Source organism: Sander lucioperca, chromosome 21, assembly GCF_008315115.2.
Source record: "Sander lucioperca isolate FBNREF2018 chromosome 21, SLUC_FBN_1.2, whole genome shotgun sequence".
NCBI lineage: Eukaryota > Metazoa > Chordata > Actinopteri > Perciformes > Percidae > Sander > Sander lucioperca.
In genome coordinates, this window is record NC_050193.1 from 5,306,502 (window position 1) to 5,423,627 (window position 117,126).

General features: G+C 38.8%; 7 protein-coding genes and 1 non-coding gene across 24 annotated transcripts; 3 read left to right on the forward strand and 5 right to left on the reverse strand.

The window, feature by feature from the left end:
• Positions 1-2,736: 2,736 nt before the first annotated feature.
• Positions 2,737-37,146, reverse strand: axin1 (axin 1). 8 transcript variants are annotated; one of them, XM_035996779.1, is made up of 13 exons: positions 37,052-37,146; positions 36,484-36,665; positions 27,579-27,764; positions 22,697-23,668; positions 15,278-15,418; positions 14,256-14,352; positions 12,899-13,036; positions 9,063-9,592; positions 8,492-8,656; positions 8,129-8,323; positions 7,839-7,946; positions 6,497-6,646; positions 2,737-5,912 (listed from the first exon to the last, which is right to left on the reverse strand). In XM_035996779.1, the coding sequence occupies exons 4-13, from the start codon at positions 23,590-23,592 to the stop codon at positions 5,786-5,788; spliced, it is 2,547 nt and encodes an 848-aa protein (XP_035852672.1). In that variant the 5' UTR covers positions 23,593-23,668; positions 27,579-27,764; positions 36,484-36,665; positions 37,052-37,146; the 3' UTR covers positions 2,737-5,785. The 8 variants fall into 8 exon arrangements, 7 of the variants coding, with proteins under 7 accessions (XP_035852672.1, XP_031168498.1, XP_031168497.1 ...); XR_004107319.2 differs by lacking the exons at positions 27,579-27,764; positions 36,484-36,665; positions 37,052-37,146 and adding an exon at positions 26,079-26,283 and having other exon boundaries at positions 2,737-4,604; positions 4,640-5,912; XM_031312638.2 differs by lacking the exons at positions 36,484-36,665; positions 37,052-37,146 and adding an exon at positions 35,566-35,871.
• A 3,678-nt stretch (positions 37,147-40,824) lies between these two features.
• trnat-cgu lies at positions 40,825-40,896 on the forward strand. Its single transcript has one exon. It is a non-coding gene; the product is annotated as a tRNA-Thr (tRNA).
• Positions 40,897-46,735: 5,839 nt separating this feature from the next.
• Positions 46,736-51,336, reverse strand: zgc:92162 (group 10 secretory phospholipase A2). Its single transcript, XM_031313012.2, has 4 exons — positions 51,225-51,336; positions 48,312-48,480; positions 47,547-47,653; positions 46,736-46,969 (listed from the first exon to the last, which is right to left on the reverse strand). The coding sequence occupies exons 1-4, from the start codon at positions 51,259-51,261 to the stop codon at positions 46,821-46,823; spliced, it is 462 nt and encodes a 153-aa protein (XP_031168872.1). The 5' UTR covers positions 51,262-51,336; the 3' UTR covers positions 46,736-46,820.
• Positions 51,337-54,361: 3,025 nt separating this feature from the next.
• On the forward strand, positions 54,362-69,033 carry zc3h7a (zinc finger CCCH-type containing 7A). Of its 3 annotated transcripts, none has more exons than XM_035996700.1 (23): positions 54,362-54,557; positions 55,901-56,000; positions 57,166-57,205; positions 57,409-57,612; positions 60,847-61,005; positions 61,798-61,878; positions 62,131-62,184; positions 62,274-62,313; positions 62,408-62,751; positions 62,831-63,083; positions 63,212-63,246; positions 63,347-63,491; positions 63,567-63,725; positions 64,095-64,300; positions 64,813-64,913; positions 65,051-65,232; positions 65,372-65,445; positions 66,709-66,845; positions 66,960-67,065; positions 67,172-67,280; positions 67,393-67,526; positions 68,064-68,227; positions 68,324-69,033. In XM_035996700.1, the coding sequence occupies exons 2-23, from the start codon at positions 55,933-55,935 to the stop codon at positions 68,511-68,513; spliced, it is 2,985 nt and encodes a 994-aa protein (XP_035852593.1). In that variant the 5' UTR covers positions 54,362-54,557; positions 55,901-55,932; the 3' UTR covers positions 68,514-69,033. The 3 variants fall into 3 exon arrangements, with proteins under 3 accessions (XP_035852593.1, XP_035852594.1, XP_031168104.2); XM_035996701.1 differs by having other exon boundaries at positions 66,712-66,845; XM_031312244.2 differs by having other exon boundaries at positions 63,218-63,246.
• rmi2 (RecQ mediated genome instability 2) lies at positions 65,079-73,369 on the reverse strand. Of its 2 annotated transcripts, XR_004896206.1 has the most exons (3): positions 72,973-73,369; positions 70,467-70,766; positions 65,079-65,277 (listed from the first exon to the last, which is right to left on the reverse strand). XR_004896206.1 is itself a non-coding variant. In XM_031312252.2 (2 exons), exons 1-2 carry the CDS (start codon positions 73,259-73,261, stop codon positions 70,615-70,617), a joined length of 441 nt encoding a protein of 146 aa, XP_031168112.1. In that variant the 5' UTR covers positions 73,262-73,369; the 3' UTR covers positions 70,015-70,614. The 2 variants fall into 2 exon arrangements, 1 of the variants encoding a protein (XP_031168112.1); XM_031312252.2 differs by lacking the exon at positions 65,079-65,277 and having other exon boundaries at positions 70,015-70,766.
• A 1,060-nt stretch (positions 73,370-74,429) lies between these two features.
• Positions 74,430-78,944, reverse strand: ubfd1 (ubiquitin family domain containing 1). Of its 3 annotated transcripts, XM_035996702.1 has the most exons (8): positions 78,927-78,944; positions 78,695-78,726; positions 77,045-77,317; positions 76,737-76,945; positions 76,591-76,656; positions 76,334-76,439; positions 76,151-76,233; positions 74,430-74,837 (listed from the first exon to the last, which is right to left on the reverse strand). In XM_035996702.1, the coding sequence occupies exons 2-8, from the start codon at positions 78,708-78,710 to the stop codon at positions 74,727-74,729; spliced, it is 864 nt and encodes a 287-aa protein (XP_035852595.1). In that variant the 5' UTR covers positions 78,711-78,726; positions 78,927-78,944; the 3' UTR covers positions 74,430-74,726. The 3 variants fall into 3 exon arrangements, with proteins under 3 accessions (XP_035852595.1, XP_031168110.1, XP_031168111.1); XM_031312250.2 differs by lacking the exon at positions 78,927-78,944 and having other exon boundaries at positions 78,695-78,856; XM_031312251.2 differs by lacking the exons at positions 78,695-78,726; positions 78,927-78,944 and adding an exon at positions 77,701-77,723.
• A 6,643-nt stretch (positions 78,945-85,587) lies between these two features.
• On the forward strand, positions 85,588-96,982 carry LOC116059277 (UNC93-like protein MFSD11). 3 transcript variants are annotated; one of them, XR_004896228.1, is made up of 15 exons: positions 85,588-86,082; positions 86,655-86,710; positions 86,822-86,929; positions 87,025-87,104; positions 88,305-88,401; positions 91,573-91,631; positions 91,825-91,969; positions 93,194-93,243; positions 94,868-94,933; positions 95,023-95,148; positions 95,228-95,402; positions 95,497-95,632; positions 96,407-96,688; positions 96,761-96,806; positions 96,846-96,982. XR_004896228.1 is itself a non-coding variant. In XM_031312245.2 (13 exons), the coding sequence occupies exons 1-13, from the start codon at positions 85,993-85,995 to the stop codon at positions 96,557-96,559; spliced, it is 1,341 nt and encodes a 446-aa protein (XP_031168105.1). In that variant the 5' UTR covers positions 85,588-85,992; the 3' UTR covers positions 96,560-96,723. The 3 variants fall into 3 exon arrangements, 1 of the variants encoding a protein (XP_031168105.1); XR_004896227.1 differs by having other exon boundaries at positions 96,761-96,982; XM_031312245.2 differs by lacking the exons at positions 96,761-96,806; positions 96,846-96,982 and having other exon boundaries at positions 96,407-96,723.
• A 966-nt stretch (positions 96,983-97,948) lies between these two features.
• On the reverse strand, positions 97,949-106,012 carry kdm8 (lysine (K)-specific demethylase 8). Of its 3 annotated transcripts, none has more exons than XM_031312246.2 (8): positions 105,889-106,012; positions 103,925-104,406; positions 102,876-103,048; positions 101,915-102,047; positions 101,746-101,796; positions 100,285-100,434; positions 100,089-100,181; positions 97,949-100,004 (listed from the first exon to the last, which is right to left on the reverse strand). In XM_031312246.2, exons 2-8 carry the CDS (start codon positions 104,381-104,383, stop codon positions 99,840-99,842), a joined length of 1,224 nt encoding a protein of 407 aa, XP_031168106.1. In that variant the 5' UTR covers positions 104,384-104,406; positions 105,889-106,012; the 3' UTR covers positions 97,949-99,839. The 3 variants fall into 3 exon arrangements, with proteins under 3 accessions (XP_031168106.1, XP_031168107.1, XP_031168108.1); XM_031312247.2 differs by having other exon boundaries at positions 105,927-105,994; XM_031312248.2 differs by lacking the exon at positions 105,889-106,012 and adding an exon at positions 104,559-104,878.
• Positions 106,013-117,126: the final 11,114 nt, after the last annotated feature.

Here is a 117,126-nt window from a genome sequence, read left to right on the forward strand (position 1 = left end):
TTTTTTTTTCTTGTGATCATGAAATATCAATGTTTTGATCTAGATGTAACCTACTCTTGTGATCATCATAAAGGTCAATTCAGGATCAAAATTAGTTTGACGATGATTTGTGAGCTCAACATAATTATTTTGTGTTTATGGCCTCTTTGGCCTTCCGTAGCTTAAACAGCAGATAACATAAAACGACGCAATGAGCTGCACCAACATCATCTCCATTATCAGAGTTAAGATAGATGTATTACCTACCGCTGAGGGAACAAAGCTTTTACTGAAACACACATTTTGCACTTAGATGACTAAAAGTGGGGTCAGAGTGGGCATTCTTTTTGGGAATGCGAATGCCTTTTGTGATGTAGCTGCAGAAATTAAGCCGGTTAGGTTGAAGGTGATTGTAGGAAATTTATACTTTCTTAACTGACAACATTGACAGAGTCTGTGCCGATGCTGTGGTTGCTCTGGAAACGGCGCTGCAATTAATCTTAGAGATTGTGTAAGGGTAGAGTCATATTGCAGTTTGTGGACAGTTTTGCAGCTGCAGTTTTTTTAATCAGTTTTGCTGAAAAAAAAATGAAATCAGTTTATATATGTATTTGTTTATTTGGTATAAGTTTTGTACATGCTGCTTCACAGTCTGAAATCACATTGATTCCACATAGACACAAACATCTACTAAAGATGTGAAGAGTGGATCAAAGAAGAAGAATTCATTGAGCTCTTCACGTTTTACAATTTGAGAAACAGTTGTACCTCCAAGGTACCAAAGGGAAATAAGAGTTCTATGTTTGGTTACATTTGGCTACTTTTATGACAGTAGCCGCTAGTGGAGTTACAAATGCTGCGTTGATGTTCTCTATAGGTTTTAATAATCATATGTCCACTAAGTCATAACATGAAGGAAAATGGTTTTCTTCATATTATCAACGGTATTTTTTGTGTTCAGTGATTTCTTACAAGCATCAGCACTTCCTTTAATCATATAAAAACTTTTGACTAAAATATTTGTAGAATCATGCTGCAGTGAGAGGTGCATGATTTGAGCGTCGGGTTTGACTTAATCAAATAGTCGCATTACCAAAGATACATAAATCTGAGACAGAGATGAAAAGAGAGACTGAAAACCATTACAATTAAGTCACTCCAGCTGCCTCTATCTTATGCAGTGTATTATTGTTTGGATAATCTGTGTTCGTTGAGGCAGTCATTGGCCATGAGAGTTAATATCAAGTACTTTAGTGCGCTCAGTGAGAATCAATAACTGACATTTTCTGTTTGCTTCACCGTCTTTTGACAACACATTTCATTGCCTTACAGTCATAAAAGAAATCAATCCAACATGGTTCAGTTTTTTGCCGTTGCATGTTTACTGTATGTGCAATTTGACAATGCTGTTAGAGGAATGTAGAACTAAAATCACTATAATCATCATAATTGTGTGTAGCTTCAATGGGTGCTTTAATGGTGAGTTTATCTTGATATCTTGAACATAACACTTTCAGCTTTTAATACAACAGTTAAACTGACCTGACTTACATTTCTGTGTATGTCACTGGATCAGCCTCTTGTTTGTTATATCGTATAAACCAGTATACCAATTGCAGGCACATTTCCTTTATATCCAGCTTGAATCTTCACTGGATTAAGGTTACAAACTCACGCCTCTGTGACTTAAAGGAAGAGGTGAGTGGAATGATTGGTGTGTACAGGCAGGTCAGCATGTTGCAGAGAGATCTCAATAATAGTAGCATTAAGAAACAACAGGTAGCGGGAAGAAGTCAAACAGTGCCTTTGACAGGTGTGAAAGAACTGCTTCAGAACACCTGTAGTGCAGCTGTACGGCCGTGTTCACTGCACATGTGCTGCAGCTGTGCACAAAGAATTTATTGTAGCATGAAAAAACATATCCCAATGGTTTTTATTTTTTTTTATTTATCTCCACAAGGTGCTTTAAGGCATTGACTAAACCGTGTGCTGATTATCACAAAGAGGTTGTTTTCTGTTTTCTAATCTGAACTGGTTAATCAATCAAGATTCCAATATGAGCCTGTGGACTGAAAGCTCCACTGGCATGAATATGAAGGAGCACAACTGACACAACATGGAAGCATCAGCCTTACACATCCTGTTCATTTAAACAGCTCTCCCTGAAACGTTGATTAGCTTGTATGAGTCAAGGTAAAAGCAGCACAATTACTGGTAATCTGCAGGAAATTGATTATGATTATTTATCCAATTCATGAATCAATATGTAAAAAGCCTAAAAAAGAGAGAGCAGTGTTTGTAGTGTTAATTCTTTGCTGGTTGTTAAGAAGGATTTCAAAGTGAAACAGTTTGCTTCATATGCGGAGGAAAAGCTTTTCAGCTCTTGTTTTTATATTCAGAATACACATTGATTCACAATTCATCCTCGGTATATCATCCGATATGCTTGTCTGAACAGTTTTGGTGGAAGAATCCCTGTGAGATGACACAGGATGCAAAATATGAACCAGTTAACTTAGAGTGCCCTCTTCAGTCTATGACGTAATACTGCAGTTATACTATAAACATATGCTGTACATACTATATATAACACACCATGTTATACAAGTGTGTGTGTGTTTGTGTGTGTTCACTATGACATGTTGAAAGATTAGTGTTGTAATACATTACATATACAAAGACAGGTCATCCACCAACATGCTGATATATGATAGCGTGCAGAAAATGACAATGAAGTTTGAGTCAATAGTCTAATACTCAGAACTCAAGCGCTGGTTTATTGCATGTATTTATTGTCCAGGTACTTTTAAATGGTAACCATGCTAGTTAGTGAAAAGAAACACTGAATGTGCTGACTGGGCTGCTGGTTGATGACACATTTAAGTTGTACATATTTACATAGAAAAAGGTGGAATAGTGAAACACATTAAACAAGTGAGACAAAATAAAATAAAAGTCTTAACAAAAATATAAAGCAAATCCCTGGTATTTATGTCCCCACATATGTCTAAAAATCACACAGCAGACATCATTAGCATAGTAATAAAGGCACTGAGATGTTTATTATATACATTTCATTGATCTTTAATAAGGGAAGTTTACTTTAAGGGCTTTCACGGTAAGAAGCATAACATATCTGATACTTTATATTTCAAAAGAAATAAACAATGAAAATCAAGATAATACTTATAGCATTTAACTTGATCATGTACTCAAACGTATAATTTAACAGACAAAAGGACCACTAGAGGCAAATGCAGTAAATATATTGGAAGTTAAACTGATTTAAGTTAGAAATCTAAAAAAAGGCAAACAGCATTTCAAAAAAAGGAGATATTCCTTACGCTGGGTTTCTATGCAACGACACAAACAATACAGCACTCTGGTTTCAAGGTCCACTTGTCCTTCTGCTTATTATTTCATAACAAAAGGGCTTTTATTATATCACAATTATATATATAAAAAAAAAACAAAAAAAAACATGGACTCCAGCACAATGAAGAGGTACAGAAAAGAACAAAAACCTAGTGGCCTTGAATCTTAATGTCATGATGCTTCCCCAGCATGATTTGTGGTTTCATCTTAGTTTGTGCTATTCCAGTGCAAAAGTTTCATTCACACTGCCAAACAGAGGGGACAGGAAACACAAATGGCATTTCAGTGTTGCAATAATAATAATAAAAGGTCTAAATGTCCTGCAAGCTTCATGAAGTGTTCCATATGAATGTGCTGCTTTCAAAGCTGATGTTCATGACAAGACACATCAGAAAACTGCAATCATACACACCTTGTCTATTGCAAAGAACATTCTGGTCTTCCATACAAGAGCTTCACTGTTTTAATATAAAAGAATTAATAAGTCAATATATCAAGAGCGTGCCTAGTACCTACCATCTACTTTGTTTTCTCTTTGGCGTAACGTGATCTATCAAAAGTAGATCATTTGCACTAATAATTAATTCCTGCCAGGCACAAGATGTAGCTGTGGTAAGCTAGAGAAGGCTACAGATTAGAGATCAGCCCCTTTCTGATAGATCAACTAAAAAGAGATTAAAAGTTTGAGATGGTACTGTAAGTCTTGGGGTTCACAGAAATGAACAAGTACGAACCTGAAAAAAAACAAACAAAGTAAACGCATATTTCAGTGATCTTCATTGCACAAACATTATCAACATTTGATAGTATCCTAATGGCATTCACTGGCCTTCTTATTCAAATGCTGTGATATGATCTCCGTTGAACAGGTCCAAGGAGCCTCTGCACTGCAGGCTTGACCCTGAATGTGCAAGTCTACAGGTGGCAACACTTCTGTTTCATGAACAACATTAACCTCGAAAGCTGAAGGCAGAACTTGACTTCAGAAACTGAACCCCAAACCATGTCATTCAGTGTTACACTGGAAATAATTAAAAAGAAAATCCGCCTACTGGCCTCCAAGAATAATTGTTTTCCAAATGTTCATAAACAGGGACTAATTTCTTTTTTTTACTCATCCACAATCAGAATTCATCATCAGAATGGTTAAACCTTTACAAAAGCTTGTTAGCCTCTACCCAACTGAAATTTCAGCCTGATGAATTGACTGAAGTACCATCTAAACAAATGCTTTTAATAGCCTGACTGTTCTTACGGGTAGCCTATAATTGTTCTAAACATTTACACTAAGTTATTTACTGTGTTAATTAATATTAATGCCCAATGTAGTTTTGGGATTTGGGGGACCAACTTGCATAGATATTCACCTTAGCTTTCCAATCATATTTTTTTTTTTTACAGTATTATTGCAGCTACTGTGTTATTTTGTTAGGCCTCGTCTTAAAACTTCAACTGGGTTGAGTAAAAGCAATGCAGCAGAAGTATGTACAGTACTGCAGTATACACCAAATTACCAGAAAAATAAAACACCCTGTACAACATTCAGTAATGCAACCCAATAAAACAGCCCTACAATAAATAATAACTTTATGAAACATGTTTCTTATATCAATATAACAACACCACCACAAAGTTTGAGCCTAAAAAAAGGCCATAAATTCTCTCCAGCAGTGTCAAAAATGGCCTAAAACATTGGGCTGTTGTGCTGGATTGCAGCACACTGAACAGGGTTTCCATTGATCTGGTCACTCAGAAATTCATGTTGCAGCCTACAGTGAGACATAGTCAGTGGTATATAATACAATGAAAGTGCAGCCTAACTGAATACCACAAAATAAAGTACTGGTAAGTGATGTGTTAAAAGCACAAAGAAGAGCACAAATATTAGAGTCCAGAGGGCTCGTACAATGAAAAAAAAAAATCAGCCCTAAAAAGGATTTTGATCGTCTTCAACAGGGGCGGAAATTGATTGAAAATGAGCATTTTAAATACTTAAATATGTATAAAATGTTGTTATCTTTTAACGCAAACTGTACACATCTGGTACCAATACATAAAAATGACAAGTGCGGTTACTTTAGAAAGGACATCCTCTGATACATCATATCAAAAATATGAAGCTTTAGTAGCACTTTTGTTCTGAATTTATCTAGTAAACTTAACAATACTACATTACACTTCAAAGAAGTGAATGAGGTCTTTTTTTTCTTCTAGTCCAGTGTCACTGCAGTGGTGCTACCGAGCCTCAAAAGTCACGAGCGGTCCTCTGTGAACACTGCTTTGCTCTTCAACTTTAGATCCACTTCTACTGTATCACTTTCTTCTGCGCTCCACCGGTCTCAATCCTAAAACACTTCCACTTCACCATCCAATCGCTCCTCGGTCCATCACACGATGCCCCTTTTGGACTCCTTCCTCTTCAACATGACCTTCAATCAATTTTTTCGACTTTCCCGATAATCTTCTCCTCAAAGATGGGCAAGATAGCATCATCTTCACGTACCTCTTCAAACACCACCCCACAGTCAAACTCGTCGCTTACCTTCTTGAAATAATACCTAAAAAAGGCAAGGAACAACGTTAACTTCTCCAGGTTAAACGCTGTGACCTTTACTTACATTTGCACATTGTGCCCAGCTATATTTATAGTACAGTATACAGTTATATACTCAAGTTTGAGACGTTCAAGTTTAAAGATTTGAGATTCACTTCAATAAGTATATCGTTTTTAATCAGTACATCATGCTATAACTGACCATGTCCCTATCATTTGTCAAGAATAATATCAGGGATGCAGAACTATGGCCTTTAAGAGTTAGAAATTCTGAAATGAATTTGCATCTAATCAAAGATGATCATAAATGTGTTACAGCCATCTTTTTAGTAAAAATCACCAGTGAAAATTCTGACCTTTATTTGTACTACTCAAATTATATTTATTCCCATATATCCCCCAGACAACTATAGCTCTGATAACGTTTAAGGACTATTTTGCAGTCTCAAAGCAAGTTTTGTTACAGACAATACAATTGTAATGCAATCCTGCTTGCTGATTATTAAAAGATAAATTCTATTCTAATTTTAGTCGTGATACATCTCTCAAGTTATACCCATAGACACCAAACAGCACCATAAATCTCACCTGTAATTTCCTTTCTTTGTTAGCAGTTCTGTGAACTGGCGCAGAGTGACGACCCTCCCTTTGACAGACGTCCTGTACGGTATCAGCTCCTCACAGAAGTAATACGCCACCGTAATGTTTTCACATGGCTGCTTTTTAGTGGCTTTGTGTCTGCAAGTGGAAAATACAGAAAACGGTTAAGAAAATTTGAAACTTTCCCATTATTAAAGTCCACACAAATTTTTTTCACATCTAAAAAAGGACCCTATAGCTTGTAAATTATGTTGTTTAAAATGTGTCATGATTTCGAACTTTAATAAATAATAATTTCCTGACATTAACAAGCGTTAAGTGCAGGACTTCTGTCACTAGAAACATTCTAGTGACAGAAGTCGTTGTCAAAATTGGCCCAAAATGATGTTTGAATGTTCCTTCGTAACAACACAGAGGTTCGAACTATTTACATATCTATTTTGCATATTATGTATGTAAGAGGGCAAACTACTTATATTTACTACGTATATTTATTTCAACATAAACATGTCTTAAAAGATCTGCATAGCTACACATTACAAAATAAACTAATAAAATAATGTCCTTTACTGTAAAACTTCATTTAAAGACTGTAGACCTCTCTCCCTCTCCCTCTCTGCAGTGTGGCTGGTGCAAACTAGCCAGCCAACCACTAAACTAGTAAATTCTAACAACTCAATGTTGATCCACACAGTCTTGTCACAGCGTAGGGTTAGGTTCAGGTGAATCCATAGGCTGTGCGCTGGCTGATTTGTGTGGTGATGTCCTGTTGTGTTATTTAACCCCCCCAATGTAACACAAGTAGACTTTATATTTCACAATTATTGTTTTCCGTCAGATCTTTTATAGAGCTCAACATTTCCGACTGCACTTAAAGGCAGCTTGATTTGACGTAGAAAGAGAAAGAAAAGAGACGGAGGGACAGTGCTTTGCTGTTGCATGAAACAGTCAGCTGTTACACAAACCCCTAGGCTGTTCAGTGCCTGTGTTTTAGTTTTTTTTACCCTCATAATGTTTTAAAATGTTCTTGTGGCAGTGATAGAGGCAGAATAACACTTGCCACAAAGGAAAAACTAAGATACCACATTAAAACAAACTCAAGCATAGAGTGCGGGACACTGCATAATGACACAGCACACAGAAGAGGGAATTAGGGAAAGTGATTGCTCATTACTGATTTCTAAAGGTTTCTTTCAGTAGCTCTACAAAAAACCCAGTCCTGGGTAGCTAAACTACCAGTAATGAGAATGGGAAGTAAAGAGGGTTGCCGTGACCTATGGGGAATTTGGAGCTAGTGGGTAAAGTTACTGGTAGGACACAGTGGACATACTCGGGCTGGGAGAGCTCGATGTCCGAGACGGCGGGCACCACGCTGAGCGGAGGGAACAGTGCAGGCCTGACTGCAGTGCGACCCCTCTGGATTACCTCCATCACATACCTGAGGGACCGAACAACCCCAGTAGTTAGACACACATTCGCCCTAAGGAGCACACAGGCTAGAGAACAAAAGGGTTTCATTTTGACTAAAGAAAAAGGATCAAGTTAAATCGATTCTGTTGAAAAGCTGCACTGATTAAGTGGACAGATAACTGTGGTAATGGGACATGTCCGTCCAGTTACCTTTGCTTAAGTTGTACAGTTCCAGACTTGATCTTCTCCTCCTCAAGCCGTCGGCGCACCTCCTCCAGCTGGATGAGGGGGCTGGGAGCTGGATTTGGGGGCATGGTGGGATCCTGGATGAAAGGGTGAGACGGCTGCACGTTGTTCCGCAGTTGGGCCTCATGGCCTGTGGTCCTCTTGGACACAGCGGTACTCCTGAAATGTAAAGTCATGAATTTTTGAATATCAACAATCAAACTAAACAAAGCAAGAGTATTCAAAGAACGTGCCTTTTTTCCTCTTAGTCCATTGTTAGTCCGTGCTGCTTACTCTTAACAACTCTTAACAAAAAATGCTTGCACTGAGTTAACTGTCCTCACTGACCCATATGGGCTCCTTCTATGTTGAACCATTTCTTTCTGTCCTTCCATCAGCCACAATAGGATCTTCTGGTTTTTCTCCATCTCCTCTGCAGGCGCTGGCATGTCATGAAGCCGCACTTCCTCACCTTTCTTGAACGCCCTTTTAAACTGTGTGCCACCTTTGCTACTGAATAATTCAAGAAAACAACTGGTAAGCAAAAAGCATTTCAGATGCATGTTACGAGCCAGCTCGCTAGGGGGAAGGAAAAAGCAACATAAAAGCAGTTGGAAATGGTAAAATAAAGTTATTTATTGACAAGGAACTTAACAATTTACAAATACAAATGAAGAGGCAAACTACGGAGAGGGGAAAGGGAAGGCCTAACCAAAAGAGGTCTCTTTAAATGAAAGCTACTACTAACTTTACCTAAAAGAAACAAAAAAACATCCTAATCCATCTTGACTAATCAAACAACATACCTATCCCTGGTCCAGTCGCCAGATAATTAACAAGTGCCTCAATTCTAAATCACAAAAGCGTTAACAGTGCATTATTGAGAAAGAGGAAACTAATCCTTGAGTTTGGTACGTACCTATACCCTGTATGCTCCATGAGGTTGGATCCCATGCCATCTGCGTAGGTGCGAGACTTTGATCCATAATGACTTGTCTCTGTGCTCCATGGAAAGTTGCTGTGTACACGAACGGCCGCCTCAGCTTCTGCCTGCTCTTTGGGCTTGCCGACGCCTGCGTGGTGGATGTGGTGCGCATGTTTGTGGTGGTACAGGTGGCTGGTGTCTCCCTTGAGACCGTGCCTGGATGAATGTTTAACCTGTGCCGTTCCAAGTCCTGTCCCTTTGCCCCCTGGGACAGCGTCTGGTGAGCGTGACTTGGGAGAGTGACGGCCTGTGCCTGGTGACTGGCACCCGGGTGTCTTCATGACCCGCTGGACGTGGTCGTCCAGGATGCTCTCGGGGTTCTCCTCATGAGCATCTCTCAGCATAAGACCGCTGTAGGTGTTGTCAGCATAGCGCGAGTTGTAATTCTGCAGATAAGCACCAGGGGGGAACCTGTGACTGGATAATGCTGTGGCTGTGGACATGACTTCATCACCTTCCTCTTCCTTTAGAACAAAAATACACACACAAAAGAAAAGATAATTTAGAGGAAAACATTTTTTATCTGGAATAACAAAAAATAAATTCTGGTTATAAAGATCAGGTATGAATATCTGAAGCATTATGTCCAACACTTTGATAAAACTAAGCCATATAAAATACGTATATCTTTATGTATTTTTTCTTTTAAAATATATTTTTTTAACACAGTTGACACAAATTAGGATTTTTGGGATGCTACAGGCATTCACAATATATTTAAATAAGCAGGCACTGTATGGAGTGGAGGATGTGCAGCAAAGACATGTAACGTAAAAATAAAATGTATATGTTGAAGAAGCTACTGGATGCCTACATTTCCCTCAATAAAGTATCCATCTATCTATCTATCTATCTATCTATCTATCTAAACCTTATGGCACAAGGACCTCACACCACTATTACTACAAACATTTTAAATAAATGAAATCCTAAACCTAATACTTTCTTACTGGAGATAACAAAATCTGCAAGCACAAATTATATTCAGCAGTATTCCCCATCAAGACTTGAACAAAGAGATATTGTGGTACAGTAGGACAACAGTAGGTAGGGGTTTCACTGTAAATGGTTAGCCTGCCCATGCCCAACCCTTTTATAGCAGTTATGTTAATAATTGAACAAACCTTCACTTGTAAACACGCCAAACTAACTGAGTTTGCTATTGCCCAGTGCTCACCATCCATTTCTTATAACCGTATAAAAGAAACCATTAAGAGTGTCTCTTCCTGCGCCTACATAAACGTAACTTCCGTGTACCCACTCCTTTCGGAAACTCAGCGATATTGTTAAAGAAAAAAAAAATCTTTCTTGGCATGTTTTAATAATTGATGAGTCTTCGTATCTCTGCACCAGATCCAGATATGTGTTAGCTGAGCCCACTCATGAATCCATGAAATCTTCATTTTAGCTCACTTTCCCACGGGTGCTATCTTTTATATTTGAAAATGAAATTCCTTTGCAAACAACAGCAGATATATTTGACATTCTACAAGTCAGCTTGTAGTGGATGGCGATTTACTGATAACAGTCTACAGCAGCTCACATGAGTCTTTTTGCCATTGGTTTATTGTCATGAACAGAATGCTGCTGCTTGTGCATGTCAATTATCCTGTGCATAGCTGGGCCACACGGTCCATTGTTCCAAAAAATTACGTTAAGTGAAGCCATAATTACATTTTTAGCAGACTGTGTGACAGAGCTGTGGCAATAACTTACTCACATTCTCATGGAGTCATGTGGACCTCACAGCAATACAATGATAACATCAATTATTAACCAGAAATCCTTCATGCATAAAAACTATCATTTGTTGATATTATGGTTAAAAAGCTAAGCTCACATTTCCTCTTCTAGATGCTCATTTCATGCTTGCCTCCAGGTTTAATAAAGCAAACCTTAAACAGTGTGATGGCAGCTTCTCCTTCCATGGCCAAAACACATACAATGTCTGCCTTGAGACTAAGTACTTGGGTCTGTGTACTGAGGGAGACTTCATCTGTGGTAGCAGCAACCATTTCATCACCGTTCAAGTGACATCAAACAGGCGGCACGCTGTTCCAGACTTACAAGTGGCCGAGTGTGCAGGTGCGCCATCTGATTCATCGAAGAAGCCAGACTGCTGACAGGCCAAGGATGGAAATCTCCAAGTGATTCTTTACGTTTTTTTTATTCTCTATTCAAATGGCTGGCCTCATTAATTTCATTAAGGCCAGACGGATTTAAGTCTCCTTTGTTACTGAACACTTGAAGCCCACTGGCCAGACACACATCTCGCTTTCTGGCTCAGAAATGGGCTTTGGTGGTATTTCGTGCACATTACTGATACTGATACTCCTGGTCTGCTTTTCAATACACCATCTATGGTCACAATGTATTCTTTTATTACAGTATATCAAAGTTATTCAGGTGGGAAAAAAAGAGTCCTTTGAAATCAATATTTGTGGAATGAGGATTTAAATGAGATTCTCATGACCGAAACATGATCACTCAAAACAGCTTAAACCTGAGAATACAAAAAAGTTAAATTTAATATTCAATATAAACGTTGCCAATATAAGACTGCTCTAGGTATATGTTAATTACTCAATGAATTGATTAGTTGGGTGAAAGAAAATTACACAACAAGAAAATCTGACTAGGCAATCTGATTGGTCACTAGACTAGAAACTAGACATTTAGAACGTGCTCCAATCAGCATGACAGCACACCCAGAGCCAAATGAGCACACCAGGCTCATCACTTAAAATATCACTCCCCCATTTCCGTGTCAGCATTACAGAGATGAATTAATAAAACTGTGTTTGAAACATTTGTCATTTTGTATTAATGAAAATAAATCAGGAAACACAGTGGAACACACTCCCTCCAACATATTCAGTGAATCATCGGGTTAAACGACTCAAACGCTGTGGAGTTAACTGTTACTGGAAATGTTTGGATCACGTCATCTGTGCCGGTGGCACGTAGCTATGGAAAAAAAACAGCTGATAAAATGTAAATTTCCCGGATGTACAGGAGCTAAATCTATCAATAGAACAATTGATTGAGCGAACACAGCAGTTTATTTATTCAGTTTAGTAAATCCCACGATCTCTACAAAGCTAACATTAGCTCTAGCAGGCTGACTGACCCACAATATTAATACAGTTTGAAAATAGCTGCATCACTGTCGTGCCAATAATGACGTTAAATCAAACCTTCTCGTGTAATATTGCTTAATTAACCAACCAACTATTTTGATAATCGGTTGTCATTTTTCTGCCAAACATTACATGATTGCAGATTTGCTGCTTCTTTCTTTGTTATATATGATGGTAAACTGAATATCTTTAAGACTTTGTACTGTTGGTAATATAAAATAAGGAATTTGAAGATACCATGGGCTCCTGGAAAATAGAAAAGGCATGTTTCACTATTTTCTGACATTTTATTGATGATATAATCTAGAAAATAATTGTCAGACTAATCTGATAAATCTGATAAAAAATAGTTGTTAGGGATCCATACTTTCATAGAATTTTCTTTTCCATTTGGCCAATAATAATATTCAGTCAGAGTCTGAGTGGAAAGCAGCTCAGAATCACTAGAATCAAAACATCCCTGCACTGCTTCAATCGTATAATGTTAGAGGTCATTTAGTCTACAGACGATGCTCTTCAGTGTAAACCTCTGCAGAAACTCTGACGTGTTACACCAAATTAACAAAACAGTGGATCTGCTTGTGCTTTAAACAGTAGACATTGGTTGAGAAAAAAAAAAATTAAACCTACCAATCGCACTCTCTTCAGTCGCTCTTCTAGCTTCTCTTGAGCCTCCCTCTCCCTCAGTACGCCCTCCAGTCTGTTGATCAACTCTGCAGCAAACCTTTCCGGCTCCACATGTATATCCTTTGGAATCCGGTTTGTGCGCTGGGGGGAACATTTTCAAACTGTAAAGCACTCCGTGGATTATTTGTCACTGCATTACTGTCAGCACCATATGGGCAGTTTTACCACCCTGAACTTTTACATCCTGTCAGCGACCAAATATAGGAAACAGAAGCAGGACACATTCAAGTAGACAGTGTCAAGTGTTAAACATCAGAAGGGATAATTTACATTTAAATGTAACAATGAGACTTTACCACTGAATCCTACTGAAGCTGATCCTTTCTGATATGGTGAGTTTTTTTTTAAATTTCCACATTATGGAGAATGTATGAATAACCATATATAATGATTATAATATGACTATAATATATAATGATTAACCACCGTTATAAAAAATTAGGGCTCAGTGACATTCCCATGCCTCCTGTGTGATTTTGAAAGAGGTTGGAGCTAAGACCACCCATCAAAAACACATCACCTTGCAAGTTTTAATAACTACATCCATTTGATAAGCGTGTCTACAGAAAAAAAGATTTAAACTTCAATTTGATAGTAACCTTTTTGATTTATTTTACATTTCAAAATCCTTTTGGGAACATGAACTAGGTAGGATAACAAGTTTACTGTAATTTTAAATGACACAAGTAATCTCATTTCCTCACATAATAGCACGAGTCATTGCATTGCAATCATCCTGATATGGCACCAGTTTATACAAAAAAGTTGGAAAACAAAGTGACATTAAAAAAAAAAAAAAAAAAAACACATCTACAAGCCCTGTCAATTTTCTTATTGCCAATGAAGAGAAGTCATGATTAATTTGTTGGGGCAGGGAAACGTGAGGTTTAGGCTTTGGGGATTTGTGCTCTACTATACAGTCAATTCATGGATCCTAATAGGATGCTACGTGTGGAGTTTTAATTTGACTCTTTACTCCGAGGTCTAATTAGGGCCAGGGTTTTCCTACCAAAAGACAGCACAAGCTGCAGAGGGAGGCATCAGGCTGTCACAGGGGAGGATTCATGTCTACTATGCTTCAGTGGTTACAGCTTAGGAAAGCATCAAGCTACATTTAGACAGCCTTCTCTTTCACCATCAGCTATTCTTACACGCCATCACAGGCCCTGCGACACAGCAGAGCTTAAATATGCACATCTCCAATGGTGCAGCGGAGAAAAATAAGGCAGGGGCAGACAGTTAAAGAGAGGTGTAGAGGCGGAAAGTGAGAGAGAAGGGAGAGAACTCATGAATAACTCACTGGAATATGAGGTAGTGGCACTCGCCCATTTGCTTTGGCACTTTCGTGCATCTCCCGGCGATGCTGTTTGCGGTATCTGTAGGGTGGAACCCCATCTCTGGAATTAACAACAAAGACATTTTCATAAAACATCCTCATCAATAAACAACACAGGCAGCTTTGAAGTTGAAAGCTTTCCACTGCATTTTTTGTTGTTGCCTAAAACGAACACCTTGTAAGTCTTGATTAATCAGTACAGCAGGGCAGGCTTTCTCACAAGCTTATTGTGTCCACTGCACCACAAGTGGTCTGGCAGATTACAGTTACATGTTAACACATCCATCAGTTTGCAATTCCATGTGGTATTTATTGGTCATGCTGGGTTTCACACTCCTTTCCTGTGCTGGAAGCGCTGGAACAATTAGCTGATAACTGCCTCTAATCCATTCAGCTTCAAACACATTTTTGTCCACTGGTGCAAGCTTTGAAGTTTCTTTGGAATTAAATCCCCGGTGCCATATCTGCACCTAGAAAACATTATTTCTAAAATCTTCTTTCACCAGCACACTCAACTGAAATACAAGTCCTGCTCACAAGCGATCCCAAATGGTACAAACATTGCCTTTGGTCTCATGCTGGCGCCCAAACAAAGTTACATTAAATACAACATTTAAAACATTTAAAATTGGTTGGTGTGTCACATTTATAAAAGGTCAGTAGGTTTTCATTTGTGTACATTCTATCAGACATGGTTTTATGTCTGCTACCTTAACAAGCAGATGTTGATAATCACAGTGCATGTAAAAACAGGCAAGAAGTGCAATTTTGAAACCAATTAAACTCTTAATCCTGTCTCTGAGCAATGCTAACTTATATGACATGTCTTCATTTTAAACAACAACTGGAAATACTAGTATTGGGTTCTGTCTTTATGAGTTGGTATGCCAAACTTTAAGCATGAAACGTGTGCGTTTGTGTGTGTGTGTGTGTGTGTGTGTGTGTGTGTGTGTGTGTGTGTGTGTGTGTGATGAGAAAATACATACACACTGCTGTCGGTAAGGGAAATCGTGTCTGTGTCGCTGGACATACTCTGCTGCTCACTATCATTGGCGCTGGTGGCAGGAGCCACAGCATAACCAGTGTTGACATAGTACGGGTTGATGGGCTCCCGACATGGTGCATGCCTGGAAAAAATGAAGAAATATGCTCAGGGCAAAAAAAAGCTTTACTGCAATAATTCATAATGTTATAGACATGCTCATGAAAATGCATTTATAAACAACGGTACACAGCTCTCTGGTATAATTCTAAATGAAGAACACACAGTATTGTTTTATTATGAATGGTTAGATATTGTAATAAAAAAATCTGTCCAGAAGCCAAAGGTTTGTCCGTTTACAGTTAACATTCTATAAAGAACACACAAGTTCAGCACTATACCAGAAGATTATTTACTTTGGTTGTGATTTAAGAACAGCTAAATGCCTTCCATTTCTGCTCTTTTGGTTTAGTGAGAGAGTTGATGCTCCACACATAATGGATTTTAGACAACACACATTAAAGCCATGAAAACTACAGTACCATGTATGCAACATGTATGCTTAGTTAAAAAACCATGATATGAATGAGCCGATATATTTTGTCAACCATTCAGGCTCTGACACTTCCTGCAACTCCTCTTGCTTCGGTTTAGCGTAATCCAAACACACCTACAGCCAGAGAAAGTATACTGCGTTTGCTAGGAACATCATATTTGATAGGATTTCAACAGCCTTTGTGAACACACCAAAATCAATACCAGAGAATTGAACGGTGGAGTATAACTGCAAGTCTTATTCTATGGCACACCCTTCAAGAGCATCTACAGATATATGGGAAAGCTTAATTTGTCAACCTTCTACATTCTCAGTCATTGACTTTGCTGAACACACTCCTTGCAGGGCTTTGTACACATGAATTAAAGATGTTAGGCATCATCTCTTTTTATTCAAATTGGAATTCCCTGAAGCTTTCTCCCTGTTTGGAATGCAGAAGTACCCAGAGTTCAAAATGAAACCTTTGTGACCGACTGATTTTCATTAGCATCTACATTCAGCAACAGCGAATAATTACAGTACCAGGTTGGTGGAAGAGCTGGGACAAATAAAAAGTGCAGTGTACAGAAAATGAGTTTCAAGTTGTGATTATATGTGGAAACATTTCTGATGATGAGACAGTTAAGGACTTGACTAGGAAAAGAAGCAAACATTAATTCAATCTGTCATTTGGTGAAAAACAGATGAGATGATTCCTTGAGCAAAACTTCTACAACACTGCTCACAGTTGCGTTTCCATTTTGGAAACATTTATTTCTCATAGCCACAAATTAATGATAACAACGGTGCAGGACAGTTTCCGCCATCATATAACATCTCTGGACAATCGCTTAAAAAAAGGTTCAGTGCTGGATTTTATTCCAAACTAATTCTCTATGTTGCACTAATTCTTATTTTTGCATAATATAAAACTTGGAAACACACACAAAAAATATATATATCTTAATAATTCCAGCAAATTCCAACTGATAAAAACTAAAACCTCAATAAAGACACAATACAAATGTCAGGTTTACTATCATAAAGAGAGCCTGAAGACATTTTCTCATCAGGCAGGTAGGCCATAGAGTACTACTCATTTAAAAACAATCTATACAACATTTATTGCTTTTGATATTTGGGAAAATTGCTCACATACTGCCTTTTGTTGGTCACACTATGTGAATTTCATTTCATTAACTTGCATTATGCTGCATGAATGTTTAAGAAATAACTGTGTTTTGTCAAATATATTTTATACACACGTTTTTGAAAGATGGTGTCCTCAGTTGCCCTCCATGTGCAATCAAAACGCCCACATGCCATTCTCCCTTCTCATGTCAACTGTTAAATACATGCAAAGGCCAACGAAATCGTACACAAAAGAAAATGTATCAATTCCCTTTCTTTAAGAAAAAAAAGGTCAGACTCCAAACTCAAAAATATTACTTTTACTATGTTACTATATTATAGTTTCATGGTGTTTTACTCTGGGGTGAGGGAAATATGTGTTACGTGCAATATGTTTTTACCAAGGGATGTGTGCAATAGGCCTACTTTATATGCAATTTATTGTTGTGACTGCTACTGGTGCTGTATTGTTTTGTTTCTAACTGCCAATGCATTATTTATGTGTGTAGCTTGGAGTCCAAAACAGAATTTCCCTAAGGGGACAATAAAGTATATTGTATCGTACTAATATCCCTCGAATCCAAACACTGATAACAGATTCTTTATGTGAGATATGACACATAATAATGTTGATTTGAGTGAAACACTGAGCAGTGACACATTGAGACGATGAAGTCTCGCCTTTGAAGTACACAACTTAATTGAACGAGAACAAAACTGAGCTGTTCACTTCAAAAAAATCTCCCCAAACATGAATTAATGTATAGGTCATTCTCTTTCAAGTCATTTGATTTCAAAATGCTGATCTGAAAGACTATTTAATGTCTTTTGTTGCCTGTCTCTTTAGAGATCAGACACAACTGATGTAAAATTTAGTTTGATAAAAACCCAACGGGTGCTACTAAAAGGCTTTTTAAAAATGAAGCGTGTCTTTATGTAATTCCAGCCAAATGCTTGATTGCTGAAATAATGATATGAAAATATGCCCAAAACTGTGTGTTCACTCTCTAATTAAAACTGTATTTTTCTCTTATATTTTTTTAGGAGACTTCGAAGAAAGCATTGATCTCCAACGAAAACTGCCAAAAATCAAACACAAACAAGTATTTGGTTCCTCTTGCATTCTGCAGATATCAACCACAAAAGCTGCACACAGACAAAAAAAGCAGCAGAAGTCTGCAACTTCCCAGTCTATGGCAGGTCTGATTTTAGTTCAGTTTGAACTGGCCAAACTACTAATACTGCATTGTGACCAGTGTTTTAGTCACAGAGAGGATCTTATCTGGAAGGTATTCTCTGAGTGTCAGCTGATGTGAATTCCTGCCCCTCCTCGGGTGCTGCAGCAGTAGAGATCAAATATGGGGAGGTTTCTGTAGTGTCTGACAGTGACGTGATTTTTATTTATTCTGTTGAGGACCAACAATAGCAACAACATGCACATTAGAATCTTAATCTTTAGTAGGGCTGGGCAATATATCGATATTATATCGATATCGTGATACCAAGATTAGATCTCGTCTTAGATTTTGGATATCATTATATCGTAATATGGCATAAGTGTTGTCTTTTCCTGTTTTTAAAGGCTGCATTACAGTAAAGTGATGTAATTTTCTGAATGTACCAGGCTGTTCTAGCTGTTTTATTATTTGCCTTTACCCACTTAGTTATTATATCCACATTACTGATGAGTATTTGTCAAAAAATCTCATTGTGTAAATATTTTGTGAAAGCACCAATAGTCAACCCTACAGTATCGATATCGAGGTGTTTGGTCCAAAATATCGTGATATTTGATTTTCTCCATATCTCCTGGCTCAAATTTTTAGTATTAAAATCCTTGTTTTGGGTTTAGTTTGCAACACTGACAGTACATGTTGTTCCTTCCAACCTAACATGTTGACTTTTTATTTTTACTGCAAGTGGCCTTAATCCTCAGTTGAAGATGTAACCGTATTACATGATGAGCTTTACAAGGTTCAATCAGCAGTGACAGTAGTAAAAGTTGTGGTAGCAAGCAATTACTTATGTATTCATTTGATCTTTAATTGTCACACTTTCATTTGCAAACACACAGTAAATCGTAAGCATGTAACTAATGCTGAGCCACTTTTCATTTGTTTAACATGATTACATTTTCTTATGCTGGAGGATCACTAGTATGTAGAGTAAACACAGTCAGATTACTCAGAGTCTTTTAGAGTCAATCAGTGTCTGTTCTCTCTGTCAGTCTACCGGCTGCTGGGTATTAAGCCGGGCAGACACCGTACGGATTAAGCCCAATTTTAGCCCAGAGTTGGTAGAACCCAACTAATTTTAGAATCGGGCTGAATTTCTGCCATATTGGTCATTTGACGTGCAGTTTGAGGGGGGTCATAACACTTGATTAATTTTGCTGAGCGGATGGATTTCTAGCATGTCAGAATTTTGGTTGGCTGTCTGATTTACCGCATGGCTATTGTCAAAAGATCCATTATAAACTGTAGTGAGCTTGTTTTAATGTTATCGGAGTACTATTTTACACATTGTGGCTAAAACTGTAGTCTTGAGACTGCTTTGATATAAAACTGAACCTCATCATATTGTCTGCATCTTCCAGACATCTGTGGCTCCATATTTTTCTTTTTTTCTTCTAACGTTCCACTCATAGTAGAATTGCACAAAGTAATAAAAGAAAAGTAAGCCTTTCTTTCTTTTTAGTTGACAGAGTTGAGGATGCAGCCACCTTGTTTGAATAAACTTTATTGCAATTGTTACTGGACAAGACTGACTGTGGTGTTGGGTTAACAAAACATACAAGATCAACAAAAACGCACACTGTCTGCTTAGCTTTAGACAGATTCAAAGCAAATGCCCATAACAGTCACAACAAACCGCTATCCAGTACAATCAACAAGTATTGTTTTCCCTCATACAATCTCACTCTTGCCAGACTCAAGCTATAGATCATTTTTACAGTAATATATTTGGAGCTGTCATAACATTAAGGCAAACTTTACCAGCAACTTTGTTAACAAAAGTCAGATTAAACAAAAATTAAGTTGTCTTGGTTCCTTTTTTCCAGGGATGATTTGCCATGAAACTTTTTTAGCATCAACCTGCTTCACTCATACAGGTGTTACTAATAGCAACGATGGCTCCGTTACATATATATCTATATTTATATCTATATTTAATATAAGTGTCATGACAGTGTGTCAGCATGCACAGTACCAGGACCCTGAAACTGAAGCAGCTAAAGGTAATTCAACCATCGGACATTTGATTATTTACTCGAGGTGTGACGAGATCTCGCAATATTAAAACGTGACGATATTTCTTGTTTCTCTTTTCTGGCTTTGTCCCTTATGTTTTTTCCACCTCCAAGATGAATCTCTCGTTGTCTGTGGTGTCGTAGAGGAGACGTATACGATATTGGGTGGTGTCTTTTGGTAAATTGACTGGATACTCTTGCTGTTTCACTTCCTGCCCGGCTGTCCCAACGGCCCGTGGCTTGCATGTGAAAATAGACCTGGCGCGTATCTTTAACGGAGTCGAGAGCCACTTCACGCACGCTTCTGGGACGTGTCGTGGCGCGGCTGGTGGAATATCAAGCATTGACTTGAATGACTGCAATTGCTCGCGGGGGGCGCGTCACATCCTGAACGCGGCGCAGACGCGCCCGGTGGAAATTAGGGGTCAATCTCTTTTTATCTCTCTGTCTTTTTTAAAATGAGTCGGGAAGCGGACAGCAAAGCCTAACTTTACTTACTTTTAATGATATCAAACAAAAAAAAATGTTCTCCCCTCGTCTTAAAATGGTCATAAATTTATACAAGAGTAGCTACTTCCTTGTTTACTGCTGCAATGAATAAAATGCAGAGGAGAAAAGAGCATCTGTTGCCACAAAATCGCCTGTTGAGTGTTTGATGGTTATTTATTTGTGCTTTAGAACGTAATCACTGTGAAACAATCGTAAAATAAGCTTTATTTCTCTCTCTCCACTGTGCAATGACAAATTCAGGTACAAACAACTGGTCTCAACTACTGCCAGAAAACGCTTGGTTACGTTGTAACCTTGGTTCTCTGAGTGAAGAGCCTATCTCTCCACCATACATATAGAATATGTAACAGTAGATAGATTGTCTCGATACGATAGAGAACGTGGACATGCTCATATTCCTGAATAAGAACATGATCATATCTTAGGCTGAGCAGCGTATCATGCTTAAAGAAAAACATTGGTCAGTCTTTTTAATAGGTTTGCACTTATTGAGAGAGTACTACTTTGATTATGGTTTGCACTTAAAAAAATGTGAAAATCAGTCAGAAAATGTGAAATGTATGCAAAGCACCAACATTAGGTGAAAAAAGAAGTCTAACTGAATCTGCAAGAATCATTAACTTAAAATGCAGTCAAGTCATCAAAAGAAACAGAAAAGGAGCGGCAACCTCAGCATTTATGCCACTGATTTAAAAAAACTAAACATTGAATTTTAATCTGAGTACAGCCCTGTAATTATGGCTAAAAGCTAATGTTTCTCATAATCAATCAGCAGGCCATCAGCAGGTTTGGCATTGCACAGATTAGAACATCTGGGTAAATCTACTTTGACCTCTCACATTAAGAATGAAAAGCATTTCAAAGCTGAGAGGCCATTATTTTAAAGCTGTTGTTGCACACACGTATACATAGGTGGCAAACACAGTCACCCTTTGCACTGCAGTTACTACAAACAATTGCTAACTTCCTCGACTACCTACTTGTATTGATAGGTTGCTAAACTGAATCAGAGTATTGAGATGAGTGCTCTTCTTCAATTTAGGAGAAATTAAACATTAGTTTTGTATTGATTATGATACAAAGTTTATTAAATATAACATATTTCCACTTTTAAGGAGCACATTGTCTTGGATTTAATATATGTTTGTGCAATAGGAAGTTCACAGCAAATGTGCATATTAATGTCAAGATGAGCGTGTGCTCTACAATGTTTCACTTTTGCCATGTTTTTGGGTGTGTTTGACAAGATTTGAAATTCTGAGTTTATTTTTTTTAATTACCTTTTTTTTTAAGATTATTTTTTTGGGGGCTTTTTTCCCTTTATTTCAGAGTGACAGTGGATAGACAGGAAAGGTGGGAGAGAGATGGGGGATGACACGCAGCAAAGGGCCGTAGGTCGGATTCGAACTCAGGCCGCTGCAAAGGCCTCAGCCCACATGGGGCGCACGCTCTTACTGGTGAGCTACAGGTCGCCCCAAGAGTTTATATTATTTTTGTGGCCTAAAAATCAAATCAAATCAAAATCCATGGCTGTGACTAGTCGACATTATAAAAGAAGTTTGCGATCTCTAGATTGAATAGTCCAACCTAATACATTTAGTTTTCCCATAAATGCAGTCTTAATATTAAAAAGAGGGAGGTTAAGATGACAGTTGCCAGGGTAAGATTTCAGAAAGCTCCTTCGTAAACAAAATCATGTTGAACTTTTACTACAAAACCCTGTCCAATGGAAAAACACAAGTCCCACAGTACCTGCACAAGAAAAACCAAGAACACTACTTCAACCTTCTAACAACAAATTAACTTCTGCAGCCTCTGACATTTCACACCACCTTCCTCTCATCTCAGCTACACTCAGACTCTGTTTTCATCTCAAACTTCAAGCAGCGTTCATGGTATTGTGGGGTTTCAGGCTTATTTCTAATTCAGCAGTTTGCAGAGACAAGCTGTGTAGTTAGGGCTGTAGAGAAGCCTTCTAGATTGCTGGGAGGATTTACCTGTACTCGTGACTGTCCTGGAATCTCGCGCTGTTGGCAACACGATGTGGTGCCGTCTCCATTAGCAGCTTCTGAGTGAGCCGGTTGCTCGGTGTGGGGTCACACTCGGGCTGCTCCTCCGGCTCCTGGTCACATCTCCATTCCTCATCCTCGTTTAAAGTCGGTAAATAACCGGACAGCCCCTTTCCATTCCCAGAAACAGAGCTCTGATCGCTGTACAGTTTAGGGCTTTCTCCTCCTGTCCGTGTATATTCCAAATATATGTCAGACTTAAGAAATAAGGGATAGGTGTTCTCCTCCATCATAGTCTGTATCTCAGTCTGAGCCTGGTCAAACATTGCAGGATCAATGTGAAGCTTCATGACACAGTCTTTGATGAAGGACTTGGTAGCTGGTTTAATCTGTCGGGAAACAATCCCATTGTTGTCCAGGATGTATTTCTTATAGATAGCTTTTGCCAGTTTGACCTTCTTCTCCTCATTACCCTCATTAGCTTCAAGTTTGCGGAAGCCACTGCACGCAAACCAGAAGTCCAACATATCTGCATACCCCTCCTGCTTGAGGAACGTCCTAAACAGATGGATGCCATCTTGATCATCCAGGAGGGAGTGAAGAGAGTCTGCCCACTTTAAGTAGGGTGGTGTAGGGGAAGCACTTCCCTCCGGCTCATAACCCAGGTCCAAGTCAGGTCGCCTGGGTGTAGCCACAGACGCCTCACATTTGAGGCTCTCGTTCTTTGAGGAAAAGCCGAGGTTGCTGTACTGGCGTCCGTCACTGCACACCAGCTCACCTTCTTCCCCTGGGACTGGAGGTCTCGGAGCATCCTCAGTGAAGCTGCCTCCCAGGTCTGCTAAGTAGTCCCTTTTGTCGCTTATGCTCATAGTCCCAGCATCCATAAACCACGTCCCCGTAGAGCCCACACTGCACAACTAGTAGATCCAGACCTCTACTTATGCCACTGCAAAAAAACTCCTGCAAGGAGGAAAAATATATAATGAGACGCAGCTTCATCACATCACTGAAGTGAAGAGTAGTGCTAGCCTTGACAGGGCACTGCTATGAGAATTTTTCATTCTCTGATTAATGAAAAAAAAAGTCATATTAGCAGATCTACTGAGAAAAGGTTGATTAATTATGTGCCATATTTGCCATATGCCTGGTTAGAAGAGGACTAATACCTCATAGGGATTTTTTTCGAATTTTGCACAGTTTGCATTTTTATCAGATTTTCATGAAAAACTCATCATGTGGCCAGTTTCCAGCTGAACACTGAAATTAAAGCAAATTCAGCAGAAATCCAGAGGATCTGTAAACGTGAGACAAGCTAATGAAAACCCCATGACTCCAACATGAGGAATTAATGATTACATTCTTTCGCAACTACAATAAAGTGTATTTACATTTGAATTACGGAATCAATACAATAGAATAACTGTGGAAATGAGTGATGAAATCAACCCAGAAAACAACAATACAAGGATACACTGAAATAGAATTCTATGCACCTGATCTGTAAACGTAATATCTGCATAACATCTGCAAACCTAAGCAGAAACTGAAAGCTTAAGTCATTTGGCTTGTAATGTGGTTTCATAGTCTATTAAGTGGTTTGATGGTCTATAATTGTGCCATACTGAGTCACATTGAGAGTTATGTGGGAGTGTTGTGGTAATCTAAGCCATGAGTCGTGGCGTCTGGCCCTGAAGGCATCTACTACGCAGTAGTATGAATATGGTGTAGTGTTATGTAGTTTGCAGCAATATTCTCTGATTTTTATGCATGAGCATGCAATTACTTTACACAGCTACTCCAGTTGCAGCCAAATTAGTATTAGTGTATCACCACAATGATAAATTCACTTGAGATTTACAGTATGAACTCAATAATGAAGCAGTCTCTACTATTAGCTGAAATGAGCAGCACTGAAAATATACTTTATTGATCCTTGTATCATATTCTCTCCTTTATTTCATTTCCCTGGTATCATAGTACAGGGTCAGCTGCAGAATAGCGTACCAAATGATTTTAGGGATTCAATGTCTTGTTCAAGGACACGTCCTGGTCCTCATGTGTTGTCCTTGAGCTTTCTTGCTGAGCAAAGAGTTAGACACAGTAGTGTGTGTATATCTCCACCTCTACTCACTGTACATACAGTTCATGATTAAGCTTCCCAGATACAGTGTCAGAAATCATTTTAGTGCAGATTCCCTAATGCAACAACAGTGTAGAGAAAAAAAAAATTCTCTGTTTAAATTCACACATCTGTGCAGCAGCCAATATTTTTTGACAGATGAGGGCAGGACAAAATCGTGGTGACCAGTAATGGCTCTGATCAATCAAAATCCTATTTATAGCTCTGTGTCCTTAACTCTAATGGTTTTGGGATTAAAAATAAATCTTGAAAAAAGTAGATTTATAATTTAAAAAAACGGCTGACGTTTACTCTAGCTGTGATTTCAAAAGAAATATTTTTTTGATAGTTGCCATCACGTTACCTTTAGGGCACACCCACTCTCTGTCTTTTCCAATACAAATCATTTTGCTGATAGAACAAAAGACAGTAAAGACAAAATTGGCAACAATGCCGTTCTCTGCACAATCCTGAAGTGTGAGCAGCACGTGCACTTGTGCAAATCATAACCAGAACAATGTGGGCAGTTTTAATACAAGCACATTCCATGCCTGGTTGATCAATGCTGAGGAATTAATCTTCGGGTCAAACCAGCAGTCATCTTGCTACCTGTGTGTAATGATGCATCGGCACTATAGACTCTAACAGTCTATGATCGGCTCAGATATTTCAGCGCATTCACAGGCTGTTGAAATTAACGGTTATGCGGTTCACAGGTGTGTGGCTTAACAGGAATATTTACAAATGGGTTAGGCGTGATTTCAGCCGGTCAGAGCCGAGTTTAGGAAATGCCCCTTTTTTCTGAAACTGTATCCGTTTGTTGTTCGTTTTGAAGTGAGCCTCTCATCACATTCATGTCTTGGCCTCTCCAGAATGAGCAGCACAGCAGCGGTGTGTGGGGGAGGGGAGCCAGAAACAAACTCCGTACACACACACACACACACACACACACACACACACACACACACACACACACACACCGCCAGGCCTGTCAGCAGCCGACGGACAAGTGCACAACTTTGTCACACTATTCACCTATTAATATCTGTAGCTACTGTTCCGCTAACAGCTGCTAAACTAAACGAACAACAGGACGACCGCAAACATTTCCCCTACCGTCAGAGGACACTGAGGGAATCCCACACCAATTTCCGAATAGATTTACAACCAGCAAAGCGATGGCACATATCTCCCGACTACCGCAATCACAATCTCTGAGCTGGGGAGAGAAAAAAGTGACATATACTTAACCGGTGAAAATCTTCTTGCTGCTTTCGAGTGCATCGGGCATTTGGGCCGGCACAAGTCACCGCCAACAGTGTCATAGTTGCGAATTGCAAGACTTTAAAAATAACAAAGAAAACAGTCCGCTCTCCACCTCTCCATGACTGTCTCTCACTGTCTGTGTGGAGCCGAAACTACACAGCAGATGATGCACAGCGCCTCGCCCGTTCAATACACAAATTGCCAGTATTTAGTTTTGCTACATATGCGGTAGGCTACACTAATTTTTGTCTCCCTCTCTTAAGAATTTAAATAAATATCTTGAAAATTAGGTTGTAACATTTCCTTTCTTGCTTCTTAGCTTACAATCTGCTGAAAAATGGATCAACATTTAAAAAATATTTGATATCTTACAAAAATCGAAAATAGTATGCCATATTGGCTGATCTTTTGAGTAACCTAATTCAAACCTCTATTGAGGGAAGAAATCAATACATTCAACATAATTTCAATACCACTGTAAGCATTCAATATGTAGCCTATTACAGGTATTATTGTGCCTATGTTGTTATATATGCTATAGGCTAGTAATGAGGAAGCTGAGGAAGGCTGAAGGTGCTTTGATCAGTTAAATCGTTGTTAAATCAGCTTACCATGTGGACGTTTTAACTTTCCTGTTAGGTGGTGCATTCAAGCTAACTTTATTGTGTTATCTTCTGTATAAACACTAGAGCCATCAACATGCCAGTTTGCACCAATAGACACAATTTATTTTTACTGTTCCGGCTGAGAATGTCACACAGTGAGCACAAAGAACTGCAATAATGTGTGTTTATAAGTTGTAACAACTAGTGCTGTTGCAGCAGCAGCAGCACTGTTAGATACACTTGATCGTGTCATTACCTTATGACTTTACAGTGCAAAGACTAAATAATAGACTAAACGCAGCAATAAAGGCTGTTGTCAGTCGCCATGCTTTCATGCCAGGCAATCATTGAGCAGTCACACGGTTTTACTGAGCCTAAGATGAAAGGCTAATGGGACACCATAAAAACATAAACGCATTTGATTATGTAATTACATCAAACCATTTGGGCGCACGAGAAAGAGCAGAACATACAGTATATATTTCACACCCTGTCTCATCACATCACCTGAATTGCCAGCTCAAACCCAGAAACCTATAGGTTAAAGTGTGCAGTGTACACAGTGCTTACAATATTTATGCCAGCAAGATCAAACATGAAAAAGACTCAGCACACTTCAGCTTCCTCGAGGCAAAATTGATTTTGGGCAACAATATTGAAGCATCATGATACTCAAACACTCTTTTCTAACACTATTTCTATTATTGTTATTTTCAATAGCATTTCAATGTTCTCACATCATAGATATCAAAAAGCCAAGACTTTTTCTACTAGAAAATCTTGACAATGTTTTAGAATGAATATATGATGGCCCTTTAAAACATATCACATGAAGATGATTGAGAAAATGCTGATTAACATTAAAATCAACATGTTTTACCTTGAGTTTAATTGTCTTCCTCACACATCCTCCAGCAGTACATCCATTTACTGAGAATTCCATTGCACGATTATTTAACACATCGGGCTGCAGTAATGGTAGCATCACTCTCATCACCTTGACCCGAGAAGGCCTGGCCAAAGCAGAATGTCGCCATAATAGATTGTCTTTTCCATCCATTTGTTCCTGTAGAAGAATAAATATGTGTTAAGTCTGCCTTGCACACAGCAGAAAGAAAGAATATTGAGGAACTACTGTATGATTTTATTTTTGCAATGTTAATGACATTTCTGTACATATTATACTCCATATGCTTCAATATTTCTTCAATATAAATTCATTTTAAAAGTCTACTTCTTAATTTGAGAATAACATTTTATCATTATACCAGTAACATAAGGAAAGCTCCCACCTTATATGCCCCTACTGAAAAAAATGTTTGCTTTATTCTTTTTTTATATCCCCAGCATGGGACACTGTTGTTAAAAACACACACAAATCTAGACAGAATCAAACCAGGATGATTTTATTGCATGACAGTACATTTTCTGTTTAACAACACACAAAACAACAAAATATACCGCTTAATACCACTACTTTAGACGTAATATCTGGTAAGAAATATCACATGAAGTTCCGCTATTCACAGTTTACAGCTTTGAGAATCAGCCATTACTTCCAGGTGTCTGGACCCATCGTGAAGCCTCAGCAGTAAATCACATATCAAATTAAAGTTTACACAGCACCCCCTCTAAGCCCATCCCAGTTTTTCTGCGCGCTTGAGCAATGCTGATTTATCAGCAGTGCTTTTTTTAAAGATCAAAACGGTGGTCAGAACCTGCAATGATCAAATGGAGGGCAGTGCTGATGAAGAGAAATAAGAGAAAGGAACACATGAATGAGTGCTGCAGACAGCTGGTGTGGGTTTTCAGATCAGTCCCTACACCAGCAGCTACAGTTTCTTAGTTAATCAAAAGAGGAGGACCATGAAAACACAAACTAGAAACGCAACCTGATAACTGATGCGGCTTAAGAAGCCTGATGGGACTACCCATCAGTCAACCCTGATCAAAAGCTGTGTCTGATGTTGATAGACTTCTCACAATCAGAGGTTCAAGGATACATCCCTAATGATATACTCATGTACAGCAGAAAAATATGAATGTACATGGAGTTGTGTGGATTTCCATTTTTAAAACACCCCACACCCACTCATATGTAATCTTTTATCTCTTCTAACGCTTTTTTCTGTGGTCTATAGAGCATCTACTGAACTCTAAATTACTACTAATTAGCTCAACTTCTTTTGTTTCAAAACTGGACCATACTGAATGATACATTTTACATTAAGATTACTTTAAAGGCATTTGGGCTTTTGCCATCCAACCATGAAGGTAATGCTATCCATACAGGATGTATTGTGTATCTTGGGTATTGTGAATCTTGTACATAGCATACATTTTACATCACTGATCTACCAGGATTATCACAAATAACCTTTTCAGTACAGACACAGCTGTGAGCACACAGACTTAAATTATAATAACTTATACATTTAATAATAGCTAATTATCAAATAATCATCAAAAGTAATGTATGGTCATTTTTTACAGTACATTAATCCATTCTATAAAGCTTTATTTGCACCACGAAGATGAACTTTTTTCCCCTTGTATCACAATGTCAAATGATAATGCATTTTGACTTCTACTGGCATCCTATTTAAGAAAAACAACCTTCACAAACATGTTTACAGTAAACTGCAATAGAAGTCCTCTCCGGGAACCATCACCTAATCATGGTGGAGAGCAGGATCAGTGCACACAATTGTGCCGCCCCTCTATTTGCAACGTACAATACACCAACAATAACACGCAGCCAATATAAGCCATAAGCAAAAAACAGCAACAACACAAACGCCAATCACGAAAATTGTCAACAGTTATTAAAGTAGGCCGACAACGCTACAACAACGGCACCAACAGGTCTGCAGCATAAAAAATCCAATAGGTTCCAAACGCCTTTACAGCAGTCATGACAGCACATCTATTTTCTAAATAATGAAATTTCAACTCCTCTAAATAGCGACTGTAATAGTATTGCAAATCTTTATATAGCCTAAACAAAACCTTGTGCGTTAAACACACGGACACACACACTATAGGCCTACACACAAGTGCGCAGCAAGGTGCATCTCAGCAGGTTCACAACTTAAAACCACTAGAGAAAAAAAAGCTTATCTTACTTTTTTCTGTGTGCATCATCCCTGGGGAAATCAATTAATTTGACCTGATATGGTCCTCTCTCTGTCAAAATGTCTATTAATTCTTGCGTTATTGTTGTTGGCTATTTGCTGGGCTCTTATATGCTTCGGCACCCTCCGTGTACAGATAGCGACGCTATATGTTCAGCAGCCTCAATGTCACTGTCACGCCCGGCAGCGCCTGTGGCTCCACCGGTCTTCAATAGTAGCAGCTAGCAACAGCGGTAGCAGCTAGCAACAGCGGTAGCACTGATTACGCCGGTCTCCGGGGCTCTGGAAGGGCCAGCATCCTGCTTTTTACTCCCACCAGGATCAATATAAAATATTTCAATAAAGAATCATTTTGTTGCTTACTCCTTTGCTATTTTTCTTTTTTTGTACTCACAACCAGACAGTTTTGGTTGTATAGACATGGTTGTACAGTGTTCCGACCTCTGACCTGTGAGAACTGGGGATGGGGGGCGCTTATTGGTGATTTTGATGACAGACACACATTCCTCACCAATGGACTACAAGAGGCGACAAAATGAGGGCCAAACAAAACAGTTGAAACATTTTTTATTGCCTTGCCAAAGTGCTGCTCTAGGCCATTGCCTAGTATGCCTATGCACATGCGTCGGCGCTGGTCGAGAGGTTTGTGGGTCCCTATGAACCTAAAGAGAGCCTGGTGCTCCTGGTACGGTCTCCCATGGCAAAGTGGTCTCAGGCGCGGGGCCAGACTAACAATTGGTTTATAAAGACTCCTATGGAAAAACGCAGTGGAGGTCAGGGGCCTCAACGGACCAGACCTGGGTGGCAGAGGCTGGCTCTGGGGACATGGAACATGGGAAAAGGAGCCGGAACTTGTGCAGGAGGTGGAGCGCTAGCAGTTAGATATGGTGGGGCTTACCTCTACGCACAATCCTCTCATAGTACTCCTGGATAGGGGATAGACTCTATTCTAAGGTGACCAGATTTCTGAGACAAAATCCGGGGACATTTTCAGCTCAGAAGCGTAAATACCTCCAAAAAAGGTAATGTTTTTATCTTTGTTTTAACTTAAAACGGGGACACTGCCCCAGGGGCATCACTAGACCTAGAGCTGCACTGGGGCACAAGCCCCCTAGGGGGATCCATGGGCATGCTCCCCTGTAAGAAAATTTTGTCTATTTTAACGTTTAAATGCATCAATCTGGTGCACTTTGAAAAGAAATTCAGAGGTTAGACTTGATTATTCTTATCTATGGATGGAAATATTTGTGCTGTAGCCTGAACTATTTTGCACTTCAGAATTATAACCATGCACACACAGGTGGAATAGTTTTTTCTTCATATTTTTGCATTAATGTCACTAGGAAGCATACCAGTAGAAATATATATTCATATTTGTAAGTGGGATATATATATATATATATATAAGTAAGTGGGATTGTCTGGAATCTGGCAAGATAATAACCATTATGGTGGGATACATTGGCTAAGCAATTTACAAAAAAGTCTGTGCTACATAAATAGTTTACATGAGAATACATTATAATTTTGGCCCTTTGGCTGAGTCTCTTTCTGTCAGAGGGAGAGCAGGAGTGTGGTTGTGAAGAAGTTGGTAATTTCATGGCGCAGAGTAACACTTTTGCATGCACTATATCTGTGTCACATTCTCATTAGGGGCCAAGCCCCCCTAAAGGTCTAATCCTAGAATCGCCCCTGCTGCTACTTCATACTTGTACTCCACTAGACCTCAGAGGGAAATGTTGTAATGTTTTCTGCACTACATTTATCTGACAGCTTTTGCTTTATTGCTTCACACTGGGCTTCTTTCTGCAACAGCTCATTGAGTATCGGATAACATTAAAACTATTGAGGAAATATTTTCCTTTGACATTGATCCAGTATTAAACGAGATCGCTGCAGTCGGCAACGGTAAAACAAGCTACAATGTAAGTTAATAGGACATCAATTGTCCAGCTTGTATTTACGTTCATAAAAGTGCTCGTTTTGCCACTTACAGGCTCAGATTAATATTCTAAGTGTTTGACAACATTATGGAAAGGATTTCTAAAGAGGTCGACCTTTCTGTTAAAGAGTAAGATCCTTTTTTAAAACATAAAAAAGTCTGCGAAATTGCGTTCGCTAAACCCACCAGACTCCATGTAAATAAACAGTAATTTTAGCATCGTAAAATGGGCATTCTAGAACATCTCTGAGCTCTGAGAAGCGCTTGCACTGGGTGTCTTGAGCCTGCGCGTGTAAGGTGCACGACTATTTAATTCCTCGGGTCTGTCAGTCACAGTGAAAAACGGGGACATTTCTGGGGACAGGTCACCGAAATCGGGGACTGTCCCCGGAAACCGGGGATGTCTGGTCACCCTACTCTGTTCTTCTCTGGAGTTGTCCAGGGTATGAGGCACCGGGCGGGCGTCGGGATACTCACAAGCACCTGGCTGAGCACCGCTATGTTGGAGTTTACCCCGGTGGACGAGAGTGTCGCCTCCCTACGTCTACGGGTTGTGGTGGGGGAAACTCTGATTGTTGATTGTGCATATGTACCAAACAGCAGCTCAGAGTATTCAGCCTTCTTGGAGACCCTGAACGGACTCCTGCATGGGGCTCCATGGGAGACTTCAACGCGTACGTGGGCAATGATGGAAACACCTGGAGAAGTGTGATTGGGAGGAATGGCCTCCCTGATCTAAACCTGAGCGGTTGTTTGTTGTTAGACTTCTGTGCTAGTCATGGATTGTCTATAACCAACACCATGTTTGAACATAAAGATGCTCATAAGTGTACGTGGTACCAGAGCACCTTAGGTCGAAGGTCGATGATCGATTTTGTGATCGTATCTTCTGACCTGAGGCTGCATGTTTTGGACACTTGAGTAAAGAGAGGGGCGGAGCTGTCAGCGGATCACCTTATGGTAGTGAGTTGGGTCAGGGGGTGGGGGAAGACTGGAGGAGGCCCCTGTCAGAAAGATCTTTAACTCACACCTCCGGTGGAGCTTTTCTGGCATCCCTGTTCAGGTTAGGGCCGTTGAAAAGGCAATGTTCTGCGGTGGGGTGCTGTGGTCTCAAGGGATAGGTGCCACAAGGGGCGGTTACCCTCGAACACCATGGTGAACACCGGTGGTCAGGGAAGAATCTAACTAAAGAAGGAATCCTTCTGGGATATGTTATCCCGGACGACTCCAGAAGCGGCTGCAAAGTACCGACAGGCCCGAAGGGCTGCAACCTCTGCTGGGAAAGAGGCAAAGCAGCGGGTGTGGGAAAAATTCGGGGAAGCCATGGGGATGGACTTCAGTCGGCACCAAGGTATTTGTGAAAAACCGTCTGCCACTTCAGGAGGGGGAAACAGGGAACCATCCAAGCTATGTACAGTAAGGATGGGATACTGTTGACCTCAACTGAGGAGATAATTGGGCGGTGGAAGGAGCAATTTGAGGAATCCAACTAATTCAATTCAATTCAATTTTATTTATAGTATCAAATCATAACAAGAGTTATCTCGAGACACTTTACAAATAGAGTAGGTCTAGACCACACTCTGTAGTTTACGAAGCCCCAACTATTACAGTGGTTGCCTCAAGAGCAAGCATTAGCAGTAGCTAGTGCGACAGTGGCAAGGAAAAACTCCCTTTTTTGTTAGGAAGAAACCTCGGACAGACCCAGACTCTTGGTAGGCGGTGTCTGACGGCACCGGTTGGGGGTGTGATGAATGGTGGCAATAATAGTCACAATAAAGATAGTGGAACAGTGGCCACAGTGGTAGTCGTAGGCTGATATGGGATAGTCATCAATTTCCCTGGTGAAAGTAACTGAGTTAGTCAAACAACTCCACAGTAGCAAAGCCCCGGGAAATTATGAGATCCGTCCAAAAATGCTGAAAGCTTTGGGTGTGGAGGGGCTATCTTAGATGACACGCCTATTTAACATTGCGTAGAAGTCTGGGACAGTGCCCAAGGAGTGGCAGATTGGGGTGGCGGTTCCCTTGTTCCAAAAGGGGGACCAGGCACTGTGTTCCAATTACAAGGGTTTCAGACTTCTCAGCCTTCCTGGTAAAGTCTACTCCAAGGTGCGGGAAAGGAGGGTTCGGCCGATAATCAAACCTCAGATTGAAGAGGAACAATGCCGATTCCGTCTTGGTCATGGAACAACGGACCAGCTCTTCACTCCTCCAGGATCCTGAAGGGGGCCTAGGAGTATGCCCATCCGGTCTACATGTGTTTTGTGCAGCAGTTGAAGATGAGTAAGTTATTGAGTGAAGAGCAAAAAGTTGTGTGACCAGAAGGTTTATAAATGAAATCCCTTGAATATCTAAAAACGGCTGTGTGTAGAGGGTGGATAAAAATGACTCTTCCCTTCCTCAGCAACTACAAACAAGAAACCCTTGAGCAACTGGCCCAGTGAAGCTGCTCAGCAGACAGAGGAACAATAGAAGACGCTTCTCTGTTCAGTTCTGTGACTGTATGAACCAGGTTGTTAATGAAATCAGCTAAGCTCATGTAAAAGTAGTATATTGTGTCAGAATTGTTGAAGACAATGTAGTTGTTAAAAGCCTTCAATGATAGTTATTGAGTTATTTGTTAATGTTTTATGTGTTCACTGATCAGTAGTATTAATTTCTGATTACAGAAAAATGCAAATTCTGTAGTTTGTCAAAAGTAATTATAATCATGGCTTGTAAAGAAAGATGTTCGAAATTATACTGATGTTTTAAAAAGATTTTTCCTGCTGCAGTTAAGTGTTACCAGAGGACAACTTCATGTTTCCCAATTCAGTGCTTTCAGTTTGTCTTTTGTTCCACCTGTCAGTGTGGATTTAGACTCCCTAGTAGGCCTTGAAATAGGCTTATCTCTGTTGAAGATTCTCTGATGAACAAAAGCCCATTAAGACATGTAAATGAATGCTCCCATTCTGAGCACACACAATAGAGATTTCTATTTTTCAAATTGGCTGTGTTCAAAGAATTCAAAAAAGTTAAGATGAACAAAAGAAACAACAAACGGGACAATACCTCTTTCAAAACCCTCAAAACTAAAAATGGAAAACATACACATGCAGGGCTTACAGACTAAACTGAGAGACTCAAAACCATAAATATGATTGACCAAGTTATTACAGATAAGAGGGTTTTAATAAAAATGTGTCAGGCATATTAAAGTTATTCAATGTCTGTTATAAGTTCTGAAATGAAAGAGTAATATCAAAAGACTGTCAGAAAATGTATTCTGGAGTCCTGCTGATGTCCTTTGTCCTGGCTGAATATATCATGACTAACAAGCCTTGGAGTGGATTAGGCACAGAGGATTGAGCAATTTTCAGACTTGAGTTTATTTTGCTGGATATTATAGCTCACAGAGCCCTATATTCCCACAAGAAGGGAAACATCTTATTAAAAAGGCCCATATTTCCAATGGTGATGTAATACCAAAGACAAACATCCGTAACCATGTACCAGATGTTAAAAGTACATTGTCAGACATCTGCTGGCTTGAAAAAAAATCAAATTAATTTAAGCGTTAAGTCTATCGGGGTCTTCGGTAGTCTGGTCATGGGATGCACATTCACTGGTCAAATCAAATGATGTGCTTCGGTTTTGATGAGAGGGAGGACACAACAAACCCAGTATGGCACTGACATGAAAAACGATAACAGACATAAAAGAATGATAAACAATACAATGGAAAGTTACTGGTAACCATAGTTTTCATCATCAAGAGATTCAAAAGCAGACATCATATCTGCTGGTTACCTTATTGTGTCGTTCTTGGTTTTGTTGTGTTGAATCGCAGACTACTCCCACCGCTTTTCTATGGATCGAGTATAGTCCTTCGTAGTCTGCAGTAAAGACTGTCGCCATCTTTAATCACAACAGAGTCCATCTGTCGATGGTTCTTCCCTTTCTACCCTCTCTTTCTCTGTTCCAGTCTCTCTGTTCCAGCCCTGTCTGTTTGTTGTGGGGGGTTCTTATTTTCCATCCAACATCAAACCACCATATCGACAGGCTCATGGGCCGCCCAGTAGGGGGCCAGCTTGAACATGCTGCATTGGCTGTTGTCCTTTTCTAAAGCCGCAGATTAACTGACCACATTTATTTTTCTCAGGAGGATACAGATAGCCTGCAAAAAATGATTTCAGCTGTCAGGCCTTTGATTTCAACAAGCTTGGTCTCAAAGCTCCTCCATGATTGTCCCTGAACGCATCTTTCACTCAGATGTTCGGATTGATGGGATTTAGAGCTCTCTTTGATTGAGACCACATCTGTATAGTAACTACTTTCAAATGTGTGTATTAATTTACGACTGATTCTGATCATTTGTACCAAAACACTGTTTTGACATGTTTTTACATTTCCAGCTGTTCCATCATATGTAACGTAGAAATTACATCTTCCTTTTTAGCAAAGCTCAGCTGGAATTCTTTGATCTCATTCTCACCAATTGGAAGTAAATGAGACCTGAGCAGCCCCGACTACATTTATAAGTTTAATCAGACAGTCAACTAATGTATTTCATTTAAAGTGATACATCCTTTTTGTTCCTCCTCGTCCCTCTTTGCGTTCATGCCTGCATGCAAAAGCATATCTGGTTTACTGTCACTGTTTTGTTCCACCAAACTCTTTTAATGAACAATAAGAGAAGTTGAATTTCAAAATGGTAGATGCTCTCACCTTCCTCTCCTGCTGGGTGGCTCGTCGGATCTTGTTTCTGTGGTCCGCCATGACTGGGCGCAGTCCCCTGCCTGCCACTCTGCAATACTTTCTCATACTCATGAACCTGTTTCTGATTCTTACTAGTGTGTTCCTGAAAAAAGAGCATCTTTACTTTATATTGCAGCTTCAGCCGTGCGACCCTATTGGAGGAAACAAGGACCAGATGATTGTCTGCACGATCGTATTGTAGCTATGGTAACAGACCCAACAGGCATGAGTGATGTGCACCTAATTGCTCCGTACACATTAAGCAACAGAAAAAAGAAAAACATAAATTGTTGAGTCAAATCAAATTGGTTTCTTAGACATTAGACATTTCAGACTCAAAGCCTTTTTATAATGAACTGCATTACAATGTGATATTTTGTTAAAACTTGCATCTATCTGCTGTATGAAGTTGTGAAAATAGCCCAGTGAATAAGGAGATGAATGCAAAGAAAGGAGGAGAAATATAGATGAAAAGACATTTTGGAGAGAGAGGGATAGATAATATTGCCTTTGTTATGTAGCTTTATCAGCTGCTTACCTTTCAACTGGATTTCACACTTGCATGTCTGGTTGTAGCCAGGGTCAGATCCAGCATACCCTTCTCACAATGACCAATTTTCTCCTCACACTGCACCAGCAAAGACTCACTGTGTTGGCTGCCACTTTCATTTGTCTGGATTGTGATGCATTTAAACACATTTTATTTCCAGATTTTAACTTGTCATTGCTCTGTACAAACATGCAGGTGAATTAATATTGGCATTTTGCCAAAATAAAACAAGTTGCAAAAGACTAGCAGGAATGAGATTATAAGACATCACAAGATAAACACAGATATACCAAATTGATGAGCTCTTCAAAACTTCTTGAATGATTTGAAAAAACTCAGGATGTCTGATATGTTGTTCAGAACAGGGACATATTGTATGCTGTACAGTATCATAACGTATGTCTAGCTATGGCTTCACATACTTTTATTTTATTTTATGAATCCTTGATTTTAGTTAATGTAGTGGGTGTAGGCTACTGTATACAGAAAATTAGCTAACCTCAAGTTCTATGGCATGGTAGCAAAACTTTCCACAGAACAGAATCCCAGTCTATATAAATAGATAATACTCCATAGAAAGTTTAAGATGAGGTGTTATTCTTTTGCCTTAGGGTGGTCCAAGAAAATTGTTCAGCTTGCTCTAACACTAAAATTCTTAACAAACAACATCTGAAGATAAAGTAATGCTAATGTTAGCATTTAGCTAACGTCAGCATTTTTTCTTAATGCTAAACGAAAACTCTTAACTTTCTAAAATCTATCAACACGATTCTGCATTTGCTACAATCATAGTTTGTTCGTCAGCAGTGTGTTCAGTTCACAGCGTGGTGTAAGACAAGGAAGAACAGGTGAGGTAATTGGAACATAACTGTAACATTAATAGCTAGCTAACGTCCCACTCAATACAGAACTAAACTAGCTAACGTTACAAATTACAAGTAACTGAAGCTAACTAATCTGTATCAAAATATGGAAACCACTATATTGTGTATACACAACCGTATAGTCTTTACACATTTTAAAAGGTATGGGAAATATGCTTATTCGCTTTTTTTGTTGAGAGATGATTGATACCACTTCCAGAATTTAGGCTACCACCAGCAGGTTAGCTTAGTGCAGACTGAAAACAAGGCGCATAGCTAGCCTGACTATATCCAAAGTTAACAAAAGTCCACTTACCAGCACCTCTAAAGCTCATGAATTAGCATGTTGTATCTTGTTTATTTAATCTGTACAAAAACCTAAGTGTACAAAACAATTTGTGGGTTTACTGGGGGTTAGAGGCCAAATTTCTTGGCGGTTGCCCAGCAACCAGCGGAACTCCAGGAAGTTAGCTGTTACTGGTCCCTTAGTTGAATTAGTGGCTGCTAAAATTGAAATTAAAATATTAACATATTTTTTACATGGTGATATGAGAAGGAGCCTTACAAAAAGACAATTGCTGTAATTTTAAATGAATGCAGACATTTCTGTGGATCTCTCAGGCAGCAAGGAATACAATTTTTCTGATATAGAGCAATCTCAATAGGCTGTTCATGTAGGCTAGTTGTGGTGTGGCTGATGATGTCATGTTATGAGCTATGAAACGTGTGGTCATGTCCTCATTAGCCGCCAATTAATATTTGTGATGTGTTCCATAGTGTTTTAGCATGTTTAACAATCAACTCACATGCTTAGGGATATAAAGCAGCCAGAGAAGGCTTGCTAGATTGGTGCAGCATACCATTTTGCTGGACAGTTATCAGAATTCAGACATAGGCAATGTACTTGAGTCTCACTCTTGTTTACATAAAAGAAGAGCAAGCTCTGTTCAGAACAAAGTGTGCCTGTTAAACAAAAAATGTTCTCACACATTCAGGGCACAGGGGTATTCCTGAACAAGCACAGCAAAATAAGATGATTTTTCAAAGCAATAAACTGATAAATAATTAAATAGAATGCTGGAGTAATACTTTTTATTCTCTCAGGGAGTGAGCTGCTCAGTGTTCCCCACATGAACAAAAAATGCCCCAGATCCATGTGATCTCTGACTGGAACATACTGTATCTCTCAGGTTGTGATGTTTCAGGGGTTTATGAGAAAAAGGCAGAGCTGCTAAAAGGAATCACTTTCACTTGACATTATAAAATAAACTCTAACCCCCTCAAGCAAATTCAAATCATTTAGATTTACTCAGGATGTTTATCCTGTTTTATCAACTTGCTTGATAAAGCTTCATGTTAAGGGCATGAAGGTCCTAAATAACAGAGAAAAAATAAATATTCAATACTTCAAAGGATTACAGCTCAACAGTCAGCATTCACACTTCCACCAACAACCTTGGGACTTGGAGATGTGGCATGTATCTGCAAATTATCATTGCTGACTTGTGGGTGCAATAAACATAAATGCTATCTAAATATCATTTTAGGTAAATATTTCGAACAGATGGAACAATAAAGCATGGCTGGACTTTCAGAGAAACTGTCACATTTCAAGGTGGTCTGAATTTAATCTACCTATGTGGTTTATTTAATTTATTTAAGAGAAGCCTCCTCTTTTGATCTGTGTTCTGACGACTTGCTATAAGCAGGTCAAGGTAAACTCTCCACATCTGTGATTTTCACTGCTAACTCATTCCCAATGGAAATGAGTCTTATTCATTTTTCAAACAGCCTCTAGGATATCTGATCCAAAAAAAAGAGAAAAAAGCCCCTCAGGCAGCATTCATCTTTGATGTTTTGAAAAGAAAGACAGTGAAAAGCTGCAGTCTGTGCTTCATGCATATTGTATTGCTTAGAGAAGAATTACAAGCAGCCTACTGGTTATCATGTTAGTTATGCAAGCTCAATCTCAGTCTGTTCAACACTGATTCAGAACAAAATTTCTTGACAGTAAGGCACAGATTGCCATTCAATTTAGTTTGGATATTAGGTCCAAGGAAGATTGGTGATTATGGTGACCCACTGACACCACTGTTAGACCAAAATTTGACCAAATGTTGACATATTGTTTTGTGATTTTCGTCATACATTATGGTAGCTCAAAAACCAATGGTATATCACTTCATTGGCTCCTCTGACCTTTCCATCCACTATCAGCCTAATGGGTAGATTGACATGAATATCCCAAGGAGATGAACTCTTTGCACATGTTCTGTTTTGTAACATGTGCAGTTGGCTGCAGTGAAATTTGCTGAGCATAATGCTCCAGTGGCTTTTCTTTTATTAACAACCTCATTACACTACATCTAAGATTTCAAGAATAGCACAATGTTATTCTGTCCAGCCCATAGACTGTATATACACAGCCTATCATACACTTTGTAATGTGGGTGTAATATAATCATTAGGCTACAGCCTGTGGGTAGTGTTACCTACACTGGTTTGTTTCTCAAAAGGTTCAAGGTCATGCAAATTGGCTGTAGCAACGTAAGCACTTCTATCAGTTAATGTTTAACAAAACAATGAAGAGTAAAGACTGTAAAGAGCAAACTCTCACCTCCTTTGTTGTTAACACTGGAAGATGGAGAGCAGAGACCTCTGCTTGCTGAAAACTGCAAAAGAGAGACACATGTTGTTCACACATGGAAGATAACAGCCTCCCCTTGTGGCCGAATGACGACAATACATTTAGAAGGGTAGCGTATCTTAGCAGCTCATGATGAGAGGAAAGCTAGTCTCGGTGGTATGTAAAGGACAACAGTCCACTGGAGCCATATCTATGATACACCCAAAAACGGTTGCTCTACAAAATGGTTCGAGACGGATTTTTTCAGCGCAGGCGCGGTGGCCAAGTGGTAAGGCGTCGGTCTCGTAAACCGAAGATCGCGGGTTCGAACCCCGTCCGTGCCTTTTGATTAAATAACTTAAACTCGCTATATGTGCATTCATAGACACATCGACTGTGTCTTCAACGCGCCACTAACAACCTCTAAATTAGTAGTCAAAACAAAGAAACTCAGCTGTGGTCCACAGGTGAGGCAGTGTGGGCATCATCCACTGAGTATGAGCCTGATGCACAGAAAGGCCAAGTGCAGTCATTTAAAACAAAATGAGACAAGTCTTATTTATAACTGAACTGAGAACGGAATTTCAGCCATGTCAGGCTGATGATGAGAGTAGTTTAAGTTCGAATCGAGGGTAAAAGGACAGATATGCTGTACAGATTGTAAAGCCCCTTGTGGCAAATTTGCAAAATTGGGCTATATAAATAAAATGACTTGAAAAATAGTTGGGAAGTCACCCAAACAAACAAAGTAATATGCTGCAAATGGACAATATTGCTTCATATTGTTGTTTGAAGAGGGTTGGATATATTTTCGATATAGGTTGTTAGACACTTGCATATCTATCTCTCCATTTTCTATACCAAATTGAAATTTCCTCATTTTATGGTTGTTAGCACTTTTATGTTTGTCGTTAGCTCAAAGAGATTATCTGTTATAAAACAGAAGAAGCATTATTTCTTGAAATATTGAAAAGCACATTTTAGCCATTGTGGAGAGGTTTTGGCACACAAATGAACACTGCATACAAAGGCCTTGTAAAGCCTTATTACTTTTACATATAACATTTGAAGAGTTTTATTATAGTATATCCTACAGGCAGAATGAGCACATATGCGTTTCAGAAAATTGTTGTTGCTCCTGCAGAGATCTTCTGAGTTGAATATGAAAGTATATTTCTCAAAACACAGTGGTTATGTATATAATAAAAACCCATCTGCTCTCATTTTTGCCCAGTCTGCAACAATCAGTAGTTTGTGTGTGCATTTTTCAGAATGTTAGCAAATGTAATTTAATGCTGTTTTTTTCACAATATTCCATTAAGTCTCCTATGCAAATATGTTTTCACATCACATTGTGACAATGTCACTATAATCACGCATATACTCAGCTCACACTAATCAGACTACAGTTTCCTGGGTAACGCTCCATGTTGCAGCATCAATGATTCATATCTGCTGCAGCAGCGTATCATCACGTTCCATCTGTTAAAGTGACCCTTTGTAAACTCACGCATGATGATAGAAAGAAAACAACTGGAAGCTGCTGCAGTGGTTTTTAGAAAAACCTTAGTCAGCAACATGCACAGCACATCACTGCTGGATAATGTCCAACCTCCAACTACCATCAGTGTAAAATGAAATGCTGCATTTAGCACACAGATGAGTACCTTGGTCATTGAAAATAACATCCAGATGGCAAACTTGCTGGTTCTTAAGTGTATTCATCATGACGTGCAAAAAGAGATTGTCCTTTATGACACTATGAGCAGCCTTATCATGAAAAACAAACAGATTTTTGTCAGGTGAGCGCTAAAAAAATGCCTCATATGCATTGTGCAGTCAATACCATCATGATTGATCTATTCCCTCCGACTTTGGGATTGATTTTAACAATAACAAGTGCTCTACAAATAAAATGTATTATTATTATTATTATTATTATTATTATTATTATTATTATTATTATTATTATTATTATTATTATTATTATCAGTATTATTAGTAAGCTCATGATGCAGTGCCAGCAGCTCATTTCCATGGTAACCTGTATGATTTCTTGTGAACAGTGTCAATAACAATAAAAAAAACTGATCCTATAATCCATGAAAGTAATATGAGAAATTCAAATTTTTTTGTTTGTTTCTTTTCTTTTCCCCAGGATGATTTGCTGCCATTAAGCTTTTCATAGATGACTTGACAGACGGTGAGAGAAAAAATAGTTTAATATATTTTAAAATCCACCAACCTTAGCTGATATTATTATGCAGTTATACATAGTTGGTTAAACAGATCTAGAGACAGTTTAAATTGGAGAAGAATGTCATCTAAAAAGAATGTTTACCATAATGTGTACCTACCTATGTAAGCATATGACACAGTACTGGAAATGAGTGTGTCACATAACATTTCCTCCAACAAGATTAGGAAAGCATTTATCAGGACCCTTCTAAATAGCTTCACCTTTCACAGCTGCTATTTAAACTCCTGATATAGCAACATAATAAGTGTGTGCATTCCTTATGTTGGCTGAACCTTGACTGCCTTTTCCCGGTGTTTTTGTGGCACAGGTGGGAGCTGTGTGGTGCACGGCTTGCAGAAAAACATTTAACATGTATCATCATTGAGTCTCTCTTACTTCCCCAAGCTGGTTAAAAAAAGAGTAAGAGCTGCGTTTCCAATTAGGGAACAACACAATGCATGAAATGTTCAGCCATAAGCAAAACAACATATGCCTCGAAAGCTGGAGCTAATTGGCTAGAGGGGGTCACTACAAGCAAAAGTTTAAACTTCTTCACATTAGTCTTAATTCTCAAAATATTAGGCACTCTTTTTGGCCATATTTCTCATCCTTTTTTGGCTGCTTAACTCATGAAATACTGTACATACATGATAGATGATGCCCACATCATTCTGTATAAAACAACTTTGTATATCAGCATAAAGAACAGGCCTATATATTGGCATGTTAATGAGCTGCATAGTTTTTACACTTCCTAAACTTTGTCGTTGATCAATTCTAAACATCACTCTTGAAATGTTCATAGAATATGTATAGATAAAACTACATTATCATTCATTTGTACAATACTTTAAAAACTATGTACATTTAGATATCAATTACCTTCAGTCCAAGTATTTCTACCTTTGGCAGGGATTAAAGATTAAAGAATGGACTAATTCAATGCGACAACCACGCTGTCATGCATATGTGGAATAGGCGTTTCTTCTATCACAGGATTTCCTTAAGAGTGCCACACTGCTCCAGAAATATTAATACAAGGTCAGTTGTTAACCAGGATTTGTATGTCAGCTGCAGCCAGTGTGAATTTATTACAACTTTTAACGTCAGCAATAGACAGACAGAGCAAGGTCCAATCCCATAAAGGTGTAAACAAGATGCTGACACAGACACAGGCTGTGTGAGGATGGCACTTGGCGAAAGTACACAAAGAGCTGAAATCCTTGAAAGGCCACTCCCAGACAGCAGGGGCAGGACAGAGGAGTGTGCTGGCAGAAAACCACTCTGAGGAACATCCTCATCAACCTTCACAGGCAGCAGGGAAAAGAAAGGACCAGGATTCAGGCTGCTTTCAAAGAGAGTCTCATGGGTTCACAAGACAGCTTCCTGGGAAAAATTGAAACAGACAGACCTTGTGTGATGCAAATAAACCTTCAGAAGATTAATGTTTATCCCTCAGAAGCCCTGATGAATTAAACTGTACTCTGTTTCCCCACTGCAAACCCAAAATGTTACTTTTAAAACATTCAATATCAAAATATTTTTGCTTGAGAAAGCACAGCCTGTGTTACACCATCAGGGGTGCTAAATTAGATGAGGGTACTGCAACTGTGAAGCATGTTTCAGTTTCTAATCTCATGAATTCAAACAGATGCTGTACTGTTTCTTTCTGTGCTTAGAACAATTAAAAAGTTAACAAGGCATATGTATTTTTGTCTTGTTATGCTTATATAACACAGGGTGTTTACATGTAAATACTTTAAATTAAATGCATGACATATCATTTTTAGCCTTAATTGTATCATTACATTTGTTTTTCTTCATTTGCATAGATTAGAGGTAGAACAACGTACCCAAACAGGAAAGTGGGACTTTGAGCAACCGTCGTGGATGAAGGCGTAAGGCTTCCATAACGTCAGAGCTCATAGCCGCTGAAGGTTGGACACAATCAGGCAAGTGTTTGTGGGCCATGACCCAGATACTTATTTCCAGTCCTGGACTTTGGACACTGCACCATGGCATCATCTCCCATTTCAGTCCACACTTACGAGCGGTGCACTCATTCAACAAAGAAATTGTATTTTCCGTGTGAACTCAAGTGTAAAAGCTCACTTGAGTGTCTGGGAAGGCTGTGTTTACTGTGATTATAGCCATGGTGGTGATACCGTTTACTGGGTGTCAGAGGGGAAACGAAGGTTTTGACTTGACAGCGGGACTTTTACCAATTCGATCTGAAAGAGGTTCCCAAGCCAAACCCAAAACCAACAGTGGTAAACCAAAATAGAGTCATTTACTGCAGGTAAAACATTCAAACCCACAGTCATAACAGGTTACTAGGAACTTCAATACATAATTATTATTTTTTACAAATCTAAATAATAGTATCCGTGATCATTATTAAGTGCAAATTCTCTCATTGTTTGGGCGTGTACACATGAACGCTTGGTTCCTGTTGTGTCTGTGTTTCAAGTTTAGTAAATGTGAATATGGCACCATCTGTTGGCCAAAACCAGGTGACGTCCTGCTGGTTTGATGGACCTTTTTCCTGTAGAGGCATCCCACTATGCATTTGAAAATGCTTCTCTTTTAGTACTGTGATGAAAGAGCAAACAGCCAATGGGGTCACAATTTGTCATAATATTAAGGCTATATGAGATCACTTAATAGCTATTTAGTGACTCTAGCTTTTTTCTGTTGACTTCATGGGAAAGTCCCTTTAAGCACAACAATCTGTGATACTATCAAAGCCTTAAAAGGACATGAATGAGTAAGACCTATTTTTTACAGTAAAGTTTGCATCTGGTTGAAATAGCAGTGGCAATGCAGCTGGAATATTTAACACATAGATTGGGGGAGGAGAAAAGAAAGTGTCCGCAGACTTCAAAATAGAAAAGCAGGAAAACCTCAGTTTTCCTATTAGGGCACAACATTTCCAAAAGTGTTTTTTTCAAACCCCAATGAATGAAGTGTAGTCAGAAACAACCCCAAAGCAAAAGGAGTCAACTTCAGAGTTAAAAGGCAAGCAATGCCCTGCACATGTTTTAAACAAATAAAAGGACTGTTGTAAGGTCCGGCTATCTGATCTTGCTGATTAACATTTACCTTCTGGCTGAGTATTGACTGAGTTTCAACAGAGGAATACTCAAGTTGCCTTTTCATTATGTGGATCTCCTGCAGCTGTAATCCTCATCAGGTTGAGTCACTGTGTGTGTGTGTGTGTGTGTGTGTGTGTGTGTGTGTGTGTGTGTGTGTGTGTGTGTGTGTGTGTGTGTGTGTGTGTGTGTGTGTGTGTGTTTAACTATATTCGTGGGGTCCAAAAACCGGGAGTCCAGTATACTTGTGAGGTCCCGACAGCTTTGTGGGGCCAAAATGCTGGACGCCATAAATTTAAAGGGCTGTTTGAGGGTTAAGACTTGGTTGTAGGATTAGGAATTGAATTAGGTTATGGTTAGGGTGAGGGTAAGGGTTAAGGTTAGGCATTTAGTTGTGATGGTTAAGATTAGGGTAAGGGGCTAGGGAATGCATTATGTCAATGATGGGTCCCCACAAAGATAGTGCCACAAACCTGTGTGTGTGTGTGTGTGTGTGTGTGTGTGTGTGTGTGTGTGTGTGTGTGTGTGTGTGTGTGTGTGTGTGTGTGTGTGTGTGTGTATGTGTGTGTGTCAAAATGTATATTAATTAACTGTAAACTCTTTTAATAGTAGTTTTGTCATTTATTAAAACAACATATTCAATATAAAGGTATCTGCAAAGACACAACACTGTTTTACTCCTCACACACCTCATTATGTTCTTTCACAATTTAATTAAAAAAGCCTGATAATGAAAATTAAAAACAGTAAAAAAAAATAAAAAATACACACACACACACACACACACACACACACACACACACACACACACACACACACACACACACACACACACACAGTATAAGCCAAATATTTTGAGTGTCTTTGAGTATTTTAGAGTAATGTCTTGTAACATGATGTATTTCCAAAAAGCACACCAGGACATGCATTTATTGTGTCAGTAAATATTACACATTGGATGTTCATGACCACAGAGGAAATCTGGCCATAGGGCATATTTCTGGATAAAAGGTGCTTTTCTCAAACATTTGGCAGCGTCTCTGTCACACTTGCACAGCAGCTTTTCACATTTGTCCTTCAAATCATCTGCAATGAAGAACACAAATGCCTTTCTTCAGTGACAAGCTAAAAAAGGATTATGTCATTTGTTGTGAATACTTGTTCTAAAGCTTGCAAAGTCTAGCTTTTGTCATTTTGCCTCCTAATGGTTAATTTGGTGTGATTTATCTGAAATTGAGAGACATCTGGCTACTGAATAGTAGTTGTGGATACTATGAATTTATTTTACATTGATTTATTTATAAAATATCATAAACAACCCACTATATTTTGGTACTTAAATATGTAAACCTCATTAAGTCTGTTGCTATTTATGTACAGAAATTCCTGTGGTTTATGGAGGCTTAAAATACCAATAAATATATGTTGTAAATATCCTGTCTTTCCCCTCCAATAAACTTCCAGCTTGCTCTTTTCATGGATATTTGTAGATCACACACAGCCTGATCTGTGTCTCACTTTCAGGTTTACCCATGATGGTGTGTTACATGGTACACGAAGCATCATATTTACATGTTGGGTCACTAAAAGAAAGAAAGCAGAAGCTGTCTTACTTTCAAAATCACAAAATATTATGTATACATAAGCATTAAAAATGCAATACCACACTCAGCTTTCTTGTCCTCACACGTCCACTGATACTGGTCTGTTTTCGTTCGGCAGCCAAGACGTTCTGCATCTCCATAACAGCAATCATGTCTGTGGCAACACCTACACAGAGAGATTAACAACACAATGATTTTTTTTTATTTTGAAGGCTGAACTCCAGACTACACAAGGCAGGGTCAAGAAAGCAGTAAGTGGGTAGTCACAGCACTGTGGTTTGACTCACACCACGGCTATTTTTAAGACAGGGAAGGATCACCTTATGGGTTTTCACAACAGATAATTAGCAGTTAACTGGTTTGAGGGGGTTCGATGTCTTGCGGCGAAGAAGGAAAAGAAGGAAAAGAAGGAGACGGCAATTAGGATTTGGGTGTGGAATGTTTGGACCCATTTTGAGGTACCCATTGGAGTATGTGAGTCTGCTGAATTTGGACACCATTCCCTCCTTCCATCCCATCAGACAGCATCTGTGGTTCAGTTGACTCATTCAGGAACGGAAACTGTGTGTACACGAGCAGGATGGAGGGAGGAGGAAATAATGTGTCTGCATGATCTGTTGAGTGGAGGACTAAACATCACCATTGCATGCTGAATTATATCTTTTGCATCACATAATGTATAGGTGGGCCATATATAGTGCAAGCTGAATGTTTACATTTTGGCACACACTATCATCATGTGTCCAGATATTCTTGAAAATGAAAACAGACTTGACAGTGTCATATTTGTTTGAGAAGAGTGTGATTAAAGCTGGTTGCCTCACCAGTCTGCCTTGTCTCTTGGCCAGCCTTGACCACCCAGTCCACAGTAGCATCCGTACATCATGTAAGCCAAGGCAGATCTTCCTGTGCTGCATTTGATGGCTCCCGCCAACTCCAGCAAGCCTCTTTTTGGCCGTTGGGACCTGCGTGATGCCGCAGAGGCCACAACCACTGCAAAGGAAAATAAAGAACCAAAGAGGAGAAACAAACTCATCCCTCATCTTGTAAACACATCGTAGTGTCTTTAGACATTTTTTGTGGTAAGGTTTTGATAGACCTATATTGTGTGATATTCAGGGGTTGGACACAATAATAGAAACTGCTGCCTCTGCGATAAAATTAACACAATTAAAAGTGTTAAAGTGTTCCTTTTCTTTTGTCCACCCTCTACACACTCAGTTTTTTTTATTTTATATTTTATTTTATTTATTTTATTTCAAAAGAAAATAAAAAAATAAAAACTATAAAACACAATAAGTGTGTTGCAATACCTAAATGAAAAAAAAAGTTGCCAGTTTATTATTAGGTACACCTGTCACAAACCCATCCCCTTGAGCGTGTTTTACCTGTCTGTCTGGTTGGTTTTGTGTTTTGTGTAACATTCCTGAACGTACCTAGCCTGACATAGTCATACTCAGATTCTAGTCAAACTTCCCGACCTCGAATATTGTGGGCTGGCATCCAGGCTAGAACCATAGACTGTATGGCCAATATAAGCACTTTTCTGGTGATGGCTAGGGTTACTGCGCAGCCTCCAACTGAGAGAGACAACATAAATGCAAGGGGGTAAGCTTCTCCTCAGACCGCGAACCTCCTATGGCGCCATTTTCATGCTACCAAGCCATCACCTCCCGTTAGCATTCCATTGACTGCCATTCATTTTGGCGCCACTTTGACAGCGAATAACTTTACATCTGAAGCGTTTAAAGACTTTATTTGTCCATTGTTTATTTTTAAAGAAACACGACAATGTATAAAGGCTCCATTACCTTGTATCTCACGTTATGGCTCCATAGCAGACGTTTTTGTAAAAATAGGCTAACGATTGGGTCATAACCACGCGACTTACTGTCGCATAGTAGAGGAATTACTGTATAGTACAGGAGAAGCTCGCAGGCAGTTTCGACTTACATTAGCTGTTTAAGTTTAATTACTAATGTTAACTAGCATTTTAGTTAGCAATAATTAGCCTGTGTCCATGTTATCTCTTTACATATACCTACGCTCTCCGTCCCTGCAAGATTGGGAATGATTGAGATTTCTCTTGGCACAGCTACCAGAAGACTTACACTTTCAGACAGGTTGCTCACGTCACATTTACGTCGTCTCTCTCAGTTGGAGGCTGCGCAGTAACGCTCAGCGCTCACCGGAAAAGTGCTTCTAATGGCCTTCACTGGTCTCCGTCCAGAGCAACGGGATCTGTTGGTCCATTCTTATATACAGTCTATGGCTAGAACGTACCCTGTTCCGGTTGCAAAATTACGAATCCCACTATGGCCACGCCAGGATCCACTTGCCGTTGCCATAGTGGTCGATTGGTTGGGGTTAAGCATTTGACCTTGAGTGGTTAAGGTTAGGATAGCCGATTGATCAGGTGATAGGACCTGAACAAATCAGGTTACGTTACCTTGCGTAAGCATGGACGCCTGGCCAATAGTACCTATTGAAGGGCGGGTCTTGGCGTGGCCATAGTGGGGGGAAAAATCTTGTGTTCCGGTTGCCGGGCAACGAGTGCAAGGCTGGAATTCCAGGAAAACCTGAACCTGCTCTCACCTCTTTCTCTTCAGCAATCTACACTCCTGTTCCCGATCATCATCAGTACACTACTTAAGCTGTGTTCCTGACACCCAGTCCCTGCCGGATCGTTAGCCGTATGTGTGCTTGCGTGCCAGCCAAATTGTTTGCTAGTCAATTTCTGTTCGCTTTGTTCGCTAAACTGTTTCCTGTTCCTCTTTCTTCAGTAGGCTACCTTCACCCTGGAATTCCCTTCACCCCGGTCTGACAACCAAAGCTATCAACTTCGTCGTTCCTTCAAGACTAAAAATGTTCACCAGTAGGCTACTCACCTCCCAACATCTTCGTCACCACCATCAGCATTCCATCACCCGGACTCACCTGTCTACACGCCTGGCATTACCTTTTCAAGTATATTTTTGTCTTCAATAAACATTCACCTCTTTCACCACCGACCTTGTCCTGGTCTGCGTTTGGGTTCAGAACCTGAGAGTTTCTGACCTAATTAAACCTAATGCAGTCTACAACACTCTTGCAACAAATCTTACCTTCATGATGGTTATAATGTTCCGTTTTTGTTGAGAGGTGTTGATTCAACTTTATGATCATTTTAGAGGATAAGGATGTAGTTTGTTCAAGTGTATTGTGTTACAGGGGTGTTTCTATTATTTTGCCCACCCCAAGTATATCAATGAGGGTAGGGTAAATTACCTCACTAAAACAGTTTGAACAAAAACTGAACATTTTAACTTATTGCAGGACTTGCTTATTGGAGCTTGGTGTTCCTAATAAACTGGCAACTGAGCTGTGTTCCACTTCTAAGTGGCTACAGCATCTAAGAAGTCTGGAGAGGTACATGCACATTTTCAGTCTGTTTCTTTCTTTCTTTCTACATGCCTGTGTTTCTGCACAGAGCCTCAGTACAAAGTATATAGGAGTCAGAGGATTGACTTTCCACTTACTCACATCTCACACCTCATGAACACCAGAAATTTGTTTGCTACCAATAACATTTTCACTGAATCCCTCTGCATATGTAAACAGGTAGTTTCCTTCAAGGCTGTTAACTTGAAGTTATTGTAAAGACACAAAGGGAGTGCCCCTTTGTGTCTTTACAATAACTTCTCAAGTCTTAGCATTTCGTAGTTGGAGCTCCACTACAAAGTAAATAGTCAACTTACCAGAAAACAAGAGAAGTATTCGGTAAAACGCAGTCATGGCATGCAACAAGCGGCTGAACTCCACACCAAGTGTCGTTCACTGACACTAAGTGAGTGTAGCATTGAGTGGAGAGCTGTTTTTAGATGCTGTTTGAATAATCTCATTGGCCAGAGGCTAATCCAATGTTTTTGTACTTGTAAGCCCCCTAGAGGAAACAGCCTGCAGATTATTTCTGCTTCTTCTCAGCTCTGACCAGTGTTTGCATCTCTGCATCTCCAGATTTCATGCTGCAATGATGTTTTGTACCAGATGAAATTGATTATTTTTATACACAGGTAGCAATAAAAACAAATCCAACACTTTTATTTGATCATTTTAATTCTAGACTATTTGGTTTACACATAAAACTCAAGTCATTTTGAGCTTTCCAAGTATCCTATGTTCATATACATCACGTCATGGGAAATTAATTAAACAAAATACAAATAAACTTAGAGTATAGAAAACACTATGCGAGTTGAGGTACAGATGTCAATGAGATTCAGGGTTCATTGTTGCTAATGCAGCACATTTTTAATTTCTGTAAGCAACACAATATATGGTTCCACTTCCTCACAACAAATGCACAGAGACATGCAAATTATGGTAATTATACTCTAATAATATAGTTTCCCATCCATAATCATAAAAACTCCATCCCTCTCCTTCCCCTTCCACATAAACATGTCAGCAGGGTGAGTACAACAGACCTTCTCTCCATAAAGCAAATAGCTATCATTATTGTCAGGATGATTTACTGAGCAGCACTCCCAAGTGTCTAAATTTAACAGCTGAGATTGTTTATTTGACAAATTGCAGACCTGATATAAAGATGTGTCATATCTTTGGGTTTCATCTTTTTATTGTGTTTTCTAAAAGTATATTTTCAGCTCTCTTGTACTGGACTCTATAGGCATTCATACTGTGGTAATGTCAGGGCAGCTAAATCATAAAAGACACACACTTTGGGTTTTGATAACAGGGGACATATTCAAAGTGTTTTGTGATTCAATTCCTCAGCGATGCTTCTGCACAACGTGAGATAAGCGCCTCCTCCTGGCAGTTATTGTAGCTGCCAGGATGACTGCCTTTTCTGAGAGGAGACACATCCCTCTGATCCCTGTATATCTGATTATTTTCAGTTCTATCCATCGCTACAAAACATCCAGTCAACAGTTAGATCATATCGAGCTGAACACACCTGACAGAAAACCCTGAATAAGCTGAAAATGTGCAATGAACTGAACAGAAAGCAGAATCCCAGACAATGTATGGTGTTTAATACTTGTTTTCTTGACATTAGCTGAGAGTGAGATACTGCATGAGAGATGATGAGATAACCCCTAAACAAACGATCCAAAAATACATATTTCAGATTAAATGAGAAACACTGGACAAGCTGAGTTTCAGCCTGAGAAACATCCAGAGAAATTATGATGTTTATTTTATTTTTATTTATTTTATTTCACCTTTATTTTTTAGCCGGCAAGTCATTAAGAACAGATTCTTATTTACAATGGCGGCCTGACAAGTGGCATAGCCACTTAGGGAAAGGGAAGAAGGGCTAGATAATAAATACATTAGAAATACATACAGTTTAGAAATTACTAGAATACAATTTGAAATACTACACAGAAAACAATAAACACTTATATCAAGATAAGTGCACAGGTACATGGGTGAGAAAGAGAGGGAGAAACCATTCAAATATTTAGCTAGAAAAAATATTTTATTATGTTATGTTGAGTAAAGAACAAACCGAGTGTTTTTGGGGAAATCCGTGTTCAGTCCAGCTGAGCGTCAGTGCATGAAATTCGTCCTGAATGAGGATCAGACAATAGCTCCGACCTAATATGGGGAAAGAAAAACAAGTCAGGAAATGATGAAAAATAAGACGAAGGCAAGTAGTTGGCTGTCTGCCTCCTCACACAGAGCCTATTGATATACATTTGCTGCTCTACTTGTTTTGATAATTCATTGAACAACGTGCAAACCTAATTTGTACGTGACAAAATAAAACCAAAATATGGAAAATGTGAGATGGTTTAACTGATTCCAGAAATAAGAGGGGGTTTGAAGGAAGGTTAATTGCTCATCTTATTCCCAACACTAATACTATTAAAAGTAATTTATTACAATAGTATTATAATACTCTATAGTTTTTTCTTCCATCAAAAACATTTTTAGCACTGGATGACGTGCTGTAACCTAAAACCCAGTACAGCTCTAGCAACACAATAATGCATCAAATTAAAACTAAGAATAAGTGAGACATTTATTTTACTTGAAGCTGAAACTCAAGCTCACTCACTCCTTGTGTTTTTCTTATAGGGTCTACTTTGTGAACCACAGTTCCACATTTATAGAAGCACTCACACTCACATTAATTCAAAGAGGGAACCAGGGACTCTCAGAGGAATATTTGCAGGAAGGAGAGTTGAGGGTGAGAGGAATTAGCATTGCTTCAGCATTAACAGTCTGAACTGTGATGTGTGTTTTAGATTTGAAGGGTTGGAAACAGCAACGGTGCAGGCAACAGCGTCTTGGCAGCCTATTAGCAAAAGGCCTGAAGGATTGACAATGTTAGACTTAAGATGGAGTCCTCTGTATGGATTTTCAATTTAAATATATTGGCAAAACAAAATGAGGAAATCAGTCATATGTGCAAAATAATATATTACATTATTTTTGACTTGATATGCTTCTTCAATCAAAAGGCATGACTCTCAGCTCCATTCCCTTGATGTGCAGTTCTCTGTCGTTTGCCTGAAGAAAAAGCCATCACTTGTATACTCACTCACTGGCTAGTTCTGTTTGCAGATAATGGGGCTGACAAAGACATTTGATCCACACATCCAAACAGTAGTCAGTGAGTTATTACCCACAAGGAAATTATCCACATTATATAATAGCATATGAAATGTAACAAATAACTTAAATGTATAAAAAAACAACAGCTTTGTAATTAATTTAATGTGTGATTTATATATCCATGTCATGTATTATGATATTTATTATTAAATTATTATTAATATTATGATGTATTTATTGGTTTATTGATCCATGCTTGTTGAAGTTGCATTGCTATTTTCTATGTGAAATATTGCCGTGTCCTTCCACTGTCAGCCGGGGGGAGGCACTGCGCTGGTGTCGATGTTCGCTCTACCTCGAGTCAAAGTAGAAGAAGAAGAAGCAAAGGGCGGCCTTCAGCGATACAGCACGTCTAGCCAAGTTATTTTAGCTAGAACGAGAAATCACTTTCCCTTCTTTTAGATAACCGACATAAGGGTTGTTTGGAATAAAGATCCATTCATGTAAGTAGGAACAGCAGGCATTGTTGGTTAATTCATGTGATATTTACCAGGTCTCAGGCGGGAGCTAAACATCTAACTGCTCGCTATTGTTTGCGTTGGGGAACTAACGTTAGTTCAACTTGGGCATGCCTATGCTTTGTTAGGTTCAGTGTACTTCCTAGAAACTTAGTCTGGTAACGCCATGTAACGTTAGCTGGTTAGGCCGGTGTGTTTCCAGCACCGGAGAACACTGTTGTGTTTAATCGGTTCAGATTTGTTGGCAGCGCTTAAACTATGTAGGCTACACATTGCTATCCTTTGCTAGCAGATGATGATTGCTAACTACAAGTCTACTCTCGGCGGTTCCTCGACCGCTGGTAACACACGTGCGCTAAATGCCATGCGTCCAATATCGGACAACCCCTGTACGAGGTGCTTCATCACTCGTGAAAACTTGACTCTAAATGATGTCTTTCTCCACAGTGGACCCGTCGTCTTGAAATAGACATGATTGTTAAGCAATGAACGCTTCTATACACTAACATGTTCCTAGAATAAAGTGAATTTTGGCCTTGCTGACCGAAACAGGACAGGAGCACCCTTCTAAAGCCTTTTACCAGCTTCCTGTCTCTTCCTGTAACACGTATGCTTATTTGATTAGCAACTAGTTTAGAAGAAACGTAAAGTTAAAAAAGCATAATGTATATTAGCTATGATTGGACAGGGTTGACAGGTTGGCGGTATTATGCGAGGTGACAGCAAATCTTCGTATCTAAACCATGTTAATAACACGATGAATGTCTTGACAATAACGTCATATGCTCCAATACAAACTATTCTGGACATCCAAGCTACATGTTTTAGGCCTATATTCCTATCATGTGAAACACTTGCATTTGTTTGAAAGCTGAAATATTAGTCAGTGCTGTCGAAATGATGTCCGATAATGGACCTCTTGCTTTCAGATGCTATGTTTAAACAGTTTTCCCGGGCCAGCAAATTTACCTTTTATCGTCCACAGTTTTTCAGTTCAATGTTGATTAAACTGAGCTGTTTTGGTAACGTTATCAGCTCGCAAGCTAACAAAAGCTAACAAAAATGTTTGTTAGCTTTGATTTCCGGAACTATACGTGTGTCGTCATTACTACGATAAATGCGGAAGCTATAAACATTGAAAGCAATATGCCTTTCAGTAATATAATGCCTGTGAACACAGAGCGTATTTAACTGTGTGAGTAAACCAGTTGGACAACCGGCTGATGGTGATTTATGATAAGCAAGGAGTGCTTTTATATTGTCTTGTTGCTGTTTTTTTGCCAGTGACTTTTACCAGATAATATAATGTATGTATCCTATAATTTCAGGTGCTGACAGAGGAGTGGATATTAATACAAACATGTCTGGAGCATGTCAGGACAGAAGGAGTCGCTGGCAGGAGATTCAGAAAGGCCTACAGTTCATCCAGTAAGTGTCATGGTTTAGATCACTAGTTGTTAAAGTCGGAGCGTAACTGAATTTTACTAATATAATACCTCAAGGCCTAATAACTAAGCAGACGTGTGTAATGACTGTTCTGATCCTTTGTTTGACACTTCCTGATGTTGCCATGCCCACTAGTCTTTTTTTGTCATCCTATCTTGGAAATATTGCAGAGGATAACCAGATGAAGACTCTTACCAGCTACAAGTACTCGTCTGCCTGTGTTTGCGGGTCCTTTTTAAATGAAAAAGTGTGGGTACCTCTGTAGACTGCATGATGCAACAATGATTTGTCAGCTTTGCCTTTATGCATTGTTGTTCAGATCAGCTGGGTGTCAGTGTGACAGCTGATTACTGGCTTCACGTTAGTTTTGTTATTAATGTTGGATGTTCTCCTGATTTGAGCTTTGTATTCATGCATCAGGCAGACTCGCAGTATGCCCATATTGTTTTTAGAGCGACGCCAGGCAGCGCAGTGTTGCCTTTTGTCTAATCTGGCAAAGCCTTTGATTTGTAAAACAAAAGTGATACTTAAAATACTACTCTGCTCGTCATCGCTGTGCAGTCAAACTTGAATCTTAATTAATGTCACGATGTGTTAAGTTGTCTGAGACTGCTACGCAGAAAGAGGAAAGACACCTTTACATTTCAGACAGCAGCTGACCTGGAAAGCAGCATAACCAAATAACCTCCCAATGATTATTGCAAAATGCTCCATGACATTTAATTACACAGCCTTTTATTTATATAGCTAGTTTCAAGTGAAACAATTAATCTGCCCAACTTTACAATGCACAAAATGATTAAGAACTGTTGCTGATATTAATCTCGGCAGTACCTTTAGTTCTGTGTCAGCATGCAGATGTGTATTATTGTACCCTTGTACAAAAATCGTGACAGATCTGTATCAATGTCTTTGAACCATGTTGAGAGATCTAGAGTATATACAGCCTTGTTTACTTGAAGAATAAGATGTAAAGGATGACCAAATGATTAATTAAACGTTACTTGCAGTCCTACTTTGTACTGAATGAAACATTATGAGCTCTGAATACAATTGAACTCTAACCACCACGGTTACTTCTCGCTCCAATGTATGTTCTTCTTGACACTTTAAAGGTTTGTAACGTGAACTCCCTTTTTGCTTTTAGATCAACCCTTCCATTTCCTGGAAGTCAAGAGCAGTATGAGGTAAGCTCTGTAAATTTTGATACACTGCCATTTTGTATAAACATTTGTATAGAGCTGAACTGATTTAGGGATAATGACAGGCTCACATGAAAGGCAACTTGTGATTCCCCCCATACCCCCCCCAAAAAACTAAAAATATAAATAACGGGGCCTGAATGAAACTATGTATATTTTGTACTGATCTGGTTCTCTGAATATTTCAGGTGTTCATTAAGGATCTCGTGTGGAATCTTTTTGGAGAAGGAAATGATGTGTTTAAAGAAGGGGAGTGGACAAAATCCATCGAGATGTACACCGAAGCCTTGAGTATAGCGGAGTATGCTGACTCGGAAGATATTTGTGTTCCAACACGATTACTGGAAAAGCTGTATGCAAATCGAGCTGCCGCGTACCTAAACATTGTTCCGGTAAGTAGGTGGTGACCATCACACTTGAGTTTCGCTTCAGTTTCCATCACAATCACTTTGAAGTGCCTTACACTTTGACTCTACCAAATAGTTTTTTTTCTACATTTAAATAGTACAATTAAAGTCCAAAATACAACAAGCAGTTTTGGTCTCATGTAATAGTTTGCTATGTATTAATAGGACTAGAGGTCGACCGATTCATCGGTTTTGCCGATTAATCGGCACCGATAGTTGATTGGTGGAACTATCGTTATCGGCAAAAATCCATACCGATGGTTGCGTCCGTTGCTGGAGCGGCTGAGAAGCGCGCGCTGTCATTCATTACACAGTACACGAGAGCTGAGAAGGGTCTCCTGGCATCATGCATTACAATAGCGGCCTCTAGAGGCGAAATAAAAACTATCACTGATGCCTCGTGTTGTTTCTTTTCGACACGTGTTACTGCGCGCTGCACGGAGAGCACATGCTGTGCGGAGAAGGCTGACATCAGATGCTCATTTAAAGCAGCCATATTATGCTCATTTTCAGGTTCATAATTGTATTTTAAGGTTGTACCAGAATAGGTTTACATGGTTTAATTTTCAAAAAACACCATATTTGTGTTGTACTGCAGTGCTCTCTCTCACTGCTGCAGATCCTCTTTTCAGCTGGTCTCTGTTTTAGCTACAGAGTGAGACCTCTTTTCTTCTTCTTCTTCTGTACTATCTTTGATTGCACTGCACATGCCCAGTAGCTCAGATGTAGATCATGTCAGCTAGCTAGCTCCATAGACAGTAAAAGAAAGGCTGTTTCTACAACTTTGGTCAGTTACAAGGCAGGATTAGCTGGGAGACTTCTAAATGAGGGCGCACATGTAAGTAGTTCTTTTGTAGATTATGGTGAACTTGTGTGTGTTGTAGCAGTGCTTTGCTATTGAGAACGAGGTAGCATGCTAGCGTTAGCATGCTAACGCTACGAGCTAATGGTTGCGGTTAGCCTGCTCGTTTCGGCTTGTGACGTCACAAGCCGTGCCGATTTTGAACAGCTCACCCAGAGACTGAAGGCAGGACACATTCAGAAACTGTATCTCACTCTAAACAGCATGGGTGGATTTTTTTCAAAGTTTGTATGTGTGTGGAAGCACCAGAGACACAACATAACACCCCAAATCCCAGAAAAAGTGATTTTTTTCATAATATGGGCACTTTAAAGCATTTTCGGTCATTTCTGCCGCTAACTCCGTGCTACCCATAGACAGTAGGTGCTACCGACAAGGGGATCTCCCATGATGCCTTTGTTTATGTTTTCAACCAATGGGAAGGCAGGTCCGTCACACATTACGCCTTATATGGGCATCCAAGCGAGAACAAATATATATATATATATATATATATATATATATATAGTATAAAGTGGGAAAGATAGATCCCTCCAGGTCAGAGATCGTCTGTTACCGTTCTACAGAGAAGAATGGCGTCACTGTTTTGAGATTGTTTGTCCTTTATATGAATTATAATGCTCATTATGTTTATTTTTGCACTGGATGACTCCAAATATGTAGGAGAACTGTTTAAGACAACACACATGCTTGTGTAGCATTGCTGTGGGTGTAATATCAATAAATATGACATTATTATTTTGATTATTGGCAAAAGCGTCTGGACTTTTTTTGAAACAATGTATGTATTTTGTCAACAGTATGTTATAAATACTATCGGTCGATTAATCGGTTATCGGCAAATACGGCCCAACCTAGCTATCGGTATCGGTAAAATCCACTATCGGTCGCCCTCTAAATAGGACCATCACATTTTTGGTTAAAAATGTATTTGTTTTACTTCATTTCACACACTTAGCATCATAATAAGACCAAAAAGAGGATCTTTTCTTCACCAGCATTAGCTAGTTAGCTTGCTAACTGTTCATATGAAAGCACAAGACAATACTTCAGAGGTTGTGGAGAGAATGGCAGGGAAGGTGCATGAGGCATATTTTAGTTTTTAACTAGTGGGGTAGGGCTGACCTCCTTTTAATTAATGTTTGTGCTGAGTGCGGGCAACTTCATTGAACGGGAACATAATGCGGCCGGGCGCAGTCATTTCCTGGAGTTTCGCTGGTTGCCTGGCAACCCCATGGTGACAAGACTCCATGACAAAGACATACAATCTTTTCATCCAACTCTGGTGAAGAAAGCAAATACACTTCCCAAAATTTCAAAATAATATTTTAAAATAAAACAAATTGTTGCTAGGCATAAAAAATAATGTGTTTGGTTCCGGTTGGTTGTCAGTTGAGGTCATGGGTCGGTAGGGAATTTTTTACAGTAGTGATGGATACTCTATTTTTTCACAACATAGCCAACCTGTTCTACATGTACTCTACGACCTTGTGTGTCCCAGCATGTTACACACACACACACACACACACACACACACACACACACATTCTATTACATAGAATTTAGGATTGTAATCTGAAATCGGTTGCAATAACCCTAGTTTGACAACATGATGAGATGCTTTGAGGTCCCTTGAGGTGCACAATAATTTGGTTGTCATACAAAACTGGATCATTAAAAAACTGCATCAATAAGGTTTGATGAATTGATGTTATTTATGAATGCGTCAAATAATGATCCACCTGAAGGGTGTGAGTTGCATGCACAACGAAATGACTTGTACTACACTCATGATACCTGTAGTATAATAAAATTCAATATCATGGGATGCACAGTGACGCCTTACACGTTCTGCTAGACTTCATTTCTAGACAGAACAGGAAATAGTGTCATGTGAAGTACTGTAAATCATTGAATCAAAGGTGGTGAATGACAGCATACTCTACAGGTCTCAAAAAAAACAACATACCATGACATATGTTCTCGTGATGAATTCTGTATCTTTTGCCGTCATATGACCAAGCCACCGGCATATTTCACTTTGAACGCTGTTCTTCAGAAATCTAAAAATCAGTTGAGAAACTCAGGATCCACTTAGAAAATCCCCATTTGGGAATGATTGATGCTTTCACAGCAAAATTCAGTTCCTCTTTCATGTCGGTGTTCGTCATGTTACATGGCAATACAAGAAACACTCTTAACATACTTTCTTCAGGGAAAACACACCCATACCTGACTCAACTCACTGAACACATGAAGTCAATTTATGATCAAACTGCGGTTTCTATGTTCTCTGTTCACTACAACACAATGGTTAAGTATGGCTTTCCTAACTGTGGGACATATCTTGTTTTTAGGGACTGTATGACCAAGCATTAGAAGACTGTGAAAAGGCTCTCCAGTTGAACGAGGGGAACTACAAAGCGCTGTACAGAAAAGCTAAATCCTTGAAGGAGATGGGGAGACATCAAGAGGCCTATGAGGCTGTTGCCAAATGCTCTCTAGCAGTGCCTCAGGTAAGGTGTAACATCTGCGTGTTGTATGTTGACTATCCACATGTGCAGGAGATCCACTCACTTTTATGTCTCTGCAAATTTGACAAAAATTAAGCAAATTGAAATGCTGACCAGGCTGCCTGAAGGAACAGCACGCCCAGTGGAGTCTTGATGTTTCTGGCGTGTTGCCTGACACTCAGTTCATTGTTGTGTGAGTGTTCATATTTGTGTGATTGTTAGTGCGCTATCTTTAGTTTAAATTGAGACATTTTCAGGCAAATTTAAGTAAAACTGATGTCAGTCCAACTTCAGTGTAATAAGCAGCCACATTTAATTTAAGGTTTAAGAGACTTTTCTGCTGTTGCACTGGCCAATACAAATATATTACCTTTTTTTTTTACAAAAACACACACTGAATTATACTATATATGCACACTTTATGATACTATATATGGAGAGGAGTATCATCCTGGATATGTTGTTGCAGGAATGACAACTTAGACGACCTCTCTTCATCTCCAATATGATAAAATACTGCCGTTTCAAAGGCAACCAACAACCGCACTTTAGGGGTGTGTTGCACCTTTTTAAAAGGTTGCTGAAATGCATGCACAATAACCGGAGTCTTGATTCATAAAAGCAAGTTTCACAAAAATACGTCTGTGAAAAATAAAATAAAAAAAAATAAAATCCTTGCAGATGTATTGCAATATATTAAGGAAAGCAGAAAATAATCCGTTAATGAAAATGAACAATGATTAAAGGCAGTGATTGTGTTTGAATAAACACTGTCAATTTGTATTGTTTCCCCAGGATACCAGTGTCACACAGCTGACTCAGGACCTTGCCAAAATTTTGGGATTGAAAATCCGTAAAGCTTATGTAAGGAGTAAGGTACGTGTGTCTGAGGAACCGTCTCATACCATCAAGAGACTTGGCTTATTTACTGAAAAAAAATTGACAACCGTATAAAGTGAGTTGGAAGTTCCCCCCCCCCCCGTTTTTTCTTTTTTTATATATTTTATAGTCTGACTCCTCAGATTTATGGCTTTCGGAAAATTTTGACCGTTTTTGCACATACATCGAGGGCTGTCCTGCTATAAAAAGAACAGTCATGATTTAATGAAGCTAATTCCGTTTTAACAGCCTGCCTTGAATGTTTTGCGAGGATCAAATTATCAGGATGCGTCATGTGACAAGGTAATCATAACGATCTAAAATGTATATGACAAAATATATATCTATACTCACCTATAATACATTGTTTAATACATTTCTTCTGCATTCAGTTTTCCCATGGCTCGCCTTCAGTTGAAGATATAGAAATTGGTAAGTTTAAGGCTTAATACAGCTTTGATTTGTCAATTTAAAGGGTAAGAAATAAAAAATGGCTCCTCATATTTTCTGCCTGATGTGTTTTTAGAAGTGCCTCAGCTAACCCAGGATAGCAGTGTTTTGGCTCTTGCCCCAGCTCCAAGCCAAGCTCCAGTGGCAGTGCACCCGGCTCTAAATGAAGCAGTGGTGGATGAACTTCTTCCCAAAAACAGTATCTCGTCGGTGTCCCTGTCTGAGCCGCCAGGCTTCGAGTCCGTTCCCAAGCCTGTATCTGTATCCACGTCGGTCCCCCTTCCCGTGCCCACATTTGTTAATGGGTGCAGAACCAGCAAGCCTTGTATGATGCTTGAAACGAGTCAAGATTTTGACGCAGACATCATTGGGGACGACCTAGATGATCTACTGGACCAAGCTGGCCCGGAGTCAGCCATGGTTAGTGAACGGATACGGCGATGTGACAATGTGTCGAGATCTGAGCTCAAGTGTGACTCTTGTTTGTCTCTTCCTTCAGGTTATACCCACAATGAAGGGGCCTCTCCCTCTGCCAACCAGTATTGCCTCGGGCAGTTCCATGTCGAGTTCATTCCTGATGCCATCTCACATCAACTCATTTCTCCACAGCAGTACCCAGCAGTGCACCGTAACTCTGCCCCCGCTGTATCACAAGTCGGGGTCAAGTACGTATTTTGGTATAGACACTTTTGACGCCCTCCCCCCACCACTGGACTCCCTGGATAGTCTCACCATGAACGACTATAAAACAGGTAGGCTACTTTGTTACCTGGCCTGCTTAATCACAGGGCTTTACTTTGTTTCAAATAAGAGTTGATCAGTATCAGTACATAAATATCAGCTGACCAATACATTACTCTTTTTCTCCCCTCTGTTAAAGTGACAGATTATGCTCAGAATACATTCATTCCACAGGTAATTGTTTTGTGTTTATTATTGCCAGCCTAGATATTGTTACAGGCTTTTACTTTGTCATAATTCATATGTCATATTTTTTTTTTTTTTTTTTAACCAGCTGAACAATAATGAAACCCCAATGGGAATGGCTGTGGGTATGCCTGAAGTGAAGGGTCTTCCTGCTGCTGTAGACTTAGCAAAGAACCCCTTAGCTGAAACACATGAATTCAAACAAGCGTGCTCGGCCTGCTACATTAAAACTGGTGAGGAATGTTCGTGTGTGTGTGTGTCTGTGTGTCTGTGTGTGTCTGTGTATTTATCTATTTTTATATCCACAGGGCCCGGTGTGTTGGATTACACACTTCATACAGAAGAGCATAAATGCAGAAAGGACGCTTTACTTGGCAGAATCAAACATTCACCAGACAAATCGTGGAAGCTCATTCGGCCCAGACCAACAAAAACCCAATATGTTGGACCTTATTACATTTGCAAAGGTAACCTTTATATATCTGTAAATTTCCTCGCTTTCCTGCTTTTGCCTTTTTATATTACTTTTTACTTACCCATTAGTTTGATTTTCCTGGAGAAAAAAAAAATGGCATTTTTTTTGTAATACAGATTATTGGTTAAAAAAATATAATAGTCCCCTAAGCATGGCTACATTTTCCCCATGACTTCCTCTTTGTTTATATTTCCCTACCTAACCTTATGTGTTAGGCATACACGTAAATATTCACATTATTCGAGGAGCATTTGCACAGCTGCTGTCACTTAGTTTGTGGTACTTTTTACACTTGGCTGTTGCACACACAAGTCGTGTGTGGATAACTGCTGATACTAAAATGTTACATGTGCTGTTTCAGAGGTGGCTATTGGAAAAGAGTGCCTGTACCCTGGCCACTGCACATTTGCATATTGCCAGGAAGAGATTGATGTTTGGACTCTGGAGCGGAAAGGGTTTATCTCCAGAGAGCTACTCTTCGATCCTTATGGGCCCAACTCCAACATCAGGTTGACTGTCCCCAAGATCTTACAGGAGCATCATGGGATATTCATGTTTCTCTGTGGAGTGAGTATTGATTTAATTTCAAAACTAATGACCTCAGAGTGTTGTGGTGTGCATTTAATTTATAACAATAACTGTATAGCGCTGCCGCGGCTGGAACCTGATTTTGTCAATGACGCCCATTGGCAGCATTGTTTTTTTTTTTATTCCAGTGTGAGAAGAAAAAAATATGCTTCTCATTGTAAATGGATATTTACCTCCAAAGATGTTTCTTTCATTTATACATATGTACATTTATAGTCACTGCTTTCACTTTACCCAGAGCAAAATTGAAATATAAGGCCAATAAATACAAAAATGTTAAAGTAATGAATGCAATGCTGTGCTTTTCATTGGAGCTTAATTGTTTGCTTCTGTTGTTGTTTCTTGCTTTCTTGCTCATTAGTAGCTGGTATACTTTGATCTATTGTTAGTTTTAGAGTGATATTTGATGGAATATTCTTATTTTGCAGCAAATGTAATTGCTGTAGTAAATCTGCTGTTTTTATAGAATATTAAAAACCTTCAATTTGCAGGTGTGCTTTGACCATAAACCCAGAATAATCAGCAAAACCAACAAAGATGACTCATCACTTTGCTCTCATCCAGTGACCAAGCATGACTTTGAGGATCATAAGTAAGTCATTTCACCATCATTTAGCTTATGAATTTATAGTGTATAAGTTATCTACCAAAGCACACAAGACCTTGTGCAAATACATGAGGGAATAAGAGCAGGATAAACTAAACGTGTGGACATTGTGTGTCTCTTAGGTGCCTGGTCCACATTTTGAAGGAGAACACAGTCCGTTATTCCAAAATCAGACCGTTGAGTCCTCAGTGCCAGCTGGATCTTTGTCGCCATGAAGTGCGCTACGGCTGCGTGAGAGAGGACGACTGCTTCTACGCCCACAGCCTCATCGAGCTGAAGGTCTGGATGATGCAGCACGAGCTCGGTAAGCTTTTTAAAGTACTCTCCCAAGGGCTGAATGGCTTTGTACCTAGGAACACAGTTCTTCCAGAACAACACTTTTGTCAATGCAGAATTTAATATAATTTATTTTATTTACCCGTTGTCTACTTTTTATCATATAGGTATCACTCATGAAAGTATTGTCCAAGAGGCGAAGAAGTTTTGGAATGCAACAGCTTCGTTGCAGGGAGCCCAGGTAAGCCCAACACAAGGACTCTGTTCACTGATTTCTCATGTTTGCTTGCTGCTAGCATGTCCTAATTTCTTGTCGCTCTGAGGTTACCTTCAATTGGCTTTGACTTCAGTAATATATATATATTTTTCCACTGACATCTGATTAAATTAAATATAGTGTTGTCCATTAAACATTTGTTAGTGGTAGTTTGTGTTTTTCTAATGGGATTTGTAGAAATGTCTGATTATATACATTTATCAAGCGGTTTCCTCGGATTTGATTTTGCCTGTGTTAAAACAAAATCACTTAACCCTTGTTGTCCTTCCGGCTCAAAATTTAAAAGTAACACTTTTTTTGTCACTTATTTTGTCGCTTTTTTTAAAACTTTTTTGTCTCTTCAATATTTTTTTTTTCTCAACATTTTTGTAACATTTTTCAACATTTTCTGCGCGTTTTCCCACTACCACCAGTATACACTAACAACAATTTATTATTGCTATTTTTTCATTTTTTTTAAATTATGGTCAATAAACCTCTTGTAGCCTATATGAAATTATATCTAACTTGAGTTAAAAAGGCAGGAAGTATGAATTATTGACTTATATTTAAGATCAGAGGGTGTAATGGATAATCAGACTGTCAAACTTAAGTCAGAATATCATCATCATCATCATCATCTTCTTCCGCTTATCCGGTAACGGGTCGCGGGGGTAGCAGCTCCAGCAGGGGACCCCAAACTTCCCTTTCCCGAGCCACATTAACCAGCTCCGACTGGGGGATCCCGAGGCGTTCCCAGGCCAGGTTGGAGATATAATCCCTCCACCTAGTCCTGGGTCTTCCCCGAGGCCTCCTCCCAGCTGGACGTGCCTGGAACACCTCCCTAGGGAGGCGCCCAGGGGGCATCCTTACCAGATGCCCGAACCACCTCAACTGGCTCCTTTCGACGCGAAGGAGCAGCGGCTCTACTCCGAGCTCCTCACGGATGACTGAGTCAGAAATAATGCTATCAAATTAAATAAAACACCCAAAATTCAATAAAAAGTAGTGAACTGATCCCTAAATTTGACTTGTGAAGAGCGTTTCATGGAACCTTCTGTTACTTTTGGGCAATTTGCTTGAAAGAAACCCAAATGTTCTGATATAGAAACTTTGAAAACGGGTCAAATTTGACCCGAAGACAACAGGAGGGTTAATTGGTGTATATTCTGACTAAATCCTCTAGTTGTCAAACTGTTGCTTTGTGTTAATCACAAAGATTGTAACCAGTCCTTCATATTTCATCAGCAGCTTTCCAGTGCACAGAGGAGGTTCGGGCCTCCAAATCTGAAGATGATGTTTGTTTGTGGCCAGTGTTGGAGAAATGGCCAACTCAGTGAAGCTGACAAAAACAAGAAGTATTGTTCAGCCAAGGCGAGACACACGTGAGTATTACTAAGTCTTGAACACATGACCTGTAGACCGGAGGTGAATTGATAAGTGAACCGGTGCCATCCAATAACATCACCACACACTCAGTCTCTGTCTTTCTGTCTCAGGTGGGCAAAAGACAGGCGTGTGGTGCTTGTAAGTTCCCATGAAAGGAAAAAGTGGACGACAGTTAGACCACTTCCAACCAAAAAACCCATCCCATCTCAATTTGAGGTACGTCCCAAACATTTTTCTGCTCCATGGTCGTTTTGTTCTGTGTGTTTCTGAATCAAACTAATCTCCTGCAATGGTCACCACATGTTATTTTTCCTTTCTTTAGATTTGCATGCACGTGACGGCTGGCAAAAAGTGTCAGTACATTGGGAATTGCACATTTGCCCACAGTGTAGAAGAAAGAGACCTTTGGACCTACATGAAGGAAAACAACAGTGAGTTATGTCGAGGAGATGGGCTCTCTTAACTTGGTAGAAATTAATTAGTAGAACGTAATTGGTGTGTGATCCACCAACGGTAATCACTCGTTTTTATCCCCTTGTTTAGTTCCAGATATGGATCAGCTTTATGAGCAGTGGCTGCAGTCCCAGAAGCCTGGCTGGGGTGAAGAGACCTCCAATAACTCTGTCAGAGAGAATGGCAAACAGATCCACATGCCAACAGACTACGCTGAAGAAGTGGTGAGTTTAAAAGCCCAGCAAACATGACCCACTGTTTTTATCTGGTGACAAACACAGACTCCTAAGCCGCGGTGGTGTATTGCTTTTTTGTGGTAGCTACTCATTTAGTAGTTGGAATCTGTGGATGCGGCAACTTTGAATTTGGGCTGGGCAGTATCTCAATAATATATCTATCATCGTCTTAGATTTTGGATATCGCAATATGGCACAAGTGCTGTCTTTTTCTGGTTTTAATGGCTGCATAACAGTAAAGTAATTCAATTTTCTGAACTTGCCAGACCTTTCCAAGCTGTTCTCCCTAGGTTTTGCCTTTACTCACTTAGTCATTATATCCACATTAGTGATGATTGTTTATCAGAAATCTCATTATTTAAATATATTGTGAAAGCACCAATAGTCAACCCTACAATATCGTCTTAATATCATGATGTTTGATTTTCTCCATATCGCCCAGCCCTACTTTGAATGATTAACAAACGGATGGTAGTAAGTATAAGTCATTGTTTACATGTGATGGCTCCATGTGTTTTTTTGCAGGCTGGGAATCACTGTTGGCTCTGTGGTAAAAACTGCAACAGTGAGAAGCAGTGGCAGCAGCATATTACTTCAGAAAAACACAAAGACAGAGTTTTCAACTCTGAGGATGATCAGAACTGCTGGCAGTATCGGTTTCCCACAGGAACTTTCAAAGTTTGTGAGAGGTAAGATTATTAGCCACGGAACACACTATGTCTCTGGTTACCAGTCGGAGTCCAGTGGTTTTTGATGGTTGACCTTTTCATTTTGTATTCTGATAGGTTCCTCAAAGGCACATGCACAGAGGATGAGTTGTGTAAGCTGGCACACGGGGAGCAGGAACTAAAAGAGTGGATGGAGCGCCGGGAATTCCTTTTGATGAAACTTGCCAAAGCCAGAAAAGACCATCTTATAGCACCAAATGACAATGACTTTGGAAAATACAGTTTTCTGCTTAAAGACATTATATAATGATGTGATGACAATATTCACGCTCAGTTGCAAATAATGCAGTATTCAAACAGTCTAGAGTCAGGTGATCCCTGAGGGCCTCCTAGGTGCACAGGAAACTGCCTGATCACAGCATGATTTTAAAGAGCGGGTTCAGGACCAGCCCTCTGATTGGCTGCTGGATTACTCTCATCTGAACTACAGAAGTGTTATTGTTAACAACTAAATGAGTGGGAGACACTTGTAAGCTTTGCTATGCGCCATTCATTAGAATATCTGAAAATGGTGCTGAAAATAGCATGTGTGAACCTTGATCAGAGATGTGTTCAGATACAGTTGACAAAGTAATTTCGTCTCATAAGCAGTTTGTATATGTTAATGACCTTTACTTTAAATATGTTTTAAGTATGGAATACTTAAATTGAGAGTTCAGTTGACACTCTTATTTTAATCGGTCAGCATAGGTCATTTTCCCTTTCCATTTATCTAATAGTGTTACCAGTGTAACGGGCACCACACCAAATAAAGCTTCTTTTCTTAATCTGTGTTAAACTGCTGTTTTATTATTTACACATCTGTAACCAGTGGCGGTAAGTATTCCAATCTTCTAGGTTATTTAAAATAGTAATACCAAACTGTAGACATTCATTACAAGTAAAAATCCTGTATTGAACACCTTGATATAGGGATTAGCAAAGTACTTAAATTATAAAGTACTGACTGTTATTTTATGTCAATTTTCTCACTGATAAATTAACACGTAAGTAGTGTTTAACTTGTAGTTGGTGGGGGTGAAGCTAATTTTATAACAGTTCCTATTTTATGAGCTCATATTTTGTATGTAAAATCTTTGTAAAGTAACTACAGCTGTCAATTGTATTTGAGTAAAAAGTACATTTCCCACAAATGTAAGTAGGGCTGGGTACAGATACAGAATTCAATGCTTTTTAGGCACTGACCGAATTGCCTTAGTATCGAGTAACTTAAAAATGCCTCATCATTCAATAGCAAATTTCAAAACCTAAGGAGTAAATCTAATCTGTGTCAGTGAGCCAATAAGAATGCAGCATGCTTCTACCAAGATCTAAAAATGTTTACGTTACACGTTGTAGAGGCATGCACGAAAAGGCTACGTTACGCACAGAAACGGGGCTCACGTAGTAGGTGCTGAAAAATACGATTTTTGCCATAATGTGTAATGTAACTTATTTTTGTTGAAATGGATTTGATAAAATTGGTATCAAAAAAAAGTATTGTTCAGGAACCGGTATCGAAATCACAGTATTGGTATCGGTGCCAGTATCAAACATTTTTTAGCGATACCCAGCCCTAAGTGTAGGTATAAAGTACAATGAAATGGAAATACTCTAGTACAGTACAAGTAACTCAATTGTACTTGAGTAAATTCACTTTGTTACATTCCACCACAGTCTGTCACAGGCAGAAATTAACTTTGATAACATTTTTGCAATGTGATTTGTTTTTTTCTGCTGAAATCAAGATGGAGTTTAATATTTTGTTCTTGAAAAACTGGTTTTAACAACAATCTTAATTTGTTAATCCTGTTACAGTATGCATAAAGATCTATTATGTTTTTAGTAGAGAAAAGTAGGTGGAGAACTTGAAAATCTAAGTCATCTTTATTTAATATTTGTATAACCATCTTATATCTACGCTAAATAAATGCCAAATTATAACAGATGATGCTAGTGGTATAATCTGACAAGACACTTCCTACATTAAGTTAACGATCCAAGATGCCCCCTTATCTGGATGTCATTTTTCTCCCCGAGTGTTAGCAGATCATTTTTAGAGGCAATACGAGGCCTGCAGCTCCACTTCTTCTCTACAAGACTCCTTGAGTAGGAGCCAAGTGGAAAAAAAACCTCTTATTTACTTCGCTGCGTAAATACTGTATGCAAAAATACAAGTCAGTTTTCGCATGTCTAAGTCTTTGTCACCCTTGCATAATACCTTCCAGTCAGAATCCACTGTTCAGTCCTGTGAGGTAGTTTTTTTTTTTTTCCATTTGTCAAGAATCACTAGAATGGTCCAGCTGGATATGACAGGAGCAGGTCATCCTGCCACCAGCGAGGCGATGTTTGCACCAACAGTTTTGCATTCAGGCCAGCACCTGCTGCAGGTCCTCCACCTCCAGCTTCCACATCTGCCTGTGATGCGCGGCGAGCTCAGAGAGGTCTGCTATCTTCACTGCACGGATGACTGGCTCCGGGGAGATGGCCTGGATGACACCCATCACCATGACATATTTGCCTGTAAAAACAGCAGCAGGAGGCCAATTGTTCAGTGACAATAGATTCAAGGAAACAAGGACGGTGATATGGGGAGACGTGGCTGTTTTTCAGATAGAGATATTCATGTGCACTCATTGTTTTTAAGATTACTGTTCTGTTCTGTGTACTGTAGAATTCTTAGACATTGATCTGATTCTAACACTAAATAGTAAGATAAACCATACAGAATTGCAGTGGTGGAAGGTAAAAACATTCCAATTAAACAAACCTTCTGATGCGTCGTATTTTAAGCTTATGAATTTGCAGTGTTATACCATCCATGAGGCCTAACAGACCTTTCTCAAAGCAGACGATTTTGCTTGTTTAGCGGAGGTGTAACATGAACAATGGCTGCGTTCTAAATCCAGATCTAGGTCCAATGTGTTCTGGATGACAGATCACTTTTTTTTTTTTTTTTTTCAAGGTTTCATAAATAAATTGGTTACAGAATTGTATACAGTTTTTAGCCTCCATGTTCAACTGGTCCAAGTACAGCTTTTATCTAGACCTGGATTTATCTCGTTTTACAAGATCTGGAAAGAGGAAAATCAGTCAAGTCGTTTACATCAACAGTGTTTTGCCCTGAGCCAAAAAGAAAGACGAATTCAAGCTCCTATCGACACCCCATGTTTTTGACACAGGCCCACTATACACAGAAACATATGTATTATGTCAGTTGATTGATTGATTGATAGATTGATAGACAGACAGACAGAAAGATAGATAGATTAGATAGATAGAAGATACTTTATTCATCCCCGTGGGAAAATTCGAGTGTCCAGCAGCTCACACATAAACACACATTCCCATACATCACACACGCGTGTTTAGTTGGTGTTAAAAAGCCTGATGTCTGTGGGGACAAAGGATCTCCTGAACCTCTCTGTCCTACAGTGCGGCAAGAGCAGTCGCTCACTGTAACTGCTCCTCTGTCCAACCAGGATGTTGTAGAGGGGGTGGTTGTCATTACCTATTATGGCATACAGTTTGTTGCATGCACGCCCCTCTACTACAGTTCTCAGCGAGTCCAGTCTTCTGCCCAGCACTGAGCTTGCCTTTTTGACCAGCTTGTCGAGTGATCTGCTGTTCTTGTCCGTCATGTTGCCTCCCCAACAAACTGCACCATAAAACAGGACACTCGCCACCACAGTCTGATAAAACATGTGCAGCAAGAAGTGACTTGCTGCACATGTTTTATGTCAAAAGATCTGAGCCTCCTGAGGAAGAAGAGATGGCTCTGCCCCTTTTTATACAGAGCATCTGTATTAGCGGACCAGTCAAGCTTGCTGTCCAGAAGTACACCCAAGTACTTGTAGGTCCTGCACAACCTCAATGGCCTCCCCCTTTATGCAGACCGGCTGGCAGGTTGGCTTTGACTTCCTAAAATCCACCACCATCTCTTTAGTCTTGGTGGTGTTCAGGAGGCAGTTCCTATTACTCCAGTCACAGAAGTCCTCCACAAGGTCCCTGTACTCCTCCTCCCGTCTACTTCGCACACATGCCACAACAGTGGCCGTATCATCCGAGTACTTCTGGATGTGGCAGAACTCAGAGTTGTACTTAAAGTCAAATGTATACAAAGTGACCAGAAACGGAGCCAGAACCGTCCCCTGTGGAGCCCCCATACTGCATTCTAGCACACCCAGAAACACACTTCCCCAACTTGACAAACTGCAGCCTTGATGTTAAGTAGTCCATTATCCAGGTGGTCAAGGAGGGGGCCACCCCTATACTTACGAGCTTGTCTCTCAGTATGAGGGGCTGGATGGTGTTAAATGCACTTGAAAAATCAAAAAACATGATCCTTACATAAGAACCAGGCACATCCAGATTTTTAATATAATAAAAAGGTATTTTAGAGCTGCAACATCAGTCGATTAATCAATTGGTATGGATAGAAAAATAATCAACTATTTTGATAATGATCAAGTCATTTTTCAAGAAAACAATGCCAAATATTCTCTGCTTCTAGCTGATTTGTAATGATTTCTATTTTGTTTTATTAAAAATTGAATTTTTTTGTTGGTTAGACAAAACATTACATTCGAAGACGTGACCTTTGTATTTTTTTTTTTTCTCAATCTAAGCCTGGTGTATTTTTGTAGAAAAGTGAAACACATATAACACACATGAAACATACAACTGTCTTAATCTGATTTATTGATCAAATCAGAAACCAACTTTACCTTGGGACAAACATGGTTTCCCTTTGGGGATGTTGTTGACGCCTTGAACAGCAAAGGTTCCCGTCTCATCCATCAGCAGCACGGTGTTTCTGTCCAGCTGGACCTCCAGTACAGTTCCCTGCATCCACACCAGTGAGACCAGCAGAAAGCGGCCCCTGCCCAGCTTGATAACACACCCATCCCCGATGTCGGCTGTCCCCCGGCTCTCTGCCGTCCTCAGCTGACCGGACAATATTTTAACCGGCGGTGGGCGTTTCCTCTCTACGGTTGTTGTCGCCGTTTTGTACATTACCAACTGCTACCGTTTAACGGTTGTCCATGGATGGGAAAGTTTACATTACCCGCGTCGACGTCTCTCTCTGGTCCCGCCACTAATGTTATACTGGAAGTTGTGGGCGTGTTCCACGGAAGCAATACATTCACTTCCTGTCTATGATCCTTCAGAGTAAAAGCATTCTCTCAGTCTGACTGTCAACCATACACCGTGGAGTTTCCCACTGTACAATTCCTTTTTGAGAATAATTTTGTGAAAGATACAGGAGTATTTTTTTTGGATAAGTTGTGCATTAAGAGTCACACACACTGACCGTTTTAGTGTAGGAAGGTCAGGCTTTAAACAAGTTTTTTTTTCACTTCCTACAGTTCCATCTATCATTTTTCAACCTTTGCTATATATGACATGCAAATTCAACAATAACAACAGTTACAACCCATAGCTTTACATTTTGAATTCATATTTGATTTTGACTTCAATACAATTATTTTTATTAAAATTAGTTTACTCCATGTGTTTAGAGAAATAGGAACATATTTAACTGATGTGTTGGTTAATTGCCATCAGTCTGCAGCTTGTGATACAGGATTTTTTACTTACCTCAGTAATGAACAGGGAAATAGTAAAGTGTATATGCTTAATATGTTTCTTCTTCTTTTTTTTAGCCATTATCTTTTCCTAAGTTTAGAGGTGTTCTGCTGAAAAAAATAATTTAATGTGGGGTATATGGAAACAGTTCTATGGTCTGAGACTAAGATAAAGCACTTTGCTCATCATACTAAAAGCTATGTTTAATATTAGCCAAACACCACACATCACATCACAGCAGGATTGGAAGGCCCTTTAAATAGAGAGAAACCCTGCAGGAAAATATGCTGCAGTCTGCAAGGGAACTGCTACTTGGGCAACAACAACCCGTTAAAAGGCCAATGTTAAAGTCCTGGGGTGGCCAAGTCCAGACCTCAATCTAATCCACTATTTGTGGGAGGACCTGTTGCTGTTCATTCAAAGACCCCATACTACTAGAGTTTGAGCTGTTTTGCAAAGAGACTGGGAAGACCTGCATTGTTCAAATGTGCAAAATGTTGGTCTCTAACAAAGTAAATAAAAAAAATAAATGTTGACAATGTTTGGGAGGATACAACACTGAACACAGACAGACAACATCAATGCTCTAGTGCACTCATTTCATTAAATAATTTTTATTTCTTTAAGAATAACTGAAGAAAAGTGTTAGCAATTTCTGTACAATTGTTTCATCATTTTCCCTTGGATTTGCTGAAAACCTTGAATGATCAACAGGGCTGAGAAATGTGCTGCCACATAGTGCACTTTTAGCCTAAAAACAATATGATTAGTCCACAGGCATCCGTCCGTTTCCTTCGAATGAATTCCAAGAAGTTCCTTAAGCCTCACTGTTGACTCCAGTTTAATTTTCATTGGCTCCTCCTCTCAATCCCAGTTCAAAAAAAGAGGCACATTAGAAATACTGCCATTTTCCAAGGACTGTGTCTTTGATTGCATCGACAAACTGGACAGGCACCCAGTAGACCCAATATTGAGACGCTTCTGTTGGACCCAACTGAAAAGCCTACGAAAGTGGGAAAAAAATGTTAAGCACGCATGATTTTACAGATGCTCACATATTCTACAAACAAAACTGTAAATACAAACAAATCAAACATTCAAAGACCAGATAGCTGTGTGTAATATACTGCCTCTAATAACACCTTCCAATTAAAAAGACACATTCCTTTGCAGTATATTACAGCCCACCTAATCACTCCAAAAGCCATTCTGAAATGCAAAAAATAATGAATTACTTCATACCTCATTCTTTTCAATTTGAAAAGTTAAAGTAAACAGGGTGGATCATTGATATCAATTATGGGCTTGCCGTTTTAGAGGAAAAGTTCCTCTTTCATCTACTCCTCCTCATACTGTACATTATCAACTCCTCAGCGATGCAGGAACATGCTTTGAGCAAATAGCTGGCATCAAATGTCATTCTACAACACAAATCAATGTCATTGTAATTCCACTATTCTGCACTTGGACTGTATCGGTCCAGTGTGTGTACTGTGACCATGAAAGACAGCTGAACTGTGCAGGAATAAACTCACGCATTTTTATTTGGCTCCACAGCCCGATCTCTCTAATGTATATGTTTAGTCAGTGTGAGGTGGTAGAAAACCTCAACAACAAGGAAGCAAGGAAATATGGAGATGATCTCACATTTTAAATTTCATGATCAGCCTTTTTGCTTAAATGCACTTGACATTGACATGACGTCCACAGCGTTATACTGTCAGCTTTTACTACATTTAAAGTTATCAGATGACTTTCTGGTCTTGTTTACCTCCCATTCATCAAAACATCAAGTTCAAAAACACGAGTTATTCAACTGACAGAATCATCCACTGAGCTTTACTACATTCTCCTTAACCTTATAGTCTTTATGCTGTTATAATGACACTTTATTGTGTTCTCTTAAAAAGAGATCTCTGGGATTTCCATTTCACTGACAAAGAAGGACACCGCTTCCTTTAGAGAGAAAGGTTAATCTAGAGAAAGCGCTGACATTTCCCGCTCCACGGCAGAGCCCGTAACAGCAACGACGAGCCCCATCACTCTGATGCACACATACTACAGCGACACTGCTCAACGTGCACTATTCACTCACAAAAAAACACCTTTTATAGACAAAAATAACCAAACTAAACATTTCACACCACAACAAACATATCGAGTCTGTTCTTTAGCTGTTCCCTATACATCTCACCTTATTATTTTGCTTAGTTACATGACCCATCTGCACGCTTGTGTCCACCTCGGAGCATTTGGCATTACAATTTTTCATAAAACAGATAAGTCTGACATGCAAGTAGCAGCAAGAACACTCACCATCATGTGATAGTCCTCATGGCCTTCGATGGGTTCAGACACTACGTTTTTAATGGAGCCCATTGGGACTTTCTCTGTTCTCTCTGTAGAGATGAATACACACAAAAATGAAGACATTTTTAATAGTCAGTATCTTTGTGTTGCAATGAATTTAGCAAAAAATAAGGCCGACTGTAATCCTACCCTTTGTTCCGATCCACAGCTGATCCTGCTCCAGTTTGAATGTGAGTCTAACTTTTCCTCCGGACTTGTTAAACATTCCGGATAACGGCACTGTTGGTAATCGTTCCTGTTAGCGGAAAGAAAAAAAAAATTGAGTCTTCGTGCCTGGTATTAAAATCATATAGTTGACATACATCTGTGAAAACAGCTTTGAACTGCTGTGGCAGTCAACACAAGACAAACAAAAACAGGGACTGACCTCCCTTGTCTGATCTTACCTTTGTTCCTTTAATAGATGGCATTATGTCATCTGGTTTACCTTTGTCCAAAACTTTCCTGTGTTGCTGAAATAACAGTGCCAGGTTAATATCACAAAACTCCATACATATGTTACTCTACTTTGCAAGAATGCCATTAATCTTACCTTTTGACTGCATAAAGGCTCTTTCTTGTTTTCTTCAGCCTTAACTTCCTGCTGAACAGCCTCTTTGGGTGTATTCACAGCTAATACATCATTTATTGTAGATCCTACCACCATTATTTTTGCACCATTTGTAATCTTTATTTCACGTAGCGTCTTGTCCTCTGGAAGCAATCCTTTGTACATCACTTTCTGCATTGCAGGTGGAAGACCTAGGAATACATAGGAGAGCATTTATTTTTAAGCTTTGCTCTTCACTCTAGACAGCTTCTTTCACTTTGAATTGAAGGTGAACTACTGTGTGTTCTTACCAGTGAGTGAGTGGATCCTCTCTTTTAGTTGGGCTCCGGTGTTATCAACAGGAATTTTCAGATCATATTTATTCTTGTTCCAGATAATCTTCAAGTCCACCATCTCCTGTTCACCGTCTGCGTCGTCCCCATTGCTAATACTAGAGTCCTGAGTTGTGGCGTCTCCCGTATCTGTGTATGACGTAGTTTCTGTGTCAACTTTTTCAGCATCCTCACAGAGTGGCTCGGCTTCTTTTGGCTTTGTCTCAGTTTCCATTTTGACTTCTTCACTTCCTGGAAGAGTATGAAAACATTGATTTGGATCAATTCAATGAAATTCAGTGCAAAGTTATTAGTTCTCAAAATAGTATGTGCCACATTTTCCCACATAGATGCAGATATTCTGAAATACAAGACTAATATCTGTGTTTCTTGGAATCCTATCTGTTCTTTTATTTTGTTAAGCAATCACAATAAAATACAGCCAAATTAAGTGAAGGTTGAATTTAAATTGTGAAACTGAAATGTATGCTGGACTGTAAGTAATGAGAGACACACACACACACACACACACACACACACACACACAAAAAGTGTGCTACAACTTTTCAGTTCATCACGTTCCATCAATTCACCCCTTTAACTGAAATACAATGATTTCTTATATTGGTACTCACAAGTGTTTTCTGCAGCGTTTTATACTGGAGGTGGACCACCTTGTCAGAAATAATAACCAAGTCCACTGCCATATTTAACAATGAATACTCTTTCATGAAACAAAACATTAGAGCAGAAATCCTATTTCACACAGCAAATGCCAATATTTAATGACTGTGGCTAACGAACAAATATTAAAATGATCAGGAGACAATATGTGTCTGGACCTGGATGGCTCATTCAACACAATTACAATTCTCATGGTTCTCTTTCGAAGCAAAAAATAAATTGTATTTGTTTCATAAGCATTTCCCCATATACCTTCACACACAATAACTAACGCATGTAAATGTAACTATAAGTAAACTGTTTAAAAGTATGTAATAAAGTCTAGTTTCGCTTTTTTCCTCCCCCGTTTTTCTAGCTCTTTCCATGAATGGCTGACTTTTTTAAAAACAATTTTTATCTAAGCAGCATTTCTTACTTGTGTGTTGAGTGAAGGAATAAATAAAAGCGAACCACGTCTAATCCTAAAACAGACATGGTTCTTGAATGAAAATACTTACTCGCAAAACACTGTATGTTGTAGCTAGCTAAGACGGTTGGCCTTAACGTTAACGTTAAACTGGTCACGTTAACGTAACAAACTGTTTGCTGGTATCGTTCCTTCGTCGTTACAATTCATAACCTAACCATATTTAGTTAGCTCCTTAACAGCAAAAGTAAACCAATTAAAACAAAACAGTGGTTAAATCTTCTAACATTAACTTGAGTCATCCACAAATCTAGCTAAATATGACTGCTGTTAGCAATCGTTGACGTTAGCTAGCTACAACACTGGTGAACGTTTAACGTTAAATTATAACGTTACGGAGAGACGTACATTTACATTACACTGCATTAATAGCGTTATATATTAACATGTAAATTCCAAACATATGTTATCCCATCAACAGTGTTTAGGTTCAATGTAAAGATGTGAAAGAAACACAGCTGTATTTTCTCAATACCCACCATCCTGGGTCGCCATGATGATTGTGTACAATCTGTTGTAGGTTGAGGCAAAGAGAGTACCGTTACAGAGAGCAGGATGAGTCTGATATTCAGGAAGCAAAAGTCGACTACAACGAAAGTCGTGTTCAAGCCATTGACTGTAAATATTAAGGTTCAAGCGCACATTTACGTGTGACAACAATGCAAACAAGACAAATCATGGCATAACATGTAACGTTATAGCTATACTTACCGTTACAACGTTAAAACATTTGTAGTTTCAGTTAGCCGGTGGACAGGAAGACAGAGTGGAAATAAAGTTGTTTTTTACTAATGCAGTTGTCTTTATGATTAAGCAAATAATGTATCAATATAATGTGGTCAAATCAATTAAGTCTGGCGCAAAACAAAGGTTTTCGTTATAAGAATTGAAAACACGAACTGTGTAATGTACATAGATGGTAATGTAGCAACAAACGGGATTTTTTTTGGCAAACACGGAAGTGAGTCGTAGTTAATCCTCTCGCTTTGCTAAACGTCTTTGTTGTTGTGGCAGCAAGAGCTGAGTTTTTTTTATACATCCATGGAGCAGAAATCGAGAGGTGGCAGTTTACTCAATGGCTATTGGTTGAGTTTTTCTTCTTCCTTCATATTGTATGACGTTTGGGATTTAAAATGATGCATTATCGCCAGCTATTGGATTATACGAAACATCTCCATCTCTATATGACAAAATAAAATGTAACCCCTTCCCTCAGTTTATAAGCCTACTTCAAATTCACTGGAGGGCTACTTTTTTTTTCTTACATTACAATAATTAAAGAAGTAGTTTCACTTACCCAGGCCTATATGATTCATGTAGTAGGCTATGCGCGATAGTTAGAGAACAAACTGGCTCTCTTTTTGTACACTTAATTATAAGAATCTGATAATTGTGCCAGAAAAATGGGGACAAATAGACCAAAAAGAATGATATAATATGCAGGTTGAACAATTCCAGATTCGTTAATGGACTCATATGACCTGAACTTCTCATCTCTTATACCAATTACTATACTTTTTTTCTTATTGCTCTTTCATGATCATTGCATTCACCATTGTTTTATGAGTCTCTTCTCATGGGAACTGCAGGCATGTGGTTATAATTACAGCTTTTGAATGAGTTAGTATAAGCTTGGTCATGGAATTTCCATTACCAGTCAATCAATGAGACTGAAATTAATTTAATAATAAAAACACATGAAATGACATCACTTAGATGTGGTTTAATTAATTTTGAAGCACTTTGTGCAACAGTGCAATAGAATTTAAAGCTGCAAGCAGCGTTGGACGGGCCCTCGCGCCTCTGCACGGTCAGGGTTACTAGCGGACGCTGCTCCTTGCGACCGTGCATTTGCGCGGCACTCAGACACTGCAAATCATCACCAATGAAAACGGAACTCCCTGCTGAGTTCAATGATACCTCACACAAGACTCTACCTTAAACGGGTCACCAGTTATTAAAGGGGGCGGGCCAAACCATCACCAATGAATAAGGAACTTTCTGCTGACTTCAATGATACCTCACACAAGGGTCTACCTTAAACGGTTAAATGTTATGAAAGGGGGCGTGGCTTAAGCATAGGGGGCGGGCCAAACCATCACCAATGAATAGAGCTGGGGGTAAACGATTATTTATTAAACGATTAATCGGGCGATTATTTTATCGATTAGTCGACTAATCTAACGACTAATTGGACGATTAATATAACAATTATTTTTCTGTTGCTCGATTAATAAAAACCATAATGTATCTCAAATAAATACCAAAAAATTCTTAATAATATATTTTATTAAACAATTTTGCACAGCAAAAAATCTTCTGCTTTACACAAAATAAAATAATTATTTTACTGTTATACAAAATGAAAGGCCAGCCTGTTTACTCTTTTACAGTACCAACATCACTCTCTTGTTCAAAAAAATCAAGTTGTAGTGCAAAAAAGAAAAACACTGTGCAGTGCACAGTACAGACATTCCTGAGAGTGTTTAGCACAATATAACAGTCCCAACATAAAACCTGATGCATAATCAAACTGACTCTCTTAACTGCTATTCTGTAGGTTTACATGCTAATGCAGCTGTGCACTTTGGTGGTGCTAGGCTAATCTTAGCTCTCTGTGCAGTTTGTTCGTGCTAGGTTAGTAGCTAACGTTCACGTTAGCTAACGTTAGCTACTATAGATAGCTGTGTTCTGCAGCCGTAAGCTAGCTACCATTCAAGCTGTCGGTACACGATCCGTTCTGCCTGCACGATCCGTTCTGCACATGCGCAAGATAATACTGTTTTACGTATCCATACGACCTGCACGATCTGTTCCACGCTAGCCTATGGCTAGCCTCCACCGGGAAGCTAACGTTAGTTTAGCTAACAGCTAATTCGGCTAACCGCTAGCTGACAGCTAGATTCAGTCTAAAATAACGTTAACTCAAACGTAATGGGAAAAGCAGGCTACAGCTAAATTAAGACTTCACAGTAATAACAATAAAGACAAGTATTGAGTGATTGTATTTTAAATGAGCACAAGTAAAGTAGAACTGACGTAACAGCTGTTATATATGTCAACGTTTATTTTCAAGTTTTATTTTGAGGGTCTTTTAAAGTTATTACATGCTGTCTCAGCTAGCAGTTAGCCGAATTAGCTGTTAGCTAAACTAACGTTAGCTTGGCTGTCGACCGGAAGCGTGGAACAGATCGTGCAGTGTCGTAAATCCTCGTACAACCGCGCATGCGCGAACATTTTGCGCATGTGCAGAACGGATCGTGCAGGCAGAACGGATCGTGTACCGACACAAGCCAACATTAGACGATAACTAACATTAGCTAAACACAGCTGTCTAGGCGCCAGTAGCTAGCTAACGTTAACGTTAGCTACTAACCTAGTACGAACAAACTGCACGGAGAGCTAAGATAGTTAGCTAGCACCACCTAAGTGCGCAGGCTACACAACACACTACACAAACATGAAATTAATTTAGCCAACATTCGTACTTGGTACTATATTTGAAGTATTCCCATACCTTCGAAAACTTAAGGGCGAGCTGTTTTTTTAGGACTTTTTCTTTTCATGGGGCTTTTTGCAGGGCTTTGATGGGAATTCTGTGAGGAGGTTGCTGTTTCGTCCTCCATCCTGCAATGTTTTGGTCTCCCACATGTGTGTGTGTCGAAGCGTCGACGCAAAAATACGACGTCGACGTAATTTTGACGTCGATGCGTCGACATCATCGACGCGTCGCTACAGGCCTACCAATGAAGAAGGAACTCTCTGCTTATGAAAGGGGGCGTGGTCTGAGTAAGTGGGCGTGGTTAAAGTATAGGGGGCGGCTCAGTATCACATGTAGACAACACATTATAAGTTTCATGTAAATCGGATGATGTTTGTCATATAAGGCAGATTTCCTTTCGCCAGCGGGGGGTGCTATGACCAGAAGTCAATTTTGGCCTGTAGGTGGCCTCAGGCCTGGACTCTTGTTGATTGCAGATATGACAATGTACACTGTAGTTACAGCCACTTTCTCGTTCACGCTAAACACTCAAAATGGCCGCGATGCCACGCCCACACCGTTTGACGAAAAGTTTTTCTTTTAAAAACTTTTCATCTTTAAGGTCTTTAGATGACACAGACCGAATTTTCCATCGGATGAAATCTCTAGGAGGAGTTCGTTAAAGTATGGCACCTTGACTTTTAGGCCTACTTCCTGTTGCCACTAGGGGGCGCTATGACTTTGAGTAAATATCGGCCTTTAGATGTCGTCAGGGTTGGACTTTTATGAATCCTGAAAAGTTTCGAGCCAATTGGACAATGTACACTCAAGTTACACCCACTTCCTGTTTCGATGGCAAAACGCACAAAATGGCCGCCCCTCCACGGCCATGCCCTATGACGAAAAGTTTTTCTTTTAATAACTTTTCATCTTTAACATCTTAAGATGGCATAGACCAAATTTGAAGTTGATTCGATGAAATCTCTAGGATGAGTTTGTTAAAGTACGACATGTGGAAATGGTCAAAAGCACTAATTTCGAACTTTCAATTAAAAATGGCAGACTTCCTGTTGGGTTTAGGGTATGGCTCCAATGACGTTTTGTTGTACGTCTTGATATGCTTCATATGTGTACCAAGTTTCGTGAGTCTACGTTAAACGTACTGCAGGGGCTCAATTCTTTAAGTTTTGTAGGGGGCGCTAGCGAGCCATTTTTGTGCGCCTATTCCCGAAATCCTTATAATATGTACCGCCAATTCTGGTTAGTTTTTGAGTATGTTAAGCCCCTCAAAAAGGCGATTAATTTGCCAGACGAAGGAATAATAATTCCTTCAGTTTCAATAGGGCCATCGCCGCTGTCGGCAAAGGCATAATGTATAATGTTTCTTAACATTATACCCTGTGCAATAAACACAAACCAGTGGTGGATGAAGTATACTCAGATCTTCGACTTAAGTAAAAGTAGCAATACCACAGTGTAGAAATATAAGTAAGAATACAAACATTTTAGTATCAAAATACATTTAAAGTAGCTATACCAAAAGTAAAAGTATACTTTATGCAGAATGGCCCATTTCAGAATAATTTTGAATTATAGCCTTTTTATTGATGTATTATATATATATATATATATATATATATATAATTCTTTACTATACATAGACGTCAGCATGAGGAAAGGTTGCTTCGTTTTTCTTTAACCATCTAACCACCACAGTGTAGAAATATAAGTAAGAATACAAACATTTTAGTATCAAAATACACTTAAAGTAGCTATACCAAAAGTAAAAGTATACTTTATGCAGAATGGCCTATTTCAGAATAATTTTGAATTATAGCCTTTTTATTGATGTATTTTATATATATATAATTCTTTACTATACATAGACGTCAGCTTGAGGAAAGGTTGCTTCGTTTTTCTTTAACCATCTTCTGAGTCAAATTTATTTATGTTCAGGAGCTGAGGCAATTTATCTTTGTGGAGATTTCAATAGCAGGATAGCTGCTTTTAATTATTTTAAAGAAGTGGATGAGGTTCCCTCCGGAGATTCTTTGGATGATTTTGTAAACATGGGGACTTTTGTAAGCATAGTCAATGATTGAATTTCTAAAGTTATGTATTGTTAATGGAAGGGTGTGCCCCCCCCCCCCCCCCCCCCCCCTCCCAAAATGGTTATTACAGCTATATCTGTGAGGGTTAAAGCTGTGGTTGACTTTATACTTGCGTCATATGACTGCTTACAATGTGACTTCTTTGAAGTATTAGCTGACTCCAAACCTATTAATTAAGTTTGCAAACTGTATGGATCTAATTGGAGAAAGATGCAGAGTTCCAAATCATTCTTTACTTTCGTTAAAACGTCTAATAAAGACTGAGGCTTATTATGTAGCCCCTCAGGACAGTAACTCCATTACTTCAGCAAAAAAGAAAGTCAGTAGGACTTTACCAGCTAACTTCTTATCTTCTGGTTTACAACAATCTTTATTGGAATTGAAGAATGACTAATGCCTTAGAGAACAAGAAAACCTAGATAATTAGTATTGTAGTTTCTGCAAACTGATTAAAGAAGAAAGAGAAGTTGATGGTAAAGCTGGAGATAATCGTAGAAGAGAAGACATTCTTAGAAGTTTTTAAGAACAGATATGCCTTCAAACAGAACAGGTGTTAAACAAATAAAGAAGAAAAAGAAGATTTAAAGATAGAAAATTCAAACATCAAGTCCACAGAAAATTTGGTCTGAAATTAATAAATAGGAAAATGGAGGTGCTGGGGCCAGATGGCAATACTGTGACTGGTTGTCTCAGAGATTTTCCAGTGATACTTCAGATTTTGATGAATGGTATCATAAAGAAGTATGTTAAAGGAAAAAGGTAAGAAAGCCTATTTGGCTTTAAAGAGAGAATATTGCGTAAGTGAGGACCTTAAATAAGGATCTCACTATTATAATGAAGTTCAATTGGCTATCAATAAAGTAAAACTGGGGAAAGCAACTGGACTTGAGATATTAAAATCGCCCAAATTATTTTAAATATGTTTTGAATCTGGTAAAATATGTTGTCTATTATAAACCCAATACCAAAAACCACCAGTGAGGACCCAAGGATGCCATTACATTACAGAGGAATCAGCCTTATGAGCACAGTCTGTGTTCTACTTAATGAGAGGCTCATGTTGTATCTGGATTTATTTTGTTAAATAGGATTGATTTAGTAAACATGGATGATGCACAAAGATTGAGTTGGTTGTTCACATATGCATCATTAGCTAGTTACCTGGAGAAAGCCTGGGAGATGAGGGGGAAAAAAAACTATTTTTCAAGATAAGGTTTGATTTATATTTAGCAGGTTTTTTTTCAGTGTATTAATTGGAATTATAGACATGTTATAGTAGTGCTTCATTTGGTAATTTATTTTATTTATTTGTGCTCTTGTGTATTACCGAAAGATGCATCTTTGTAAAATGGTGGCGTCTTTGATGTGTGATGTTCACTAAGGGATCAATAAAGTCTTATCTTATATTAATGTAGCCTGTTAATACATTATTTGTTAATCATATTTCGTATTATTAATCTGAATCTGCAAAGAAACTAAATGTATTAACTAAGTAGTAGTGGAGGAAGAAGTGGCCTACAATATTTTCCTCAGAATTGTAGTGGAGTAGGCCTATAAAGAAGCAGAAAACGGAAGTAGTCAAGTAAAGTGACTCAAAATTGCACTTACATGAGTTGTAGGCTATGTGAGTAAATGTAGTACTTAGTTACTTTCCACCACTGACAGCAGGCTGATATTAAGACAGTTTGGCTTTTCATGGGAGAATATTCCTCTTGGTTACCTCTGGAAGGCAGCAGCAGCTAAATGAGTGTAAATGACCGCAAATTGCCAAAGAAGAAGAAGAAGCAGGAGAGAGTGAGGAAAAACCATCATGACGAAGAAGTCGAAGAAGAACAAGGAAGACCGCAAAAAAAGCCTGTAATTAAAGTCACAAGTTGTCATGCGTACTTAGTATGATAGAAGGGAAGTGCCATTTATAACAGTGCTACAGGGCTATCTGTGTCCCGCGCTCTCCGCTACACTTCTGTCCTTCATGCGGTTTGCGCATTAAACTGTAACTTAACAGGTAGTAAAGTCAACTTTAGTGGCGCGACTTTGTTGAAATGGGTTTCGTTTATCCCAGTCGTTAATGAATCCGTATGAGAGTCTTTCCTAGATGTTTAGTTCCAATGAGTCGACAGCACAACATTACCAGCGGCAAGTTTATATTTAATACATGTATTGCTAGGGCGAGTAAGAACACACCATGGCAGACAGAAGGACTTTCAACGTTGTGATTTTGGGTGTGGGATTTTTGTTCATTTTTACCGCCTTCACCACTTGTGGGAACGTTGAAGTAAGTTCAACTTTATTACTGAGTTTTTACACGTCCAAACCTGTGTTTCTTATAGCTACATAGTCACATGTGTTTGTTGTTGCCTCGAAAAGATTATTTTCCGAAAGCCTGCAGAAGACACTGAGCTGAGATGAATTTTTTTTTTAATGGATGGAACAGATTTCCTGTCCCTCAGCTATGTAAAACGCATTTAAAACTCAATAAAGATAACCTCATTCTGCTTTTACACATATCTGTGTACACACACAAAAATTCTATTTTAGTGTACTTTAGGCCTATTTGTATAATTTATCCCGAATAATTTGACTGCTAGATACCTTTATGCAGAGAACAAAGCATAAAACTACTGCTTTTGGTTTTGTATGCACATTTTGTTATTAAAACGTTTAATCTAAAAAGTTCCAACCGAAGATGTCTAATGCGCAGGAAACCAGCTAATGTCAGACGCACCTCGTGTTTCTAATTGTATTCAATGGTCAGTGAAATTATCAAACCAGATGGATGACTTGAGGACATAATTAAGCCTTATTTTGTCCAGTCTAACCCTGTGCTTCCATCTCATTTTCTTTTAGCAAACTGTAGTGAAAAGCCTGCAGACTGATACCTTCACTGGGAGTGGCTACCACAGGTAGGTCATGCATGTACACATCCTCAACTCAGGATGAAGAATAACATTTTAATAAACATGTGCATTTTAAAGTAAAACGTTAAATAATAATTATCTTTGCCTCCTTTACAGTCTTGGAATAATCTATGGGGTATTTTCGTTCTCCAATTTACTTGCGCCAACAGTCGTTGCAGTAATTGGACCAAAAATGACTATGTTTTTGAGTGGCCTTCTTTACAGGTAAACATTGTCGAGGTAATTACCTACAGGATGTTGACAAAGATGCTGAAGCTGAAACATGTTGCTCATTGCTGTTCTAAATGTTTTCTGTCTAGTGGGTACATTGCTGTGTTCATCATCCCTTCAACGTGGTCCTTTTACCTGACCTCTGTACTGATCGGCATAGGAGCAGCCAGTAAGTTCCTTTACCAGATTTGAAATTAGTTTTTATATTTGGTTACAATAATGTTGAAGCTACTACTGTAACTTTTTTTTTTTTTTTTTTTTAAATGTTTGCACCAGCATTATAGTTAAGGCGGTGATCAGTAAACTTTAAAGGAAAAATTGGAGTAAATTCTTTTTAGACAACTATCTTTTGGTTCTGGAGCATTCTCTATTTTCATTTATTCTCCCTACTCTACCTCATGATCCAGACCTGAAACCTGAGTTATAATGACTAATGATTAATGGAGATATTTTATTGTATTAATAGCCTATCAGTCACATTTACTCTAATTAAAAAGGGAAATCTGGAGTTTTATTTTGCTTATTGTTGCTTACAGCAACTAACGCTTATTTCATTATTGATTTATCCGATGGTTATTTTCTCGATTAACCGTTTTGTCTTTAAAATGCCAGAAAGTAGTAAACAAAACATGCTGATTATAATTTCCCAGAGCTGAAGGTGACATCTTCAATGTTTTCTTTTGTCTCCAAAACCCGAAGACTACCAAGAAAAGCATCAAAACCTCACATTTTAGAAGTTGAACATTTGTTCTTAAAAATGTACAGAAACAATGAGTCAGTTATCAAAATATCATATGATAATAATATAACTCATTGTTTCAGTTCTAGCTTACAGTTTATTTGTATACCTGTTTTTATTCAGAATAGGCAGGTTTCCATTTTTTGGTTTGGCACCCTCACATCCCATTTACAAAAAAGTACACATAAATGGGCTACTTCAACTTGGTTTCTGTTGTTTTTACAGCCTATTCAAGCTCAGTTTCTGTGTTCCAAATAGTGTTTAATCATGCATATAGGGATTATCATGACTGGGATGTGTTGATGCGTATAAACAGTATCCCAAATTAGACCTTAAATGGGTTAGGAGCTGTTTCTGTAAATAGCGCGCAGCACTTTGAGTTTGCTCATAGATGTTAGTGAAAATACTGAGAAAGCAGCCCTCTGTTGAGCATTTACTGGAAAAATAAAGAAAAATGATTTGGGGCTGTTTTCAAAGCGGCCTCAAATCATTGTGGTGTCATGAATTTTTATCATGTCCCAGCGCTTAGGTGCATAACTTACCAACACATGAAGATCATTTTTCACTTTGTGTGGGCAATTCACTTTTTTTTTTTCTCTCAAATGACCTCACTCACTTACTTTCCTGCAGTGCTCTGGACAGCTCAGGGACACTTTCTGGTGGAAAACTCTGAGGCTTCCACCATCAACAGGAACACAGGGATGTTCTGGGCTCTCCTACAGTGCAGGTATGCAGCTACTGAGTACTGACACAGTAATGTTACAATGTTCTTTTTTTAATTGAACCTTTATTTATCCAGGTAAGTCGATTGAGAACAAATTCTCATTTGCAACAACGACCTGTCACACTCACACAGTTACACATTCATATCTGGAAGCTGCCCAGTACAACCACAGTCTCATCTGCTGGCCACTGAGGAGCTCCACTGGAGCAAGCGCTGCTCTTTCACTTTCCCCACCCAGATTTTATCCCGTCGGTCTGGGGATTGAACCGACGACCTCCCGGTCACAAGCTCACTTCTATAACCTTTAGGCCACCACTGCCCCAAGACCATTACCTCCAGGCATTATTTCATTTAAACCACACTGCATTTTAATACTTAGATTATACTGAATGTGATTCTCTGAAAAAGACTTAACTACAGCCTTAAGTGAATTAAATATTAATTTTTTTATTTGAGAACCTAAAAATCCTCCTAATTTGCTTCCTAAACCAACCCAAGGTTGCTATTAAAGTACCCTGCATTATATTATTTCTTCCCATCATTACATACAGTGCATAAAACACAATTCATCATCACCATCTTTTCTTCCTCTTTTTGTTTGATGCAAGTATTTCAGTTGATCAATGATATAGCTACACTGCAGCAGCCAAAATACTGTCAGGTCTGTATTTTTTAGCATGACAAGATATTAATGTATGCTTTATTTAGAATATATTTAATAAATCATGTTACAATATCTGTCAGTGAGTTATTAGTTAAAACATATTAAGAGATTCTGCAGGTTTTGGCCATTTCATCTCTTGAATTCGGCCCACTGCTCTTGCACACTGGCTTGGACAACGAAATTGGTATCTGTTAAAATATGCAAATTTAATTAGTATAATAATTACATTGGCTGTCACCTGCTCCAAAGCGCACAAAAGGGCATTGCTAAGCTGACTCTGCAGTGGTGATCCATGCCACAGTAAACTTATGAATCAGTTCTTCTCAGGCTGCCGTGAAACACACACACACACACACACACACACACACACACACACACACACACACACATACAGAATGCAGTTACTGTTATCTTTAATGAATAAACTCTGTTATCCCTCGCTGAGGCTTTGGGACTGACTAATTGCTCATCTACATTTTGAAGTTTAGGTGAAATGTAATTAAAGACAAAAATAGATCACAGCATTTTACAGACTGCCCGGTTCACCATGAAAGGCAAATAAACAGCTTAAAATATGAAAGAAGCATCCTCAAAGGATGCTTCTTTCATATAATGCAGATTGTTGTGTTTAGAAAGTCAGCGTTTGATCCAACCACCAACAAGTCCAGTCCTTCTTGTTTGCTTTTTCTGTCTGTAAAACATGATTTGTCAGATGACATTTCAGATAGCACTGTATAAGCACTGTTTCTTTTAATTCCACTAGTTGTCCTAATGCAATCACTTTAACTAAAGGTCAAATGTTGAAGCTGTGAAAGCTCCAGACTCCTACACCAGAGGTTTGATTCACATCAAACTTGTTCTACACAACGAATTGCACAGAGGGCATTACAATTAAATGTTTAAATGTTTAAATGTTTAACTAGAACTTCAAATCTCAGACATTATTGCTCCAATTAAGATACACTTTTAAGGAATGATCCGGCTATTTTTTGTTACTTTATAAAGATCATACATTGTTATTCCAAATTATTTGACTTTAAATTTGCGTGGAAAACCATTGCTTTGAACCATCTAAGTTTTTACACAAGGTGAAACTTAACAGGTCAAGTTGTATTAACACAGAGCGGTAAGTTGCTGCAGTAGACAAATCAAGAGTAATTAGTAGTCATTACTAAAAATCATTACATTCATTATTTTCTAAATAAGCATATAAAGTTAAAGCTTTAGTGTGTCATTTTTTTATATTAATGAACATCCGTTACATTTAAGCCATTGCCAAATGAGTTGATACAAAGCTAATTAAGACTATGGGCATCACAAAACTCTCTCTGTATTTCTCAGTATGACTATGTTCAGAAACTGGTGTCGCCCGGCAACTTTCGCACGCAGAAAATCCAGTGAAGATAATTACCTCTTCTGAAGAGTCCATCATGTTTTTTTTAATCCTCCGTGTCCTCCTTGGTTACTAGCAACTGCGTGGAGGAGGGGTTGGGGTAGTGCGCGATCACGGAAAGCTTGTATCATGTGGATGCGCCGACAGTTTTGTGGTCATTACTTAGAATTCCTCATAGGAGAGACAGAAACTACGCACTGTAGCTTTAAGCATGCAAAGAAACATAACAAATATAAAACTTTAAGCTAGTTATCACTACTACAGAAATAATTTGTCTTTATAAAAATTGTTTTTCCTTTATGACAATCTGATTTTAAGAACAATGTATTCAATACATTTGTTCCAAAAACCACAAAAATAACAACACACATCAGACATTGTAACTTCCCAATGCATTGTACTGCATGGAAAGTTTCACTCCGGAGCTAGAATTACTGAAATTCCAATTTGTGCATTTGCTACTGAACATTTGCCACTGCCCAGAGGCCATCAGTCCCCACCCTGGGTCTTGGTCATGGTACAATAAGAAATGTAGATAAACATGAACACTAAATCAACCATACAAAACCAAAACCCAGATAACATCAATGCACACCCAAAACATTAACAGAACATTATTAAAACACACTTTAACTAGGAAAACATTCAGAGCATATATAAATTTTTTCGCATGAGCCTTTGCATTGCTTCAGCGCAGAACAGTTCAAATGACCCTCCCATACAGAAACTTAACATCCTTAGTTATCTCTGCTTACTAATATGATCTGTGCACTGCATACTTAAGCTGATTATTACAAACAACTAATGAGATTTAGTAACGAATATGGTTTTTAACAAAACATGAAAGAATAAGTAGTGACCACTAAAACATTTAATTACAACTAAATCTGGGTTTACAGTGTAAACAGTGATCAACTTAATACGAGACGATTGAAAGCTCTAGGTTAGCTGCTAAATTGACCTTTAGGTGGAATTGTTTTGTCAAATGACCTGACCCAAAAAGTAAAAAAAAATAGGTTTGATGAGGCATCGAAAAATTTAATTTTGAAACTTTTTTCCCCCTTCCTTGACATCTGTCATTTAATCACTTGATTAACCTATTTCAACTCATTTACAGCATGCTGTTTGGCAATCTTTACATTTATTTCGACTGGAATGGAAAAACAGAGGTATCAGGTAAGATATCAGGTTAAAATTGAGTATTAAGTACTGTCATGGCTATAATAGCAAAATGTAGCATGATGATGAAAGCAAAATACCAAGAGGATTATATGAGTGATTGGTTATTCTGAATATGCTCCTAGCTTAATGTTGTTAATATATCTTGTGTATTTTAATTAAGCGGCTTATTTTAATCTTCCCCTTTCAGACAGCAGCAGGAAAAACATTTTTCTGTCCCTGTTGGTCACCTCCATACTTGGCACACTCAGCTTCCTGGTGTTGAGAAAGAGCCGTCATGAAGACGAGATGCTCTCTGAAGAGGAAGGGCAGGCACTGCTCTCAACTCCTGTGATGTAAATGAATACCCTTTAGATAATTACACCTTTTTCACTGCTGTTAAAATCACTCAGAATATATAGAAATGCCTGAACCACTACTGAAAAAGGACAAAGAGGGTACGAACCTCAAGTGATGAATAAAAAGTGAAAGTAGACTGTTTATGCAACATATACAAACATATTAAAGTGAACCGAATTTACCTTTCATCCACTTATAAGCTATAACCAAACCATATATATATATATATATATATATATATATATATATATATATATATATATATATATATATATATATAATTTTTTTTTTTTACTATTACATTATTATTATTATTATTATCATTAATAATAAATAAGTATTCTTTTTTCAAATAACCAACCTTGAATTTTGCAAGAGTTTTCAAGATGACTTACCATTGCAGTTCTGCAGCAGGTATAAATCACTCTGTCATTCACAAAAATGACTATCAATTTTTCTCAAGTCAAGCCTAATCATAGCACTTTATACAAGTAGGGTAGTCTGGCTATCACCGGACCAAGCAAGTAGGGTGCAATCAGGCAGATTTGGGGCAGCAGGGACGTAGACTTTGTCCTTGAGAGTGACAGCAGTTAAAGTCCCCAAATTCTCCACCAAGATTCTCAACATTATTTAATTTTTTTATGGCTTGAATATGGACACATTTTGAGATAAATATAGCTGTCATCAAAGACTACTGAAAGTCATGTAAAAAATTTCCTGGCCCTGATGCAAGGGCATATGTAGGGCATTTTAACACTAAGAAAATCAGCTTTGTGAAAAAGATATGACTGAAATTAGTAGATTGTATCAAAATCTTGTTAGTGTGTTCATTTGGGACCAAACTCATTCTCTAAGCCTGTTTGTGTCTGTCATGTGGCAGCAGTTTATGTTTAGAAACGGTTTCTAGTATCTCCTAGATGCAGGTATTTGATCCTTGCTTATTGGCTGAGTTTGAGTGTGTGCATGATTCCAACAGAATAACAAAGAATACTATAGGGAGCCATCATTTACTGTGAAAAACACCTTCTTTTGCAGTGTGTTGGGATTGTCAGGAATCCTTTTGATCTTTATGCAGCTACAATGTCTTTGATTTGTAAATCACTTCACCTGTTTGTCACTTGAAGGGAGGTCTGTCATTGTTTGTGTGTGCAGTTTACTTTCATTAATTAATTAATTTCGGCCTTGTCAAAGTTAAAATTGATTTATTTTCTGTTGTTTAGGTATAAGCACAGAGCAAACACTGCCATGCAGGATGCCAAGTCAGAATTCAGTAAGTTCTATTATTTATATATATATATATATATATATATATATATATATATATATATATATATATATATATATATGTATGTATGTATATATATGTATATATGTATGTATGTATATATATGTATATATGTATGTATGTATGTATGTATATATATATATGTATATATGTATGTATGTATGTATGTATGTATATATATATATATATATATATATATATATATATATATACATACATATATACATGCATATGTGTATATATGTATATATATATATATATATATATACATATATATATATATATATATATATATATGTGTATATGTATTATATAATAAAAAAATAACTATATGTATTAACAAGACTAATGGTGTGTCTCAAATCCATTGGGAAACAACTCCAAAAAGATCTCAGATAACTAAAAAACGTGTAAAATTGTAGAAAAAAAATTATGATGTGTGTTTGTGAAAATCATCTTGCATTGATGTTCCAAAGTCAGTTTGTGTTGCACATATTGTATCATCTTATGTAAGTATAAAATGGAAAGTATGTTGATTTACTTGTATACTACCTGCAATGTAGAACTTACTGTATAAAATTAGTATGTAAAATCAGCTCTTAGTGTGTTAGCGTGCTAACATTTGCCAATTAGCAATTGGAAAAGTTATTTCACTTCATCCTAAAGGGGAACATGAATGTGTTTACCAAATTTCAAATTCCACCCAGTAAATGTTGACATGTTACACTGGAGAAGTGAAAACTTTAACTTGTGGGTGGTGCTAGACGAAGCGTCGACGTCTGTATCAAAAACATTGTATTTCAGCTGCTAGCATGGCTAAAAATGCACATGCAATAGAGGTGATACTGCATTTTCATCCTTGCAGTGTAAATTGGTATCATCTGAGATTTTTCACAGTTGATATACAAATAACAAAAAAAGGCACAAAATACGTAACAGAAATGTTTGTTATTTCCCCTCTTGTCTCAGTTATTTGGCATACTGTTGGTAAGCTCTAGTTCTCCACACGTCACTGCTCTTAGTCTGAAAGTAGCAGGCAGTCACAGGCAGTTTTGTTTTTCTTCAGGTCAAAATGTCTTTCATGTGGATACAACTCTTCTGGAGAGTACATAGAAACTGCCTGTTCCAGATTATATCTCTGTTTGTCAACAGGGAACTGTGCTACACTTACATCCACCTTCAATGCAGTCTGAAGTTGTTTGGATGATCAGATTGCTCTTTGTCTTGCGAGTATCTTGTGTGCATGTAGACGTGTGTACACCTGCCTCAAAGGTATCGGGGTTTATCGAAGATGCACGCTGATTTATGTCAAGAGAGGGCATCCAGGCATATATAAACAAACCTAGTGGGATTTCTTCTTTTAAAACCGCCTGGGTGACATTCTCTCTTGGTTTTTTCCCCCCACCTGCATTCAGATGTGGCTTTTTGGCTTATTTAGACAGATTATTTATTTGCATTGAACTTAAATTGTCACACGGTAATGGGGCCTTAACGTCTACATTTTTATCGGAGCTCAATCCACATGTGAAAAAGGTATAAAAGTGTTAGGCATATATAATATGTATTTATTAGCAATTCAAATCAGTGTATTGTGTGTCCTCCTGTTCAGAAACCATTCTGCAACTTCTGAAGACTAAAACGATACTGCTCCTGAGTCCCTGCATGGCATACAGTGGTGAGTCGCATGGAGAATACATTAATATAGTGAGTATCTAAGCCTCCAGTGAAGGCTTGCAGCTACAGCGTGCCCTTTTTGTTCTGCAGGCCTGGAGCTATCTTTCTACAGCGGAGTGTATGGGACGTGTATCGGAGCAACTACACAATTTGGAGAAGCAGCTAAAGGCTTGATTGGGATCTCTGGGATTGTGGTAGGCATTGGAGAAATTGTGGGTAAGTTTATATTCCTCGATCAGAGCTCATTTAGGTGATTGAAAGTCACTGAATTCAAAAATATGTTCTTTCTCATCAGGTGGAGGCTTGTTTGGATTGTTGTGTAAGAACAATCGCTTCAGACGGACCTCGGTTGTGTTTCTGGGAATGGTTGTCCATTTTGTTGCTGTCTATTTGATCTTCCTCAACATCCCAGATGATGCCCCGGTTGTCTTTAGTACCACCACCCAACATAAACCATATCTAACTCCAAGGTAGGCAACGCTTTAACAATAAAGAAGAGTGAACACGAAGAAGGCCAGTTCCAATTCTGTTTTGTTTTAATAAGAACTATATTTTCTCTCTCAGTGTATCCATTGCACTGCTGTGCAGCTTCTTGCTTGGACTTGGGGACAGTTGTTTCAACACACAGCTCTACAGCATATTAGGCTGTGTTTATGCTGGACAAAGCACGCCTGCTTTTGCCATCTTCAAATTCATCCAGGTAATCCCGAGTTGCCAATTCTCAGGCATTGTTATCAGAGCTGAGAAAAGCTGGGCTAAAATGTTGCTTGTCAAGTATGAAATAAATTCACCTGAAGCCCCATTAAAATGGAAAAGAACAAGACCCACATATGCCTCCTAATCTCCCCTTTGTGTTTGCTGAAAAATGTGTCTCTAACAAGAAATAAACCCTAGAAATTGTGGTATTTTCTAAAAGTCCAAATGAAATTAAAAAGTATTTTTTGTCTGTTACAGCACATGTGCTTTCTAAATCACTTGTCCTGTGTTCTCGATTAAAAAAATCAGAAACCAAAAGGGAGAAATTTTATTTTATATTTTTTATGATGGCGCTCCCTAGTTTTGCATTAATTTGACTGAATACCGATCTGGTATCTGTCTATATAGATCAAGTCTTGCATAAAGCAGAAAGTTCTTCCATTTAAAAAACTCATTAACATTATTTTTATCAACAAAAAGGAATGCGATTTCAGTTGCATATAAACATGACAGTAATTCAGATATAGTATATAAAAACAAATAATACTACTACTTATACTTAAATAGCAATAACAATATATATAATAATAACAATAAGCATGTTGTCTAATAAACAGACAATGCCATTTGCCGATTGTAAATCTAATGAATTGCACAAAACAAGTTCAGTTATTAAACTTGTACAATTCTTCTAGTCAACGTCTTGTACTTCCTGGCCAACGACCATTGGTTTTGTTGGCTGAACTTAAAACTCTTAAATTCTGTTCTCCTTTGTCAGTCTGTTTTTGCAGCAGTGGCGTTCTTCTACAGCGGTTACCTCCTGTTGAAGTGGCAGCTCCTGCTGATGGTCACCCTGGGCTTCTCTGGAACGCTGTGCTTCTTCGTGGTGGAGAGGATGCAGAACTTCTTGGTAGATTTGCAGGAATATTAGAAAGAATACATTTCTGTATCAGCATTGATTGTTCCTTGGGAGGAACTACAGCCATCAGAAAAACAATCCTGTCTTTTTCATTTCACAAGGGGTTATTCTAAAATCTTTTAATATAACACACTGTAGGTCATTTATACATACATACATACATACATACATACATACACACATACATACAGCTATACATCCATACATACATACATACATACATACACACACACACACACACACACACACACACACACACACACACAGTATACACATACATACACACATACATACACATCTGGATAACATTTATACTTAAAATAAGATTTTAATTGTTGCAAGAACTGAAACCGAGTTGCCTGAAGAGAACATTTGAATAGCATTACATGGTTGTGAATCAGCCTGGATCGTACCTTGCACTGTCTGTTCTAATAACCCAACACTACACAGTATCATTGTTAATCATTAACATAATTTTTCTACTGCACTGCTACACAAAAATAACCACTCACCTTATTTCACACTTATTTGCATTGCTTCCAGCTCAGGTTTGTTATTAAGGCAGTGTTGAAAATATTTGATGTATCTAAAACTGTTATTTTTAAGGCTGTTCATAGTTTGTCAGAATGATTGACAGTTTGATAAAAATAGATGAGAGAAAATAATGCAATATTGTATCGTCAACTAATTAATGCCCGACAATCATTGTTCTTAACTTGATTTGTAAATGTTGCATATTGTGAGTGTTTTTCTCCTAATTTTGTGAATCTTTGATTAATAAAGTGTCATGCATTTTTCAGGAATTTAATTGAATACTGTATTATGTAGCATTTAAACTCTTAGTTCGCATGGTGTAGATGTAAAACACAGTCAAGGCAACTGAAAACAACTGACATAAAAGGTTCGACCTATGGATAAATATTAATATAGAGGAATATTACCTCAGGTCATGCTTATAGGTTAAGTTGCCTTTGACCTGTAAACCAGACAATTTGAGGGTCCACGCTTACATGTTATGCTCCTCGACTGAACTGAGTTACAGAACAGCTTTAATGTTCCCTTCAGAAGGGAAACACCTGGAACCGTTCTTTTTACATCGCAGATTGGGGGTTTTACTTGCCATAATGTAGCCAATGTTTATTGCACCACAAAACAAGATGAATCTGCAGGTTTGAATTCTGATTTGCCAGATTTATTTGAAAATCCATGAGGCCATTAATCAAAAGAGGAGCAGGAGGAGAAGGTCTAGGTGGAAGAGAAAGGGTTATAAGGCCCAGAGGTCCCACACTACTTCACTGGTAATTGAGTATTGATTACATTATAATGAGAGTAAGCAGTTTTGTGTGATCTTAAGTCAATTGTGCCACATGCTTGACAACAACAAGCCGCTGATGGGCTAAGTGAAGTATACAGGATTTACTCACAAAATTAAACTCTGCCAGGTTTCATATTATTAGTTTAGATAACCTCATAAGGAAAGTAACTAGGTGTGGATAAGTCTACTGTTATTGCATCAGCTATTATTCCACAATGTTTCTCAATTAAAAATCACAACATGTAATACATAAGTAAATACAAACTTTACACTTGTATCTGCAGCACTATCATGAAAGCTGTCAAGATCAGTAAACCTATTAAATATTCATCATTAATGTACATTTATAAGAACATGTATCACATTTACAAGCACTTTGAGAAAACAGTTATTCCAATTTCAATCACAAAGCAACTCCTCATGAAGTTAGACTATTTAAACCCATTATTTGTTTTGTTGAGTTTGTTTTAGCCACTTTCTCAAGTTTTAAACCAGAGATCTTCAACAGGGGGTCCGGGACCCCTAGGAGGGTCCTGAGAGTTACTGCAGTGGGGGCACCACCAAATTATTGTTTGATTATTTTATGAAATATTTTTTTTAAATTAAAATATGTGTGAAAATATAACAAATATGAATCACCCATATTATTAGCTAAATCGGCCTATTTGTGATAATAGGCTTACTGGCCTGTAAGAAAACCACTAATGTAGCCATCCACAGATACAGTACAGTTAAGCTTAATGATTCACTGTGCAACGTACATTAAAACATGATGTCTAAATATATGAATATGCCAATTATTATTTTAATAGCTTAGTATATGCATCATAAAAAGGTACTGTATGTAAAAGCTTTAGGCTGCCCTATAGGCCAGTTTAAAATGCCACTCAATGTTATACAATAGCCTATATGTAGTAGGGAGTCGTTGCTCCGTTTCTCTTTCAGCTAAGGGGTATTTGCCTAAAAAACGTTGAAAAGCCATTTTAGACTTTACTTTCTTTGTTCATACTCAAACTCTTACCCATTTGTTCTAAATCAATGTAAAACAAATGTAATTTGATTTTCTTGGGCTGTTATGTTTACTTAAAACACACAATTCTCTTCTCCTCAGAAGTATTCTGCCTTGATTTCCCTTGACTACTTCAGCTGACTCTGAATTTGGCTGAAAAGCAGCTTAAATGTGTACATCAGTGATCTATTTAATTTGGTCACATCCTCACATACTTCATGGCTCTAATTAGAGGGCTTGATTGAAATGGACCTAAGGGATACATGACTGGGGCTTGTCAGAGGTCTGAAATGTGAAATGAAGTGCTGCAGTCAGGTGTTGTGTTTTTGGTGCTCGACAAGAGTTTTACTGTCAGGGTACTTAACCAATGAGATGGTTTTAATTTCAAAGTCTGCCTGTCCCAGGGGATTGATTCATTTAATTTATTAATTTCTTAATCTGTGACCTGCTTGATTGCCTCCGACTGTCAGTTTAACCACATAGCCGTGTTTATTACCGCATCTTTGTACCTGTAGCTCACACGGTTATTAAATTTGAAGACTTGCCTCATTTCCATGAATTATGGAAATCATACATCTGAGGATAGTTGTAGGAATAAGGTTGAGTACACAATTAAATATGCCAATTTGAAAAGAGAAACATATCCTATAAAATTAGATGACTAACAACTCTACGTAATTATAAGCAGGATGAAATGAGCACAAACAGTTTTAACTGCTCATTTCTTTTTTTCCCCTGCTGTTAGCTTTCCACACAATAGATGTTGTTGCAATCATCAGCAGCACAATTAAGCTAATCATTCAGCAGTGTGTGTTCATTGTTCATGGATCAAAGGTTTGTGTGATCAGCGGTTGTCCTCAAATTTATGAGAAATAGCTTGGCATTAGTTAAAAACTCCAAATTGATTTCCCTCCACAGAAGCAGAAAACAAGCTCAAATTGTAATAACTTTTTATTATGGATCTGCAGTCATGACCACCAGAAGCTGACAGAGAAGCTGAGCTCTAAGGATCGAACATAATGCCAGTGTCGGACGGGGATGAACAGCACGTCTCCAGGCTGTAACACACATTCCAGATGCGGAGCCTTGGCAAACTCGGGGAAGCGTTCTGTGTCTGGATTCTCCACCTCCACCTGCATGGAAGGAGTCAGAAATTGGAAATGCTGCATATATTTGCAGGCTCAACATGTACTATCTCTATGGACTGCCAATCCCACCTGACTGGTGTTATGAAGGAGCTGTGATTGATGAGGGTACAGCTTGTCTGTGTCCTCTGGGGAATATAGGCGAATGTATTTGCTTCCCACAACCTGATGTATATACAGAGGGAAATCCCACGTGGTAAACAAACTGTTATCACGGGACAGATCTTTGACACTAACTGGATTCATGAAACAGCCTGGATATCATTACCTGAGCCAGGAAGTTCTGCTGAGGGTCTTGGTGAAGAGGAGACACGGTACCTCTGGGCCCAAACCACGCATTTACAGTAATGTCGTCTTCATCTCCTTCGCCAAGGCAGCAGTAATCAGGAGGGCGGATGTCTTCCTTCAGCTCTGGTATCTAAGGTAACATCAAACAAACAAAATCACATCAGGAGGACATTTAAGACTTGCTGACTAAATTATACTATGTTGTTTCCCAGCAAGTAACCTAAAATACTTATTATTTTGTTTCTTTTTACTCTGCATTTGCTCATGGAATTTTAAGTATTTTTAGCCACGCTTTAAAGCGCATGGCTCTATGGACGGCAATGTTGGTCTGTCCGTGTGTCCGTCACTTTGGGCCAGACTGAAATATATCAACAATTATTGGATGGATGATCATGAAATGTGGTACAGTCATTTATGGTCCCCTTAGGATAAATTGTAATAAAGCTTTGGTGAAGCCCGTAACTTTTCATCCAGTGCCATCATCCGGCCAGTTACAAGGTTCATCTATTTGTCATTTTATAACACAGGGTTGTACAATTACATTTAGAGTCTTATCTTCTTCACATTACACACACATAGAACATATATACACATTTTAAATCAAATTATAATGAAGTGAAAAATTAAATAAAACAATATATACCATTACTAATATATAAATCCATATATATATATAAATTGAATTTAGCTTTTCAAAGACTCAAAGTCGTTTTACAGGGGAGGTAGATTACAAAAACAGAACAAAACAAGATTCAGGGACAGATGAAAAGGGAGGGGGGCATGGGGCTACGGATAGGCAGAGGTGAAGAGATGGGTCTTGAGGCGGGACTGGAAGATGGAGAGGGACTCAGAGGTGCGGATCTCTTGGGGGAGGGAGTTCCAGAGCCTGGATATATATATATATATATACACACACTAATTAAATAATAATTTATACTTTATTAAACATGCAAGGGAAATTACAATACAACTTTTGGTTATTATTCCTATTAACAGTAAGGTATTAAATAATTATTCATAAGAAAAGATCATGTTAATTATCTGAAGGAAAACCTCAAATTAGCATTGTGAAGTCAGTTCCTAGATACATATATTTAACACATGACTAGCTGGATTGCATGTGATTCCTGAAGGATGAGGATGTAGTGTGAAAAATCAGCATTTGGCCTCATTCTGATCTATCAAACAGCCTGAAATACCTAACTTTAAGCTTGACAAGATGCCCTTTATGTAAAGTTCATTCTGGACAATTTATTGACTTGTACGGTAAAATTAGGAATGAAAAGTCAATACTGTGCAAAGCAATGCGGTGTGAGTTTGACAGCTGGGAATAAGGAGAATTAAATTGTCCATAAAAAATAAAAATACAAGCTGAATTAGTGAACTGACAAAATTAAAAAATATTGCATCCATAATCATGACAGAAAAAACAATACCCTACCTGATCAAAAAGCTGGTGTTGAGCGAGATAACCCACACCTTTTCCTCCATCCTGGGTGATTTTTGATCGACAAAGAAAATTAAAATCAAAATCCCGTGTTAGAAATCACATGGAGATATTTCTTTGTTCATGTTAACACTGCAGCAAGACTTGATGAGGATGCACTTACTTTATTCAAAATGTATCGATCAATGAATTCATTGACCGTAAGCAGTGTCTGTGACCATTCCTCATCTGTGTACCTGGATCCCACCTCAACAGGAACAGTCCGACAGCCAGCAACAGACCTCAAGTATTCTATGCTTTGCGGGAGTGAAAAAAACAAAAAACATTACTGTTATACAACAGCATCATTCACACACAAAAAAGGTAATTTAGAATTCTAGCACTGCTCAAAATATGTCAGGTGTGCACTTCTGTATGTCCTCCTTCTCCTCCTCCAGAGCTGAGCATCACATGCCGGGAGCCGTATGTCAGAGCAAATAGTCAGCTGTCAGAAGTCAGCAGTGAGAGGGAGGACAGTGAAGGATAATCTTGAACTGAGAGGCAGATATATCAGACTCTGGTGTCAGACATTAGAGTCAGGGATGTTGGCGAGTAAAAGTCGGAAAAATAGATTCCGCAGTCTGAGTAAACCCATCTAAATTCATTTTGTGTTGTTCCCCATTTGAAGGCAATTAGGACTGAAACTTACACTATATGTCATATTGCCTGGTAACAAACTGATGTGAATTGTATGTTACATGCCAGTGGTGTTTCAGTAGCAGAGTCCTGCAGGTTTTCTGTCCTCTCAGCTAGCTGAGTGCACTCAGCTGGTGTCACAAGTGTGAATCAGTCTGATTCCATGGCTAGACTTGTGTTTAACCCTGATGGAGGACTACTGACGTACATGCTAATACTAATCCTGTGAGTTGTTTTATAAATGGAAATGTACTTTAAGCTTTAACCTTGTGACTACGATTTTAAAACTAATCGATAATTTTCTGGCAGACCTTTGGTAGAGAGTTTGACTAAATGAGTTTAACACACTTACAATGATAAATGGGTTCCTAATAGCCATGGTGATGTCCTCTGGACAAAACAAATGGCACTCTATAATTGAATAAGAACATACACTAAAGAAAACAAACCTCCAGGGGTGTTGGTTGAGGGCAGGCCAGTGCTCAATGATCCCCTCTAAAATCACTGGTTTGAGGGGGAGCAGGTAGTTTGTGTTAAAGCTCTCCAGTGAAGGACACTTTATCCTGGGAACTGCCAACTCTTCTTTGATCACAGGAACACGTGGGCTCTCCATCTTTATTCTCTGTCAATGATGCCAAAACAACAAGGGTTCGTCAAGTCTTTAATTCGGTACTGAAATTAAGAGCTTTAAGGGGTAAATAAAATGAAAAACTGTGTCTGTGATTATATTTCACTATAGTAGAGCTGAAATGATAAGTCCATAAATTGTTGAGTCGATCATCTGAAAAATGTATTGTTTAAGTCATTTTGACAAGCTAAAATGCCTAAACTGGGGATTGAGTTTCTTTCTTTCTTTATGTGTTCAATATTATTAGGTTTTGGACTGATATTTGAAGATATCAAGATAAATAACATGTAATCATGAAAGATCCTGCTAACTGTCCTCTAAACACTCCATCTCCATTTGATGGCATCTAAATAAAGTGATCTAATGTGTGAGTGTTTGCTGCACTTTATCTTCAGTGGCATCTGATGATGTGCAATAAGATGAAGGACGACAAAGGAAATACTTCTCTTAAACCTTAGAGAAGCTTATTCTGAAATGTCCTCATCAGTTACTATTTGTTGCAAACTTTGAATCATCGAGAATCTAGGCTGTGGCTGCACCACGTAACTACTACTTCCATGGATAAGTCAGCATACCTTTGAAGACAAAGGTGCCAGAGGTCACCTTAAAACCAGCACTTCACATCCTATTTTATGATAATAAATGATAACGCAAATGTGATAATAAATGTGCTTCAGCAATTAGTTTTAAGCCGCAAGAATTCTAGGAAAACAATGTTAAAAAAGTGTCATTAAACAAAAATCTTACCAAAGCATCAGTTTACTATCCCCACTTTAATTCTTTTACACCACTTTTGAGGTAACTAATAACTTTTGATAAACTAAAGTGACAAACTCATATGTGTGTGTTTTAAATGAAAAGACCACTGACCTTGGCCTCAGCATGGTCATTTTCTTCTTCTTCTTCTTTAGTGGACTTTCTTACTTCATCTTGCAGAATCCGAACAATAACCTGAAGTATATTATCCATGATGGCTGCACCCATGAGTAAACCCATGTCACAAGTCCTCACAGCTTGCAGGACCTCGTCTGCTGACGGGTCTTCACGACACAGAGCACCTACTTTGAACAGGCAGCCGTACGAATAAACCCGTCTCCATTCTTTGTCCACATGGCGCCATGTTCCCATGTTGAGTTTCTCCCATGAAAAATCCAAAATGATCTGAGCATTAAGCATTCGGCTGGCGCTTGTAGAGTCACTGTACAGCTGCAGCCTAGACCGTTTCAGCATTTCCACTACACTTGACTCTACTTTGTCGCTGAACTGCAGTGGAAACTGTTCCTCATTATGAGGCAGAACAGCAGAGATCTTTGACCACAGTGTGGCCATTGATGAGAAGGTCTTTATTTATTCTGTGGGACAGACAAGGAAGGTGAGTTAGGACAGCACTTGTTCAGGCTGAATCCCTTATGATGACACACAGCTACATTTACATGTGCACTCTTTGCGGATTAGTTCAACAATTCACGGTAATTTTCGGAGGCAAAGGTTGTCATTTAATCACTTGTTCTGTGCTCAGCTGGTCATGGGTCCACGGAACACTTGGATTTTTCTATCGCCGACAGCCATGTTGCTGCAGTGAAACAGATGTATACACCTAATTTCCAATTTGGCAAACAAAAAACACAGGTGAGGGCATCAGGAGCCAGAACTGCGAGTGTGACACATGCACAGTGATGACACTCTGTCACATGGTATCTGTAACCGCCAACTCTGCTTCCATGTGACTCCATCCGCGTTTGGATGCTCTGTGTAGCAGGAGATGATGCCAAAGTGCAAGGCAGCCAACTTTGAGCACCTGATTGACTACAGAAACACAGCCTTTTGAACTTTGAGGCTGACTGAACAGAACTAAACTTAACTGAATGGTTGCATTTAATATGCCACATGCATAAGGTAATCCCCAGTTTCAGGACAGTTAGGATCCTGCAGTGCCCTCCACCAGGACTCATATCAGTTGGGTATTCTGCACAGTCACATCAGCTGAAACATTTGTGCAACCTTACATGCCCATTTTCCAAAAACAACAAAACAAGAAACAATTCCAATTATTCATGATGTTTCTGTTTTCTTTCTCTCCTTTCGTCAACATTTATTATGTAAGTCATTAAAGGGGATCGGCAAAGTGGAAGTGCACCTCAAATTCCCTAGTGGGAGGAAGATAATTCTATTTTTCTTAAAAATCTCAGAGATTGGCCATTTTTAGAAAACCGTGTATCCACTCTAATAACGCTAACCCTAACCCACTCTCATGTTTACTCCTCAATCTCATAAAAAAGCATGAAGAGATGCACTGAAGTACCCGCAGATGTCGCTTTGAAGCTGTAGCATAATAACTTTAATTAAAATATATAGGCCTAAAACCCAAATGCAAGTTAAATATGAGACATTAATATGGGAAAACTTGGCCAAATATTTTTAGTTTGCTTCTGAATAGGCAAATACAAAAAATAAATATTGGCTACATATAGGCTACACCATTTAATTATGTATATTAACGCAAAACATACACATTTCTCTTCACTTTTTTGTAACGAATTATTGGCAGACTCCTGGTAAAGCATCCCAAAAGGCTCAGCTCTAATGTATTATATAACATGAGTGCGAGACACATCTGGAATATGGCATTCATAGAAAGCAGCTAGAAACGTAACAACATATCTAGTAACGTTAAATAAAGTAACACGTGTATCGTTACTAACATATGACTTGATTTGTAAAGTAACGTAACGTTTGGCTAATACAAAACCATGTAAGGTTATATCCAGGAAAACGCCACATTTATAAACAGTGCTAGCTAAAGCTGAATTGAATACGCCAAATCATAGAGTTACCTGTTTTCGCGACATTTACACATGTAATCCAATATTATCTTCAAAATAGGAGACAGTAAAGAACACAGAAGCTGCCTCAACCGGCCTCAACCTACGCTACAACCACTGTCTGGCTACAACTTCACTGCCTGTGGGACAACAAAAACACACCGGCAGGGAACACGAACAGCGGGAAACATTGGTTCCGCGTTATGTTCAATGTGTCCAAAACAGGAATAATAAGCTTCTCAAAAATACTTGAACTCACAGTTTATTACAGTTTAAGCAATTTCAAGGATGTCGACGTTTTATGGTAAATTTATTTTGTAGTATAAATTTTGATCTGCATTCACTCTGTGCTCCAGTAGAGGGTAGTGACCTCAGCAAATACTACATAGCCTACTATCAGGACACCCCCCCCTCCCAACACACACTATAGACCGAAACTACACACACACACACACACACACACACACACACACACACACACACACACACACACACACCTCTGTCTGTCATATGTTGCCAGTATCATACTGAAGTGCATACACCCTTCTACAATCTGCTCCTACACTGTCATATCTGTCCACAACCACTAAGCCTTGTTACTGCACAAACATCTGTCTTTCTTTATTAGATTATCAACCAACTCCAGTAAAGCTCAGTCAATTAACACAAAACAGTGATAGTGTGAAAGCACAGCCTGATTTACATACACATAGAGACACCTTAAATAAATTATAAATCTGTCTCAACAGGTGAACAACAGAGTCCAGTAATTATGTGGCATTGAGATAACAATTCTTTCACCATAATAAATCATGGTGCAATTGTCACACAAACATGTATTTCCCCCCTCTTGTCATTGCTCCTGCTACTTAGAATGTTTTATCTAAATACAGATATTCCAAGAAGGCTCATTGATATGTATCTGCTCATGTGAAGCTAAAACAATAATTGGGTTTATCTTTTTGATATCACACAGAGATATTTGAGTTTTTCATATTCAATTGCTTTTTTGTGTGGTGGTGGTGGTGGTTTGGGGGGGGGGGGGGGGGGGGAAGCCTGAACAAACATAATAGGAAACCTTCGGCAGAAAAATCTAGAATCTATTAAACACACAGCACTATTATCAAATGTCAAACACTCTATGAAATTCAAATAATCTCAGTGCAAACCGCAGAGCTGTTCCTGTATGTAAAGCAGATGGAGACAAGAGAGACAGCCCGCCTTTCCAGGAATCACAGGGGATTTTAAAATGTTTCATGCATTTCTTTTCATTCTCACTGTGTAAACAGCAGAATTCTTGTGGCTCAATCTATTGCTCACTTACTTGCATGAAGGTGAGAAATTGCTGTAGAGGCCAAAACTGCAGTGTGTTGCTTTTTTCTCTCTCATTTAATCCTTTGCTATTGCTTTTGAAATAAAGGAACTAAAAGACAGAAAGACAATTACAAATTGAATAATGTAAAAGAATAAACTTCAAGAGTGTTTAATTGGCTCAAGGTTCGACACAGGAGCCTGAATTAAGGATAAATAATTGTGTGTAACATCAAAAAACATTAATAACAATCACATATAAAACAATTTGGGGCAAAATAAACTGTGGCAAGTCATTACAGCAAAAAAAAAAAAAAAGCCCTCGCTAAACATAAGTCCTTTTTATAAAAATGTGTAAGGAATAGGGACCTGGCCGCAACTGGCCAAACACACTGTGTTTATTATTGAATGGGATGCTGTGGGAGACAAACTTCACACCATGATGTAAATGCCGTGTTATGTACTTCTGCTTGTGTGGGTTGAGGGTGGTCCCAGCAGGACAGGCTGATGTATTATTCAGATGTGTCTGACTCTGTGGTTGTAAGATGGTGTGGGGCTACACTGAAGGTCAGAGGCCCGATGTTATTCCTCCCTGTGCTGTCAGCGCTGACTTCATGCGCAGGCCGTCCTCCCAAATCTCTATCGGCAGGGGTCATTGACCTTTCCTAGGTTTATGTGAGAAGGGGAGCTCTATCTGATCCTCTCAGGGCCTTGTTAGATGGCGTCGCTCTGTAGATATTCATTTCAAAATGTGCTGTGTGCTACTTTTCTTTTTTTTTTTCTTTTCACCTCAAAAAATGTTTGAATTGTTACATCCGACCTGAAATAAGATGTTTTCAAAGAAATAGGTTGACATTTTAGGAAATACCCTTATTTACTTTCTTGCCGAGAGTTAGATGAGAAGATTGATACCACTCTTATTTGTACGGTAGCCTACACATGAAGCCGCCAGTTAGCTTAGCTTAGCTTAGCTTAGTGTTATATTGCAGGTAATCCACAGCAGAACAGATGAGAGCGAGACCTTAGCATCAACTTAACTTCGAGCTTTACTGTTCTTTATCACACAATGTCTTTCAAAACATGCAATACAATGTCTTGTGGTCTACAGCAACATCTAGTGGTTAAACCTGTAACTCAATACATAACACTTAGCTTAGCACAAATAAGGGAAACGGGGAAACAGCTAGCATGGCTCTGTCCAAAGATTAAAAAAATGTACTGCAGTAACACTCACTAACATGTTGTTTTGTTTAGTTCATAAAAACAAAGGGTAACAGTTATGGATAGATTCTGTGCCAGACTATTTCTTGGCTAGGTGCATTTACTTCCTGGAGTCTCTGCTGGTTGCCTGGCAACGTCACTGTTCTGTTTTATTTGGCTCCAGGTACATATTTACTGTCCAGCCAAGAGAGTGGTATCAATCTTTTAATCCAATTCTCGGCAAGAAAGCAAATAAGTGTATTTCACAGCATGTCGAGTTAGTCCTTAATTCTTTTTACATGAGAAATAATTCTTAACAATTTAACACTGATAACTACATCCTTTTCAATGACCATATTTTTGCAAATCAAATTATTTTTAAGAGCCAATAGGAAATGAAAAATATGTTTTCTAAAGACATTCGATACAATTGAAAAAAAAAAAAAATCTGTAGCTGTTCTGGAGCTTTCAGTCATATGACACAATCTTCCTCAGCAGATGGAGTTGCTGAGGAAGATTGTGTGATATAATCGAAAGCTCCAGGACAGCTACTGAATGGACCTTGTGAGATTATTTTTCAACCCACTTAGATCCACCGAGGGAATCAGCATTTTGGTTTATTTCTAATGGACCCAGTTCCTTTTTTCCCTGAAAAAAAAGTTGTAAAAGTTAAATCCTCCTGAATTGGATAGTTAAAATGTTAATAGTCACTATAACAATGCATGCTATCTGTTGTGTTTGTTTTTGATCAAAAGTAAATTGTGTTTCATATAAATCCTATCAAAGTAAATTTACTTTGAAGAGAACTATTGTAATTGTATGCCTACAAATACGAGTCAGTCTTGATCCGTTGTTTGAAATCTCGACTGTGCAGAGATTGTGCAGTAAACAATTCATTTGGTTTGTATTATCATGATTCCCTTTGAATCTTGGTTTATCTCAGCAGTGCTGTAACAAAACCGCTCAGCAGCTGCAGCTCAGGGTTTACCAGCAGCCAAACAGGGCAGCGGGGCAGCATGGACCGTGACTATTAGCAGCGTAATTCCCATGGGCCTGCGAAGGCTGAACCACCGGGACACCACAGGAGGGATGTAATCACCCCCATTACGCTCCAGGTGCTGCTGAAATAAAAGATGGAAACAAGCCTCCAGTGGTGTTGCCATGGATCAGAATCCAATTAAACACTGTTTAGCTCGACACAAACTGCAAGTCGTAGCCTGTTGACTCGTGAAATTAATGTATTGTCATGGCACAAAGAAACTGTTGCAACAGTGACTGCAGCATGACCCGAGGCAGGACCCTTTCAAACCTCTGCAGCTTCATTCTTGGTTTATGTAAATTTCATTGGGCAATTGAAGTGTCAGAGAGAAGACACAACAGTGCTTCTGCAATTATACAATCTGGGTATTTTTTGTCACTGCTCAGTTTTAAAGGTCAGGTTTGCTTAAGCTTGCACAAAAACACATGTCAGTACCTCCAAATGCAGTGTCACGTTTATCCCCAAGGCAATTTATGCCAACATAAAAACTAGTGGAGGTTAAGGGTTGCTACTTTCTATGGGAACCTGGTAATGGACATTTGGAAATGCCCTGAAGAGGTAACAAATGAGAGGTGTAAAGTTAAATGTCCTGTGAAATCATCAGGAGATCTGAAACAAGCTGCCTTTACAGCCTCAGGGTGGTTTCCACAGACAATTATCTTGGGCACACCCAGCCACCAGCTCAGCGTGACTACAGGTTGGCGGCGCAGGTCTGCTCACTTACAGATGTTGCTGGTCAAGTCATAGTAAGGGATGACGGCGAAGACATGGGTTCGCCAGCTTGGCATACCTCCACAGAGCGGTGTTAGTGGAGCACTCTTGCCTGCTCGCTCCAAGCAGGTGCTCAGTTCCAGCGGCTTAATGTGGGACGCCAGAGTGCAGGCAGTCCGTCAAAACCACTTTGGATCAAATTAATGCAACCAGGTGTGCCCCTGCAGTTGGGGCTCAGGTGACACCTGCTACTTCCCTTTAATTAGAGCTCAAACAGCTGTTTCAGGATAGACAGAGAGAGAGAGAGGGTCCCCAGGTTAGTCGGCTGCCTTAGTCACCGCTTGATACTGGTCACATTTGATTATTGCTGCTAAGTTTTGGGTAATGCCGATGCATAAATCAATACCTGGCAGTGGGGCAATGCATGTTTTCACCCTTTAGTGGCAAATAAAAAAGAAATAATGACATTGGATGTGTTTGCCTGCTCGAATAATCAACTCTCCTTCACAGCATGTATATGAAGAGCATGGCACTTCTGGCCAAAAAGACTCACTTCTGACAAATATGATATGACTTACTTGCTAAGCAAGGTGAAGATAAAAGTGGAGGCAGTCTTCACCTTGTTATTCTAGTACTGTGAAGAATCTTCAGGGGCCTGCAAGCTCTGAGGGTAGTTTATGTAGCTTTGATCTTTCTTGGATGCAGTAATAAGCATAGTGCAGATGAAGAGAGAGGTATCCATCTTGAAATATGATTTCCCTTTGGTTCTTTAACAAGGCTAAAAAAAGAGGTGGGTGGTCAGCTCCAGGGGCTCTGCAGGAAATTCTAAGCTCCTGACAAGGTGCTAGTGTAGAACTCATACATACGACTGGAGGATCTGAACAAAGTGATATTACTCCAAATGTTCAGGAGGCCCCTGCAGCTGGGGATCCTGCACCATTACTAAAACTGCACGCCCCCCACAGTCTGTGAGACTGCAAGTTACAAAGTGACGGATCTGTGCCATAAACCTGCATGAGGAGACGGCAAATCTGCCTAAACACAGCAGTCGTGCGTGCTGCACTTCTGAGGTACAGGACATTTCTTTTCAATAATACTGGTTTGATGATTAATCCCTTTTCATATATGCAAGTATACAGTATTATTAATATAATTATATGATAACAGTGTACACTCATCCAGGGTTTTTTGTGGAGATCTTTTTGTAAATGGTAAAAACACTTCTTTAACAAATAGAAACATGAATGCTCATTCTCTTCTGCTCTAAACAGATCAAAGGTCAGTCTCACATAAGAGGTCCATTTACCAGCAGAGAGCAGTATTGTGGCAGCACAGTCCTCCCTATCATGGTTGAATAATTTGATATGCTTAGAGGAAACAGAGATAGTCGCGTGTCTCATGCGTTTTTTGTTGACAGACTTTTGACTCCAAAGGCTTTTCATCAGGTCAGATGAATGAATGCCATCCCACAACATTACACAGAGGCTGGGAAACAAAGATTAAGACTTCAAAATCCTGCGAAGAGACAGAACACTATTATTATCAGTTCGGTTTAACTCACAATATTTGCTGTACTCTCCAATATAAATGATTGCTTCAGGTAAACAAATAGATGTGTCTGACCCATAAACATGCCAACAACGAACATGGCCAGTAGAGAACGCCTTATAGAAAGAATGGAAATGTACTTAATAAAATGTATGGGATATAGATTTAAATCTATGTGCCTTGTTACTATATGTGTTGAATTTAAAGCTGGTAGATAGAAAAGGAGATTGTTCAAAAAAGAGATGGAAATTTATGTTTTTGTACCTATTACTGGTACAAAAAGGATCCTGTATTCTTTTTCGGTGAAAACACCTGAGTCAAAATGCCTTTTGGCAGTTTGTGAACAAATAAATACTGTGGGTGTCTGACCTTGGCACATGTTACCAGCTTCAAACTGGGTCAGCAGTCACCTCTACTTGCGAAAAGAAGTCTATTCTTCATTTATGTACAAGTTGAAATCTAATGCACCGGGTGAATGCATCCACAGAGCTGCATGTCAGTGTACGGGAGGGTAAATGTTCACACTTGTTTGCAGTGGAAGGAAGAAGATGGTTAATTTCTGTGGCACCTGTGACCTGCCACAGTTTCTGTCACAAACAAGTGCCTTGGTAAATAAGGAGGGAGAGAGGAAGATGTATCGTGGCAGAGTCTTGCTCTTTTCGTCCCAACAGTCTTTGGGCGGACGTATGCCAGAGTGTCATTGCATGGTATTGATTTAGGAAACCTCAGGAGCTGATTGACGATTTCCACTCTGTACTCTGAACAATGAGCTTTCATTAGCTCTATGTTCAGTTCTGCATGTGTGACAGAGATTCTCCATATGGGGGGAAAGTCACCATATTTTCCATTGTTTGTCATTATCGTTTCAAACCCCTTTCAAAATACACAAATATACAGTACCAGTCAGAAGTTTGGACACTTTTTTCCATTCAAATGAATCTTCTCATGCATTGTATCAAGAGCACTGACCAGGAACCAAAACATCATTCTTATAACCACCTGCCTCTCCAATGACCAAATATACAGTACACTTCTCTGAACATGTCCAGCTGTCAAATGGGTGCTGACCCATCATCCAAGTTCTGTGTTCACATTTTGACACTTTGACCTCTTAGAATAAATCTTTAATATGTTTGAATAAATTGGATCTTCATGTATTTTTATGCTGGACTTTACAGAGATTCATTTCCATGTTTCTCTTTTAATAGCAATACACATCTACTGTATATGGTGTGTGGGTTTGAGTGTGTTTATAGTATATGCCACCATTTTATAAGGTGTTTGTCGTTTTATTAAGGGACAATTCAACAAGGACAGACACATCATGGACAGCTGTTCCTAGTCCTTTTCCCGCTATTATTTTTATCACCCAACACAGCAGACTTACAGATTTCCTCTCCTTTTTAGTCCTCATCAAATTCAAATTGTGATCTATTCCCATGTCCTACTACCTAAAACAATAAAGCTGCATTACTGGTAACCTTGGAAACTGCAGTCTTGTTTGAAATGGCTGTAGCACTGGTCCTTCAAAATTTCCAATTATTCAACCATCAACAACTTTCATGTGATATGTCGTAAATCAACGTTGCATGTGTTCTCGTCTTGTCAGATTTGTGAGGACACTGTGGTAGCTCTGTGAAAATAAAAAACAGTTTGATCAAATGTTAATGACAAAGTTTAATACCCAACGTTCACATATAATGTGTTCTCTGAAAAACCTGTTAAAAAAAAGGGAATCAATAGAGGTCTAACATATTACCAGCTGAACTGGCCGAAGGACTGCTCTCCTCCATAAGCTTCTTACATTTCCTTTGAAATCAAAACCCAGCCAATTCATTACTTTCCTCTGTTCAGAGAAGAGTTGCCTTGTTGGGGATTTGCACTGCCCCACTGTGGGCCTCTTAGTTTGTTTCATGTTAACGTGAGTGTGTTTTTGACATTGACAATTAAAATACCTATGTGAGAAGTTCAACTGGTTTAAAAAATAATTTAGTATTAAGCCACTGATGATCAGGATATTATTTTATGTGCCAAAAGTGTAATTTTATTAATATAATTCACAACACACCTTTATCTGCAGCAGAATGAAGAGGATTGAGCAGTTTTGCTGTAATCAATAACATATTTTGTGGACTTAATCCATCAAAAACAGTTCAAATGTGAAGACCCTTTGATTCTCTGTCTGGCCACAGAAAACATTTCCAGTTGCCATACATTCTGCTGTTAAAACACTGAGATGAATCCTTTACTTGTAGGATGTGGAAGATTATGCTGCAGGCAAACTTGGCAAGCCTCATGTGTTTGTGTTTGAGCTCGGATAGATTACAGTCTATAACTGTATAACTGGTGTAATGAGCCTTCCCCCTGATGTGCCCCTCTGATCTTGATGCTAATGCTAAGTAAAACATAGAAATACTGTCAACCAATATATGGTCATATTGTAGCAGAGTAGCAGCCTGTGTAACATTGTAAAATAAATCATTCACATCAAGTCATTTTTTATTTCAGTCGGTGAACATAATAAATGTTTCGCACACACATTTGTAAATGCACACATTCATACATACCATGTACTTATACACTTGTACAGTATATACATGAATATACCTGTGTCTGCAAAATAAACACAATAGAGAATAAGTTTAAAAGAAAGATAATGCAGGTTCCACCTTTAATTTTAGCACCAAGCACCGAGTCACTGTAAGGAATCCTCTCTAAATTACCACAATGCAAAAATATCTATTTTAGTTGAATTCCCCTAAGACACTTTCACAAAATTAAATTTGGAGCCCCAACTCTGCTTGATTTCAGCTGGAAGCTCAATTATGGGAGAAAAAATGAACAGTAGATGCTGCTGCTGCTGAGAAGAATGATGCACATCTGAAAAAATCACATCTAAATTTATCAAAACATACTCCCCATGATGCATCATCAAATAGTTTTCACCATAAAGGATAAAGCTATAGTGTTATTCAACATTGTTTTTTTCTTTTGCCAACAAACTCCATTAACTATTAAATGCATGGGTGTCATCCTTCGAAGGTTTACTGTAAAATACTTCCCTTTTTTCTCATTGTATCTATTTTGCCTAATTTATTTGCCCTAAATCTACCACATTATCTTCCATTACTCCCACCACAGCCTAAACGTGCCTGCGTTCCTAAGTCCTGCTCACCATCCTGTCCATACCACATTCACACATTACATGGATATTCTAACATAAAGACACAAACATCCAATATTTTTTTACTACACAACATTGTGCACCATCTAAATCCAGAGATCCGATCACTGGTTTTTCAGCCTCTCCTTTAATTTATAAGCTTTGCGTTGTTGCCACACATTTCATTTTTTCCCAGAGTACAGTACACAGGGGCATGATTACCTCTCTACCTGTGTGATGGAGACATTTCCTCCATGACTTTGGGTCCCTCATTACAACACAACCATACATCTTCCCTGTATCTTGATGGTGTACGGGGAGTGCAGCAGCCATCTGGGGAAGCATACAGACATACAACACTGTATCATTTGTGGCAACCTATCAACACCAGCCTCACCTTTTTAATTCTGATTTAGAGGGAGAAGCAAGCGGTTGGGCGGAGGTGCTGATGATACAATCCCCTTCATGCCGGGCCTACTGAACAAAAGAGACCACAGAGACCAACTCTCCTCCAAGAGACACATGAATCATCGCTGACAAGGCTCCTCCTCCTGCAGTGTTGCTGCCATGAATTATCTACCTCTGTAAAGGCCTTGATCAATTAGTCAATCTCTCAACTGCGGCCCTCAATTAACAAGGTGATTCCCAATGCTGCTGGCTCCTAACATGTTGTGCATTACTTGACGCTGCCAATTAAAGCAGTGCTCTGCTAAAGCTCTCAGAGCAGATACGGGTAAGTATACTGAGGGAATCATCTATAACCACTCTGTGCCTGAGAAGCTGAAAATGAGGGGGTAGAAAGCATCTCTCTTAGATTGATGTGCTCACGGATGCTGTTAGAGAATTGATTTTGTTATAAATTCAGAGAGAAGGTGCCAATCACCTGTGTTGGCAACCAAAAACACACAGTCTGAACAGAATGTGAAATGCAAGCCGGGGTAAAAGGGGATGTCTGAAGGGTTCAAACAGAATACAGATTGGCAGTGGGATGTGAGGACCCCCAGTGCTCCAGAGCAACATACCACTACCCTAAGTCCACTCCAATAGACCGTTGCATGTGTCAAGGGGACTCTGGTGCGTGAGGCTTGCTGTAATTGGAGCAATCTGTTCCCTTGGCCTGAAGCTGCTGAGGCTGTTACATGTTTGAAGTCATAACCCTGGCAAGATGTCCTGCATTTCCCACCGCTGGTGAGCTGCGCTGCTGCCTGTGTAAGATGCTTCAACCTCTGCATGCTCTTCACTGCACCTAAACGCCCTTTGACATTTGCACTTATGAAGTGCCAGACTGCTGCCATCATGTTTACATGCTTGGTCTATCCAATTCCCGTTTCTGTCTGTGAATTAGAAAGATAATTTCAAGAAAGTACAGTAGGTGCTGCAGAGCTTGAACCCATGTGTGTTTAGTTGCCTCTAAATGTCTTATTTACTAAACCTAATGGGTCGCTTTCTTAAAGGTTCATATTTGAGCTCTGGCTTTGAATTGCTATTGACCACAAATGTATTTCTGATAAATCTTTAAACTTCATGTGCTGGAATTTGTGTGCAGATTTTGTTTCCTTTGGACAGAGCGAAGCTAGCTGTTTCCCCCTGTTTCCAGTCTTTGTGCTAAGCTAAACTAACTGACTGCAGCTATACTATTCCTTTAATCAAATCTAAACAAAAAAACAATCTCGAATCCAGACTGTTGCTTATATTTTATTTAAACATTATGCAGTGATTATGGACAACCTTAATATCCAAGGAAGGGTCGAAAATATCATAAAGAGGCAATGTCAGACTGAATCATTTGTTTTATTTATTGTACTGTTATGAACCAGAAAATATCCCCATATTTTTATAAAATCAACCTGTGTGCTGTTACTATGTCTAAAAATCAGTCCCATTAACTGGCCATGAAAGAGCTTCATAATTATCCTCTCGATTCTTTTCAGTGAATCAAATAACAAACAATACAATGGCCATTTTCAGGCTTGTCTCATCTGCATACTGTAGGTTCCATTTGTTTGACTTCACTCAGCACAGCAGTGACAATGCAGGGGAGGATGTGGAGGGAAAAAGTCCAGCTGGTCTCAGGTGATCTCTATAGAAGTGCTAACCCATGTAATAGAACAACTGTGTTCTCTCTCAGCTCGAGAGCACAACACATGAATGGCCACTCAAATGCATTAATATTGGAGTTGATAGACTCCCATCAAAGCTGCTGGGCCAGATGCATTACATTTCCTGGCTCATTGAAATCGCTTTTTCCCCACTTCATTCTTTTTCAAATTAGACATGC

Coding starts and splice junctions, on each gene's coding strand:
- zgc:92162 (XM_031313012.2), bottom strand. CDS start 51,261: ATGACTGCGTTTTACCGAATACTTCTCTTGTTTTCTG. Junction 47,654..48,311: donor CCAAGAGACAAGGCAGACTG/GTGAGGCAACCA, acceptor CTCTCTGTGTAG/GTGTTGCCACAGACATGATT. Junction 46,970..47,546: donor GGACAAGAAAGCTGAGTGTG/GTATTGCATTTT, acceptor TCTTCATTGCAG/ATGATTTGAAGGACAAATGT.
- LOC116059277 (XM_031312245.2), top strand. CDS start 85,993: ATGGCAGACAGAAGGACTTTCAACGTTGTGATTTTGGGTGTGGGATTT. Junction 86,083..86,654: donor CCACTTGTGGGAACGTTGAA/GTAAGTTCAACT, acceptor ATTTTCTTTTAG/CAAACTGTAGTGAAAAGCCT. Junction 95,149..95,227: donor AGGCATTGGAGAAATTGTGG/GTAAGTTTATAT, acceptor CTTTCTCATCAG/GTGGAGGCTTGTTTGGATTG.
- ubfd1 (XM_035996702.1), bottom strand. Junction 76,657..76,736: donor AGCCTTTATGCAGTCAAAAG/GTAAGATTAATG, acceptor CTGTTATTTCAG/CAACACAGGAAAGTTTTGGA. Junction 76,234..76,333: donor GCTGTGGATCGGAACAAAGG/GTAGGATTACAG, acceptor TCATCTCTACAG/AGAGAACAGAGAAAGTCCCA.
- axin1 (XM_035996779.1), bottom strand. CDS start 23,592: ATGGATGCTGGGACTATGAGCATAAGCGACAAAAGGGACTACTTAGCA. Junction 15,419..22,696: donor CAGGACAGTCACGAGTACAG/GTAAATCCTCCC, acceptor CATTTTTTCCAG/GCATGCACCATGTCGGGAGC. Junction 13,037..14,255: donor TGCCACTACCTCATATTCCA/GTGAGTTATTCA, acceptor TGTTCCCCCCAG/CGCACAAACCGGATTCCAAA.
- zc3h7a (XM_035996700.1), top strand. CDS start 55,933: ATGTCTGGAGCATGTCAGGACAGAAGGAGTCGCTGGCAGGAGATTCAG. Junction 57,206..57,408: donor GAAGTCAAGAGCAGTATGAG/GTAAGCTCTGTA, acceptor TGAATATTTCAG/GTGTTCATTAAGGATCTCGT. Junction 67,066..67,171: donor CCATCCCATCTCAATTTGAG/GTACGTCCCAAA, acceptor TCCTTTCTTTAG/ATTTGCATGCACGTGACGGC.
- kdm8 (XM_031312246.2), bottom strand. CDS start 104,383: ATGGCCACACTGTGGTCAAAGATCTCTGCTGTTCTGCCTCATAATGAG. Junction 101,797..101,914: donor ATCGATACATTTTGAATAAA/GTAAGTGCATCC, acceptor AAAATCACCCAG/GATGGAGGAAAAGGTGTGGG. Junction 100,435..101,745: donor AACACCAGCTTTTTGATCAG/GTAGGGTATTGT, acceptor ATGTTACCTTAG/ATACCAGAGCTGAAGGAAGA.
- rmi2 (XM_031312252.2), bottom strand. CDS start 73,261: ATGTACAAAACGGCGACAACAACCGTAGAGAGGAAACGCCCACCGCCG. Junction 70,767..72,972: donor GAAACCATGTTTGTCCCAAG/GTAAAGTTGGTT, acceptor CTGTTTTTACAG/GCAAATATGTCATGGTGATG.